The sequence below is a fragment of the Castor canadensis genome, chromosome 11, assembly GCF_047511655.1.
Source record: "Castor canadensis chromosome 11, mCasCan1.hap1v2, whole genome shotgun sequence".
Lineage (NCBI taxonomy): Eukaryota > Metazoa > Chordata > Mammalia > Rodentia > Castoridae > Castor > Castor canadensis.
The window spans coordinates 127,196,313-127,318,543 of record NC_133396.1 but is presented as its reverse complement, the minus strand read 5'-3'; the positions used below and the strand labels follow the sequence as shown (position 1 = coordinate 127,318,543).

General features: G+C 43.8%; 2 protein-coding genes across 10 annotated transcripts; one reads left to right on the top strand and one right to left on the bottom strand.

The window, feature by feature from the left end:
• Nucleotides 1-9,945: 9,945 nt before the first annotated feature.
• Nucleotides 9,946-64,879, bottom strand: Dstyk (dual serine/threonine and tyrosine protein kinase). 4 transcript variants are annotated; one of them, XM_074048517.1, is made up of 14 exons: nucleotides 64,437-64,878; nucleotides 59,902-59,937; nucleotides 47,564-47,952; nucleotides 36,156-36,819; nucleotides 31,645-31,877; nucleotides 31,209-31,292; nucleotides 23,199-23,375; nucleotides 22,502-22,631; nucleotides 21,985-22,141; nucleotides 21,411-21,543; nucleotides 19,530-19,643; nucleotides 17,362-17,476; nucleotides 14,868-15,002; nucleotides 9,946-14,470 (listed from the first exon to the last, which is right to left on the bottom strand). In XM_074048517.1, exons 1-14 carry the CDS (start codon nucleotides 64,711-64,713, stop codon nucleotides 14,283-14,285), a joined length of 2,832 nt encoding a protein of 943 aa, XP_073904618.1. In that variant the 5' UTR covers nucleotides 64,714-64,878; the 3' UTR covers nucleotides 9,946-14,282. The 4 variants fall into 4 exon arrangements, with proteins under 4 accessions (XP_073904618.1, XP_073904620.1, XP_073904619.1 ...); XM_074048519.1 differs by lacking the exon at nucleotides 17,362-17,476 and having other exon boundaries at nucleotides 64,437-64,879; XM_074048518.1 differs by lacking the exon at nucleotides 59,902-59,937 and having other exon boundaries at nucleotides 64,437-64,876.
• Nucleotides 64,880-80,643: 15,764 nt separating this feature from the next.
• Nucleotides 80,644-121,597, top strand: Tmcc2 (transmembrane and coiled-coil domain family 2). Of its 6 annotated transcripts, XM_020167060.2 has the most exons (6): nucleotides 80,644-80,871; nucleotides 81,051-81,303; nucleotides 93,156-93,701; nucleotides 116,150-117,090; nucleotides 118,972-119,107; nucleotides 120,070-121,597. In XM_020167060.2, exons 2-6 carry the CDS (start codon nucleotides 81,097-81,099, stop codon nucleotides 120,379-120,381), a joined length of 2,142 nt encoding a protein of 713 aa, XP_020022649.2. In that variant the 5' UTR covers nucleotides 80,644-80,871; nucleotides 81,051-81,096; the 3' UTR covers nucleotides 120,382-121,597. The 6 variants fall into 6 exon arrangements, with proteins under 6 accessions (XP_020022649.2, XP_020022646.2, XP_020022650.2 ...); XM_020167057.2 differs by having other exon boundaries at nucleotides 80,644-81,303; XM_020167061.2 differs by lacking the exons at nucleotides 80,644-80,871; nucleotides 81,051-81,303 and adding an exon at nucleotides 81,514-82,400.
• Nucleotides 121,598-122,231: the final 634 nt, after the last annotated feature.

Genomic DNA, 122,231 nt, shown 5'->3' with positions numbered 1-122,231 from the left:
TTCTATGCTGTGTGCTCATCAACATTTTCCGGGCGGGGTGCCTTGGATTCTGCAGTAAAGGTTCCGAGCAGGTCCTTCCAGGGTAAGAAAGCAGGAAAGGTCGGCCCCTAGTGCCGGAGTGCTGGAGTGTACTCGTCGCCCTGTATGTAGAATAGTTACCATGTATCTGACTCCGTTTCTTGAAAATTTCGCGTTTGCAAAAATATGCTACTGATGCCACTGAAAGGTGCGATTAACATTTTTAAGCCTTTATTTAAGGTTTTATTGTATATTCAGCATTGATTAGGACATTGAAAAAGAACTGGAGAGGTGGACTGAGTTCCTTAAAGCTCAGTGGGACAACGTTGATGAGATACACAAAGCTAATTAGCGATCGGCCGAAGGTAACGGAGGAGCAAGTTTATATAAACAAACTCCTGCTACTGATGCGGTGACCTACCGCAAAAAGGACAGAATGGCACAGCCTCACCGTAGAAAACAGGTCACAGGCTAGATAACCAGAGCTACCCAGGATATATCTGGATACCCCCCGTAGATAAAATGCCAGTGACCCCAGTTCTACCCCAGCTCACTCCACCCCTTGAGCAATATTCGATTCTCTGTACCTCAGTTTTCTTACAGGTAAAATGGATATGACAATAATAGTACTTTCAGAATTATCGTGAGGATTAAATGAGTTAACGTATATAAAGCACTAAAATGGCAAGCGCGTAGCAAATATTAACTTATTTACAAATCACTTTTCCCTAAATTATGTCACTTCCGTGAAGCCATTAGGGGAAGTTTTAATCCCATTTGACCAAATATAGTAACTGAGCCTCAAAGACAGTAGGCAGTTTGCACTCTTCCTGATATCCAAAATATTGCCAAAATGTCACTCAAAATGTACCACCACCAATAATATATAGGGGTATTCCTGAATTCTTATAGTCATTTGTTATTATCAAGTCTCTTAAACTCTGCCCATTGGAAAAGCGAAAACATGTCATTGCTGCTTTTATTTTCTAATGAGGATGAACAACTTTTCATATATAAATTGTATTTTTCTCTTCTGTGAGGAAGAGAATGGGGTATTCATTTTTGTAGGATTTTAAAGCAAAGAATAACATGACTAGGTTGGTGTATAAGAAATAAAACTCTAGCCGGGTGCACCTGTAGTTCTAGCTACTCCGGTGACAGCGATCAGGGGGATCACTGTTCAAAGCAAATAGTTTGCAAGACCATATCTTGAAAAACACTCATCACAAAAAAGGGCAGAGTGGCCCAAGTGGTAGAGTGCCTGCCTAGCAATCGTGAGACCAAGTTCAAACTCCCAAAAAAAAAGAAAGAAAAAGAAAAGAAAGAAAACTCTAGCCAATCATGGTTGCACATCAGAAATCTCAGCACTCAGGAGACTGAGGCAGGAGTATCACAAGTTTGAGGCCAGCCTGGGCTACATAGCAAGTTCAGAGCTTGTCTGGATTACATAGTAAGACCCTGTCTCAAAAAAACACAAAAAATAAAAATAACTGTGTGCTGAAGCTTGAACCTAGAGTATGCCTCCAGCCCAAGAAATACAACCTTTTTTTTTTAAGAAATAAAATTCTTGGGAAGGGGGGCAGGGTGGAGAAATGACCCAAACAATGTATGCACCTGTGAATAAATGAATAAAAAAAAGAAATAAAATTCTTGAGAACAGTTGTTGATTAGGAATTGATTTGAGGGGTGAAAGGCTTAGGAGTTCACTGCAGCAATCCTGTGGAGACATGAGGAAGACCTGAATCAAGGTCACAGTAGAGGAGAAAAAAGGCAATGCAGTCAGGAGAGATGTAGGATTCAGAAGTTACAAAATGGGAAAGATCTTTTGTATGGAGAAAGTCATAGACAGCTGTGAATCTGATATGTTTATAGTTTGGGGGCTCCATTTGCCAGTGCATAGAATGCAGGAAATGGGCCAGGTGCCAGTGGCTCACTCCTATAAACCAGCTGACCAGGAGGATCAGCCCGGGCAAATAGTTCGTGAGACCCTATGGAAAATACCCATCACAAAAATGACTGACGGAGTGGCTTGAGGTGAAGGCCCCGAGTTCAAGTCCCACAGTACAGCAAAAAAAAAAAAAATAGAATAGAATAGAATGCAGGAAAGGAACAGCTTTGGCAAAGTGGATGGAGTCCACTTTTAGGTGCATTAGGTTTAAAGAGTGAATGAAAACTCCAACTGACCATACAAGCTTGGAATTCAAAGAAGATATCGAGACTAAAAATTTGTTGTTTTTCATCAAAATGCACATTTCATGAATATGCACATTTTAATATGCACATTCATGTTTTAAAATCTCTGAATTAGGAATATTTCTCACACTTGATTATATCTCATAATTAGTTAACAGTATTCTTTTCCTCACTATTGCATAAATTATCTGTGTGTCTATAATTTAGTGCATCTGTGGCCTGATGAAAAATCATAGTTGGACTTTGCCTTAGAGGGTTAGTTTAAGCTTATTAATACTACGGACTGCCAAATGAGAATACCTAGATTTGTGTGTTGAAGGGCAGAATGAGAAATTTTGTATTTTTTTTCCTTCTTGGCCTGAAGTGACTTGTACTTATCATTCTGACTTTATGTGAAAATGAACTTGGTTCTTAGAGAGGTTGAACTTCTTTCCCATTAAGACATTACACGTCCTCCTTGCATTAGGCCAAGTAAAAATCAGAAATTCTGGGTGGGTGTAGCTTAGTGGTAGAGTGCTTGCCAAGCATGTGTAAAGCCCTAGGTTTGATCTCCCAGCACTGCAACACACACACACACACACACACACACACACACCCCACACCAGGAACACGTGAAACACTTCCTAGTCAGCTGGCTGAAATAGCACGGAAATGTTTAAAAGTTCCTGTGTGATTCTAATATGTAGACAAGATTGAGAACTATTATAATTGGTGGTGTCACCAACAATATTGGCTAAAACAGAGAGTGAAGCCTTTCTCAGAAAAAAATACTTTTGGTCATAGTCTGTTTATTGCCAATGGGATTATAAGCTTCAAAGTAGTTAGAGCTAAGAAAGAAAACACAGATAGTAGCAACAAGACTCTGAATTCCCTGGAAAGAAGAAAGACTGGAAGGAAAGATATATATGACATTCACTTGATACATGTCCAACAATGGAAAAATACACATACACAATGCACAGTATTGTTTGCAATTGCAAAATATAAGAAACAATTTTGAAATTTTTGAAATGCAAGGAGTCTTGCATTTTCATTTCTCTTCATTCTGCAGAAGGTAAACAATAAATTGAGAAGGACTCCTCAAAACCTAAAAACTGTTCTGGCTTTTTATATTTAATTGAAGATAAAAGCTAAATGCTTTGTAGGAAGTCCCCAGGAATTCATTGTGAACTTAGATTATGCATGAAATGATCAACAGTAGTAGAATTCAGGAGCCATTGTTTTCGTTGACACTAGTTATGCTTTATTACTTCCTTTAATTATTTAAAACTTTCTTTTGTGGCCAGGGTTTGAACTGAGAGCTTTGATGTTACTGAGCAGGTGCTCTACCAGTTGGGACATGCTTCCAGCCCTTAAAACATGTTTTATGATTTTTAATAAATAAGGTATATATTTTAGATCGGTAATAAAATGATTTACCAAGAAGAAACCCTTGCTCCTTAAATTAGTTATAAGGTAGAAAAACATGGCAGAAAATTCTGCTGCTTTAAAAAGGCATCAGAGGGATGAGGATATGATCGTTATAAAACACCACTTTGGGGACAGGAATGGAGTCCAGTGGGAAAGTGATTGCCTACCCTGTGCAAGGTATTGAGTTCAAATCCCAGCACTGCAAAAACAAACAAACAAAAAGAGCATTTTGTACAACATCATGACAAGAAACTTTGAAATCTAAAGGAAATCAATGATTTTTCTGGGAATATTTGTATACTTTCAAAGCTAATCCAAAAGAGGGGAATAAACAAATGAATAGCTATTGGACATATTGAAACTTTTAAAAGACAATCCATTAGAGATATCTAGGCCATTTGTATACTCAAGAATTTTTACAAATTTCTGGAAGGCAGAAAATGAGATTGTGTTGTGGACGTTTAAAACTTTTATGTGGTCACATTCATCAGTCACTTTCTTTGTCGGAGGCCACCAATTCACCTGCCTGGAGACAAGGTAGTAAAGGAGCTACGGTAAATGATTAAGCACTCTGGGTGGAGACTGGGATAACCCGGAGAGAAAGAGCCCATCAGAAGATGGTAGAGGGTGTTCCTAAGTGGTGTCATTGATTGTCATCATGCTGGAAGGGACATGATACCTTTTTCAAGAGAAGCTGGACATTCTGATTTTTATGTGAAACCTCTCCTCTTTAAAACCTTCGTGATTAGTTTTCAAAACTGTAGAATACATAAGCCAAACGACAGATCTCTAGGTCTTTTCTAACCCGTGGGCCATCAGATGGGTCCTTTCCATCATTTTGAGAAAGACCTTACCTACTCCAAGATCATTTATTTTCTCCCGTTTTTTAAAGGGATTTTTATCTGATTAAATAACAGTACTTAATCATGTTGTTAAGAAGTAAGGTGATTAATTTTGTCGTAAGGAATAAGAAGGGTACCCAATGTGTACAGATGTTTTGTCCCAACACCATTTACTGAGCACTCTCTTTTTTTCCCCTCTTTGAAATGCTACCTTTAACATATATTAAATCCCTATGCATATTTGAGTCAGTTTCTGGATTCTTTGTTACTGCATTGGTCTGCCTTGTCTACAGATATGTCAGTACATATCTATGAGACAACACTATGGATATGTGAATAATGTACAGAGCTCTTGATTTTTGCATACATACACACACACACATTTTTTTATCTTGTTTTTTGAGAAAGGGTCTCACTATGTAGCCTAGGCTGGCCTTGAACTCTCAATCCTCCTGCCTCTGCCTCCTGAGTGCTGGGATTATAGGCCTGTGCCACCCATCCACTGCTGACTTCATCATATATTCAAATGACTTTCCTCAAACCTAGGGCATTATAACAGATAAGGGCACAGTAATTCATAGGTTTGAATTCTCATCTATGAAATGGGGCAAATTAACATGCCTGTGCCACAAGGTTTTCTGAGAAATAAGTCTATTAAGATAAAGCTGGCGGTGTGGCTCAGTGGTAGAGCACTTGCCTAGCATGCAGAAGGCCCTGGGTTTCTCCTTAGCACCACAAAAAAAGTAATAAATAGGGAAATCCATTAATGTATGTAAGCTTATATAACATGCAATACATGCACATGGTAATGTATTTTCAGAGACACTAACAAATCCTTTTACATAGACTTCCTATGGCAATGGTTGATTACATTTATCACACACAAGATCTGCTTTATGTTGATTTTTGCTGCTCACACTATACCCGGGATTTGGGTCAGTGTCTAGCAGTTGTTGATATATACATATGGAAAGGAGAGAGGGAGACAGTGAGAGGGAAATGAAAAGGTTTCGTCTCTTTGCCTCAATGAATCCACCCCTGAAGAAACTATTCTATGGGGCACCAAGTTCCCCTGTTCAGAGATGCTCCCAGCAATGGTGCTAGTCTTCAGAGCAGAAGGCCAGAACAGCTTCAGTTGGCTTACACTCGTGCACCTGCTTTTGAGCACATTCCTTGACAAATCCTTTTCTTTTTCTATACTAAGTCTGAACTCAGGGCCTCAGTGTAGCTGGGATAACAGGTAGTCACCACAAGCCCAGCTTTTTGTTATTGAGATGGCAGTCTTGTTAACTTTTTGCCAGGGCTGCACCTAAGTCTCAGTCTTCCTTGTCTCTATCTCCTCAGTAGCTAGGCTTACAGGCATGAGCCACTGCTGCCCAGCTCTCCCTTGATACACTGTTTGCCCCCTTTTCCTTTCCCTGACTGAAATGTGCATGGTTCTCTGAAGACACATGTGTGTGCACGTGTGTGTGTGCATGTATGTGTGTGCGTGTATCTCTGTGTGTGTGCGTGTGTAGGCGTATGTGTGTGCATGTGCACGTATCTGTGTGCATGTGTTTATGTGTGTATCTGTGTGCGTGTGTGTGCACGTGTGCGTCTGTGTGCATGTGTATATGTGTGTATGTGCGTGCATGTATGTGTATGTGTGTATCTGTGTATGTGTGCGTGTGTGTCTATGTGCATATGTGTGTGCATGTGTATATGTGTGCGTGCATATGTGCATGTGTGTATGCGTGTGTGCACATGTGTGTTTGTGTGTGCATGTGTGCGTCTATGTGCGTATCTGTGTATGTGTGTATCTGTGTATGTGCATGTGTGTGCGTGCGTATGTGTGTACATGTGTCTATGTGTCTGCATATGTACGTATCTGTGTATGTGTGCATGCGTATGTGTGTGCGCATGTGTGTGTGCACGTGTGTATCTGTGTTCGTGTGTGCATGTATGTGTGTGTGTTTGCGTGTGTGCGTTTGTATGTGTGCATGTGTATCTCTGTGTATGTGCATGCACGTGTGTATGTATCTGTGTATGTGTGCGTGTGTCTATGTGCATATGTGTGCATATGTGCATGTGTGTATGCATGTGTGCACATGTGTGTCTGTGTGTGTGCGTGTGTATCTGTGTTCGTGTGTGTGCATGTGTTTGCGTGTGTGCGTTTGTATGTGTGCATGTGTGTCTGTGCATGTGCATGCATGTCTCTGTGTGTATCTGTGTATGTGCGCATGCATGTGTGTGTGCGTGTGCATTTGTGTGCACGTGTGTGCATTTGTGTCCGTGTGTGTATTTGTGTATGTATGCGTGTGTGCGTGTGCGTGTGTGCGTGTGTCTACACTGGGGATGAAACCCAGGGTTTTCCACATGCTGGACAAGCCCTATGGCTGAGCACCCCCACCTGAAGATTTTTACAGTAAAGGAGGATTTAATTCTCACCTTCCTAAGGTACAGAGGCATGGTAAGTCCCCCTAATATGACTTCCAAATCTTTTCTTCTTCCTGTTCCTGCAAAAACAAAACAAAAAGATCCTTTTCTGAAGACCTTACTATCAAATGACACCCTATCCTTCCTCCTTGCTTCTGCCATCTACAAATCTCCCTCTGCTCCCCACAATTTGATAGTTATTTCAGCACCTGGCTTTCTACCCTTATTCCTTTCATCATTCTTGGTGACTTCCACATTTGGACAGTCTCATCCTATGTCTTGGCTTCTCGGTTTCTTTGCTCTCTCATTCCCAGAATCATGTTTGTCACCATCTTTGAAATCTCAGTTTCAAGCATCTCATTCTCCAAGTTTTCCCCATATTCTAGTTTTTTTGTTGCTCACTTATTCTTCTTCGGTCTCATCAAGAGCCCCCAGACCTCCAGTCCAGTTTTCTCTCCATCAGTTCACTCCTACCTTCTCTGCTTGTCCAACCCAACTTCTCCATTCCATGGCACATGCACTTCATGGGTTTACATCCCAGCTCTGGCATTTATTAGCTGCATCACCCTGGTTACTTAACCCCTTTACTGTACTTAGTTTCTTATCAGTAAAATGGAGTTGTGGTAAGGATTAAGTGAGTTACTGTTTTAATCCTTTAGAATAGTGCCCAGCACATAATATTCAATGCATGTGCTGTTGTCTAGGTCTTTATAGTTTTTTTTTTTCATTTAGATAGTTAGGATACTTGGGAGTGGTTTTTTGTTGGTTTTGATTTGGTTTGTTTTATTCATGTTTTGAGTCTTTTTTTTTTCAAGTAGTGCTATGGTTTGAATGTATGTGCCCCTTCATCATTCATGTTGCAATTTAAACCCCAAGGTGATTAAGAGGGTGGGGCTTTTGGGAGGTGCTACAATTTGTGACTTAAGTGTCCCCCAAAAGTCCAAATGGTAAAGGCTTGTTCCCCAACATGGTGCTATTGAGAGGTTGTGGCATCTTTAGAGGTGGGGCCTAGTGAAAGGTCCTTAAATCACTGGGGAGGGAAAGTGCATCCTTGAAGGGGATAGTGGGACCTCGGCCCCTTCCCCTTCCTCTTTGCTTCCTGCCACACGCTCCTGCCATGATGTGCTGCCTCACCCAAAGCAGCAGGGCCAACCAATTACAGACTAAAAACCTGCCAAACTGTGAGACAAAATAAACCTTTTTCTTTACAATTACCTCAGACATTTGTTACAGTAACAGAGCACTGGAGATGATTAGGCCATGAGGGCAAGAGCCCTCCTGAATGGAATAAAACAGCTTCAGAGAGCTGCTTGGTCTTTCTATCTCTTCTTCCATGTGAGAACACAGCATTTGTCCATTTTTGCCCTTCTGCTCTTCCATTATGAACACATGGTCTTTCTGAAGGACACAGCACAAGACGCCATCTTGGAAGCAGGGCAGCCCTCACCAGGCACCAAGTCTGCTAGCACCTTGACCCTGGATATCATATCCAGAACTGCGAGAAGTACGTTTATGCTATTTACAAGTCACCCAGGCTGGCATTTTGATATAGCAACAGCAATGGACCAAGACAGGTTGATAGGCAGTTTTATCAATAGTTTGTATTTTTCACTGACTTGAAATGTTACCTTGAAGAGTAATGAGCTATCCCTAGATGGGTCCTAGGAGGCCTCAAAAAGTACATGGTCAGCCATGATAACCAGCTGTTTCAAAAGAAAGCTATTCAATTAGCACTCTTGAATCCTTGAGATCCTGCTAAAGGTAGAAATTTTAAAGCTGAATTTTAATAATGTTCAGAGACATGGCCTCTTCCCTCAAAGCCCCACCCAAACAGAAAACCAGGAAAGCCACCCAAGTTGCCCTACTTAAGGGACTCACCTGAGGGATGTGATCTTGAAAAAGCAGTCAATCTAAAAATGTGTATAGCACAAGCTATTTTTTCCAAAGTAGTAACAGGAAGGGAAGAGGTTAAGAGACTCAGTCACACTGAACTTTATACTAAGAGAATATAAGGCACGTGCATAAAAGGCAGGATACATTTAACTGTGAAGGGTAGCTGGAGTTAGCAGAGTTTCACAAGCAGAAGAGGCTGATCTGCATTTCATGATTATTGTGTAGAGGGAGGCTGAGCACCACTGGGGTTCTATCTTCTGGTCTTGTGTTGCAGTCAAATGTGGCAAAAAGTGACTCAGTCACACAAGTCCAACATGAAATGGTAATCAAAAATGAAACAAAGCTGTGTATGGTGTAGGTCCTATAATTCCAGGTACTAGGGAGACTGAACAAGAGGATCGTGAATTTAAGCCCACCCTGGGCAACTTCTCGAGACCCTGTCTGAATAAATGAATGAATGGATGGATGAGTGAAGGGCTGGGGTGTATTCAGTGGTAGAATGCTTGCGTAGCATGCATAAAGCCCTGGGTTCAATCTTCAGCACCACAAAAGAAGAAAAGGGAAAAAAAACCACATTCCAAGGAAGAATAGACATATAGACATGCTGCATGCTGACCTTCTCTGACTATACAGTGCTGCTCTCCTGGTGGTGGCTTTTGCTGGTACCTGTCAGGCACTGCCGAACAAGCAAATTTGCACAGTGAGGCAAGCCTAAACAGAGAGCTCAAAATATTCTAAATGAAGATAGGGTGGTATATAGATTACAGCCCCAGAGTCCCTCACAGTGAAATAAGGAGTAGCCAGGCTCCTGTATGAACTCAGGATGCTACAAGTACATGCTGAAAGGCAAGTTGCCTAAAACGGTCCCACCCCCAGATAGGTTTGAAAAGACAAATTGCTATCATCCCACTTTGCCCCAGTCTTCTTCACTACCCTAGCCCCCATTTCCTTGTCCCATCCTTGAGAAGTAAAATAGTAGTAATATAGTGTATCCAGTCACCAAGATCTACCAAAATTCATGGTCATGATGAAGGCTGCTGCTGGAGGAATAACACGTGTCATCAATCTCCCTGTATTTGACCACAGGTCACAGTGGAAGCTCAGGGGATTAGACAGCATCCTGCAATGCTGGGCAGGGAAGTGAAGGAAAGGTAATGCCAAACAGACATAAAACTAAAATGTTAATGTGATCTTTATTATACAGCACGTCTGGTATTTGTGCATCCTAACAATTATAGAATACTCTATAAAACCAAGCCCAACCATTCAAAATTACACTAAATGAAGATATACCCATAGTTGCATCTTTTAAAAATATACACAATTAACACGGTCCTGCTGTAACAGTGCCCTGGGAAGAGCCAGGCAGCACAAGAAAGGAAGGAGTAGAGACTGACATTTGTGTCAAAATAATTTTCTTTTGTTATTGCACTTTTACTCTACACACTTAGTATGTTATACTTTTATTTAACATTGTAATAAACATTAGTCCTTTGAAACAGATAAAAAACATTACATAAAGACAAAAGACAATGAGCTATCCAGACCAACTTTGTCATCAGCCCTCTGGACAAGGTGGCCTCCCCAATGTCAGATGTTCTCACACAGTTTCTGCCATCAACTCAATTGGACTAGATGTTAACAAAGCAGATGAAACCTCCAGGGGAGTTTGCGACACAAGTATCCCAAGATCACTCCTTCCTTACTCACTTTAATATCACACTAGCTCAAGTTCACCCCCCCCCCATTTCTAGAAGAATAAACCCTCATTTTCTTTTAAAGAAAAAGTGGGTTATTTGATCCAGCAAATCCAAACAGCAAGCTTTGAACACAAAGAAAGCAATACCTCCTTTGGCAATGGATTGTTCCAGGGCTGTTAACCCCACTTTGATGCAACATGGACTTGGTAGGTTTCAACTGGCCAAATGGAACACTAAAGGCATGGTATCTCTCCAAAGCAAGGCCAGAGGGTGCCTCAGTTTCCCAAAGTGCTACTGTAATCACCAATCCCCCTGGGCTTCTCAGTGCTAAACAGTAAGCCAAAAAAATAAAGTGTCTTTCAGTGCAATTGTCACTTTGAAGCCCTGCTACCCTGGGCCACTTTTGCCAGGAAAAACATTTTCAACCAGTATTTGACTTTTCTGTGGTTTTTGGTGCTGGGATTGAACCCAAGGCCATGTACATGCTAGGCACTCATTCTACCACTGAGCTACATCCTCAACCCTCCAACCCCTCTTTGGAAGCTCAAGCAAAGATACAAAAGCAGAGCTGACAGGTATTGGCCCAGAGTTCTAACATTCTCCTGCTTCTATAGTTAACAGTAACATATTCTTTCCTCCACTGTTTCCTAGAGCTTTAGTGTTAAAAATCAGGAGCAGCTTCTGACTAGTCTGTCCCCTTAAAAGTAGATGTCAAAATAGACTCTCTTTGGTCTGGGAACAACCAGGGCAGTCCTCCTTCCCAGAGAAGTGAAAGGCCTTCTCAGTTAAGTGGCCACTGCAGAGCACCAGGGCACCATGACCTGCCTGGGGGAACCTACCCTGACTGAGTGAACATTCCTTGAATATATCGCTGCTAGCTCTCTAGGCACAGGCTCAGCCAATCCAGGGCCCCAGGCTTCACCAGCATTTCTTCTGATTGCTCTGCAAGAAAGATCTCTCAGTTCTGAAGCAAAAAGAGTAACCAGTCTTCAAGCTCATTAAAAATGGCCAGGTGATCATTTTTAGGCTGGGGTAAAATGCCCTCATTACAATTTTTAAGGATAGAACACAGTAAGGATAATTCTCCATACCATCCTTCTTCCTCCCTCAACACAATCTCACTTCATCACTTGGGAACACAACCAAAGCTGGGAGGAAATTCTTCAGGACTTTGGCCATGCTAAGTCATGTACTGCCTATGGTGCCATACCTAGTGTTTTCCCAAGCAATATACAATACAGTACATTTCATGGCATTCCATCACTTTAATAATAATGGGTGCCAAGGAATCCAAAATTAGCTAACAAGGTTATAAAACAAAAGTAAAGTATACACATATTATACACATGTATTCTCGCACTCAGCCTGCTGAGTAGTTAAATAACACCACCAAATATCCATATGTGGACTTTGGCTAGTCTGGAGATTTTTAGGAATATCTTGCACCTTTCTCAGAATACTTTTTTTTTTTAATAAACTATAAAACAACTACTTATTTCCTTATTTACCATAGTCCCTCTCTTCCTCCCACTGGGCAAAAAATATAGGGAATTTGCTAGAAAATTGGTACCCAAGAGCAGACTAAGCCATAGTGGATAAACTGAAAAAGGACTCAGAGTGGGGGGAAAAAAATCTAACCTCCCATGTATGAGTATGAGCTTAAACTTTCAAAGAGTGTTAGGAATGTGATTTCTACAATGGAAGTACAGACTCCTGATTATAGCTAAAGTTAAAAATACAAGAGTCTGCAGTTCCCTAACTAACTACATAAGACTTTTCTGGAAATTTCATTCAGACTTGACTTATAGTGATTTTCTCATAAGTAAAGACTACTCATTTCTCCTTTCTTAACTCAACATCTAGCCCATCATAGTCCCTAGAAGGGCAACAAGTTAATGCTGAGGAGAATGGAGGAACTTGAAGTACAGTCGAAGTGCTAAGAGGTATACTGAACATTCTACCAAAACCAGGCTGGAACCAATAAAACTAAAAAACACCGAGTTAGTCACTTAATCATTTGTAAGTAAACAGATTTATAGCATTATATGGAGTTTCTGAAGGGTTGCAAGTGCTTAGGGGCTACTATGCTTAAATGTATTATAATCATAGCCCAGGGTGACTACAGTTAAAACTGAGCTTTAAAAATTATATAAAGCTGGTGTACAGCTCAGTGGTAGAGCACTTGCCAGCATACATGAAATTCTGGGTTCAATCCCCAGCCCCACAAAAAAAAGTTATGTATATAAAAATTTATTATAGACTCCATTTATATTCTATGTAAGAGACAGTCATTCAATTATAACTCTAGAAAACCCTAGCAACTAATGTAACACATTAAACACCTATTTGGGGACCTATTTCATACACTTTGCTTTGTTTTTTTGAGACAGGGTCTCACTATATAGTTAAGGCTAATCTCAAACTTGCTATGTAGCCCAGGCTGGCCTAGAACCTGAGAGTCTCAGTCTCTCAAGTGCTGGGATTACTGGTGTGCACCACCATGCCTGGTTATTTCACATACTTTGGAGTGGACATAGGGGCCAGACCACAGAGAGAAGCTATTTTCCTCTTCTGCCTATTCACCTGCCTATGTTTCTAAACCTAATGGACCAGTTTGGTGGAGGGAGACTTCCAAGTCAAGACCTGAGATGCATCAGTGTTTAATCTGTTACCCTCTTCTGACTGGAATCAGTTTCTCTCTAGTGTACTTTGAAAGTCTCCTTGTTCTCTTTTGTCCGATTCTTTCTTCTAACAGATTATATTTAAAATAACATAAAAAGAAGGAACAGAAGAAACCTTGGCTTTTTAAACCACTGGTCAAGCTTAAAAATATTAGCGTGTTAGATTCAAATACAAAAGAGAGTTTTAACATTTTTAAGTTTCAAAGACAAACTGTAGCCCTCCTAGGAGGTTCAGATACAGGCCATAGCCTCCTAATACTTCCCAACTCTCAGGTCTCACTGGGTCAGTTCTATTTAGACACTCACACCTAAGTATCATGTTATTTGCAGCTTTCCCTTCTGCCCAAAAGAGGGCAGGAGATTAGGAAGACCTAAGAGTAGAACAGATTCTGTTCTGGGGTTAGCAGTAACTCAAAATTGTGTGTGTGTGTGTACACATGTACACACTTTTTTTTGCTTCTTGTTAATATAACAGCGAAACCCTCTCCTACCCTCCCAGATCTCAGGCATGTGTGGCCCCATAATGTAAACACACTGCACTATAAGCAACAGAGAGCTTTGTTTCTAGCTCCCTCCCTGGGGCTTCTGACTGTTACCACCTGAGATTCCCCAGTTACAAATAGCAGGAACCAGGAAACCTCAAGTTGTTTTTGTTATACTCATGTTCACAGAATCCTGAACTAAGGCTGAATTTTCTATGTGGTCCTTACCACTAGGTAGACCCAAACTACTCCTAGCTAAAGCTGAAATCATGAAAGCGATACATGTTTAACACTATTGCCACTGTGCCACTACTTGTTGCCTTATAAACACAGCATAGTGACTAGACAATGGTAACATTTGTTTCCTTTTAGGTTCAGAGGTCAGAACATTACATTCTTCAGTTTTTATACATCTTAGACAATCTTTTGCCAAAGGACAGCATGGGACATCAGTGAACTGCCCAGAATGCTTAAACAGCTATCCAACTCTTCACTGTCCAGGAGCCATCTCTGCCCAGGAAGGTCTCAAGTTGCCAGCAAGCACCAATTCCCTCAGCTCCCTTAATGAATAAATGTCAAATTCTCCCCATGGGTAAAAGGTAAGGGGAAGGAAAGAAACAGAGAATGGAAGACAAAAGGCCTTTGATATCAAGTAGAATCATCTAGCCCTCTGTTCGGCTGCTCAGAATTGGACTTGCAGAGTCGGTCCATGATGCTCCGAAGCATGGGCTGGACAATGCCCAAGAGAGGCCTCTTAGAGGGGTCACCATCCCAACAGGCTTCCATCAATTGCCAGCACTCCTCATCAAACACAGGGAGACGTTCTGGGCGGGTCCCTAGAGAGAGCAGCACGGAAATATGGCCAGTCAGTGAGAGGGGCCCAGCATGACAGTCTGGTCATGCCTCTAGGGAGCTTAGGAACCTAAGGAATACAAGGAGCTTTGGCTTCCTCTGCAAATATCTAGGGTAGAACCTAGTAGGAATAGTAGCAAAACAAAACAACAACAAAAACTGGAACACACTGGCATAGGAAATTAAAGAACTGGAAATCTTAAAGGAAAAAACACTTTTGAGAATGTTCAATTGTGCTGCTGGGATTCCATGTGGAATCCAGAAAAATGTGGTCCTCTGTGGAGTGGTCAGAAGAGGATGACAAGGGCCCCTGCTGCAGTGCCTTGGCTCAGTCTACTCTCACCAGGGGAGTTAGGGCAAAGCAATGCTTGTGGCACTTACCTCTCCGCACGTTGTTCCAGAGATGGTCTTTGCTGGCACATCTCTCAAATGCCTCAGGGAGCTTGACAGAGCCTGAGCAGATATACCAGAAAAGAATCCCAAAAGCGTAGACGTCCACAGAATTATCGTACTTTCCTAGCAAGAAGGGATGAACAGCAGTGAGCCAGGGAGAGGAAGATAGCAGCACTGCTGCCACTTCGTAATTGCAGGTCTTTATATGTTTCTTCTAAAGCTTCAACATCCACTGTCCTTCCTAACAACTGTGCCCATTTTTACAAATCAGGAAACTATGGTGCTGGGAGGTCAAAGCTAAATGCTAAGCAAGCTAAGACTAGAACTTAACAAAAGACAAGAAAAATAAGACCTTTCATTTTAATGGGACAGTCTGCAAGATTAATCCTAAAAGGTTGTATTTGGGAAATACAGGTGCATGGGTACACAAGAAGCAGAATATAAACATTTTTAGCTGGATGTGGTGGCGCACACCTGCAACCTCAGCACTTGAGAGGCTGACAAAGGAGAATCACGGGGACTACAAGTTTCTTAAAGACAGAAGAGTCTAGATCTAGTGGATAGTAAGAGGCCATTTATGTGTTAGAGCTGGTGGTAAAAAGGTACTAATAATATTAGAAAGATAATTCTGACAGCAACTGCGTGGACCGCAGTAGAAATAATCAAAGGAATTTAAATAGGAAGCAGTTAAAATAAAGTAACAGCAGTAGGAATAGAATTTTTAAAAAGTAAACCTAAGAAAAGACAAATGATGACTGTCTATTTGGTCTCTATTTGGGCAGAATTACAGTTCTCAACCTAACTCCTTGTCCATGTGTGTATCACATGGTAAAGAGGGTAAAGAGATGGGGACAGAATGGTGTGTGAAATGAGAAAAATATCCAAATACACTGCTAATTTTAGCTCTTACCAATACTAAGGTTTGACCTGTGATTATCTTCCCACCTTCCCCGTCCACATAAGCTCAAAACTTCAGTCATCTTTTGGGCATTCATTTCTATTCATTACTCACATCAAGAGAGTAACAAAATCTTGGCTATTCTCACTGAATTGATCTCAAATCTGTCACACTGTTTTGTTTCAACATTAATACCAACCTATTCCTGGAGACAACCACTACTTAACTAGTCTCCCTATACTGATTCTTTTCACTCAAATCCCCTCTACGTGCTATTGCTAAGCTAATCTCCAAATACATTTTCTTGTTATCTCTCAAAGCTCAGTAACTCCTGACTTTTTGTACAATACTAACTTCTCTGAAGAATTTTCAGGTTCAATATTATTTATCTCCAACCTTGTTTGCTATTATTCCCCAACATGGATCTCTTTTCTGTCATGCTTATTTCTAGTCTATGATTTCCCCTTCTCCTGTCTCCAGAAGTTTCTTTCCTTCACAATACATGGTTGGCCTGTGGAGAAACAAAGTCCTAAATTTAAAATCCCATATCCATTATCTTCTAGCTCAGTGTTTTAGGGGTGAGTTACTTCATCAATCTGGTCTCAACTTTGTCCACAAAATTGACATAAAAATGCATAAACATCTGGAGGCGTAGCTTAAGTTGTAGAGCACCTGCTTTGCAAGCATGAAGCCCCAGTCCCACCAAAAAAAAAAAAAAAGTTTTGCTGAGCACTGGTGGCTCACACCTGTAATCTTGAGAGGATGAGATTGGAAGGATGGCTGTACAAAGTCAGCCTGGGTAAACTGTTCACAAGACCCTAACTCCAAAATAACCAGAGCAAAACAGACTGAAGGTGTGGCTCAAGTGGTACAGTGTCAGCTTTATAGTGTAAAAAGTCCTTAGTTCAAACCCCAGTCCCACCAGAAAAAAAAAAAAATCAACATTACTGCATTATTTGAGAATTAAATGAAACAAAATACACAGTTGCCCACATGACCTTACTTCAAATATATACTTAATAAATGTGAGTTTCCTTTCCACTTACCAATTTTTCCAGATCTGACTCAAGTTCTACCAAAATCTCACCTCTACCACAAAATGATTAAACATTTCAACCTTTTTTTATCCTGTCACTGAACACCAACAGTATATTACATACATATATATGTACATAATTATATAGCCTTTAATTTAGCATTTCATACTACCTTATACTGCTTTCAAATTATTTGACTATCAATTTATCTCTATGTCAACTATAGGTTCCTTAACAAAGACACCTTCTATTAATTAGGAGTTATTCAGTCAAAACCTCATGGTAAACAACTGGCTGATTATGGCAATTATGGCACTAATTACCTAGAAATACCTCCAAAAGAGTACTTGGTGACTCCCATTTGCATGTTTCTTTCTCATTCCTTTACCTCTTTACTATTCCCCTACTTGCCTTCAGCTCCCCCTGTTCCCTGGTCTGTGCCAGACATGCCAGCAGTACTGGTGCACACTACTTAGTACCCTCGAGGGGTAGCACTAGAGGTTAAAATACTGAGCCAAGATCAAACCCACGCCCTGCACAGCCTTACCTGTGAAAAGTTCAGGGGCCATATGGATTGGTGTCCCCACAATGCTGCCTGACATCATGGCCTCTGGCTTGCAGAATCCTAGGTCAGTGATCTTGGCACGATTCTGTTTGTCCAGCTGCCAAAAGCAGGGTGAGTCACCTTGTTTCTGATGCTGCACACAATACTCAGCTGCAAACTCAGTTTCAAAGTAGGTACCTCAAAGTAGTACTTAATAAACACTGCCTCCACCCTCACTATCTCTAAATTCACTCCTATTACTGTCTTCCTCTCTATACTCTGAGCAACCTGGTGGCAGGGACTGTTTGTTTCATCTTTGTATTCCTGGCACTTAGCATAGTGCCTGGCACAAATCAAGACTTTCATAAATCTTAGAAGAATGAGTAAGTCCATGGAAGGACACTGAGGAGACATTTCAGTTCCCTGTACTCCTTTTGACTTCAAGGCAGAAAGCTGATAAGAAAGTTGAGGTCTTTTGGTCAGCTGAGGAGACTCCTGTAGTATTCTTTCATAAAGCTCCAAAAGAGGACTGAGGGGTAGGGAGAAACTGAGAGCCTGCCTAGCATATGCAGAGGACTGGGTTCTATTCCCAGCACCACAAAAGCAAGAACAAAAACAAAAAAGTAAATAAACCTGTCTCATTTGGTTATCAATCAGTCTCTTAGTCTCTGCCTACACTTTTAGAGCTCCTTCTCTTGCCCCAAACTGCTATAATCTTTGTACATTATTGAAGTGTTTCTAGAAACACCTTGATGATACTCTTAATATATTTTCAAAAGGAATATGTCAAAAAATTCCTTTTTTTTTTTTTAATAGCACTGGGGTTTGAACTCTGGGCTTTGCATCTGCTAGGCAGGTGCTCTATCACTTGAGCCACGTCTCTAGCTGCAGAAGATTCTTTAGGTAACAGGACTAGCAAGTTCATGACTATCTTACCTTTTAAGATATATTCACTCAATTTAGCTCTCATCCAGTAATCTCTCAACAAACCCTAAGCAATAACAAAGACCTGGGCACCTCAAAAATATCAATATTGGGCTGGTGGGGTGGCTTAGGGGGTAAAAAGCTTGCCTAGCAAATACAAGTCCCTGAATTCAACCCCCAGTACCACCAAAACACCCCCAAAATCCAAAAACAGCAATGTCATTAAGCAAAAAAGGGCAGAAAGACCATTCTAGATAAAAGGAGACTAAGGAAGTATGACAACAAAAATGCACTGTATTATCCTTGGATGAGATCTTGGATCAAACAAACAGATCATATTTGGGGCAATGGGATAGATTATAGACAATTGGACCATGCTAATATAGACTGTATATTAAATAACAGTATTGTATCAATGTCAAATTTCTTGAGTATGCTAATGACATTTTAATTATCTAGAAAACTGCCTTTTTTCTTAGGAGATACATATTGAGGTATTTAGGAATGAAATATTATCTGCAACTTACTTTCTCATACTTCAGGCACACTGGTATGTATGTGTGCACATGCACACTGTGAGTGAAAAGCAGGTCTATGAGTGAGTATGCTAGGAGAAACAGAGAATACAAGTCTGGGGCTGAGCACAGTGGCTCACGCCTGCAAACCTAGCTACTTAGGAGGAAGGGATCAGGAGGATCACTGATTGAGGCCAGCCTGGGCAAAAAGTCTATGAGACTCCATCTCAACCAATAGAAAGTGGGGTATGGTGACATGCCCTGTTGTCCCAGCTACATGGGAAGCAAAAATAGGAGGATCGCAATTCAGGCCAGTCCGGGGGAAAAATAACTGAAAGTGAAAAGGGCTGATAGGTGGCTCAAGTGGCAGAGCCACTCAGGGACAAGGCCCTGAGTTCAAACCCCAGTACCACCAAAAAATGAAAAACAAAAAAAATCAATAAAACAAATCTGGATAAAGGCTATGTGAGTCTTCATTGTGACACTCTTTCTGCTTTTCTGTAAAGTTAAAATTTTTCAACAGTGTAGGGGAAAAGCCTATACAATATAAGGTAGGTCTATGTTGAAACTCCTTCCTAGGCTCAAATCCAAAACATCATCCATCCACTATACTAGTAACTCTATTTTCCATGTGGACTTTTCCTAGGACCAAACTGATGTTTATATATACCCTCCAAAAGGTCACTTAACCCACAGAAGGAATGAATCTTCTTGGTCATAGCTCTTACTTACCAGCACATTTTTCAGCTTGATGTCACGATGGACAAGCCCCTGACTATGCAGGAAGCGGATCCCCTCTACCACATCTAGAGCTATCTGCAAACGTGTCTCCAGCGTCAGCCCAGCCTTAGGGAGACAAAAGAGCCTGTGTGTCATGACAGGGCAACACTTCAGCTCAACTTGCTTGAAGCAACTGAGACTTCTGACTGTGGGTCACTAAATGACTAAAGCAGTTGAGAGGGAAGCAGAGGAAAAGCAGGAAGAGCAAGCTGTAAAGGACACAAGCCAGGTAAAATCCCTTTCGGGCTGCAGGTAGGGCCAGCTGGACAACCCCCAGATGTGAGTAAGACAGGAAATGAATGACGGAAAGCACAAGCTCACTTCTATTAACTGAATGACTCTGGGACTGCCCTTAAGGCTATTTCTAGGTCCATTAGGCAGACTTACTTTCATTGCTTTCTAGGCCCAGTTAGCCCAGGTTTGGTTTTCACTCATATTACTTCAATTTTAGTCTCCTGAATTCTGGAAAAAGTCCTATCACATACCCAAAAGATCACATGGGGTCCTCCAGCCTGCTTATGTCATCCTTTTTTTTTTTTTGGCACTACTGGGGTTTGAACTCAGGGCCTCATGCTTGCTAGGCAGGTGCTCTACCACTTCAGCCTCTCCACCAGCCCTCCGGCCCACTTGTGAAAAAGCATCAGGTGCTACTGAGCTTAACTCCTCTGAAATGAAGAAGAGTTTGTGACTCTCCACTTAGAGCCATTTTCTTCACATTACTGACTCCTCAGGACACTGATTCGCCTTTCTAAGGATTTCTCTGCCTTACTTCTGGAAGAATCCATATAAACATATACAATGAGAAGGTGTGAAAAGGATACTAGCCAGACACTCTGAGGTCAGCTTCTTTCTCCTTCTACTCTGTTCTAATGTACTGGTGGCTGTTTTAGAAGAGGGTTTAAAATTCAACTGAGGGTTGAATTCTCAAAATTCTTCAGTGGTATATCCTAATTCATTTTTAAAAATCAAGATCACATAAGTGATTTTTTTTTTTTTTGGTGGTTCTGGGTATTGAACTTAGGACCTTGTACATGCTGAGCACGTGCTCTACCACTGAGCTGCATCCCCAACCCTGTATCAGCAATTTTTGCTTTAAACCTTATCAGGGTTTATGCTGGAGTGTGTAGGTTGTATACCCTCACATTGTTCCAACAAATTTGAATCCTATGGAAATTCTTAACATTTTGACTCCCAGTATAATTTGTTCCCAGTATCTCTTTGCATGCTATATCCCCTTATTCCCAAGATAAACCAACTGCTCCAAAGTGCCTGGTGTTCTTATTCACCTTCACATACCCTGGCATTATGCTCTTCCTTTCCCCTGGTATAGCTTCTTTCCAACTATCCAAATTCTACCCATCAAGGTACATATGTCAAACTCAAATTCCACATCTTCACGAAATATTCACTAATTACAATTCTCTTAAAAGATCCTGGAAATTAGGCTGGCAGTATAGCTCAAGCAGTAAAATGCTTGCTTAACAGGTGTGAGACCCTGAGTTCAGTCCCTAGCATCACAAAAAAAAGTTCCTGGAAATTATACTTATAATATAATTACTGTGCTTAATACAGGGCCTTGTACAAAGTAGCTGCTAATAAATATTAAGAATATATACTGGGGCAAAAAATACGTTCTGAGAATTGTTTAAGGTTTTCTGGAAATAAGTGCAGTAAAGCCTGATTACTCTAACACTCTAAAGTGAGAAACTCTGAATAAACAGGAAAGAATTAAAGTCCAAAAAGTGGGAAGGAGGGCCTAAAGGAAAAAGAGAAGAAATGAAGTAGTGGGTCTGTCTTCCAGCTGAACCTTGCCCTCTCCTGGCCTCACCTCACCTTCAGCCCTGTGTAGAGATCCCGGTGTAGTCGCTCCATAATGAGCAGCACAGCAATGCTGGAGCCACCACCATAGTTGTAGTCGATGACTGACCCATGGAGATCCACCAATCGCTCATGTTTCGGCAGAGACCTGTGAGAAGGAGAGAGGTCTGGCCCACAATATTTGGGCTCTAATCCTGTATGAGATGCTAGGATATAGGAAAAAATAACCTCAAGGCCATGCTTAATCCAGATTCAAAAGGAATGGACCTCAGTGCAGACAGAGACCACAGAGAACGATCTCTCTATCAAGGTCAAAGAATCAGAATCTAAAACTGACAGGCGCTAATGACTAAGAAAATAAAACTCAAATGGAATGAGGAGTCTGAGAAATTACAATGGTGGGAAAAGAGCAAGCGAAGGCCTTAAAGAGAGCATATGTCCAGGCTAGACCCACAAACATTACTCTACAACATTTTGAAACATAGGTATGGAGAGATAGGGCATGATAGCTCTTGGTATAAAACTTATTCCAGCCTTCTAGCTGCTTCTCTGGATCTTTCCCATAGAGATGAATGAAACCAGGACCCACCTCATGTAATGAAACTCCAAAGCCAGATCATTCCAGTGCTTCTCATCTGGAGGGACAACCGACTTGAGGGCACAAGGAAAGTGTCCCCCCCAGTTGTCACATAGGTATACCACACCATACTGGCCTCGGCCCAGTTCCTGTCCTAATTTAGGTTTACCTATAAGATATAGAGACACAGATAAGGCAAGGGGAATGGTAACTTTACTGGACAACTTCTTTAAGATTCTTAGATGGGAAACTACCTAGAGGCTAGGAAATCGTAATTATGCCAGGGGAAGAAAATCTAGTTCACTCTAAACTAGCAGAAAATAACTTGGCTGGTTTCCTTTAAAACCACCTTGGTCATGTTATTTAAACTACATAAATAGCAGGACCAAACAAGACTTCCAGAATCCAAAATCACATCAGTAACAGCTTAGGCAGCTTTGCAAGGCAGCAACTTGAGACTCTGTGATTCTCAAAAGCTGGACATAAAAATGTCCTCCACTAATTTACTTGGGAAAAAACAAGGACTCACGATGCAGCAAGACATCCTGTAAAGAACGGCTCTCAAGGGAAAGGCGGGCCAGGCGGGGGGCATGATCTTTCCGAACCTTCAGCCATAGATCTTCAGTTTTCTCCAGCCGACCTGAGTGGCCAGCTTCCAACTTGGAAGGAAACAGGAAAAGATCTGACTTAACAAATCCCTACCCTCAGCTTCCTCACCTGTTACATAGGAATAATACTATCTACCTCATATGGATAATTCTGAAAATTAAATAACATGTATGGGACATGTTTAATACAGTGACTGGCACATGGTGAACTGCTAATAAACAGTAATTTTCCTCCTGGATACACAATCACATCTATCTACTCTACACACACACACACACCCCAGACAAGCAGATATGATATAACTATGAATTAGTATGGAAACTGGAATGTCTTTCCTTTCTGTCATTCATTCCTAAAATACTATAGAAACTCCTCTCCATTCTTTCCTCACTCAGTGAAGTGGGGAAAAATTAACTGAGTTCCTTCCATTCTCCCCAGACTTACAAAAATATCTGCATGAAAACTTATTGCTGAAACTTCCTATCACATAATACTATCCTCTAGCAGAAAATAAACTGATTTTTTTTAATTGTAAGGAGGGTAGAGAGCAAAGTATTCCCTGTGGATGATGCTCCTGTCTGCTTGTTCCAGCTGCACCTCCTTTCCTACATACCAACCTGCCGCAGGGAGGCTGCAAAAGCCTCGTGAGAACTGTTGAGCCGAGTCCGGAACTGGCTGCAAATGCTCTTGGCCAACTTGGAGGCACTGAGGCTCTCGATGGCTTCCTGGGCCACCTTCCTCTTCCATTCCAGAGTAATGGTGGGCGGGCTCACCCACGTGATGCGCTGGATGATCTGTCAAAAAGGAGACAGTGGGATCACTGAGGGATAAGAAAGGAACTACAACAAGACCCCCAACAATGCCCTCCTTTTCTGGGATACCCACTCATTAGAAGCAGGCTCTTAAAATAGGAGCCATACGAAGTCTGAGGCTCCTCTCAAATTCCACGCACCTCAGAAGTAGGGCTCGCAGGAAGGCATCAAAACCACTAGGCCTAGTCTACATGCTCACAAACCTCAGTATGCTACATTCAGTGTGGGGAGTGCCTGCTACATCGCTTTCAGAAGCAGTAAATAACTGTACATAAGAGCCAGGGCCAATTGCAGAACAGGAACCACATTCTCGGCTTCTGGCAACAAGAATGCCTAGTTTTGAGAAAACATTTAGGTTGGATAAAAAAAAAATATGAAGAGGATTCCAAGATGGCGGCTAGAGGGAGGAAGCAGAAAGCGAGCCTCCTATAGTGAAATCTTGGAGAGATGCGGGAGACACACTTTGCAGGCATAATCACTGAGAAAAGGCATAACTTTGACCCCTCCACACCTCCAACCGGCGCAGAGCATCTCCACTTCACGTTAAACAGAGAAACCAGGAGGGCCCCTGGGCCGCCAGTCCCCGGCACCCAGACAGCTTGGGAAGACGCGGACCAGGTGAGCTTAGCGGTACCGCAGTACTCCCACAGACAAGCCTGGGCCAGAGCAGCATAGCCCCCTGGACAGACTGACCTTCACCCGGGGAAAAAAGAGAAACTGAGTAATAAGCAATAAGAGCAATAAAGACACTGGAAAAGAGGAAGGGGCGCATGGAGCCCCAAAGATTGGGGGAAGGGAATCCTTCCTGGGACTGTAAATAAACAAGCTGGGCGCTGGAGAGGCTCTGGCGGGGGCACCCGCCCAGCAACCAGGAGCAGGAAAGCTTGTGAGAGTGGAGGAGGGAATAAAACTCCACAGGAGAGGAGGGAGGACCCACTTCCCACGTGAACTGTAAACAAACGTGGCGGCTGGCAGGAGCAGCAGCACCGCCCAATAATCAGGAGCAGGAAAGCTTGTGAAAGTGGCTGTGGGAGGAAAAGTGCACAGGAGAGGGGGGAAGACCACCTCCCACAGGAACTGTAAATAAACAGGCAGGCCTGACAACGCGGGGGCAGGGTCACCTTTCCCAGTGCTTGGAAAGGGGAAAGCCTGTAGCAGAGGCTTCCGCACAGGATAACTCTGAACAAACAAAGCCTGTGGGACCAGGTGAGTGCTAAGCTCACCCCAGAGATCTGCATAAACAACACCTCCAGCAACAGCAGGCTGACAGCAGCGGGCAGGCAAGCCACAGCTGCAGATACCATTCTCAGAACTGTCTCCAGACTCTTTTTTTTTTGTCTCCCTACCTTTGATGAGAGAACAACCGAATTACACCTACATGCTGAAAAACTTACTGAAACTGTATTGCATTTGAACTTGGGACACTTGGTGGGGTTTTTTTTGTGCGTGTGTGTAGTTTTGTTCTACTTTATGCGTCCCCTTTGATGAGACAACTACAGAACAACATCTGAGGCACCATCTCCAGGATTGGAGACTGAGATGGACACCCAAATTATTAAGACTGAAACTTCATTGCATTTGAACTTGGAGGTTTTTTGGTTTTTTGCTTTTTTTAAATTTTCTATTTTTTCATTTTATTTTAATATATTTTTATATATAGATTTTTCTTTCATTTACTTTTTTATTTTTATTCTTATCTTTTTTTTATTTTTGATTTTCAATCCTCTCTCTGTCTCTCTAATGTCTGTTCAGCTTACTGTTGATTAGTACACTAAAGCTCCCTGTTTATACCTTTGAAACCTTCTTGTCTGATACCTTGTTCTGTTTTCTCTCTCCAGTCTGTGTATTTCTTTTTCCCATTTCTTTAACTTCTTGCTTTCCATCTCAGCTCACCCTTCCATTCTAAATATTACCATTGTTATTATTACAAGCTAGAAAATATTTAATTGCACACAGTACAGGGACAGTAACAACACCAAGGACAATGACAGGAAGACAGAAAAAACAGGGAAACCAGTTTCCCCACAGCAAAAAATTAGTACAGGAACCAGAGGGGAATGAAGAAAACAGGTACTCAGATCCAGACTCCAACAAAATGAAGATAAACTATGCCAAAGGACCCAATGAAGCCCACAAGAATAATTTAAAAGAAGACATACTACAGGTACTCAATGAGAATTTTATAGAGATGATACTGGATAGGGTCAACCAAAATGTACAGGAGACACTCAAGAAATTCCAAGACAACAAAAATAGAGAATTTGAAAAAGCAAAAGAAGAAATAAAGGAAACCATAGAAGCACTGTATAAACACCAAAGTGAAAGAGAGAACACGATGAATAAACGGATAAATGAACTCAGGACAAAAATAGACAACATTAAAGAGGAAACCAGCCAGGATATGGAAAACCTCAGAAAAAAGAACAAAACAGAAGTGCAAAACAAAACAGAAGGCCAATCCAGCAGAATAGAACAAACAGAAGACAGAATCTCAGAACTTGAAGATGAAATGGTAATTAAAGGAAAAACTGAAGAACTATTAATTAAACAACCCAAGACCTGTGAAAAGAAAATGCAAGAACTCACCAACTCCATCAAAAGACCAAACTTGAGAATCATGGGCATTGAAGAAGGAGAAGAGGTGCAAGCAAAGGGAATGCGTAATATATTTAACAAAATAATAATGGAAAATTTCCCAAATCTAGAGAAAGATATTCCCATACAGATGCAAGAGGCCTCCAGGACACCAAACAGACCAGATCAAAATAGAACTACCCCATGACATATCATCATTAAAACAACAAGTTCAGAAACTAAGGAAAGAATATTGAAGGCTGTAAGAGAGAAAAAACAAGTAACATACAAAGGTAAACCCATCAAAATCACAGCAAACTTCTCAACAGAAACATTAAAAGCAAGAAGAGTGTGGGGTGAGATCTTCCGGGCACCGAATGAAAATAACTTCAACCCCAGGATACTCTACCCAGCAAAACTATCATTCAAAATAGATGGAGCAATAAAAGTCTTCCATGATAAGCAGAAGCTAAAACAATATGTGACCACAAAGCCACCACTACAAAAGATTCTACAAGGGATTCTGCACACAGAAAGTGAAACCCAACTTAACCATGAAAGAGCAGGCAGCACCAAACCACAGGATAAGAAAAAGCAAGGCAGTAGAGAGTAACCTCAACTTAGATACACACAATCAAACCTTCAAACAACTAAGACAACTAAATGACAGGAATCACCACATACCTATCAGTACTAACGCTTAATGTTAACGGACTTAATTCACCCATCAAAAGGCACTGCTTCACAAAATGGATTAAAAAGGAAGATCCAACAATTTGTTGCTTACAGGAGACCCATCTCACCGACAGAAATAAGCATAGGCTAAGGATGAAAGGCTGGACGAAGATTTACCAAGCCAATGGCCCCCGAAAACAGGCAGGAGTAGCAATGCTTATCTCTGACAAAGTAGACTTCAAACCTATGTTGATCAAACGAGATAAAGAAGGACATTCCTTACTAATAAAAGGGGAAATAGACCAAAAGGAAATAATAATTATCAACCTGTATGCACCCAATATCAACGCACCCAATTTCATCAAACATACCCTGAAAGACCTAAAAGCATATATAAACGCCAGCACAGTGGTTGTGGGAGACTTTAACACCCCATTATCATCAATAGATAGGTCATCCAAACAAAAAAATCAATAAAGAAATCCAAGATCTAAAATATGCAAAAGATCAAATGGACCTAGTTGATGTCTACAGAACATTTCATCCAACTTCTACACAATATACATTCTTCTCAGCACCCCATGGAACCTTCTCCAAAATAGATCATATCCTAGAGCACAAAGCAAGTCTCAGCAAATATAAGAAAATAGAAATTATACTGTGCATACTATCTGATCACAATGCAGTAAAAGTAGAACTCAACAATAAAAGTAAAGACAAAAAACATGCAAACAGCTGGAAACTAAATAACTCATTACTTAATGAAGAATGGATTATCGATGAAATAAAAGAGGAAATTAAAAAGTTCCTGGAAGTCAATGAAAATGAAAACACAACCTACCGGAACCTATGGGACACAGCTAAGGCAGTCCTGAGAGGAAAGTTTATAGCCATGAGTGCATATATTAAAAAGATTCTGAAAGATCCCAAATCAATGACCTAATGATACATCTCAAACTCCTAGAAAAACAAGAACAAGCAAATCCCAAAACAAATAGAAGGAGAGAAATAATAAAAATAAGAGCTGAAATCAATGAAATAGAAACCAAAAAAACCATACAAAGAATTAATGAAACAAAAAGTTGGTTCTTTGAAAAAATAAACAAGATCGATAGATCCCTGGCAAACCTGACTAAAATGAGGAGAGAAAAAACCCAAATTAGTAGAATCAGGAATGCAAAAGGGGAGATAACAACAAACACCATGGAAGTCCAGGAAATCACCAGAGACTACTTTGAGAACCTATATTCAAATAAATTTGAAAATCTTAAAGAAATGGGCAGATTTCTAGATACATATGATCATCCAAAACTGAACCAAGAGAAAATTAATCACCTGAATAGATCTATAACACAAAATGAAATTGAAGCAGCAATCAAGAGTCTCCCCAAAAAGAAAAGTCCAGGACCTGCCTGATGGATTCTCTGAATTCTATCAGACCTTTAAAGAAGAACTGATACCAATCCTCCTTAAACTGTTCCACGAAATAGAAAGGGAAGGAAAACTGCCAAACACATTTTATGAAGCCAGTATTACACTTATCCCTAAACCAGGCAAAGCCACCTCCAAAAAGGAGAACTATAGGCCAATCTCCTTAATGAACATTGATGCAAAAATCCTCAACAAAATAATGGCAAACCGAATTCAGCAACACATCAAAAAGATTATTCACCACGACCAAGTAGGCTTCATCCCAGGGATGCAGGGGTGGTTCAACATACGAAAATCAATAAACGTAATAAACCACATTAACAGAAGCAAAGACAAAAACCACTTGATCATCTCAATAGATGCAGAAAAAGCCTCTGATAAGATCCAACACCATTTCATGATAAAAGCTCTAAGAAAACTAGGAATAGAAGGAAAGTACCTCAACATTATAAAAGCTATATATGACAAACCTACAGCCAGCATTATACTTAACGGAGAAAAACTGAAACCATTCCCTCTAAAATCAGGAACCAGACAAGGATGCCCACTATCTCCACTCCTATTCAACATAGTACTAGAATTCCTAGCCAGAGCAATTAGGCAAGAAGAAGGAATAAAAGGAATACAAATAGGTAAAGAAACTGTCAAAATATCCCTATTTGCAGACGACATGATCCTATATCTTAAAGACCCAAAAAACTGTACTCAGAAGCTTCTAGACATCATCAATAGCTATAGCAAGGTAGCAGGATATAAAATCAACATAGAAAAATCATTAGCATTTCTATACACTAACAATGAGCAAACTGAAAAAGAATGTATGAAAACAATTCCATTTACAATAGCCTCAAAAAAAAATCAAATACCTAGGTGTAAACCTAACAAAAGATGTGAAAGACCTCTACAAGGAAAACTATATACTTTTGAAGAAAGAGATTGAGAGGAAGACTATAGAAAGTGGAGAGATCTCCCATGTTCATGGATTGGTAGAATCAACATAGTAAAAATGTCTATACTCCCAAAAGTAATCTACATGTTTAATGCAATTCCCATCAAAATCCCAATGACATTCATTAAAGAGATTGAAAAAAATCTACCGTTATATTTATATGGAAACACAAGAGGCCACGAATAGACAAGGCAATACTCAGTCAAAAGAACAATGCAGGAGGTATCACAATACCTGACTTCAAACTATATTACAAAGCAGTAACAATAAAAACAGCACGGTACTGGCACAAAAACAGACATGAGGACCAGTGGAACAGAATAGAAGATCCAGATATGAAGCCACACAACTATAACCAACTTGTCTTTGACAAAGGAGCTAAAAATATACGATGGAGAAATAGCAGCCTCTTCAACAAAAACTGCTGGGAAAACTGGTTAGCAGTCTGCAAAAAACTGAAACTAGATCCATGTATATCACCCTATACCAAGATTAACTCAAAATGGATCAAGGATCTTAATATCAGACCCCAAACTCTAAAGCTGATACAGGAAAGAGTAGGAAATACTCTGGAATTAGTGGTATAGGTAAGAACTTTCTCAACGAAACCCCAGCAGCACAGCAACTAAGAGATAGCATAGATAAATGGGACCTCATAAAACTAAAAAGCTTCTGTTCATCAAAAGAAATGGTCTCTAAACTGAAGAGAACACCCACAGAGTGGGAGAAAATATTTGCCAGCTACACATCAGACAAAGGACTGATAACCAGAATATATAGGGAACTTAAAAAACTAAATTCTCCCCAAACTAATGAACCAATAAAGAAATGGGCAAGTGAACTAAACAGAACTTTCTCAAAAGAAGAAATTTAAATGGCCAAAAAACACATGAAAAAATGCTCACCATCTCTAGCAATAAAGGAAATGCAAATAAAACCCACACTAAGATTCCACCTCACCCCTGTTACAATAGCCATCATTAGCAACACCACGAACAACAGGTGTTGGCGAGGATGCGGGAAAAAGGAACTCTCTTACACTGTTGGTGGGAATGTAAACTAGTACAACCACTCTGGAAAAAAATTTGGAGGCTACTTAAAAAGCTAAACATTGATCTACCATTTGATCCATCAATACCACTCTTGGGGATATACCCAAAAGACTGTGATACAGGTTACTCCAGAGACCCCTGCACACCCATGTTTATTGCGGCACTATTCACAATAGCCAAGTTATGGAAACAGCCAAGATGCCCCACCACTGACAAGTGGATTAAGAAAATGTGGTATATATACACAATGGAATTTTATGCAGCCATGAAGAAGAACGAAATGTTATCATTCGCTGGTAAATGGATGGAATTGGAGAACATCATTCTGAGTGTGGTTAGCCTGGCCCAAAAGACCAAAAATCGTATGTTCTCCCTCATATGTGGACATTAGATCAAGCGCAAACACAACAAGGGGATTGGACTTTGAGCACATGATAAAAGCGAGAGCACACAAGGGAGGGGTAAGGATAGGTAAGACACCTAAAAAATTAGCTAGCATTTATTGCCCTTAATGCAGAGAAACTAAAGCAGATACCTTAAAAGCAACTGAGGCCAACAGGAAAAGGGGACCAGGAACTAGAGAAAAGGTGAGATCAAAAAGATTTAACCTAGAAGGTAACACACACACACAGGAAATCAATTCAAGTCAACTCCCTGTATAGCTATTCTTATCTCAACCAGCAAAAACCCTTGTTCCTTCCCATTATGGCTTATACTCTCTACAACAAAATTAGAAATAAGGGCAAAATAGTTTCTGCTGGGTATTGGGGGGGGAGGGGGAGGGGTGGAGTGGGTGGTAGGGAAGGGGTGGGGGCAGGGGGGAGAAATGACCCAAGCCTTGTATGCACATATGAGTAATAAAAAAAAAATATGAAGAAGCTAGTGAGGTGGAGCCATGGGGCTCCATGAAATATCATTTTAACCCACCACATTTAAGAGTTAAAGGAAACACTGTTAATAATAATTATTTGAAAATAGGCATAAACTAGAATTCTCTCAGGCAGGCAAACTAGAACGCAAAGCCACCTTACATTAACTGCAGATTCTAGACAGCCGTTCTCTGTTGGAGTGACAGAATTCATGTGAGTCAAGGTGGGGCTGAAAAAAACATTTTTTTTCTCTAGCAACCCCTACCTGCTTGATTTGTTCCCACAGCATCCTAGTAACTGAAGACCCTGAGTGAAACGTGACTTCAACATGATAGGCAGCATTTAAGATCTGAAAGAGAACATACAAAAGAAAATATGCCCTAGTAACTACTTCGAAAATGATGTTTTCTTCAAGAACATAGTCCAGTCTCAAGGTTTCTAAACTTATCCCTTAATATACATGCTGCAATGACACATTGATCATCCATTTTGTGACTAGTTAGGCCCTTTCACTTCCTCTCCATGTTTATCATTTGCAATTTTACAACTCACCAATACCTCCCACAGGCAGTGCTCACGTAATAGGAAAACTGGCAAAAAGTTGAAAGGGAAATTCTTCGCTAATTTTAAGTTGGGCTTATAGGAGAGTTGTTCCATGTGTTACCTGTAACATAGTGTCCTAGCAACTACTCTTGGCATACCTGTTTGAGATAATTACTGGTGATGTGAACTGAGACATCCTGAGATTTCTCTAGGCTCTGCAGACACCTTTCCAGGGTCCCGACAAAGCTCTCTCGTAGGTAATCCACTGAGCTAATCAGCTTGTTAGCCACTGCCTGATTAAGCCTGGAGATGATGAGCTCCTGGATTTGCCGGATGCAGCATTTGATCTCTCTGGTGCCCACTGGCTCTCCATTGTCAGGGATGATGACATCTACAGAGGTAGAGAGAATAAACTAGTTAGCAGTGAGGGAAATGGCAGACACACTCAGTAAGGGCATGCCCAAATCAGAGCCAACAGACGATCAGGCTAATAGCTACAGAAAGACACCTGTCAGTGAGCACTGACCCTTAGCATGATCAGGTGTCAAGTAATTCTTCTCAAGCAAATGCTGAGAAGGAGCAGTTATGTCTAAAACAATCTTGTTGATTTTATTACCTATTATGTTACAGGAGGGAGGAGTAACACTTATCGAGTGCAAATTATTTGAAAGACACAGTGATAAGCATTTTACATAGGTAAACTATTTTCATCTTTGCAATAGCTTTGTCAGGTAAGCATTACTCATATTTTATAGATCAGAAAGTAGGTTTTTTATTTTAAAATTTTTTATTATGATACATTCATTATACAGGGAGATTCATAGTGGTAATTCAGATTAGGCTTATTTGCACATTGGTTAGATCACCCCCATCCTCCCTCCTCCTCAACCCCCTCCGTGCCCCACTTAAAGCAACTGCAAAAAGTTTCTTTGTTCTATCATATAAGTATATGACGTCCATCAACCATATACTCTCACCTTGATCTCCTTCATTCACTCTCCCCTTCCCACTAGTGCCCCCCCACACTATACCTATATCACAGTCCTGTCTTTCATTATTAATATTTAAGTTGATGTTCAAAGGGGTTTCTCTATGTATCCCCATTGTGGGTATACTTTACTTTGGTCTATTCAACCTGTTCCATTGCTCTCCCCTACCCCTTTATCGCGCCTCCTCCCCCCATCCTTGGCACTTTTCAACAGCTTTCAGTACACATCCTTACATCCTCTGCCTTCACAAATGTTATGTTTTATGATATTACTGATGCTCTGTCATTCTCTTTTCCCTTCCCTCTTTCCCCAAGTTCCATAGAGTAGTTCCACCATTACTAACATATTCTACATATGAGTTTGTATATGGTCATGTTTGTTTTCGTGCATATATTTACAGGAAGTAGTTTTAGAGAGAAGACAAAGTGAGCATTGGGAAGGGAATGCTATAGTTAGGAAGTAGCTAGCAGTTGAACCCAAAGCTCACTGATTACAAAGCCTAGGATCTTTGTAAAACTTCACACAATCCAGCATATTAATGAGAAGAATTCAAGAGTTAGGAATTTTATTCTAATTAACTTTTAGATAAATAAAAAGTAAAACTCAATGGTTGTCCCATGTCGCTACCTTTCAGGATTTAAAACAAAAACCTATTTGTAAGCCAAAAGAAACACTAACTTAAGGGAAGTCAAAAAAGATCTGCCCCTAGAAAAGCATTCTCAGGAAGTCTACTGGTGGAAATTTAATTTGGTACCACCTCGTCACAGGAAACTTAGCAATATCTATCAAAAATTTATAAAACCAACCAATAATGAAAATCCCACATACTCTCTGACCTAATTACTCTGTATCCAGAATCTTCAATGATGATCAATGAAGTACAGCTTATAATAGCAAAAAAAAAAAAAAAAGGAAACAGCCTAAATGTCTATCACTAAGAGAATAAATACACTGAGACTTATCCATCGTTCACAGAAGACAGATTTGTATGCACATTTATAGAAGGCTTTCTAAGATACAGATTGGAAAAGTAAAAAGGCAAGATGCAAAAGAACATACAGAGGGGAACTGGATGGCTAGGAACAGTGTCTTTGTCCCTTTAAATTAAGTAACATGCATGTATATTTTATCTTTCAAAAAATAAATATTCAATCCCAGCTCCAAGGGAGGGATACATAGGATTGAGATCCTGGCTTCCCCCAGGCAAAAAAGTAAGATTCTATCTGAAAGATAACTTAAGCAAAAAAGGGACAGGATGTGGTTCAAGTGGCAGAGTGCCTGCCTAGCAAGCACAAACCCCTGAGTTCAAATCCAAGTAATGCCAAAAAAATTAAAAATAAAAATATTTCCCAAAGTACTTGTATCATGTTAACCAGAATACAGTCATTACCTTTACTTAAATCTAATAACAGCAACAGAAATGTGTCTCCACAGGATTTTTTAAGTCTACTTATCATTGCCTCAAGAATACCCAGTAAAAACTTAGGAGCCAAGAATCAGACATGTAAGTTGTATCTAATATGTAGCCATCTAAGTAAGTAGATCCACTAATCTACAATGCAGTCATCAGTCACACATTTGATCTACTTGTTTGGTTATTCCTGCTTCTGTTTAGCTAACCACTCTCTCCTAGATACCAAACATGGTATGCCTGCCACAGTACAATCAAATATTTCACTGTCTGCCCAACCTAACTGCCCCTACCTGCTTTTATCATGTGCACTATGATGCAAGTACTGATGTGTCAGTGTCCTTAATTAGATATTGAGAGCACTTCTTAGGATTTCCACTGCAAGTGAGCATTTCTCAGTCAATCCTCCCTGTAGTGGGAATTCACTAAAGATGTATCTTTTTTCATCTGTAAAAGACTTTTAAGAAATCAAGCACCCTATCCTTGCTGAAGTCAGCTATATTTCCTTTGTATTCACACGCTAGATACCATTGTTCACAAACTCATTCATTCTCCAAAGATGCACTGTATTCAAGAGTCTGTTGGGGCTGTGGGTGGAGCTCAGTGGAAAAGCACATGCCTAGTTTGCATGAGGCCCTGGGTATAATTCCCCACCATCAAAAAAAAAAAAAAACCAAAAAAACACTGCAAAGGATTTGATGATGAGTAATCCCCAGATTGTACTCTCCTTCAACCCCACGATTTTAGAAAATAGTCAGATGAACATATATAACTATAATAAAATAGAATGTGAAATATGCCAGGAATAAAAAGTTACAGATGAAATGCTATGGGAGTTCAGATGAGTGCAATTGTTAGTAGTGAAGAAAATTAAAGATGACTTTGTGAAAAATGGCATTTGATGAAGGTTTGAAGGATAGGTAAGATTTGGAGATTCATAGAAAAATAAAAGATATTTCTGGCTGAAGGCAGAGTACTAGCAAAGAAAAGGGGAAGGGGTGTGTAGAGGGCAGCAAACAGTTAAAACCAACCAAATAAAGATTACAGGAAGGTGAACAGTGGGAAGTACAATTGGTAAAGTTGGTAAGAATTAGGCTTTGGAAGATCTTTATTACTCAGCTGAGGAGTTCAAACTTAGTTTCTAGGAGAGGGAGCCAATAAAGATGAAGCAGAGAAAGAAGTTAGGGAGAATGATTAGGTAACAACAGTTAGACTGAAGAAGACAGAATAAAAAAGCATAGATGGATATAAAATATGGAAGATGCATCCATATTTGGCAATGGGCTAGACATGGGGGCCTGGGAAAGAAGAAAATTAAAGATATGTCAAGTTTTTGAAGCTGGGTACCAGGCAGAAGGTTGTATCAGTAACTGGGTACAGATTAAGAAGCTATAAGGCATGAAAATTAGAAGTACAGGTTCAGGAATCAGACTGTCTTAAAATAATTCCCATCTCTACTACTTACTAACTATAGAACCTTGGGAAAATTACTTAACCCTTTTAAGCCTTAGTTCTTTCATTTAAAATATGGAAATAAGCAGAATCTATCTAGGGAGGATTCTGAAAACAGACATTAGGTCCCATGTCAGTGGTCTTTAGTGGTCCTGAGCACCAATATTTTTAGAAAACTCTCAGGCAATTTGAATGTGTACTCACAATTGAGGCTCTAAAGAGTAACTTGCAAACCATGTCACTGTAATTAATAGGTAATAGAATTAATGTTCATGCATGAAGGTTTATATAGTAGTCAGTATATAGTCAGCAGCATCTAAATCTCAGACATCAAAAGACCTGACTAATCACTTTTGCCCAATTTTGTTAATAGCCATTTGTGAAGAATGATACTACCGAAAGGCTAAAAACACTACTTTGGGAAATCCTCCTGACTTGTGTTTCAGAGCAGTCTGAAAAGAAAATGAGACCATGAGACAAAAAGAACAGTGAAGAAGCCTGGGCCAAGCTGATACAGGATGACATAGTGAAACTCTTCAAGCAGCTTTTCTTCGGCTCCATTAGGGGTCAAGGGATATAGCTAGAGAGTGGAGATTAGAAAGTTATTAGGATGAATTTACCAAAAGCTAGGCTAATGGTCCTGGGAAGGATTGACATGACTCTTCCAGGAAGGTCCTTAGAGCAAGAGAGGCCATCTTGGCTAAATCATTTAAGGTGGGTACCTGCAGAACCTTAAGAATTAATGTACTCATTTTCCAGCTAGAGAAGCTGGAGGCTCCTGTAGTCCCAGCACCTCACCAAACTCTCTGGGACCTACCTTTAAACTCCATATTGGTAGCATCATCCAGAAGTTCCTCTTTCATGGTGTTAAGTGTCTCAACAATCATATCTTTCATTTCCTCCTGCTTTCGATTAGCTATATTCATCAGTGACTCATACAACTCATTCTCCTTTTTTCGAGTATATTCTAGACGTTTGGGAGTAATCTGCAGGTCCCGCTGCATGTCAAAGGCCTGGTTAATAAAGATGTCCAGGCAGTGGCAGTGCACCAGGTTCAGGGCCTTGGCTGCATCCACTAGGCGAGTCTGTAGCAGCTGGTGAGAAAATGTGCTCAAGTGTCTAAGCTTCTCACTTTGCTCCACCAACATGCTCTGAGCTTTAGTGTCCTGGCCAGGAGCCCCACAGTTCCAGAGATTGCTGCTCAGATAGCCCAGGTCACTCAGTTGGCGATACAGTGGTGACCTTTCACTCTCTGTTCTCCTGGTGGAGGAGTCTATTATCTCCAGCTTTGACACTTTGAAAAAGAACATGGGGAAGGAGAAATACTTCCGGATTTCCTGAAGCTCTTGCTCATCCCTCTCAGACAGTTCACCTTTGTGGAGTGCATAGATTATCACAGGCAAGAAATCATTCGCCAAGTCACTCAAAACATCCACTGCAGGTCGGAGGCCTTGGCATGGTGCCACCACAATGTCCACTTCCTGGAAAGGGAAGGGAATCATATCAGCATCCCAGGGTCATAATCAATCCTTGCCCCCCCAAAGTCCCACAGAGACCAAAATCCAAATGTATGTGGGAGCAATTGGACTTCAGTGCACCCCAATCATTTGTCCACCTCCTTTCTTAGCTACCAACACTTGCTTTGCAGCCCATAAATGTAGGCACTCATCTAGAGAGAGTGAAAAGTGAATAAGTAAGAATGAAGGTAGTTCCTCTAGCCACTTCAGATGAAAAGAATATTTAGTCCCTGCCTTCCTTTGTTGCTTGGAAATTCCCATTGATCTCTCAGAGAAATAAGACAAATAATGAAAGTTATCAGACTAGAAGTGAGTCTGCCTAGAACATTCCTCCCCTTCTTGCCCTCCTCTCACACCCTCATCCCCACTTTCTAATCCAGCTAACTCATTAACAAGCATCCTTTACAATTTTGATGCATGTCATCTCATATCCTTATAACCTTTATTACACAATCCCAGACAGTCTTTACTTCCTCCATCCATGTTCAACAGATTTGTAATTTCTTTCTTTCTTTTTTTTTTTTTTTTTGTGTGTGTATAATACCTCTAAGGCCTAGCACAAGTATGTCCACAGTATTGCTGAACCAATCAATCATGCTACCAACTAACAGCCAAGTTCACTAAATTTTATTGTTGTCCTAGGCTAAGCCTTTGCAGGCATCTCCAAGTTGGCCACCTAGATCTTGATAATGCCTTTCAGAATATGATCACTTGGTATGGCCTTGCCAATGTTTGGCCTTTCTATTTTGGAGAAGGCAATCCCCTTTACAGATAGGGCGGGGCTTCCAGGAAAGCTCTTGGAGTGTGGGGTTTCTACCAGGAAGCACACTCTTTAGCCTTGCCCATCTTCCCACCTGGAGCAAGATGTGACAGCCAGAGAAGCAATGTCCAGCAGAAAATCTAGGCAAAAACCTGAAGGAGGCAGTCAGCACTAAGGATGATGAAGCAAAAAAAAAAGAAGGAAGCGTAGGTCCCTGCCAATCTCGGTGCTGTCACACCAGTTCTCAACTGCCTACCTGCAGATTTCTTTTACATGAGAGGGAAAAATTAACTTGTCTTGTTTAAGCTCATGTTTTTGTGATGATCTGTTACATTCAACTGTACCAATCCTGATACTCCCAAGTTTCTAAAATAAGTTTCCAGAGTGATCTTTGGTTTAGAAATATACAGGTCCTTTTTTTTTTTAAGCCTATCTTTTCTGCTTTTGTTTTCTACTTCTTTCCTGAGAAATGTAAAGGCACTTAAGAACACTATTTCTATCCAATGCATACGCTGCTCCTTGTAGCTCTGAAATTTTCTACACAAAGGTGTGACTGGGGACTCAATGCCTACATCACTAGTATGGGTACACAAATCATGCTATATTCAGAGGTCTGCAAACTCAAACCTAACCCTTCATAGCACTTGAGTGTACCTTAGAGAGTTATAAAAGTCCTTAACAATAGTCAAACTGGATATTTATTTGAACTTAAAAGATATGCAATTTTGCTTATTTTCTTTCTTAACATCTGCTTTTACTTCTTACCTTATTTGAGAAGGATCTTGTTTGTCTGTTTGTGGTGCTAGGGACTGAACTCGGCCTTGCACATACTAAGCAAGTGCTCTTACCACTTGAGCTATGGACCCAGTCCTTTTATTTTTATTTTGTTTTTCAGGTAAGGTCTTGCCACTACCTTTGTCTGGGCTGGCCTTGAACTCAAGATGTTCCTGCTTCCACTTCCCAAGTAGCTGGGTTACAGGTATGTGCCATCATGCTTGGCTGTGAAGCATGTATTTTTCATAAAAGATTTTAAAAAATAAAAACCTGACACCTTGTCCTTTTTGATAAGAAGGATCAAAAGGGATAAGAAAGAGTCAGGAGCCAGGTGGGGTGGCACACACCTATTATCCCAGCACTCGGGAGGCTGAGGCAGGAGGACTGAGTTCAGGGCCAGCCTGGGCTATATAAGGTCCTGTCTCGAATGAATGAATGAATAAATAAATAAATAAATAAATAAATGGAGGGAGGAAGGAGAAGATGCTGGCCAATTATATATAGTATTTGTTTTCTACTAACACTGACACTTGTTTGTCAATGAATAGTTCTTTGTTTTGTTCTTTATTTTTCCCATTCCCAGCAAAGAAAAAAGGTCTCACCTTCTTTCTAATAAAGCACTAAGCTTTATGTTCAGGTAGGTCACATGATGTTCATTTGGCTGGCCACTTTGAACTTAGATAAAGTTAAAGTGCTTTTAGCATCTCCCCATTTGTAATTTGAGCAAACACTGCATAAATCCACCTACTCCTCACTCAAGTCCAGGCCAGAGGAATTTGCTGTTTCATCTGTGCCTCAAATTGCAGGGAATGTGTTCTGGTTGGAAAACTAGTCTGACTCTCACCCCTTCCACTACCCTGAGTCACACATTCTGGAGTGTGAGTCACTTCAGGGAGGTATTTTCAAAAGTTGGTATAAGAAATTTAAGGGTTTAGAATGAAATATACAATGCCTAAATATCAGTATCATAATCATATAGAATGATGAGATAAAGACTAAAAACAATCTCAAGAAATGAAAAACTATACTAGGTAGAGAATTATAAGGAGAATTTGTTTAAACTGCAAAGCCTCCTTAAACATACACATTTTTAAAAGACATAAATCAATTAATATTACTATATGAAGTCCAAATATTCAAAATCAAGGTAAGTATTATTTAGAAAATTTTCAGGAAGAATTTTTGCTTGTTTGTTTATTTGATGGGTTTTCTTAAAATTCTAAAATAAATGTTCAGGTTTTCCTTCAAGGACCATTGTGTGTGTGCAACTGAACCATCAGCCATAGCTGCCAAATCCATTTGTAAGACCAATACTCTTTAAAGAGACCAGTTGACTTTATTTGCTCATAGGTATAAACTCATTAAAAGAAAAAAATGGGTGAATGGTTTTCTAATGCCTACCTAGGAAAAAAAAAGCTGTATACTCCTAAATGTATCTTTTTTGTTTTGTTTGAGACAGGGTCTCACTATGTAGCCCATGCTGTCTCAAACTTGTAATCCTCCTGTCTCCACCTCCCAAGTGCTAGTATTACAAGCTTCGATCATCATACCCAGATACTCCTAAACCTATCTTGTACTGAACCAAACTGGACAGAAAAAAGGTCCCGTGCTTCCTTCCCAGTTAATGCACTTGTGCAGCTGGTCTCACTGTTCTATCATGACTGTCAGAAGACAAGCAAGGAACAGGCTGAGACCCTGGCAACAGCATAAATTAGAATGGAATGTGTTTTGTGATTCTGCAATACTCATAGCTAAGGGATGACTCACACTTGACAGTTATAAACAAAAGGGAAGCCAGCACTGTCTCCTGGAGACAGGGAGTGAAATAATAATAATTAATATCAAGTAGATGAGCCGGAGCTGGCCTGGGTTCTGTTACAGCCATCTAAGACAGAAATCTGACCTCAAACTGTTTCATGGAAGCCAATACCCCTTCCTAGCACCCAGGCATAGTACCTGTCACTTAGTAAACATCAAGTAAATAAGTGTGGAATGAATTACTGAAAAAAAAAAAAGATGCCTTTACTACTTGCTCAAAACCACATTCAATCGTCATGTAAAATCTTCTATCTTGAAACCCACATCCCACACATTTTATACCACGCATTTATCTGAAATTGCCTCTAGGAATGAAGCAATGAGTAAGCACTCTGTTCCTAAATCAAGGGAAAAGAATTACAGGGAATCTTGAGAGTATTCCTTAATTCCTATTTCAGTCACAATTAAGCTCCTAAAGAGATTTCCCTAGCAGTATACATTCTGCACGAATCAATGGAATTACAGAAAGTGACCTGTCACCATCAATTTTCCTGGCAGGATTAAGAGAATGTAACAGAAAGATGCTTGCTACTCTCCAAACACTAGAATAACACCGTTTTTGGTCTTGCTTTTTATTTAAAATGGCAAATGCCAAGAATTTGTCATGAATTAATGAAGAAACTCACTCAATTGCTGAAGGCTGACGGTTTGCTAAGAATATAGGCTTTTCCTGGTGAGGACTCCTTACTCCAAAGCTTACAGCACATTACTAAAGCTCAGTTATAGCAAAGGGAGGTTACATTAAGTGATGAGTCAAAAAGGAAGCAGTTATGTACTCAGGCTAAAGTTGGGAGGCAGCAAATGTCTTTACTTCCTCTACCGTTTCAAGCCTCAGGTTTACATCACACAGAAAAGAAGTGCACAGCTATATAACAGTCCTGTCCTTGCAGAGCAAGGACACAGCCTGGATCTCAATCACTGTTCCCATAGCCTACCCATCTTTACCTCCATTCCATCCTCATGGGGGCTTTTCTTGTTTGTTTTTTCATGAGGTTGCTTCTTTTTCATTTTTACATATAGTTTTCTGAACTCACTTTCACTTTTAAATATTAATTACATACTAAAGAAAATACCTCTCTATTCTTCTTACATTACTGAAAATACCTTAACCCTCGTTGGTACAAACAGCCTGCCTCCAACATTCTCCAATGGGGAGCTGTAACTAAATGGGTTTCTAGGCCATACCATGTCTCACAGGAAACTGGGATTAATATGAAGCTAACCCAGAGCGTTAAAATGGAGACAAGCTCATTTCTTTACCTACCAAAAACATCATGTGGTAATTCAGAGGCCAAACACAAAACCTGGAAAAAACAATTTACAATCACAGCCCTGAAATAGCCACAGAAAGCATGAGACCATCATACTACAAGTGCAAATATATTTACAATCCAAAACACCGAAGCTTTCCTTTGAGGAGCTGACTTATCCTCTCCATATTTCATACTGCAGTGCAGTAGGTAGCAGACAAGATGATGGCTGGGTGAAAGCCATCCAGGTATCTAGAGTTGTAGATAAAGGTAGGAATTTTGAGTCAGATTTATTCTCCTCACATTTACTAGATTTAAGGGAAAAAAAGAAGAAACAGTAGAATGGAAAAGAAAGAGGAAAGATTTCGCTTTTTTTTTTTTTTTTTTGGAGCAGGATCTAACTATATAGCCCCAGTTATTTCAACCTCCCTCCCAAGTGCTTGGATTTCAGACATATGTCCCATTCCCAAGAAAATTTTACTTTTTGTAACATCTTCTTCCTTTCATTTTATTATAAAAGCAAGTCATAATGAATCATGAAGAACTTTGTCTCTAATATTATAAAATGATAACTGTAAGTTAGCTGGAACAAGGACTGAAATTTGACAAAAGAGAGTTGTAATGTGGATGGTTATCAGGGAAGGGATGAGTGACTGAGAGTGAAATCCTCTTCTCAAGGACATCTATTTATTTATCCAAAGAGAAAAGAGAACTAGCTTACTATATGCCAGATGCTACTAGGTGCTGTATACATATGCTCTCATTTAAGTCTCACATCAAGCCTAAAAGACAGGGATTACTAGCTTCATCTTACAAATGAGGGCATAGAGTCACAGAGCTAAGTAACAAATGCTGGATAACTACATGATTATGCATTTGCATAACTATGAACCGTATTTAATCAGCCATTGAAGGCCCACTCTATGTCAGGCACTGTCTGACCTGGTGTCAGGGAAGTTCTTAAAGAAGAACTAAAGATGATGGGCAAGATGACTTCAGGCAAGGATCCTAACAACCCTAAGATTCTTATATTAAAAAGGGTATGCTGACTACAAAATACTCTACTATAAAACAAGATAATAACCTCCAAGGACAGGCTGAGATATCACAAAAGTAGTCAGAGAAAATATTTTCAAGAGTCTCAACAGCAGTTTCTGTCTGTTTGCAATCCTTTCAACCTTTGAGTCTCTAAATCTGGGCAAATTCCCTATCTTCAATGGCCTATACTCAGAGGGAGATGTAAGTTTCTAAGATAGAAAAACAGAAAGGAGGCCATTTCGCACAGGAGAGAGGTAGACAGGATCCTATCAAAGGGAGAAGACAAAGGAGGAAGATTAAGATTGTAATCTCTGTCAGATTTTCTCCCTAAGAGCTACCATTGGAAGACCAAAGATGAATGACAGTGACTGATGGTGAATTGAGAAAAGACCGCCTCAGCTTTACAATGGTCTTTTAAGAGACATCAAGGCTACTACAGTGAGCACAAGAATTAAAAAAATCTTGGGTAGGGTTGTAGCTCAGTGGTAGAGTGCACTACTTACCAGGCAATGAGGCCTTGGGTTTAATCCCTAATATCAAAACAAAACAAACTTTCCTCTAAGCTATACATATCCTTAATATGCACATTTCCGTATACACGTATAATGTATCCCAGTTTGGTTCATCCCCTCCAATGTCTCTTCCCCCTTCCCCTTCTTAAAATGACTTTGACAGGTTTCAGTGTTCCATATGCATACATGTATAGAAAATATATCAACCATATTCACCCTTCTTTACCTTCCCCCTACTGCTAGTACCCTCTCCTTAATGTGACCTATTCTATATTCCTGTCTTTCATTGTTTAAGTGTCTACTCATTGTTCAGTGTGGCTTTGGTTTGGTATTTCACAATAAATATACTGTACTTTAACCAGTCTAACCCCCGCCCCATTACTTTTTCTTATAATACATACATATATATGTGTGTACATATATATATACATATATATACACACACACACATATATATATATAAATTTTTTTTGTTGGGACTGGGATTTGAACTAAGGATTTCATGCTTGCAAAGCAGGCACTCTACCACTTGGGCCACATCTACAGTCCAATTTGCTCTGGTTATTTTGGAGATAGGGTCTTGAGAACTATTTGCCTGACAGGATTTAAACTGCAATCCTCCCGATTTCAACCTCCCAAGTAGCTAAGATTACAGATATGAGCCACCAACATCCAGCTTACAAAGTATTTTTTAAATGTGTTTACTTATAAGTCATGGAACTTGCCTGAGTCTCTTTTAATTCCCTGAAATACACCCTACTAGACATCATCATGAGACAACAGCCAACAGTTGTAGGGCAGTGTGGCTGCCGGGTGTCATGTACATTTGTCCAAAGGGCTAGACAGCACCTGGTGAGATAAGGGCAGGACAAATGAAGGTATACAATTGTCACAGTAAGTGAAGTACCACCGCCCAGCTGCAGAAGCCCATCTCAGGTTGGCAAAACACACACACATGGACACACACACACACACCATATTGAGCAACTAACTGGGAGACAGACAATGGCTCCATTAGACCACTAAAAATAAAAAAAAGGAGGTGGTAGAGATAGGTGTTAAAAAGAGGGGCTAAGAATGGAAAAAAAGTACTTTTGTGTATAATCACAGAATTAGTGAATATGAAGTATAATGAAACGCTCTGGCAACTGGAAAAATACTGTGTTTTAACACTGAACAAGGTTACAAGCACCAATGGCTTGACAGTATTCCTCTCCTGTTGAATTATGAATTGAGATTCTCAGGGGATCCAGAACTAAAAAGCTGGGACTCTCAGGCAGTGTAGGTCCATACAAATTGGACTATTCTAGAAGAAACTGAAAAATGGCTAATTTATGAGCACTTTAAAGTAACATATTAGAAGAATAACCATTGTATAAGAGAGAAGGGGGAAATTCTGCTTTGATAATTTGACAGTTCAAAATGAACATCCCATTTCCCCTAATTCAATCTTGGTTTCCTTTAGCTAAATGTTTCCTTTCTTTGCCACCCTCTCCAAAAACCAAATAGAGAAGAGCTTTTTAGAGCAAACTCACTGGTCCTAAATATAACTGTAGCTAGACAAAAGATCTTTCTCATAGGCATGAACAATCTTCCAGGTAGCTGTGCACTGCTCCCTGCAGTGAGATGAGCATCTGTTTAACAGAGATGGGATCTGATGTGTTTAACTGGGATCCTGACTGTAGAAAAAAGGCAGTGCCTGAATTCCACGAAGGCTGCAAGGCTCTCTGTGGCTCAACATCAAGTCGTGCTATACTTAGAACCACTGGGGTCTATTTCAGCTCTACATCAAAACCACTGGAAAAGAAAGCAGATCTGGAGAAACACTGGCTAAGGAAGCTTAAACAACCACTTGAAACAGCATGAGAAGTCAAGAGAATTCCTCAAGAAGAGTAAGAATCTGTATTTTATCTGCCAAGGTAAAGCTGGTTTGGTGTTGCAATTCCAGTCACCTCCTCTATTGTGACCTCAGTTTGTGTGCTTAGACATATCAGGAACAAGTCCTGGAGCTTTTAGTACTGAGATACATGTTCAAGTGTGCACTTGGGGAACAGCTTGCCACTTTCCTCCCTGTGGCTTTCTTGTATCACTTCAACTCATGGACAAAAGGAAACCAACATCAGAAATTTAAATCAGCCAAATAATCTGCCTCTCCTGCAGATGGCTTTCTTCACATTCCAAGATTATAAACTAAAATGGGAGAGAAAAATCACCATCTGACTTAAGCAGTCATTTCAGCTATTTAACGTGTATTTTAAGCTATAGGTCACAGTGTAACAGGTCACACAATCAATTTAGTGGGTTGCTACTATCATTTTTTCTTAAATTAAAGTCCAATAGAGAAGGAAATATCAGTGTGTATGGCAGGAAAAGAAAGTATTGTTTCATGAGACTTTTACTTCAAATGTATTTTTGTATATATGTTTTGGTTCCTGATAGAAAATAGGTTTCTTTTTAATTTCTTAAAATAAATTTTATTATGCATACTTGAGGTTTACCACACAATGTTATGAGATACATGCAGATAGTGAAATGGTTACTATAGTAAAGCAAATCAACACATCTGTCACAGCACATAAATCCTTTTGTGATAAGAACAGCTAAAATCTAGTTACTTAACAAAAATCCCAAATAAAATTTTGTTGAAAATTAGCTCTCTACATTTGTTTATCCTATATATCTGTTACTTTGTATCCTTTGACTCTATCTCCCCATTTTCTTCTCACAACCATAACCCTTCTCTCTTCCCCCAAAACAAGTTTTTATCCTGTATCTCTGTATATTTGAGCTTTTCTTTTTAAGACTCCGTATATAAGTGCAATCATACAGTATTTTTCCTTTCCTTCTCTGGATTACTTCACTTAACATAATGTTCTCCACGTCTACCCATGTTGTGGCAAATGGCAAGATGAATTAAAATCTAAAAACATCCAAAAACTCCTGAGCAATCAGAACCAGGAAGGAACTAGACTAAGGCAGTACTCTACAGAAAGTCTCTGTATAGATCAAACACTGATGCACTGTGCAGAAGCTCAGAGGTCAAATGAACAGGCCTCAGTCAATAAGTAAGGATCACTTGTGCCAGGAATGGTGGTCCACAACTGTAATCTCAGCACTTAGGAGATTGAGGCAGAAGGACCACAAGCTCCAGGCCAGCCTGAGCTATGTAGGAGACCTTGTCTTAAAAAAAAAAAAAAAAAAAAGTAAATAAAAATAAAAATAATAAAAATAAATGAATATTATGGTCAGAGCTATAAAGATTTATCTAAGAATTCTCACATTGTCTTGGAGCTAGGAAGTATGAACTCTCAATGTGAACAGAGGAAATTCACTAAAATGAGCTCAGAGAAAACAGGGGCTTGTTACATAGCCCCCTCTAGGGCAAAAGATAAAAGACATGGACTGTGGCCAAGTGCCAGTGGCTCACGCCTGTAATCCCAGCTACTCAGGAAGCAGAGATCAGGAGGACTGTGGCTCGAAGTCAGGCTGGGCAAATAGTTTGTGAGACCCTATCTCAAAAAAAAAAAAAAAACCTGCCACAAAACAGGACTGGTCGAGTGGCTCATGGTGTAGGCCCTGAGTTCAAACCCCAGTACCACAAAAAGAAACAAACCAAAAAAGATATGGACTGTGGGAGGAAGAAGCCAGTTTCTACTTCTAGAGTATCACAGGCCACGGCCACAACCAAAGGACTCATTCACTGACTGAGAGACCAAGACTCTTAAAAGAGTCTTAAAATGTGTAGAAGTCAGAAGGAAGAAGAAACCACTCTCCTGAGTCCTGCCAAATTAGCTAGTCCTTTCTGGCACAACCAAGGTGATGGTCTCTGCATTCTGAGCATGACCATGCTCTTTTATTCCTATCCACTCCTGACCCTTAAAAGTCACATCCTTTGTCTATCCCATTCCGTCTAGTTAGATGGCCTAGTCCTAGGTATTCAGTACCAAAGGAACACAGAACAGAAGACTCCTTTAGGGCAAGCCGAATACTGGAGAGACACTATGATCTCTTAGGAGACCACCACAACACCTGCACTGCCTTGGGAGTTTACTTCAAAAGAGAAGCCAAGATATTCTTCAAATAACAGGGCTGCTGTGCCTCCTCACACAGAGTCAGACCTGGGCTCTTTATAAGGAGGATTATGGTCCAGGCTGGCTTGGGCAATAAGTGAAACCCTATCTCCAGAACAGAAAGGACTGGAGGCAAGGCTCAAGTGCCTGCTTAGCAAAAGCCCTAAGTTCAAACCCCACTACTGAAAAAAAAAAAAAAAACAACAAGATGCAATTATTATATATTTCTTTCCTTTTGGACTAGGAGACAAGGTGGCAAGGAGACAAGAACATTACCCAGTGCTTTGCAGCATGGTGGACAGAAGCAAGCATAAGCACTGCTATTGCCTTGTCTGTTTTCAACTTCCCAGATTATGTTCCACTCACTTCACAAGCTACTACTCAGAGCCCAGAGTACATATCGCCAAGCCACATTTTCATAAAGTCAAAATAAAAGAAAAGCTGGAACAGATGTATACAATTGGTATATAAGTATCAGATTGGTACCTGTAAGAGGGCATGGTGCATTGTCACCTCCAGTTCAGCTAAAACATGAGCAGTGTCCTCACTGTCCTCTTGGACCTCCAAGTCCTCCTCAGGGATAGTCTCCCAGTTGCCCTGATGAGCAGCCAGTGTGTGCAATAGTTCATACTGTCCAGGGAGTGCCAGGCTGACCCGAGTCTGAGTCCCATAGATGAAGTGGAGGCGCCGAAGCTTACAGTTCTTTTCACTGTCCAGCTTGCTGGTGGGAAGCACCTGCACCCCCAACAGCTGGTTCAACAACTGACACTTGACATTACAGTCCTGGCCGAGGATCAATATGCAAGGGAGGCAGTCCACAATCTGCTGGAGGTACTTCTCTTCCTTAGGTGGGAAGGAAATGCAACTCAGCTGGCCTGGTGGGAGAAGGGGAATGTGGGAGGAGAAAGAAGAGAAGAGTGAGGAGGGGTAGAGACTCACATACAGACTCCATTAGGATGTCAGGGTTATAGAGAAAAAATTTCCAAGTCAGTTACAAGAAGTATCAGGAAAACATCCCAGTCAGAAAAGTTTCTCCAATGAGCTGGTGGAGTGGCTCAAGTAGTAGAGTGCCTGCCTAGCAAGTGTGAGACCCTGAGTTCAAACCTCAGTGCTGCCAAAAAGAAAAGGTTTTTTCAATTATCAGCTAGAGTTCTCCTCCTCATGGACGAGATGTTATTTCTGCTCAGAAAGGTGGCAGTGACCTATCTTCCCTCTACCTCCTTTTGCATCCAGTGTAGGAGTTTATAAGGAGTTTACAAGGATTCCATCACAAATGTAGGATCATTAAAATGACAATCACTAGGACAAGAGTTTAAGGAGAAACTGTATCTGAATGTGTCAAAATTAAAACCCTCCTTCTGACAGAAGCCTCAAACTTGAACCACATAGTCCTTTTAAACTTCTCAACCATACACAGTTTTAGCATAAGTTCTTCTCACCATGTATTTTATAACTAACTGTATGGGTCATCTGTATATACACATACACTGAAATTAAGAGCTTTTCAAGACTTGCATAAGTTCTATAGTGTTTTCTAGTTCAACTCTCTGATAGCTGGTGAGAGCATCCCAGCTGCCAACTCAACTTTTAAAAAAAATACTGGGTGCTCAATTAAGATCTATACCGCCTAATCAAGTTATATTCCTCCTGTTTGTGAATGACAAGACTCTGAGTAAGACAAAGGGGAAGAACTGCCCAGTACAATAAAAGCATAGGCAAATCTAGGAAGAGATGCAATCTATTTCAAAAATATTCTCCTTTGAGGACAACCATCACTAACCTACCTAAATGGCTAACTTACTCAGATAGATTTAAATAAGAGAGAACAAAAAGCTCCCTAAAGCATGAGAACCTGTTTGGGAAAAAACCTAAAGCTGGTTTCCTGAAACTATCAGAGTCTGAATTTACCAGTCTCCCACTTCTTCAGCCCCAGGGCCTACTTACATTTAAGATTCAGGAAGGCCAATCTTGAGACAAACACACACATTATAGTTAAAGTTTTGGGTGGTACTACTAACTGAAATACTATTCACTTTAGTCACTTAACTATCAACCACATTAAACGACTTGTAGACTGATTGTTTTGCTCATGTAATTGAAGCAAGAGGCCTGATTCATTTAAAAGGTGGCTGTACTTCAGAATGTACCTACCCTGTGGACTATCTCAAATCCTGAAGTTTCCTTCACTTCCACAAGTGGCACCTCCAAAAAGGTTAAAGAGGTCTGTATTCACCTGGACCCCTCTCTGCATTTCATTATAGCCCTTCCTTTCATATCTGTCTATGAATGTATCACACTGACCCAAGCATACACAGCAGCAACACCAGGCACTGAAACTAAGAAATGTACTCTCCTGGGAAAGAGATGGGCTCCTTTGAAAAGACAAAGAGCATTCACTGAGTGCCTACTTCTGTGCAAAGTATTTAATAAGCACAAGAGTGAAACACCAGCCTACTGGTCTAATCCTAACACAAGGGGGCACAACTAATTGTTTGTGTGACCACTTAGCAAGTAGCAATGGGCAAGTCCTGAGTCCCTTTGTACCTTGTTCACAATTACACTACACTTATCAGTTTATTCTAATTATGTTTATAATTATCAAATGCATAAAAACATCCTGTTTGTTTCCTCAGCACTTAACACAATGACGACACACAGTGCTTAAAATTATGCATTTGTTCTGTTTAAGAATCCCTTTTTTATGGACATTTGTCTACAGAAAACAACAAGAAAATCCACTAGGTATTTCAAACAGCACAGTATCATGATGAATAATACAAGGGGAACTATCATTCATAAAAATCTCCCTTCTCTCAACATGGAGAGTAGACAAAAGAACAGAATTGCATAATTTAACACCATAGCCCTGAACAGTAAGAAGTCCAGTCTTCTCTTCACTCTCATTTTTAGCTCTTTTCCCAGTCTTCCCAGATTCTCACATAAGAGTCTAAGTATCAATTCATACTGACAACTTTTAAATTCCTACAAAAGTTGTTTTATAATAAAAGCCTAAATGAGCTTTGTTACTGCTACTACTAAAAGTGGATAACAGAGAAGAAAACCAACTGAATTACTTTTCAGGACCAGAGAGAGAGGCCTCAACATCTCTAAGACAGAGTCAGGGACCGGAAAGCCAATAAAACATGCTGCAGCAGTAAAACCACAGCAGACACACCCCATTATTCAGCTGACCCAAATTATCACCTCTCCTGCTCCATCTCTCCTACAAAAACAGCCACTACAAATAAACCTGCTGCTGCCAAAGCAACCAAGGACCAGTGCAATGGAAAGGAGACTCAAGTAGAGCCCAGTTCTAGTTCTCCCCAGGCACTCTGTGCAAGGGTTCTACCTACAGCCTAGGACACTGAAGAAAGGTCTTCACGATGGACATTGCTATTTATCTGTTTTTTAATACATCACTATCCAAGCTCTTTGCTTCTCCCTCAAATCTTTACCATCTTTACTGATCTCCAATGTGTAAGATTTGAACAATGAAAGAAATGAAGCTGAAAGCAGATGGTTATACGCCCTCCTCCACTGGGCACACAGCTCAATGACATGGAGTGCACAATGGGAATAGCACTAGAGTTAGGGCAGTTTCTGACCCCAGGCTTCACCACCGACTAGCTCTGTGACCTTGGCAGTCCACTTGCCCTTGTTAAGCATTGAGTTACTTATCTATAAAATAAGGGAGTTAGAGTGGATCATCTTTAACATTCTCTTCAGTTCTAAAGTTCTAAGACACTATCAGTTTTAACTGTTGGAAGAGTAAGGACATAAGGGAGGTGGGAGGTTGGTCTGGCTGTTTTTGTTTTAAATTGTATGTGAATTTAATTATGCAAGCTCATCCTGGACTTCTGTAACTATAGATCAAAAAGCTGACTGAACTAGCCAGGAGCGCTAAGGACCTAGAATGCAGTCTTAACAGCTCTCTAAAGAAGAGATTAAAAACTGTAGATTGACAGTAGGAGGGAAGAAGGAAATCTGTTTCAGAGCTGGAGCAGCTGCCTCACTGACAGTTAAAGGACTTCTGAGTTAATAGGGTTTTCTAATGTAATTAATACAACGGCATTTGCATATGGACTGCCAGAAGGTAACAGCATGGCTTCTCAGCTGGCACCTATTAACCCTGCCAACCCTGGCTGCAGGAAAATTCACATCAAACTAAGTTTCTTTTTCTCTTTTCTTTTCTTTTCTTGGTGGTGGTTTTCAAATACAGTCTATCTTGACTGAGGCTACTTCTAAACAAAGGTTTCAAGTTAGGAGGAAGAAAAGAGCAACTAAGGGAGAAACCATTTTATTTGTTCTAGGTACAGTTAGTGAACACTTTCTGTGCATTGGTCATTTTATTTCCTTCATCTCATTTAATGCTCTGGATTCCTCCAGACAAGGACCTCTATCCTCGTTTAAAAATTTGGAAACAGAAGCTTAAAAAATAAAGTCAAAAATAGCACAGATCTCTCCACTTATCTAAGCAGATAAAAGGTGAAACAGGGTGTGCAGGAGCTGCACCTGGGCCTCAGAGAGCCAGGTTAATACTGAGCAGTAGACAATGCCCCCCACTACAATGTTTCCCAGTCTTGGGCCAAACACGAAATGTATTATTAATTGTAGGACTCCAACATTCACAGCCCCTATGAAAGTTGCCCCAAACCATGAGGAATAAAAGCTGGGGAGAAAAGCACTAGCAGTTGTACACTCTGAGACTCTTCATTTTGGAATCTTCATGAAGGGGAATGCACTCAAGCCAAAGCTCTTGTTGGAAGCTGAAAGTCAAGCTGGCAGAAGTGTCCCTAAAGTAACCCTACACAGTGGCTCTGGTAAGATCTCTTAACAGTTTTTAAGAAGTAGATTGTCCTGGTTCCTAGGAAGAGAGAGACAGCCTCCCTAGTAGCCCAGACCCTGTAGCAGCCATGTGCAAAGATGAGAAGGCACTCAGAGCCTGCTGACAAGTTCCTTTCAGGGTGAAACTGCTCAGAAGGCTGAGCATACTATAGAGGAAACAGAAATGCAGCTGACAGTTGAGGCTGTAATTTATGGGATACAGAAATGGAAGCAGTTCTTCAAAGGAACCCAAACCCCTGCTTCAGAGGGTATAGATTGTTATCTGGAAGGAAGCACATTAACATTAATCATTCTTAGAGCCATTAAGAATGATTCAAAAGAGAGCTGGGGGCATGGCTCAAGTGCTAGAGCACCTGCCTAGCAAAAGCCCTGAGTTCCAACCCCAGTACCAACAAAAAAAGAAAAAAGAATTCAAAGGTAGGGATGTGGTGAAAGGACACTAGAACCAGCCTGAAGGAGTCTCACTGACCAAACTGGGAACAATTTATGCATAACAATAAAAATGATATTAAGAGTTACAATCCAATGAAAAATTCAAAATTCCACACTGATATAAATAAGGGAAAAGGAAAATTCTTCTTTACAGCAAAATACCAACTAAGTAAATAAATACTAGAATGAATGAGGTGGGTGGGAATTGTCAATGAATGCTAGGTCTAATGGAAGGACATTTTTTGAGGAATAAGGTATCAGTGAAATCTCAGAGCAGCTCCCCACGAATGACTAATCAAGTATAAAGGGGAAACAGTGAATTTAAGATAAGGAAACCTAGAAGACACCCACCCAACTAGCAATCAAGCTTAACATCTGGGGGGGGGGCAGTAGGATTGTGCTATTGACATTATTTCCTCTGTGGGGTAGCATGTATCACATCATTTTTCTGCCTACTCCAGTTGAGGACTCACAGCCATGAGGAAACAACACGTAGATCCAGGTTAAGGGTCACCCTACAGAATATAAGCTACTTTTTAAACTTGTCAAAGACATGAATGTCAGGGAAAGGCCAAGGAACTAACTCAGGTTAAGGAAGTCTGAGGAGACATGGCAACTAAATGCAACACATGTTTCTGGATAAGAACCTGGACCTAAAAGAGTCATTGTCGGGATAGTTAGCAAAATTTGAATGGGGTCTGGATGGCAGCATTGAATCCATGTTCATTTCTTGATCAGGAGAGTTATATGCCAATATATAGAAGTATGACCCTGTTTGGGAGAACTGTACACTGCAGTGTTCAGAGATGAGACAATCTATCTGCATCTTGCTCTTAAAAGGTTCTGAAAAAAGATAAGGCATAATACATATGGGGCAAGGAGTTAGTTATGGTCAGACACATTAAAATGTTAACAACTGGGAAATCTGCATGAAGCAGGTATGAGGGCTCTTTACACTATTCTGGCAACATCTATACATGCTTGAAATTATTTCAAAAAAATATTTTTAACAATCCAAAGGGGTACCTAGCAAAACATATTCAGCTCTGGTTCTGGGAAGAAATCAATCAATGGGGGAAGAATGGTATGGGTTGCTTTTGTTTGTTTTCCCCTGTGCTAAAGCTTGCAAACACAAGTTTTCAAAGTTCTAATAAAGAATTACTCCCCACCCTCCTTCCCAAAGGAGAGATCAATAATTTTGCCGGACAAGGAAAAACAGCAGGAAACACACATCAAATACAGTAACAATAGGATTTAAACAACCTAACAGTTTTTTTCATTGTCCCTACCTTTGCCCAGCACATTACCTGCCTTCTTTTCAATCTTCCTGTGATGGCTTGTTTACTGTTGCCCATTCAGAGTCTGGGGAGTTCAAGGCACTAATCTGAGTTAAGTAGTTCAGAATGGGACTTAAAATTCAAATCCACAAGGCTAAGCAGCATAGACCAACATCATGTTCTAGCACCGGGTACTCTAATGAGTTGTCTATAACCATGAAGTTCATTAATTAAGAAGCCAGCAGAGGAAACTTGACTTTGCAGTGCCTGGAATTGCCCCTTCTGTCTACTCAGGAGTAAAGAACACATCACCACCTCTTCAGGAGTGCAGCCCCCCTGGTTAGCATACTCTACTAGTTTTGGTCTATACTGGCAAACCATTTTCTAAGCTGGAGCAGCAGAACTTCTCCAATTCTCTCCATGGAACAAGAACCAGCAGAGCACACAATTTGTTCCATTGGGAGAAAGTCAACTAGCTCTCCTCAGTGGGGTTCTTAACATGCCAAAAAATAAGAATAACTTTGCTCCTAATAGCTATTTTCCTTCACATTCTTCCTCAAACTTACATATCTCTGAATTAAAAGCTACAGCTAGAGTTTATTTTGTGGAATACCCTAAAAAGTAAGCTCTATTATAATGGTTCAGTCACTGTCCCTCTAATCTGGATAGAAGGTGTTATCATTGAAACTAGTCTTATAAACTGGCTGCATTTGTGACAGCGCCTTAGACCTTGCACTAAAAAAATGTTATTTTGCTAAAAATAATAATAATAATAAAATAAATAAGAGAGAAAAAAAAAAAAAAGAAAAGAAATCCTTGGAAATTCTCTCATTATTTGAACTGAAAATAAAAAGCACTAAACTGAAATCTGTCCAGCATAAATAAGGCTCTCACTATGATGAGGCTAAATTTAGACACTTCACAACCAAGTAAAAGAAAAGGGATAAAAGCACGTTTTAAAAAGAAATGTGAATTTTTAAAAAAATCAAAGGCTTTTATGAATACATACCCAAGACATCATTCTTTGAGACAACTTTGATGCCTCATTTAGCTAGACAAGTGAAAAGCAAAACAATTCTCAAGTCCTATTTTTTTCCATCATCCTGCCCAAAGAACAGCACTGCAGAGAACAGAAGCACAACTCATAAAGAGAGTTATGGTCAAAAGGTTCCCACAGCCACACAGCACACAGCTGGAGAATACATCTAAACCAGTCACACTGCCTGATGCAAAAGACAGAAAAATATGGCTGTGCACCATGGGCACTTTAATCCAGAGCCCATGGGGATCCATGGGACCCCATGCTCTGACCAACCTCCCTTCAAAGAGCTTTGGTTTGGACTTCAAAGGAACATTATGCATAAGAAACTTTCTCAAAGACCCTGATTTACAGCTGAAAGCAAGGGGCACGAATCTAACCACTGCTACATCTGTTCTCTATCGGGTGGCAAGTTCCAGAATCCCAAGATCACTAAACTCATCTGGCTAACAACTTGAGTCAATCTTCAAGCCTAGGAATGGCCTATTCTGAAACCAGAGATCCTCGTAGAGGACCCCAGTCAGGATTCTGGGAAATAAAAACGAAAAAACTGCATCTTCCACAGGGACTCATCTCTCTACTCATTATGAATGACACTGCTCAGATTCTATGGGCCATATAGGAAGCAAAACCCATCATCCCTGGAGGCTATTTTCCTACAAGAAGGGGTAAAATCTGCCAGACACCCTTGGCTCCTCTGTAATCCTAGCTACTCAGGAGGCAGAAATCAAGGAGTATCTCAGTTTGAAGTCACCCCAGGCAAACAGTTCATGAGACCCCATCTTGAAAAAAGCCCATTGCAAAAAAAGGACTGGCAGAATGGCTCAAGCAGTAAGAGTGCCACCTGCCCAGCAAGAGTGAGGCCCTGAATTCAAACACCAGTGCTGCCAAAAAAAAAAAAAAAAAAAAAAAGTGGGGGACAGGGTAAAGTCAACTTAGGTCATCCACCCACACCTCTCACACTCTTGTTACTGGCTTCTCTGTAAGTCACCTCCAAGAAAGACATGGAGATAAAAGAAGCTCTAACAGCAATCCTGCATTTGAATCATACAAACAAAACAATCATAGAGACTACAGTGAATTCTCTTGTACTTGGTCACAAAGTCAGCAGAATATCTCAACTCCTGTTGGTGTTTTTCCTTTTTGGGATGCTAGAGATGGAATCCAAGGCCTTACACCTGCAAAGCAAGCCATCTGCCACTGAGCTACACCCCCAGCCCTCAACTCTTTATCAATTCCACTTAATCTTACAACTTCCCACATGCCCGACCCCTATTTCCTCAAAGATAGCTGATGGTTCAGTAGGTAACCAAGTTGTATATATCCTCTAAAGGGGACATGATGAAACACTAATCCCTTCTCTGTAACGTCAGTTTGCAATTAACAATCTCCATTGGACAGAGTGGTTGACTACTGCACAGAATTAGGCATTAAATAAAGATTTGTAGACTGAATGAATATTAAGGATTTACTTCCTATACCATGGTGGAGCTATTACGGACTAGTTAGTGGCACTGCGTACAAATCATACTTTGGGGCCTGGAAATAATTCTTTGGGATACTGGCACAGAATCTAACTCTAGCCTGGTGAGTTATAGTGTGGTGGCACATGCCTACCATTCCAGCTACTCAGGAGGCTGAGGGGCTGGGTCACTCAAACCCAGGAATTTGAGGCCAGCCTAGGCAACACAGCAAGATTCCATCTCAAAAATGATTAAATAAAATAACTTCAGCCTAACTAGCCATCTATCATTGTTCTGTTTTTAGGGGCCAAACAGTAAAATGTGCAAAAAATATACAAAAGTCCGTATCTTCTGGGTGGGGCGGGGGAATGCCCTTCTGAAGTGGGGATTAATTTGCATTTAATTTCAGAACACCATTCCAAACATCTACCAGACATAAAAATAATTTAACAGATATTAATTTGCCCACTACGTACAAAGCACAGTATTAGGCACAAGAAGGGATATAAATAAAGATAAGCAAAAGTCTTTATCCTTGGAGGTTCACAATCTAGTCAGCAGGATAAGACAATATACTCATAGTTACATGCCAAGAAAACAACAAAGTAAATAACAGAATCATAACCTGACTGGAACCTGTAGAGATTAGCAATGGACATAATGTGAAGTTCCTATTTCTCTGTACTTCAATACACAGTTTTAAGGTTTTATTTTCAAAAGATTGCTGTTTTGTTTTGGGTTTTGTTTTCTATAGTATTTGGGATCAAACCCAGGGCTTGGAACATGCTAAGCATGAGCTATATCCTCAGCTTCAAAAGACTGTTTTTGTTTTTGGCAGTTACTAGCATTTGAACTCAGGGTTTCATGCTTCCTAAGCAGGCACTCTACCACTTGAGCCACTCCACCTGCCCTGGTTTTTGTGTTGCCTATTTTCAAGATAGGGTCTTGAGAACCTTCTGCCCAGGCTGGCTTCGAACCATGATCCTCCTGATCTCTGCCTCCTGAGTAGCTAGGATTATAGGCATGAGGCACAGGCACCCACTCAGCCAAAAGACTGTTTTTGAGGTGTATTCATCACAGGAATATTCCTTTTCTCTCTATCTAGTGGAAGCAGAAAATGAAGTATGAACAAATGAAAAGAAAAGTGGAAAGAACAAAACAAAATTTAATAACCACATTAGATTTTTTATTTAAATCTGTGCTTTCTTTACAAACTACTTGTAAGCCCAGGTGCAGTGACTCATGCCTATAACCCCAGCTACTTGGGAGGCAGAGATAAGAACATCAAGGTTTGAGGCCAGTCTGGGCCAAAAAAAAAAAAAAGGGGTTTTGAGACCCAATTTCAAAGAACAAGCTGGGAGTGGTGGCATAGCCTGTAATCCCAGCACTCAGGAAGCTGAGGCAGGAAGATCAAGAGTTCCAGGTCAACCTGGTTTACATAGTAAGACCCTGACTCAAAAAAACAACAAAAAAATCTACTTCCACCAGGCATTGGTGGCTATACCTATAATCGTAGCTACTTCGGAGGCATAGATCAAGAGGATCAAAGTTCAAGGCCAGCTTGGGCAAAGTCTCCGTGAGATCCTATCTGGAAAATACCCAACATAAAAAAAGACTGGTGGAGTAGCTGGAGTGGTAGAGCACATGCCTAATAAGAGGCCCTGAGTTCAAAACCCAAGATTGGAAAAACAACAAAAAAACCCTACTTCTAAGACTAAAGAACTGACAGCCATACTAAAATAAGTAATGACTTCTAAGACTAAACATATTGCAACTGATAATAAACTTAAAGACAATGTTTTTTCCTTAGGAGCAGGCAGAATTACACCTTTTTAAATAGCAAGCTGCCCTATGCCTTGGGAAACAGATTTTCCCAGGAAAGGGAGATTAGAAAGGGCAAAAAAAGCTGAAAAGGGAAAGGGTGCAAAGAGCTATTATGCTTAGGGAGGTCATTTCCTCCCAGGTAATGTCCTGAATGTCAGAGAGTAGGAACTGGGATAAAGAGCCTGAGTGGGCTCACTGAATCGGATAAAGTCTCCATTGAAGCTGATTAGGATTCCACAGCAAGCTGTGGAGCCTGGTTGACTCAGTTCTAACCAAGTCCCTGCTGCAAATTGCATTTTGTATTCTCATAGCCAGTCAGACAAGAACAAGAAGCTGCAGCAGCAGAAATGGACTGAGAGCCAGGAGACCTGAGCCTCACTATGGCTCCCACTTGAAACTGTTCTGTCCCACATTCCATCCTTCTCCTTATTCTTCCCTTAAACCTATGTCCCAACTTTCTAATTTAATGTTCACTATCCCTCCTGACACTAGCACAATCAAACAGCCACATGTATTTAGTACTAACCAGTTACCAAAGCTTTAATGCACATTGTCTCCAAATGTCACAACTTTATAAGGCAGGCATTATCACTTCTGTTTTATTTATTAAAATGTAATTAACCTTCATTTGTTTATTGTGGATTTCTGAAACAGGGTCTTACCATGTAGCTCAGGCTGGCTTCAAACTCTCCATCCCCTTACCTCAGTCTCCCAGCACTACAGGCATGTACCACCACACCCAGCTTAATTAACCTTTTTTGAAAGTACACTTCAGTGGGGTTTGGAGTTTTTGTTTGTTTGTGGTACTGAGGATTAAACCCAGGGTCTCTCACATGGTAGGTGAATGCTATACCACTGACCTACACTCCCAGACTTTTGTTTGTTTGTCTTTGAGGCAGGGTCTCACTAAATTGCCCAGACTAGCCTTGAATTTATGAACCTCCTGTCTCAGCCTCCCACATAGCTGGAATTATAGTAATGTGCCACCACAACCAGCCTTCAGTGGTTTTTAGTATGCTCACATAATTGTACAACCATCACCACTCTCTAATTACAGAGCATTTTTAACCCCCAAAAAGAAACCCCATTCTCATTAGAGACTGATCTGTACTAGTCCAAGGCCGATGTCTTTGACTCTTTATTCCTTCCCTCCCCACCCACTGCCATAGGTAGCACATTGTGCACATCCCACATTCCCTGGCACTACTACTATTTCTAACTCTAGGAATGCATCTATTTTGAGCATTTTGTAAAAATGGAACCACAATATATAGCATTGTGTATCACTCCTATTTTATACAGGAAGAACCTAAAACAAAATAGGCTAGGTAATTTGCCCAAGTCACAGAATTACTAAGATTCACTAGAACAGGAACCCAAGTCGGATTCAATGGTTGTGCTTGCTTCTGACACTGTATGCTGCATCCACAAGGGAAGAAAATTGAGAAAGCAAGAGAGTTTTAGACATAATTTGGAAAAATGGGGTTTGGTTAAAGTAATTTTAAAAACACTAACAACTACTACACATAATCTCTACTAAGCTTAAGTAGAGATTCACAGGCAACTCTTCTAAACAGATCATGGCAACCATTAGAAAGCCCACCATTCTAACACTGTCACTGTTTCACCTCATAGCCCCAGCCTCTCCCCACCCCATCAAGCCCCATCCAGATGACAGCTGTAAGAAAACACCTGTAATCCAAGCACTTGGGAAGCTGAGACAGGAGGATTCAGAGTTCAAGGCCAGCCTTGGCTACACAGCAAGACACTGTCTCAAAAAAAAAAAAATAAACAAAACCAGGTGTGGTGGTGCATTCTGTAATCCTAGCACTCAAGAGACTGAGGCAGAAGGATTTTGAGTTCAAGACCAGCCTGCAATACACAGTGAGACCCTATCTCAAAAGTCCAAGGGCCAGGGATGCAGCTCAGTAGAAGGGCACTTACCTAGCATGTGCAAGGTCCTGGGCTGGATCCCCAGTACTGCAAAAACAAACAAACAGGAAACCAGGCCCTTTATCCCAACATTTTGTCTCCCCAGCCCCCCAAAAAATGTTGCTCTGCCACTTAAATTTTCTAGGACAATGTCTATTTTGAATAAATTTACTAATGCTTTTCCTCTTCCTTAAAAGTTCTGGCAACCAATTTATACTAGGTGTGACAAAGTAAGTCAAGAATCTCGGAGAAACAGCTGTCAACTAACAAAAGGCAAAGAGCTATAAAAACCTAAGAATTAAAATTCACATAAAATGCCAATAAACTAGACACACCTTAGATTTCTGTACTCTCCCCACCATTTTATATGTTAGATATGTATAAGTTTTAGATTAGATTATACTTTTATAGAGGCTCAAGGTCCTTCTATTCCTTTTTATCTATCATCCAACATAAACAAATAGATGTACTATAATGATGATAATCATAATTATTTTTTCTTTCTTATAAGAAAATTGTAGGCCAGGCATGGTGGTGCAGTTCTGAAATCCCACACTCCAGAGGTTGAGGCAGGAGGATCCCAAAGTAAGGCCAGCCTGGGCTATATCTGGAGATCCTATCTCCAGGGGAGGGGAGGGGAGGATAGAACAGGGAAGGGAAGGGAAAGGAAGGGAAGAAAGAAATAAAAAGAAAAGCATAGAAGGAAGACTGATTTCCATTTAGGACAAGGCCAATGTTTTTACTTGACACTCTTTCCCCCATAAGTAGTACACTGACCAGCGCATCCCAAGCACTCAGGTGTCTATTTAAGTAATAGCTTATGTGGGGCTAGCATGCTTGCATGGCCTATAATGCCAGAACTTGGGAGGTGGATGCAGGAGGATTGCTTGAGTCCAGGAGGTTGAGATTACCCTGGCAATACAGTGAGACCCTGTCTTAAAAACAAACAAACAAATGAATAGCTAATACTTACATAGCACCTTACATAGCATTCCAGGCACTATTCTAAACATGTAGACAATATAAACTCCCAACAATTTTACAGGTAATCCTTATCTCCAGTCAAGGAAATATGACACAGAGTAACTGTGATTTGCTAAAGGTCAGTCAGTTATTAGCTAGGACTACTAACTAAAGGAATGAAGGAAGGCAACACAAATGACAGCATTCCAACCAGACACATTTAAGTCACTCCAACATCCTAAAATTGAGAGGTTTATGACAACCTGTAATAGGACCTCTCTTAGATCATAAAATAAGAAAAATACTTTTTTCCACTTCTACTTTTTAGTACTCTATCCTGTCCTTGTTCAGAAATGCTCAAAACATACTTGAGAGACAGAAGCAGGAAGATCTAGTGTTTGAAGCCAGCCTGGGCTATATACTTAGTTCCAGGCCAGTCTGGGTTCTGAGATCCTATCTCAAAAACAAACAAACAAACAAAACACAAACAGAAGTGCTCAAAGCCTTTATCTTACTGCTTCTGAACCCTCTGACAGAGGAAAAAAAAAATCAAAAGACAGAGGAGTCTCATCCCCTACAGTTATGTGAAAAGAAGGCCAGTAATTTGGGCAGCAGCAGAAGAAGTGAATTAAGGAAACTTAACTTACAACACAGTTTTTTGTACAAGCCAAGCTACTCTAAAAATATATCATTTTAGAGTATATTCCACGTGCTGTTTAACTTCCAAGTATCAGGGACATTATATATTTGAGTCAACATAAAACTATCAAAATTAAGAGGGAAGTATTATTTTGGGGTTCTTCCCAGTTCTTTGTGGTTGAAAGTAAAATGAAAATTTTCTTTTATATGGCACTATAAATAGTATATAAAGAGCTCTAAAACTGTTTTACTATTGTTGCCATCCTTGCATCCCAACAATTTCAAATTTATAGTTAGTCCCTGATCTTCAATTGCTCAACCATCACGCTGCATTAAGCCTAGACGCACACTTACATCCTGGAATGATTATAACCTTTCGGGGACTTGTTAGGTTAAGAATTGAATGCTCCCCTCTTTCACATCGCAAGTTCCTATTAATCAGAAACCCACATCCACAAAACAAAGTTGAAACAATCTCTGAATGACTTTGACTTTACAAAGTTAGCCTGTAAAAGGAGAGAACAAGAGCTAGTTGTCTTTTAAGGAGTGGTTTCTACTTTCTAACATGATTACCTAAGCTGCTAGCAAAGTGGCATCCCTAAAATATACATAGAAAGTGTCACCCAATTTTCGCTGGTGCATCCTTACTCCCAAATATAAAATCCTCCACACTGACAGGAGGGAAGAACTCTGTGGAACAAAATCAAATTGTTCCCAATCCTGTCATGTGCACCCTCCTGGGTTTTTATTTGGGATGGACAGACTCCAGAGAATGAAAGAGAGTTAAATACGCAAAAACTTCATTCATGACGCAGTCAGTTAGAAAAGCCAATGAAGCAAATTACAAAGGTGCATTTGTATTTTTAAGTTGACTTTTAGAGAATAAAAACAAAAGTCAGCCAAGATGCCATGAAAATTTCCATCTAAATTTATTCTGATTTTTTTTAAGAGTAACAAAAATAGCTGGTTTTAAATCAGAGCAGCAATAGCAGGCTTTCTAAGATAAGCTATGATAAACCGAAGAGCAGGGAAGCTGCTAAAAAGCAGGACTAAGGAGTGAACATAGTTAAAGAATGAAAGGGAGTGTCCGGTGCTGTTGGTTCACGCCTGTAATAGTAGCTACACAGGAGGCAGCGATCAGGAGGATTGCAGTTGGAAGCCAGCCCAGGCAAAATAGTTCATGCCTGTAATCCTAGCTACTCAAGAGGCAAAGATCAGGAGGAGGTGCAGGGGCTCAAGCCATAAGAGCACCTGCCTAGCAAGAATGAGAGTGTGAGGCCCTGAATTCAAATCCTAATGCTGCCCAAAAAAAAAAGTGAAAGGGCACATCCTGGAGTCCTCAGAGAATGGTAGCCCTTATACTCTGAAAGCCCCACAGAAGTCACATCCCTTGACAAGTTCATCTCCAAAGTAACAAATCTCTACACATAAAATGTCAAAACCACAACTTGAGAAAAGCCACTCATCACCCTAATCCCATTTATCCCCTGAGGAAAATAAGAGCTTTTTAATTGTTATCTAGGGCAACTAAGTGAAATAGTACCATGTAGGATCCTACCAGAATCTTATGAGCTCACTTTTGCCACCACTTCTGGGGTCAAATTTAAGCTGTTAAACGTGCATCTTTGAGAAGATAGACTCCAACACACAAACTCACCTTAAGTTCAAACTTTATCAGCATCTAAATTCAAGTTTCTCGAAGTGTGTTAAACCACCTGTATCAGAATCCCAGGGCCTTTTCATATTCAATTAGATTCTTAAGACCCGGGTTAGATTCTTAGTTGCCAACCAGACTCTGTAAAATAAGAGTCTGGAACATGGCATTTTTAATACATTCCTAGGACGATTTTAGTATGTATTTCAGCTTGAGAATCACTAAATAAAACCTATGACATTATTTGCCATGTTGTCCCCAAAATTTCTAATTGTACAGGATGCCAATCCCCTCGTCCCATCCTATTTCTTAATAAGACACAGTAGTTAACAAACCCTCCAGTTCCTCACCAACAGCAGTTGAAAAGGAAACGGGAAGGCTAAGGCTGGGTGCGGTGGCACATGGATAGGCGTGTAGCCATAGGTAAAGGATCACATTGAGGCCCATCGGGCAAAAATTCAAAACATTATCCCAAAAATAACCAACGCAAAAAAGGGCGGGGGGTGTGGCTCAAGTGGTAGAGCGCCTGTCTAGTAAGAGTCCAAACCCCAGTACCACCAAGGGGAAAAAAAGGAGCGGGGAGGCTGGGGGGACGACGAGAAGTTAGTAAAGATTTTAATTTTTAACGTGCTTTGGGGCCTCTAAAACATGCCAGAAAGATGTCAAGAAGGGCAACAACAGCTAGATCTCCAAAGGTTCAGGCCAGATCGCTTCCTTCTCTAACTTCACTGTAAGCATTAGCAACATCTCTGGGCAATTAAGTCCCTGGCACCCATCAGATACGCTTCCTATTTGGAGGACATTCCTTCTTCACCCAGCTACTGCCTCATGATTGGCATACATGCCTTTTACACACTTCAACAAACACACCCATACATACATCCCACTGCAATCCCAAGGCTGCCTCGGGCTCCTGGGACCCCTATCCATTGCCTCTCCTCCATCCCGAACAGGGGCTCTCACCTACAACTGCCACCCCCCCAACTCAGAGCAACTTCCCCCCATTCCTCGGCTTAACCCGGTCCTCACGAAACCCGGCCTCCCCAGTCCCAGCTGCACACGGCCGGGTCCCCGGGGTCCTGGTTTCTGCAGCAGTCGGGCCGCCTCGCCCCCCGGTCGCAGGTCGAGCCCTCGGTGTCCCCTCCTCCCGCCCATCTCCAACCAGGTCCAGGCCGGGGACGGCCACGCGGCCCGACTCCCACTTTCCGCCTCTTCCCGGGGTTGTTTTGCAGGGGCAGGCGTGCGGTCCACCCTCCAATTTTTTTTCTCTCCTCGGGCCTGTCCTCCTTACCCGCCTGCAGCCCGGTTTCGGCGACATCGCCGCCAGGACCGGGCTCGGGCTCGGCCCCGCCACCACCGCCGCCCGTGGGGGAGGAGGGACAACTGTGGTGGTGGGAGCACTTGATGTCGCGGAAGAACTTCTGGGTTTCGCGTAGATTTTGCCTCAGCCGTCCCAGGTAGCGGCGGTACCGACCGAAGCCCCGGCACAACTCGCGGATCATTCCGCCGCCTCCAGGACCGGGACCCGAGACGGGCTCGCTGACCCACGGCAGCCCGTCGCCTTCCATCGCCTCAGCCTGCTGTCTTCGCGGCTTGATCCCTGCTGCTGGCCCGGCCCCCCTCCCTTCCCCGCCCCCCAGTGCTTAAGGGAGGCGGAATCCGCTCCTGACGCTCTCGCCACCAGTCCGCCGGGTTTCCAGCCCCGGCCACTCCAGCTGCAAACAAACCCCGACGCTGTGCGCCGGTCCCGGAACCTTTCTCTCCGCGTTCCGGGAGCTGGGGGAAGGCACCACGAGTACACTGACGCTGCGGGGTCTCTTGGAATTTGTAGTCCGGGTAGGGGCCGAGGGCCGGAACTCCAAAACTGTATTGCGGAAACCCGGGAGTGGAATTGATCCTCTTTTAGTGAATACCTCCGGACCGCTATACTAGTTTAAAAATGTGTTCCCGGCGAGGCGCGGGTGACTCACGCCTGTATTCCTAGCTACTCAGGAGGCAGAGAGCAGGAAGATTGCTGTTCGAAGCCAGCCCGGGCAAATAGTTCAAGAGACCCTATCTCCAAAATACTCATCACATAAAAGGACTGTCTGAGTGGCTCAAGGTGAAGGTCCTGAGTTCAAGCCGCAGTACCGCAAAAAAAAAAAAAAAAAAAGTGGAGGCCGGGCTCCGGTGGCTCACGTCTGTAATCGTAGCTACTAGCTATGCAGGAAGCAGAGATCAAGGGGCTCGAGGTTCGAAGCCAGCCCCAGGCAAATGGTTCGGGAGACCCTATGTCAAAAAAAAAAAAAAAATCACAAAAAAGGGTTGGTGGAGTGGCTCCAGAGGTAAGAGCGCCTGCCTACCAAGCGTGAGGCCCTGAGTTCAAACCCAATGCACTCCCCCCAAAAAAATAAGAGTTCCTACTCAGTATATGAGTCCCTGAGAAAGGGAGGAGCTGCGGAACCCCGACACTAGCAGAAGTGGGGTGTCTTACTGAAATCAGAGAGAAAGATTTTAAGAGCAAAGAAAAGGAAGGAAATAAGACCGAGACCAGTAGTCTCTCCATGGTTACCCTAAATAGCTCTCTTACTTTTCAGACACAGCAGATACGGGGAATTGGCGGAAAATGCCCTGGGAATAGTGAAATCTCTCATGCTTGTATTGCGTTCTCCTTTGCCGACTTTCCTTCTCCAGATATGGAAAGAAAGGATGAGAAAGGATCGGTAAGACCTATAAACTGAAGGACAGTTGATTTCTTCAAGTCGGAAGACCGGGCTGGGTAAGGGGAAGTTGAGGTTTGCAGCCTTCCAAACCATTTCTGATTATCTTAACTCGTCTTCTGCCAATGTGCACGACTTTCACAGACCCTGGACACAGTTATCAAAGGGACCAAACGATGCCAGCCACCTTTTTCCTCGCTCACAGAGCCTACCTATGTCTTTTTTTTCCTTTTTTTTAAAGACAGTGTCTCCCTCTATAGTGCAGGCTGCCCTCAGACTCATGATCCTCCTGCCAAGACCTCCCAAGTGCTGGGATTACAGGCCCACCTATGTCTTTCTTGTGAGGAAAGACCCCACCTTTCACCCAGGCCAGACCTCTTCTTTGAAAAGCTGGATGGTGTAATCCCTCAACTGAATTTAAGAGGAAATTTGAGTTTGGGTCTGGCCCCTTCCCACCATGCTTTGTCTTGAAATCTCAGGCAAGACCTTGTTTCATGATCTATGAGGTGTAGGATTTTGGCTAGATGATATTTAAGCTGTTTTAGTTCTATGAGTACTTCATGAGTTTCCTTCTGTCTCCCCATCTCTGATCTCGAGTACAGGTACTTTGAACTAAATTGATATGATATTCAGATTAATTCAATGAAAAATGTGAAGGCTTTGTCTTTCCAGAGACTTTTAGCATTTTTTTAAAAAGGGGTCACCAATTCAGATGAACCTCTGGTTGGTAAATGTGTCAAGGCTGGCTATAAGGAAGGGACCTCGTGTTCCTTCCCATTTATTCCCTCCTTTACTTGGTTACATATTCACAGGCCATTCCTCCTGTTTGAGAAGTTGTATTCCCCATGCAACCCCCCCTGCAAAAAAAAAAAAAAGGCTCAGTAAAACAGCAATGAAAACACAAATGGGAATTTTAATACAAGAAGGCTGATGCTATTTTTAAAAATAGAAGAGCTGTAACAAAGCAATGCATGATGATTCGCCACACAAGATAATTTCCTGCAAAGGAGGTCAGAGGAGAGAGCACTCAGGCCGGAGTTGTGAAGAGAGGGAATCTATCTTGAAGTGACAAAATTTGGATAAGTGAAAGTAATCAGGGCATTATTTCAGGTAAAGGTAATGGAGTTCCACTTTTTAAAAACTATTGATTAGTACTTAATTAAATTTTAAAATAAATGATACAAGAATGTGGTATGAAATTGATACAGAGTATAGGAGGGAAAAAAAAGTCTTCCTTGGTTTTCTGCCCATTTTTCCTAGTCACCTAGCTGTCCTCCAGGAAGCAAACACTATTGTAGTCACAGTTTATATATGTACTATAAACGCAAATTACATATGCTGTTATGACCTTGGAGACTTCCACACCCAAACATAAAAATCTGTCTCCTTTTTTTTTTTTTTTTCTTGACAGCACTGGGGTTTGAACTCAGGGCCTCAAACTTGTGAGGCAGGCACTCTTACCACTTGAGCCACTCCATTAGTTGTGATGGATTTTTTTCAAGATCGGGTCTTGCGAACTATTTGCCTGGGGCTGGCTTTGAACCCTGATCCTCCTGACTTCTGCTTCCTGAGTAGCTAGGATTACAGCCATGAGCCACTGGCGCCCAGCTCGTCTCATTCTTTTTAACTGTGTAGCATACTGTCATATGGATGGCATGCTTCATTTAATGAGTCCTCTGTTAATGGACCTTTAGGGTTTTACCATCTTTTGGTATTACAAACAATGCCGCAGTTGCAAGCCTTCTGTATACATCATTTTGAACATTGCAAGTGCACCTTACCTATCCCCCTTTATTTTTATCCCTGGCACTGGGGATTGAACCCATAGACTCATGCATTTTAAGCAAGAGAGGCAAGTGCTCTACCACTTAGGCCAAGCCCTCAGCTCTTTAGTTTGTATTTTGTCTTGCTAATTTTTCTCAGCTGGCCTCTAACTCATGTTCCTCCTGCCTTAGTCTCCCCAGGGATGGTATTATAGGTATGAGCTACCACGCCTGGCTGGGAAATGTCTTTCAACTCTACTTTTCTGTTACAAGTTCTTCTTGTTTAGGTTATCCCTAAAGACATTCTGAAGCCTTGATCCTCCTTTCATGTAGGTAGAAATCAGGTGCCTTTTGTAGAACACCAGAAAAGTTAATATTTAATTCTTCCAGGTGAACTGCAAACAGATTTACTAACAGAAAAGTATAACTATTTTCTATAAAGCAACATGAAATCAGTCACAAATCCAAGAATTTAAAAATTCAGAAATTGAAGAAAAATACAAGAAATTTTGTATTCCTGAGGGGTTTTTTTTGTTGTTGTTTATTTTTTTTGGCGGCACTGGAGTTTGAACTCAGGGCCTCACTCTTGCTAAGCAGGCATTCTGACCACTTGGGCCACTCTGCCAGCCCCTCTTGAGTTTTTTGAAGGTAGTACTGGGGTTTTAAACTCAGGGCCTACACCTAGAGCCACTCCATCAGCCCTTTTTTGTAAAAGGTTTTTTTGATACAGGGTCTCATAAACTATTTGCCTAGGCTGGCTTCAAACCACGATCCTCCTGATCTCTGCCTCTTGAGTAGCCAGGATTACAGTCATGAGCTACCAGCACCCAACTTCAAAGGTATTTCTTTACTATTTGTTCATTTGTTGTCATCTTCTAAAGTTACTAACAGGTAAATTAGGCTCTGAAGAAGAAAGGAAAAATTTTGGAGGGGAAGAAAACAATTCATTAACTTAATTTTTCCTCCAAGTTGGGAAAAAGATCCCCAATATCAAATTTAACAGCAAAACTTACCTTCTTCTAGCCCAATAATAATTTCCAAACAAACATGTTTGAGCATCTGTAGATCTAAAATGTTCTAGACAATCTTGGTCTCTTCTCTCTCCTGTCTATTGCTGACAATGTTACAGAACAGTGCTTCTCAAACTTTACTGTGCACATGAATCATGTGGGGATCTTGTTCCAATGTATTTCTGATTCAAAACATCTGCAGTGATGCCCAAAGTTCCCCATTTATAACAAGATCTCAGGTAGTGCCAATACTGCTGGTCTCTGGATCCCAGTTTGGGCAGCAAGGATGAAGGAAAAGGAGTGCAGAAGTCAGCAAAGCCTCACAGTTAAGGAAATAGGTCTAGTAGTCAAAGAAACCTGAGCTGAAATCTTAGTTCTACTGCTTCCCATTTTGTATGCTCTTGGAGACCTTATGTACTTTCTCTGAGTCTCAACTCCTCATCTGTAAAATGGAGACAATAGTACTTTATAGAGCAATTGTGAGTATTAAAAAAGCAATGCCAACTAGTCTCAAATTAGGTTAAAGTTTTTTTTTTAAGAGCAGAATCTCGATATATGATCAGCACTTGTATAATGGCAGCTATTTTTTTTATCAATTGTGTTATCATCATTAAAAATCTGGACTCTAACCACTCATAGTGTTACAATACATAATTCAAAAAAGCAGTTAGGAAAGCACACGTTTTGTAGAGCAAACATCATATATTAGCATTAATGAACTAATGGAAAGATAATAATTAAAGCTAGATTTATGTAGTTTTCAGATGAGCATGTGCGAGGAAAAGAAGCAGCAATGATGTACAGGATCTGAGACCTCTCGAGGACTTATAGCAACGGGAAAATATGGAGAGAAGGAAACTTTGGACCATGATCATGGTGGCTACAAAGCCTCACTATCTTAAGCAACATTTCTGCATGTCTACCCAGAACAAACACACCCAAGCCCTGTCAGATTGATAAAATACTTCATTGAGAAGACAATAAGAAAACAGAGAGACCAGAGCAGATTTCTTGAACTTTGTTCAAAAGAGCCTTGAAGTCAGTGAAGGATGGTCCATGGAAAGTACCATAGTGATGTCCTTCTGTTTTAATGAGAGCAGGTCCTTCGCAATGAATTATGGTAACCATGGCAACTAGACACACGCTTTCTTGCTCTCTCTGTCTCTGTCTCTTATGAATGAAAAGGAATATTTCATGATCAATGAATTTTATGAAAAGCAAAACTGTGACTTTTATCCTAAACTGTCCCTTCAAAGGAGTCTCAATCTAGAATGAATACTTTGTTTTTTAAACTTAACAATGGGAACATTTCAGCTTAAGTTACAATAAAATGTTATGTTTTAAAAAAAATTAGGTCACCTTCTTGCTAGTAGAAGTTAGCTGTGGTAAAATGCCCAGAAAAAAATAAAATAAGGAAGTGATTTTATTTACTCATTTCCAAGAGTAGACTTTCATAATCTATGAGGCAATTTGAAGTGTTACCTTCTTATTCCTTTTTTGCTTGTTTGTTTTATTTTTTTTATTGTCGTGCTGGGTGGGATACATTTACCAAAGTTCTTGCAATATATCAAATATATCATACTTGAATTCACCCCCTCCTCTGTTCTCCTTTCTCCCCTCCCCCCACCCTTCTTATTCCTTAATAAAGAGTTGAGAAGTAGAAAAAAAAAATCTGGACTCTAGTCCTAACTTGCTGATGGATAATTCTGAGCAAGTCATTGCTCCCTCTAAGTCTTGGTTTTCTCATTCATCAAATGAGATAATAATAGGGCTCACTTCAGGGATTATTGGGAAACTAAAATGAGGTGAAAAGTATATAAAATGCTTAGCACAGAGCCTACACACAGAAGGCACTCAATAAAGGTAACAGATGGTGATGATGGTGATGATGGTGATGACGAACCTAGGGTCTAATCCTAATTCTGCAACTTCTGTTAAAAGGAAGAATCCTATAATTGTACTCAACATCACTGGGTTATTAGGAGGACTGTGTGAGCCATAGTAAGAAAAAGTACTTTGAAATAGAAATCCTATAAAAACTTTAGGGAAAACAAGTCAGTCAGAGAGATTCTGATCTGAGGTCTAGTCCTGGCTGTGGTTCTTACTCATTTCATGATCTGAAGCAAGTCACTCAACCTCTTGGAGCCTCAGTTTCTTCACCCATATTGAGGGGCTAATAGTACCCACCTCACAGTGTTGTGAAGATTACAAATGATGTCAGGTGGAAAGCAGGCAGCACCTTAGCTGACTCAAAGACATGTTTAAAAAATGTCTTCTTTTCTATCACTAGGCACTATTTACATTCAGGATTATGTATTTTTTCCAAGGAAGAGAGTACTTCTAATAATATTTTGGTTTTGCTTATGAGATTCTCTCCATGAAGGTTTATCAACTTGAAGATTAAAGGTCTATAAAATTGAACTGCTAAATGTATCCTGTTTAATTATACATCAAGTATCATCCCGATGTTGAATATTTCATCAGTGGCATCCCTGGCTGTTAGGAGGTGGACCATGGGGAGGAAAAACAATCAATTAAAGAGAATTTGCTATAACCCCAAACAGAGATAATCTTTGTTTTACTGCCAAGTGGAAGAACAAGGTTTTCCAGAAATTTTTTGAGAGTAACCAACCTAAAGCTTTCCAGAAGCCCTGAACACAGTTTTGCTGCAATTCATTTGTTTTCAGAAAGATTGGTAGGTTGGAATTGCTTTTCCAAGTCTAAACGGTTATATCCTTTCTCCACTATATTACCTGACAGTTCAGAAGGACCCATCTTCAGTTTATTTCCTTACTTACCTAGAATAAAACATTACAACAGAGTGTATTCTTCTCTCTGGGATGATCCTGGATGGAGAAAGGTGGATAGATGAACATCTACCAATACCTTTTCTTTCTTTTGTTTGAGATGTGCTGCCCAGGCTGGCCTCGAACTAAAAATCCTCCCACCTCAGCCTCCTGAGTAGCAGAGATTATAGGCTGCTCCCCTGCATTTGACTTACCAATATCCTTTCTATGTCAACATTATTGTGGTAGAGTTTTTCTAGAAGATTTTGAAACCTGATTTCTCAAACATTCCAATTGGCTTAGTCTATATCTATCCATGCCTGACACAAACTCCTCAATATATATTAACTGAAAGAAAATAGTTTGTTTCATTCCCCTTCCTATCCCTTTTCTTATAAATCTAGCTCTTCAAGGAGGTGGTTTAATGGAAGTGAGAGTCAGGATTCCAAGCAAAGGAAGATGAAAGGCTTCTAGTCATGAGAACTCTCTCTACCCTACTGAGCTTCACATAAGCCTCCAGGTGCTTACACGGGAGTCCCTGGGACCTCCCAAAGCCACCTTCACCTGTCACTGTGTTGAGGGGGCGATTTTATTCTCCAGGAGCACTGAGCTAGCCTCCTTCTTAAGATAGGTTTAGTGACCCCGTAAGGCAAGTTTCCATATTACCTGCACATACTCTTTTTTTTCCAAATCTATACTTTTTTTCTCTTTTTATTAGTATATATTAATTGTATAGAGGGTTTTTATTGTGATATTTCATACATGAATATAAGGTACTTTAATCAATCTCACTCCCTCTATTTCTCTTTCTTATCCCTCCATGCACACATTTCTTAATTAGGGTATATGAAAATGTCTAAGAGTGGAGGAATAAGGGGGGAATATTATATTTAAAACATCATAAAAACAAATTCATTTTTAATAAAAATGTTCAACAGTCCCATATCCGAGCATAAAACTAAATATTATTTTTAGCACTCCCTAGTATCTTTATTCATGGTTCATCCAAATTTTATCCATGTAGTTTATATCATCTTTAATTCTTAAAACAACCAAGAAAGATGGATATTTATCCCTATTTTACAGATGGGAAAATTGAGACTCTGGTTAAATGATTTGTCTAAATCCACATAGGTATTAACACAGGTTTGACTCCAAAGTCCTAATTCTAACTCAACACAATTTTGCATTCTAATGCTTTTATTTTACATATTTAAAGAAGGCTTTTATTGTTTCTACACACTCATCATATTTGTGTCTTTTAAGAGCAGCATAACATTTCACCATATTGTTTTGCTATTGTTACTCATCTATTCTCTATTCTTGGACATATAGATGGTGTCAGATTTCCCATCATTACAATCAATGCTGCTATAAACATTTTTATTGTCCTTGTTCATGTAACTTGGTTTCTTCTTTTGCATTATTTCCTGGAGATAAATTCCCTGGAGGGTATCACTGGGTAAAAGGTTTCAAACATCTATTTGGCTCTAGCTATATATTACTAAATCGTCCTCTGAAAAAATTGTACCGTGTCATTGCATCTTGAAAGAGAGTACTATCTTCTCTCACCAGCCCCTTGTGAGAGCTATAAGGCAAGCCTGGGTGGGTTCACTAATGAAAACAGTCCTTTGTCCTTCTGTCTCTGTGGGTATGCCCCAGGACCTTATAACACTTATGTCATTTATGACATAAGTATGCATAATCCAGAATAAGATCTCACATGGGATGGTGTGATAACTCCTTCCCAGAAGCTTTCTTGATTAACTTGTCTTTTTGAAGTCATAAGATCAGCAGAAGGTTTTCAAGCAACTGACATTTTCCTCTTGAAATCAGATGGCCATCCTCCATTGTTGTGTGGGAAAAAAAGTATGGTGTATATTAGAAACAAAGGCTAGTTTTTAGCTCCTGGTTTATCATACCAAACTCGGTGCCAAAGGGTTCTGATGAATTACACCAAAGAAAGGAAGTCCTGAGAAGGTTTCAGGAACTGTGAAAGTGAGTGAAAACTTTTTCCACTGGGTAGAAGGTTATTTTGAGATTATATATTAAAGTCTCTCCATTTTAGTTATCATACATGGCAAGAGTACCATTTGAGGTTATTGAAGGGCTTAGATCTAAATTATATGTCACCTAATAGAACTCAGATGATAGTTATTATTACCACACACAGTAACCATAGCACAGTTTAGGTAACAATGCAGAGGACATTGTGGGAAAGCCTGGACATTGAAAGCAAGCAGAACTGGTTTGGCTATCTCCACAACTGGACAAGTTACCTCAGGCAAGTTTTTAATCTTTGAGCTTCAGTTTCATCATCTATAAAATGGAGGTTATGATACTTATCTACAAATTTTGCTTTACAGAGTGTTTGCCAGGCATATAGCGAGTACTCAGTTAATTCATAAAGTGATCAATAAATGTGATCAACCCAATCTCCCCTACACAGGTGGTTCTCAAACATCAATGTGCATATCTCTTTGGTATTTGTCTAAAGAGCAGATTTTCAGGCTCCATCCCCAGAAATTCCATTTCTATCAGTTTGGGGTAAAGGACAGGAATCTGCAGGTGTTCATGTTGCTGCTAGTTCATAAGCCGCACTCTGAGAAACACTGCCCTACATTGTCATAGGACAAAAAGAAGGGGAAAACTATACGACCCCAAATCTCTATAGCACCAAGAGATCCAAATAGCAAATGATTCTGTTTTCAAAACAATTTATGTTGCTCTGTTGTAGGCTTGTTTAGTCTCTGATCATAAGATTCCCAAATTCTTTATGTTCCAAGTGGAAGAATCCAGGCAGAACAGGTGGTTGTAGTAAGGGAGGTAAATAGAGCTTATTAAAGGCAAAGAGAAGGCATCACAAAAAGCAATGGTGGCTCCACCTAGCCAGGTGGGCCACGTGAGATGGAGAAGCAGGAAGCAAAAATGGGCTGTCTGTTTCAAGTAACCTAGCAATTGTGCTATCAAAAAAAAAAAATCATCTTTTTAACTTCTGTGGTATGGATGAAAGCGCATCAACACCTCTTCCTTGGAGTCACCTTGGTCCCTCACAACAGTCTTGTCTCTCTTCTGGACTGTGGTACCTGTTCCCCCTTGTCCTTCATACTCCATGAGCGTCTTGTAAAGTCTTTGTATGTGATATGTGTTTTAGAAATACATTCTAATGAATGTAGATACGCAAATTGAGCTGTAGACCAATACTCACTGATAAATTCTTCAGCACAGAGTGGCTCAGAATTAGAGTCCTGAAAGGTTCAGCTATTAGGTTTTTAGGCTTTGGAATCAGACAGAGCTGAGTGCAAAGCTCAGCCCCAATTAAGTGCTGTAACCTCTTTGAGCCTGTATTCACATAGTAGAGTGGAAGAACACTTACTTCACAGGATTGTTGTGGGGATTAAGTGAGTGTTCACAAGGTTCCTAACAAAATGCTTAAAACCTGTGGTTCTCTCTAAGCGATAGACACTTCCTCTTGCTATTATACCTAAGAGGACCACAAATAATGATAGGCAGAACTGACTTAGATATTTATCTTCAGTTGTAAAATAATAACCAACTGATTCTCTCCGAGCAAAGCTGGTATTTTTTCTTTCTTTTTTAAGGTCTAGAATTTTAAGCTTTAAGTAACAGATTGTCTAGAAATTTGTATGGATTCCCTATAAAGATGGGAAAGCACACAAAGCAGCCATTTTGCCAGTCCCAGTCTTTCAGATAGAGCAGCACAATCAGGGTTTAAGTCTATGCTTCACAAGACCTCCTCTGTTCATATGATTATAGTGGCCTTTCTCACATTACCAAGGAGTGTCCAGCATCCAGAATAAAAAACACGTAACCTACCTGAAATGAGAAGCAGAAACTTCTGGCTTTTGGTACAACAGAGAGGAGATCCACTATCCCCAAGAGTGAACCAGACACTGGGATCTCCTGTGTAGGTCTTAGGGACACTGTGACAGCAATGACCACAAGATGGGTTTGCCTACTTCTCTGAAATATTGTCAGTTAAACATCAGAGATTCTATGATACAGAGAGAACAATATATACAGTTTCTGGGTAATATCATAATTGCTTTATTTCTAAAGTTAAAAATTGAGACAATTCTGTGTCTAAGAACAAAGTGGCTAGTGACATGGTCACTTGATAGAATGTTAAGCAATCATTTAGAATGTTTACTCATATACAGAATATGACTAAGTAATAATATGAAATAATATGGAAAATGTAATAACACATAAAATGTTTCAGTGTATGTTTTAAGGGGAAAAAAAAGATAAAATTTAGTTTAGGCTCAGAGCTTTCTCTAATTCTGAAGTGATGCAGAACCTTCTCAGTCCTCCCTGTGCCTTACAATAGCCAATAAAAAACTCATGCTTAGGTGGTGGGATTGTGACATCATCAACAATCCAGCCAATCTCCCCAGTGATTATTTGCATAGTTTGCTCCTCCTAGTCCAAGGAACTCAGTTTCTTTTAAGGAGTGGAAGTGGTCCTCTCCAACAGAAAAGGGAGAAAATTACATTAGCAAAGAAATGTTTGTAATCATATTGATATCAAAATACAGTGATCAAAATTATATCTAGTCTCTCCAGAAAGTATTACCTTCTAGAACTCTACTCAGTATGTTAAATCTTAAAATAGCTTTCCTACAACTTATCCCTTGATATTTAAATGCTGTTGTTTTAAAATATTCCTATGGAATAGGAAATGATTTTCTTGGATAATCTACAAGCCTGTTACTATTGGCAAAAAGAAAAGTCTCTTATTTCTCAGACCTAATTGCTTTTATAAGAAGAAAAAAGCCACTGTACACTTTACTTAACTTTAATCTTGGCACTTTATCCTCTATAATGAAAGAGGCATCAGTTTATCAAATTACAAGGCAAGATAGCAGGATTCCATAACTCTGCTTTTTTTTACTAGGATTTGAACTCAGGACCTTGTGCTTGCTATGCTCTACCACTCAAGCCACACCACTAGTCCTTTTTGCTTTAGTTATTTTGGGGATAGGGTCTTGCACTTATACCCAGGCTGGCCTCTGCTTACACTTCCTAACATGCTGGAAATGACAGGCATGGGCTACCACGTCCCACTTTTACTGGTAGAGATGGGGTCTTGAGAACTTTTTGTCTGGGCTAGCCTCATGGCCTCGAACCACAATCCTTCTGATCTCTACCTCTCGAGTAGCTGGGATTATAGATGTGGCTACCATGCCCAGCTCTGTAACCCTGCCCTTTATACTCCTTATTTATACATTTACTGGTTTACCACATTTGACATTTCTAGTAGTGTCCCTCTTTCATTATCTAACCAAGATTTCCATTCAGAAAGCAATGAGTTTAGTGAGTTAATTCTGCCTTTCTTATATGACATACAGAGTGCTTGGACAAGTTATGTTTGTTTCATTCAGGTTTGTGGAACACATACCACATGTCAAGAGTTTTCACATGCATTATCTACTTTAATCTTTAAATAGCCTCATGAGGATAGATACTATTATAGATGAGAAGAACATTTATAGATAAAAAGAACAAGGATGAAAGAGGTTAATTTGTTCAGTTACAGAGTTAAAAACTCATAGGGAGTAACAGAACCAGAATTCTTACATAAATTTTCTGACACCAAGACCAGTGTTCTTCCCACTAAACCATGTTATTTACTTATAATTAGCTAGATGTGCCAAAACAGAATGGAAAGTGCTACTCCTACGTACCAAATATAACCACTTGCCTTGTACATCTGCAAATGTTTGTCTTATCTTAAATATAAAAACATAGTTTGTGCTGTATTTTCCTAAAGAAACATAGAACAATAGAATGACCCAATGCCTTAAACAAAATTTCAATCAGTCAAAGTGCTTTCAAGTTCTATCTATCTTAAGTACTCACTTATTTACTATGGCCAATGAAAACCTGACATTGGCTCCAAAGTCACTCAGGCTTCTACACAAACTTCCCACCCAAAGTTCTTTGACAGTTATGTATTTGTCTTGTTACTATAAAATACTAATGGCTCACACCTGTCATCCTAGCTACTTAAGAGGCTGAGATCTGGAGGATACAGGTTCGAGACCCATTTTCTTTCTTTTTTTTTTTCATTTATTATTCATATGTGCATACAAGGCTTGGGTCATTTCTCCCCCCTGCCCCCACCCCCTCCCTTACCACCCACTCCACCCCCTCCCTCTCCCCCCCACCCCCTCAATACCCAGCAGAAACTATTTTGCCCTTATCTCTAATTTTGTTGTAGAGAGAGTAAAAGCAATAATAGGAAGGAACAAGGGTTTTTGCTGGTTGAGATAAGGATAGCTATACAGGGAGTTGACTCACATTAATTTCCTGTGCGTGTGTGTTACCTTCTAGGTTAATTCTTTTTGATCTAACCTTTTCTCTAGTTCCTGGTCCCCTTTTCCTATTGGCCTCAGTTGCTTTTGAGGTATCTGCTTTAGTTTCTCTGCGTTAAGGGCAACAAATGCTAGCTAATTTTTAGGTGTCTTACCTATCTCACCCCTCCCTTGTGTGCTCTCGCTTTTATCATGTGCTCAAAGTCCAATCCCATTGTTGTGATTGCCCTTGATCTAAAGTCCACATATGAGGGAAAACTAAAGACCCATTTTCGAGAACTCCCCATCTCCCAAACCAACCAGAGCAAAATGGACTGGAAGTGTTACTCAAGCAGTGGAGTGCCTGCTTTGCAAATGTGAAGGTTTAGTTCAAATCCCAGTCCCAACAAAACTAACAAATGAAAAAAGCAAAACAAAACACTGTCAACTCGGTAAAACTCAGAAGTGGGCGGGACCTATTCGAACACCTGAGGCTAGAACCATTAGAGTGAAAGGTGCTACTCTTGAAACTGGATAACATCCAGTAACAATAGAGATGGCTCTTATTCTGCATTGAGCATGTCTAAATGCTTCACATATGTTACTCAACACCCTAAAATGATAGAGGATAGGTACTGTCATTATCCCCACTTCCAAATAACTGGGACGTGAAGAGTTTATGGATGGGGTGTAGCTCAGTGCTAAAGTGAATGCTTAGCTTGCATGAGGACCTGGCTTCAATCCCCAGGACCTAAAAAAAAAATTAAAAAAAAAGAAAGAGTGAAAGAAAGAAAGAAAGAAAGAAAGAAGCTGATTTTATGGAACACACCGAAGACTTTTTGCTGACTTGCATTACACCTTGCTAAATATGACTACAAACAAAAAATTTGGCCAACATGTAAGCACATGATAATATAAAAATCAAACTTAAGTAGGGAGTAATGGTTCATGCCTGTAATCCCAGCACTTGGGAGGTTGAAGCAGATAGATGGTGAGTTTGAGGCAAGCCTGGGCTAAAAGCGAGACTGTCTCAAAAAAAAAAGAAAAGTCAAACTTAAGATCAGCATTAATCTGGTATAGAAATGGAGCATAATTCAAAGTGATGTTCTTGATTTCCTTAAGGGTTCACACAGAATCTCTCCACTTTTCTTCAGTTTGCAGTCAGGTTATGAACATGTGTCAGTGTGGGCTTACTGTTTGCTCCCTACCATTTGCCACCAAAGACTTGCCCAGGATTTGTGGGTCCTCTGCACTTCTCTTGGCCAACTCAGACTGGGGGTGGTACCATTCCTCTTCCTACACTTTGCACCATGGGAATCTGCCCCCACTGGTTCTCTTTAGTCCTGCCCACTAACTGCCCTGGCAAGCTGCCATTCCTCACTATTGGAAATGCAACAGACTTAGAGCTTTGGTTTCCACATGGTGCCTGATACTGTGTGGGGGGTGGTTCTTCATTCCCAGCCCATCCTAAATTCCTATCTTCTAAAAATGGACCCACTAAGTTTAGAAAGTGACTGCCTGACTGGAGTAAATTCCTGACAACTTGGTCTCTTCTAGGATACACATTAAAATGAGTGGTTGGAATGGGAAGACGATAGATCCGAGTCAGCAAACACACACTAGTGACATTGAAGTGAGGCTAAAATGGCCTGATGAGTGTGAAAGAGATTGGTAAACTGTAAAATCATTCAGAGATGTCACTGTGACTCACAGACTGAGCGGCCCTTCACCAGAGACTAGGCCAATGGTTCTTAGATGTTAGAATGAATCAGAATTTCCTGGAGGGCTTGTCAAAATACAGATTTCTGGGCCCATTACTTCTGATTCAGTCAGGCTGGTATCCAAGAATTTGTATTTCTAACAGGTTCCCAGTGATGCTGATGCTGCTGGTGTAAGGACTACACCTTGAAACCACTGGCTGCTGAATAAGCAAACTCTATTGTAACCACAGTTTGCAAGCAGGTAGTTATTATTACTACGTCCATATCTTGGTAACCCCAACATTTGCTCTTTCTGCTTCCAGATTGCTCAGCGCATTCTGCTGAGGTTTATGGGAAAAGAGCATTCCTTTTCTACTCTTCTGTATGTATCTGCCTCCTGCATTAATGCCATTTTTGTTTAAAAGCTGCTTCTTAGTGAGAAAGAGACTCTCGCAATGTTATTGCGCTTAATATGAACTATTGCCCAGTTTTTAAGCATAAAACTTAAGTGCTCATGAGATTCGTACTTAAAACAGAAAAAGGGGATTTGGGGGCAGAACGACCCCTCCCCTTAGCATTTGCAGCTCTGATGTAGCCACAGGTTTGTGATTAGGACCAAGTATCCTAAAAGGAATCAGTGCCTCCCTCATTGAAGGGATGGACGTAATATAAAGTGCAAAGTTGCAGGAGGAAGGGGGGGACCATGATGATACACATCCGTAATGTACCCCCTCCACGCCAAACACAGCGAGTGGGGGGACTGAGCCAGAGAAAGCCTTCCCTAGTAGGGGCCCCCAAAGCGCGTCTCCCCCGCCGCCCCTGTCCCGACAACTGCAGCCTGGTCTCCGCAATGCTAAAACGCAGCAGCACATCGCCCTCCAGACCTCTCCCGGGGGGAGACTCGCACGGTGCAACCAACCCTAAAAAACGTAGTCGCGTAACGCCCCTTCGGCCCGCCGGCCTTCCCATTGGTGGGTTTCCGCTGTCACTCCCGCGTCGCCTCGCCCCCCCCCCCCCCCCCGCTCGCGGGCGGAGGCCGCCGGGCGGGGTAGGTTGTGCGCTCGCGGCGGGCTCTGGCCGCGGCCGCGGCTTTGCAGCAGGCGGCGCGGCGGGCGGGGAGCGGGGTGCACCGGCGGGGGAGGAGGCCGGAGCGCTGCGGGCTCCGCGGCCGGCCCATGTGGGGCGGGGGCCGGCGGCAGGGCCGGGGGCCACAGCCGGCGCCGAGGGCGGCCGACCACGACCTGCCCGGCCGGCTGCCCCCCTGCCCTGCCTCGCCCATCAGCCCCGGCCAGCGGGGAGGGATGCGCCGTGCCGCCCAGCTCCTCTCCGCCCTGCCCATGCCCTGAAAGCAGAAAGTTTGGGGGTCGGGGCTGCCTTCCTCCTCCCCCTGCAATGACTGCCTAAAGGACTCCTGCTGCCCAGCCTCGACTGTGACCCGTCTTCGCTCCCCAGGTCGGAATGAACTATTCCAAGGCTCCCCCTCTCCGCCCCTCCCTCATCCTCCTTTAAAAAAATTATTTTTTTAAAATTCAAGAAATCGTGATCTGTCCACTCCCCCCGCCCCCCGTTGATAATTTAGACCCCAGGCCTCATATCTTGAGTACTAGAAGGGGGTGCGGTCTCTCCCCAAGGCGGCGCGCTGGAAGGACAGATTCCCCTTGCCGACCCACATACATCATGAAGAGGTGCAAATCGGACGAACTGCAGCAACAGCAGGGCGAGGAGGATGGAGCTGGGCTGGAAGATGCGGCTTGCCACCTGCCGGGCGCAGACCTCCGGCCTGGGGAAGCCTCGGGTGCTAACTCCGCTGGCGGGCCAACTTCAGACACGGGCGCTGCGGCGGTACCCAACCCAGGTCCCCGAAGCAAGCCTCCCGATTTAAAGGTGAGCGCAGACCATCCCCTGGCAAACCCAGCCCAACCACGTAGCTTTCCCCACCCTACGCAGGAAAAAATAAATAAAAGTGTTTGAACAGGATAAAAGTGATGGAGAAGCCAAGGCAGAGGTCAGCGAGGATGCTTGGCTGGAACCCGAGGGGCAAGTTGGGTGTCATTTGTGCTTCTGTTTGTCAGCTCCATTTCAGGCCTCTGTGTTTGTTTCCCATTATTCACAGACATTCTAGTGATTCACCCATCTGAGATAGTTTGAGTAACGTGTGTGAAATGTTATTCACAGACAAAGGGCTGGAGAAATCCAAGATGCTAACTGAAAAGTTGACATCACTTTCCCTCCTGTAGAGTGGTAGGGGGAGAAAATTGCAGTGTAGGAAAGCCAAGTAAGTGACCATTAGATTCTTTTGCCAGTTAGTCTCCTCCCATTGTGGTGTTTGAACACTGTCCTGGATCTAGCTCAGTTTGTCCATCTGTGAAAGGGGGGTGTGGATTTCTTGCCGTTAGGTGGAGCCAGAGGTTAAGCTAGTGCTTGGAGATCTCTGCCTGCCTACTGAACCAACCAACCCCCAGGGTGGAGAACTGACAGGTGGCTGAGAGGTTTCCTAGGCTGGTTGGGGCCTTGGTTCAAGTTGCACACACGCTGAGCAGGCAGCTAGACTCAGAATCCGAATAGCCAGTTCACATGGAGCTGTTTGTTTTCCATCCTGAGGCCGTGGAGAAAATTGAGGAGCTGAATTGAATATTTCTCTATGTCGATTAAAACAACAGCCAGAATAAATAATGCACCTTTGCTGGAGCTGCTGCCAGGACTGCCAGCTGAGGCTTCTCAAGCCAGCTCACAACAGGACTGAGCAAGATGTCAGCCCAAGGAAGGAACTTAGGTGCCTTGGAGATTGATGCCTCCGGGGGATTTTCTCCAGAGAGGGTGCAGGGTCTGGGCTAGGGGACGGGAGTGGAGTGGAGAGGATTCTCCTTAGGTTAAATAGAGCCTGTATCCTATGGCAGCTGGCACTAAGGAGTTCAGCAGAATAAGCCAATGACATTCCTCATTTGGCCTGAGCAGCTTGGAGTCAGGAAGTCAGAGAGCAGGTGAGTGTGTGTGCTTTCACCTGTCTGTTTACTGTCAGTGTTCCTCTGTTCCTGGGGACATACTCACTCTTTGTTGTATGTACTTTTAAAGATCGTGATAGTTATTTAGATCTGACCTCTGGGTCTGCCCCTGCCCTTTATGGATGTTTGTGGCTATTCTTATTGTCTATGGATGAGTTCTGCTACATAGGCTTTGTACACAAAGCCTGAGATTTCATCAGGCCCAAAAGTCCCTCATGTTCATTCCAGCTGTCATCCTCACATCTACTCCATGTGGTCAAGAGGTGTTCCCAGTCTTAAATGGTGACACAAAAGGGGTCCCCTTAATGCTGTTGAGAAAGGAAGAAGGAGGAGGCAGGCCTTCCATTGGAGTCTTGACTCATTCTGAGCTGGTTCAGAGGAGTCTGGCCAGCAAACCCTGATTCTTGGACCAGATGGGACCCTCACCCTGAGCCCATGAGAGGCAGCCTTGGAAACTGTCCCTCCAGCTCCAGCCACCGTGGAGACTGGCAGTTCTATTTCCCCCAGATGCCTTCCCGAAGGAAGGAGAGCTGGCCACAATATGGGGATTGCAGTGTCTGTTTCTGTAGATAAGGCTGCTTTAAGGTTTTTTGTTCCCACCTTATATCATCTTTTTCTGTTTTTTTGGTGACACCCTCATTCTGGTTAGGGGCAAAGATAGCAATAGCTGTAAACCTTTATATTAACTGCTAAACTGCCCTGAACCAGAATTGAGATCAAGTGTGAGAAAAGAGACTCCAAACATACACACTCAAAGAAAAAAAGATCACCGCAGAGGTCAAGCCCAGCAATGTGGAGCCAGGTGGACAGCAAGGAGAAAACATAGCTGCTGCTTGCCAGTGGGAGCAAAGGGAGATAGCAGAGTCTTTCCTGTTTGTGTCTGTCTCTCCATCAAAACATGTTTACTGCAGGGCAGAGACTTCCCAACCAGATAAGGTTTGGGGCCACCACTACTTGATTCATTGTGTGATCTCAGGCATACATCACTCAGCATTTCTGAGCAAAGGGACAAGGAATACTGGAGTGTGTCCAAACTTGTTTTCAGTGCTGGAAAAGTTGTTTTCCAAGGCTGACATAGTTTTCCAGTCATGGAAAAATTCCACCATTGGCTCTGAAACTGGGGAGAAGCTGACTTGTTCTAGATTTCATGGCAGTATCAAAAAGGGACACGTTTAAATTTTTAATACCCACTGCCCACACCTGTGTTTGTTTGAGGCTAATCAGCAGTTCTGGTTTGCTTTTGTTTTCAGTTTGAAATTTGGAGATAGCAACTTTTGGTCCCTTAGTCCCTTTTCTAGTTTCTTATGACAGCTCCAAGGATTGTGGTGGATTAAGTACAGTGGAGGAAATCATCTTGAGAAAGGGGCAAAAACATAAGTGGTTCTGTGTAAAGTGCCTCTGTGGTAGGTAGGAGCAGGAAAGGAGAGAATTTTTCTTTGCCAAAGAGAGCTGTATGATGCTTAATGACAGCAGCTTCGGGCTCCTGTGGTCTCCGTCTGGTCTTTCAGCACTGTGGACATCATACCATCCACTGCATATTTCTTTTTTTACTGTGTGTGTGTGTGTGTGTGTGTGTGTGTGTGTGTTTAGGGGAGTGCTGTGGATCCAATCCAGGGCATTGAACATGCTAGGCAAGCCCTCCACCACTGCGTTAAATCCCCAGCCCTGCAAATTTCTATGGTGGCCTGGGGTTTGTGATTGTGGAGTGGTGAGGGCCAGTGAAAAGAAAGAAAAATAGTTAAGTAGCAATCTTAAAGTTGTAAATGTAACAGAAAAATAACCTGAAAATGGGCATTGCCCCATAGGAGGCCTGTGCAAATACTTTGGGGACCTTCTCTGCTATTCCACAGGATAGTGTCCCCTGGGGGAGATGTCAGCAGCCAGCCCTGCAACAGGAGCCCTGCAATTTACAGTTAACATTTCCCAGTCACTTTCGGCATGGGCTCCTGTCTAACCACTTGAGTTCATCTCTACATTCATGTGTTCTCATTATCCAGTCCTTAGCTGTGACAAGATTCCATCCTTGTTGAGAAGAGTCGCTGGGATGGCCAGCTACAGAGACTGCTGGCTGACCAAAAGTACACCAGAATTCTCCAGTATAGCTCTAGAGAGAAGGGAATGAAGAGGAGCTTAGGGGAACTCTGCAGAATGAAATCCTGTTAAAAATACAGAAGATGGTAGAGATTTCTGAGGCCTGGGATAGTGGCTGAGCATAAGAATTTGCCTGTCCTGAAATATTGTGAAAACCTGGAGTCATGGGAGGGGGAAAGGGGCTTTGCTCACCTTACCACTTCTCCCCACCCCATGTGCAGCTGGAGGAACTGAGTTTTCCTGAGAGGAAGGGTCAAGGGATCCTGGCCAGGCCTTCCTCTGAGGTTCTCTTTCCCTTCACAAAAGCCCTGTGATTTCTAAGCAGTATTATAGTCCTTCCCTGAAGAAAAAGGGGCAGCTCCATCTTCTGTTGTTCCCATTCTGGTTCTAAGCACTTCTGACTCAAGACTCACTTGGGTTCCAGCTGTGTACTTCTGTTCACACCATACACTGGTCTTCCTGTCTACTGAATGAAGAGCAGGAAAAACACTTAGAAGCCAAATAGCTGAGGGAAAGTCACAGCTGAATCCTAGACCATTCTCCTGCTGGTCTGCCACCTTTACTGGTGGTCAGTGCTTCAGCCCCCCTCAAATGGCCTGTGTTCCTTCAGCATTCCATAGAGAGTGCCCTCGAGAGGATTCATGTGGTTAACAGGTCCTGAACACCTTCAACAGGAAAGGCCCTGTTTTAAATAGTGAAGTAGAGCAGACATAGAAAAGTGCCTGAAAACACAGTTTATACATGTAGCTCAAATAATAAAAGCAAAACAGACACCTCATCTATTACACACACACACACACACTTGGGGATTGAGCTCAGGGTCAAGCACTTGCTAGGCAAGAGCTCCACAATTTGAGCCACGCCCTCAGCCCTTTGTTTTATTTTTTAAGGCTTAGGGTTTTATTAAAATCTGTGGGTCTCAATTTCTCCTTCTTTCTTTTTTTTTTTTTAACGGAGAAGACAAGTTATTTCATGAGAATGTGAGTGTGCCCTGGGGTTCTAAGTGGGGGTGGCTGTCTAGGACCTTGCTGCATCATGTTGTTCCCAATTTTCCTTCAGAAGAGATATATTCAGGCTTGAAGATCCCTGCAAACAGGTGGGCGCTGGACTCCCGGGCTAGATTGCATCAGAAGAGGAGTGATTGAGGTAGACCTAAAAGCAGGATATGGGAAATGAGTTCTTTAGCAGTAGGCACTGCCTTTGCTTCCAGGTGCACTCCCAATACAAACAGGATGAAACATGGGAGAAAACTGTCCACCGAAGAACACTTAGGTGGAGAGTGCCTCCAGCATGATGTGATGGAATCGGAAACATGGGTCAATCAGGAAAGGTATTCTGGGGGAGATGGGTTCAGCGCAAGATGTTAAAAAAAAAAAAAAAGACGGCAGGGGGAGGGGAGCAGAACATTGATTACCAAATGAGAGAAGAGCAGTGTTCTAAGTGGGGCAAGTGAGATGGCCGGTGCCAAGACCTCGGTAGGACCTTTGCTGGCTTCCCTCAGCCCTGTAAATGTCAGGGACATCTGGGGACTATGAAGAATGATGAGCTTGCTGCTTTTATCCCACCTGCACATTCTTTGAGGCCAGCGGAGGGTCCTGAGGCCCAGGATTGCACCCCCTACCCCTCCAGCCTATAGCAACATTCAGAGCAGCCCTGTATGTGGGCTCAGGGAGCTGGTGATCAAAGGGAAACGTGGCAAAGGAAGCTCACTGTTCTGCCACATATTGGGTTCTAGATTCATTCCCAGCTGCCCTAGTTGCAGCTTGTGTTTACAGAATGTGTTGCTTTTTGTGTTTCTAATTGTGTCTTAGCTGCCAATCCCATTAACAAGAATGTCTCCCTCAACAAGGAGCTGGAACATCTCACAGGTCCTAAATTTGGGGCTGAGGTTGAAAGAAAGTGTGGATGTTGGGCCAGACAGAGACTCAGGCAGGTTCTTAGTGGTGGTCTTTGAGCCAACCCAGAACTCGGCTTTGTTGTCATCTCTCTAAGAAACGGCAGCTTGCCGGGCACCAGTGGCTCACGCCTATAATCCTAGCTACTTAGGAAGCAGAGATCAGGAAGATCATGTTTCGAAGCCAGTCAGGGCAAGTAGTTCTCAAGACCCTATCTTGAAAAACCCACCACAAAAAAAGAGCTGTGGGAGTGGCTCAGGCCATAAAAGTGCCCACCTAGTAAGCATGAGGCCCTGAATTCAGACCTCAGTGCTGTCAAAAAAACAAGGAATCCAAGTGGAAAGAGCCACTTTAAGCAATTGCAATGAAAAATTATAAAAAAGAAAGAAAGAAAAAGAAATGGCACCTCCCTTGGAAATCCCCAGAGACAAGGATGGTGCATTTTTGGAATGAGGCCATGACTGGACAGGGTCCACTTTTGTCTGCCAAATACTGAAGTCTCTCTCTGTGAGAAAAGTTAAAAGAGAGCTGTTGCAGGAGAACAGGTATGTTTTCTGGCTGTGTTAGAAAAACCATAATTTGACTGTTCAGTTGACTCAAGGCTTCCTACTCCAGCCAAGTTAGCTGCAAGAAAACAAAATTGGCTAGATGGGCCTGGACCCCCAGCTAAGCCTTCCCGATCCATTTGTGAGGACAGTAAACACATTCTGGCTCCGTAGTCTGTGCTCATCTTCTTCCAAGCCAACTCAGTCTTGGCAGTTACTAAGTTCTTGGGAAATGAAGATGGGGCTCAAGCTGCAACAGGAGGGACAGATAAGAAAAAACTGCTCTGGTGGGTGTTTTAAGTTTTTGGGAAAGATTGAGGCTTTGGAAAAGGTGGTTTTCTAAGGATTAATCACTTTTAAAAATGGTTTCCTAGACTTGGAACAAGTAAACAGCAATTGTCATGTCTGTATTGAGGTCTCTGCCAGGTAATGTTAGGGACACAAAATGCGTGTGAGATAGACCCTGTTCCCCGGAATATTCTCCTCAAGGATTCTGTCTTTCAGTGTGAAAAGTTGGATGCCACTTGGAGAGACCATTAGAAGCAGTGTCACAAGGCATGCACAGTTAATTGCAAAATGAGTGGTGCAGACAATGAGCACTCCCAGGTTCAGGACAGAGTTAGATCTCGCTACATTGGTGTGGGGAAAGAAGGCTTTATGGAGTGGGGAGGCAGCAAAGGTGGGGTAGGACGATGGGATGAGGCGGAGAGAGAGTACATTAAGGTGGTGGCTTTAATAAAGATCTTCTGTGCTGAGGAATATTGAGTCAGTTCTGCCCCCAAAGACCTGGTGCATGAGGGGACCTTTCCTCACTTGCACTGGCTTCAGGCAGACCGTTCTAAGCAAGAAAAGAACAAGGAATTAAAATAAGATTGGAATGGGGAAATCATTTGCCCCTGAGTTGAGATTTTTTTTTTTAATGTCATCTGTGATGCTGGGGAAGGAAAAATGATTCCAAAAATCTTTCATCACTGCGTTTCCAATAGAAACCCCAAACAGGCCTAGACAGGCAGCTGTTCCCTCATCCCCGTCACTGTGGTCACCAACGCCAAACCTGAGGTGATGGACTCTCCTCCTCCCTTGGGCTACCCACCCCAAGCTTCTCCAGGGCAACTGGAGACTTACACGATCCACACCGGATCCTGACAGTAGAACTTCGTGGGTTTTTTACAGTGATTAGCTCTCTAATGCTGGCCCTGTTTCCATAGAGACCCTATAAATAGAGGAAACGTTGGCGACCTAGGTTTGCAAAGGCTCAGGGTGACCCGATCACCCCCCTGAACCCTCTCAGCTGCACCTTTGTTAGAGCAGAGGGAGTTTCAGATCCAGGTGAAAGTAGTAAGAGCCAAGGGGTCAGCGTCAAGTGGGATAATTGGCTCCAGGTTAGTGTGCCTTTCTAAGACCCTTTGGGCTTTTCTGGGATTGGTGAGAACAAAGGGACTTACAGAAACTGGAAACTGCTTTTGGCCATTTTTCATCAGATGGTGCCAAAGACACTGTCCCCAGAGGCATTTTCCCTTTTGGCTTCATGAAGCTGCATTTGCAGGATCTCTGGAGCAAACTTCCCCTTTTGTGGGACCAGGAAGGAAATTGGATGAAGTCTTACAGTTCAGAAACCACAGCGTTCACAGAAAGGACCTTCAGGAACCAATCTAGTCCACTGTTCTTCCTGAGAGAGTTCTGTCACCCACGGAGCTGGGGTCCTTCCTGCCCTTGAAGGGAGTTCCAACAAACCTTCCTTGCTGTCCTCACTAGATGTGATACCTCTCTTCCAGAAGCTGCCCTTTCTGGCTCTCATGGGCCAGCTCTGAGGACAGTTCTCATGTCCTTCCCAGGATGCCAAGAGCTCCGTTTGTGTCCCACCTCTGACTTTGCAACCTCTCTGCTCTCTTTTCCTAATCCATCCTGCCAAAATGGTTTTTGGCAGCTGGAGAAAAGCAAAAGTCAGTGGAGAAAAGCAAGTGACATTTAGTAGCTGGAACCTGTTAGTCAGAGCAGGTGGTACTCTCTGCTGCGTTGGCGGCTAAGTTCCCTCAAGCTAGTCACCATGGTTTTCCTCACTTCTGAAACTTGTGGCTGGTTATGTGTATGTGCTGAGTTTCTCTTTTCTTTTTTTAATACTTACCGTGTTATCTGAAAACTCCTAACCATCTCCTCCCTGACACCCACATAGAGAAGCAATCAACCTGTGTCACCCTACTGTGCTTGCCTCTCACCTTGTACATTAGGGAAACCTCTCACCATCATTCCTTGACCTCTTGTTTGGTTCTTTTCTTTTGTGTGTACGATGGACTTTAAAAACCTTTGCTGCTGGGGCAAAGGTCCTGTGGTCACCTGGTCACCATCCCTTGCTTTTTTCCTCCGGCAGAACAGCTGGGGAGGTGAGAAATGAAGGCCTCATGATTAAGGGTCTTGCCCAATTCCTATAGTACAGCCTGGGCAGATCCACAACTGCACTTCAGTTGACCTAACTCCTCCTGGCTTGGGGATTTTCAGTTTGTTTTCATCCTGCCTTTGACACTGTTCTAAGACATACAAACTTTATCCACTTTAGTCTTGGGTCAATGATGCTAAATGAGACTAGAAGGTGGGAGCTCATCTAGATGGCTTGCATGAGCCACTTAACTCTGCTGGGCCTTGGTTTCTTCATCTGCAAGATGGAGACACAGACGCAAATCCTCTGTCACATTCCTAGATTCTGAGATGAGACTAGTGTCAAGTTAGAATTACAGCATGAATTGGAAAGCACTTTGTATAATTTTAAAAAGTAATCATCCCAGAATTATAGGGTCCATGGCAATGTGGCCTACAAGGGTGGCTGTGGTCCCTCTCCTCAGCACCTGCCCTGATTTCCAGGACTGATGGAGAAGAAATGCCACCAAGCCCCAGGATCTCTGGTGAAGTCTCTAAGGGAAACACCTTCTCCTTAACTGAATAGAAAAGAATGGCCTCAGTGTTGGAGAAGCCAGTTAGGAATGGGGGAGAGGAAGAAGAAACTGGAACATAGGATTCTAACATAATCCTATGTTAGAAAGACATAGGATGTCATGTGACCACTTGGCAGAAGCAACTGGGCAAAGACCAGAGCCAGCTGGCTCCATCCAGGATGCCTGGAGGGAGGTCTTGGGCCTGAGGAAGAGGGCTGGTGCCTGGTCTGGAGGCCTTAGGATCTGACCCATTTCATGCTCATTGCAGAATGTGCACCACTGTCCACTCTGCCTTGACGCCCTGGTTCTGCCCAGAACAGATTCAGGTGGGCCTCAGAGTGCTGCCTCTGGCTGGTCCTGAAGGGATAGTGACTCTATGAGAAAACTTGGCATTGTGTCCTCCTGTCTCCAAGTTTGTCCCAAACTTCACTTCTTAAGAGGGAAGAACTTCCTCTTAAGGAAGTTCCATCTGTAAGTGGAAATGTTGCAGTTGTCGCTTTGTTCTTATCTGGGGAATTCAAAATGAAATGACCTAGGAGATTACGCACCTCAGAAGCTACAAACTCTCAGCTCATGGTGTGGTCTGAAGATGAATTTACCTGGTTTATGAAGTGGGCATCGTCAGTACTGCCTGCAATGAGGATTGTAGGGAGACTCCAATGAGGAAAACCATGAAAATCCTACACTTTTATATAAGTGCTGGTAGCAGGATTGTTTACATCAGATGTGTGTGCTGCTGTTTACACAAACGTTCAGTGCAGAGGTGTAAAGTAATATGGTCAGGGCCAGCTATTTCAGAAGATGTAGGATCATGTTTTTTTTTTTTTTTTTTTTTTTGCAGGGGGGCTTCTACCTGGTCTGACTTTTCTCCTCTATAAGTTTGTTTCTAGAAAAAAAGAAAATCTAGTATGTGTAATTTTGGGGAACTTTTTAAAAGATGACTGAAGCTGCCTTGTGAGATTATGGGCTGCTCTTACAGAGGAAAACCTGCTATTGCTCATTGAGCCCAGATGGCAGGGTTCTGTGTTGCCCATTTAGTCACTGGGGTGTGGAGTCTTACCTGGTCTTCTGCATCCCACCCCTCCTCCCACAGCTCTGAAGCTCTTCAGAGGTCTAGGTCTTTCCAGTTAAGCCATCCCCAGACAAAGCAGCTGTCTGCAATCACACCACAGTTGCCTTGCCCTGGTGGCCCATCCAGGGCCAGCTTGGAGCAGCTGGAGCATCACAGAGCAATGTTACAAGGGCAGGCCATGGGCAGGGCAGCACCAGGCTCTAGGGCATCTGTTTGGTTCTGGTCCGAGAGGATGGATCCTCATCTGGATAGCTGGTTCTGATGTGTAAGCTCCACCGACTGTACTGTAAGATGTTGCTCATCCACGTAAAGAGCCTCCGGTCCGGCGTGGTGGTGCATGCCTCAGATGTTCCCAGCTACTTGGGAGGTGGAGGTGTGAGGATTATGAACCAGTTCTGGCCTGGGCAAAATCATAAGACCCTATCTGCAAAACAAACTAAAAGCAGAAAGGGCTTGGAGCATGGCTCAAGTAATTGAGTACCTGCCTAGCAAGTGCAAGGTTGAGTTCAAGCTCCAGTACAGAAAATACAAGTGAGGCATTTCATTGCCAACAATATGAGGAATGAAATTGGCCACAAATAACAGAAAATCATACTAGAATCATTGTAGAGAGCTCTTTCGTGCTCTGTTCTCCTGGCCTAACTGGGTGCGACTGGAGATGCAGAAAGGAGATAGAAGACAGACATGCAGAAAGTTGGGGGCAGGTATGCTGGGCACTCAGGTGGAGACACACAACAGCCTTGTTGCTTCTTTTCTCTAATAACTCTTCTTTTACTCTGCTTCTTTTATTCTTTAAAACCTTACTTCTAAAGTCATCTTTTCTATAAAGTCTCTTTCCTTAGACTTGCTCTGTCCCATGTTCTCTCTTAGCTTTTCTTTAGCATAATCTCTCTTAAAGTCTTTGCCCTCAGACTTGTGCTGTCCCCACATTTTCTTTAATCTCTCTTGAAGTCTTGGTGCTCAGACTTGCACTGCCTGTGTTTCCTCTAATCTCTAGCATAACTCAGCAGCGGCAGCAGCAACATTCTTGCAAGCAGCCCATCAATCAATCAACAAAACCCCCATCAAAAAGCTTGTAGCCTCCTTCAGCAAGTCTTTTATACCCAGTGGTAAACAAGGAGGTGGAGCAACAGTTCTCTGAGGGACATGACATTGTAACAAGAGAAACCTGCCTTCCTACTTCTCTGAACTTAAACAATTTAGGAAAGCAGCTGTTCTGCATTTTGCCTTCTTCCCTGGCTGGGGCCATGCCAAACTCAGCCTGTAGATCATTGAGCACAACTGTGCTTATGTCAAGTTCTCAGGCTTCTCATAATCTCCCCACAAATCATATGTCTACATGATAGGTAGGTTTACTTATTTCATGCAGCAGGAATCACAGGGTAGGCATTTGTGACCTGGTTGGTGCCTCTACAAGCCATCAAGCTCTCAGGTCTTGGGTTCCACCATTTGTATGTTAACCTTCATCCAACAACAACTCTGTCACCTTGTGGTTGCAGCATAGCTGTTGCATTCCCAGATGTTACCCTCACATTCCAAATGAGAAGTAGAAAGAGCCAGTGCCTTTATCAGGAAAGCAGAGGTGTGTTCCCAGAATCCCTCCTGCTACTTTTCACTGGACCAAACTGTGTCATACGGTTACCCTAGCTGCAAGAGAGTCTGTTGAAGCAGGAATTTGCAGCAAGTCTCATTAAGGCCTTGCAGTTTGGGTGTAAGGAAAAACAGCATCAGGGAGGCAATTAGCAGTGGCTACTGCGACCGTATAAACTGAGTGTACGGCTCTGGTTTTTCCAAGATTGTCACAATGAGGCATCTTTGGAAATGGATGCTGGGTGACCTGAAGTTGCCATGCACCTTGATGGGGATCTTATGTGGAAGGTGGGAGGCACTGGAGCTTGGGGGAGACAAGTCCCAGGAGCCAAGTACTATTGTGTAAGCTGCTAAGGCAAGACCAAAGCCCTGAAAGCATCCTTCCTAGATGCTTGAACCTGTCACAGGGAAGGATTGGGTGGGTCTTGATTACCACCTTTTGCAGGTGATAGGCCATCCACAGGGACAACTATACAAGCTATATCTTGTATAGCTCTATGAGACAGCTATATGAGCTGTGCTGGTCTCCCAGGAACAGATTCACCTTCACCCTAGCTGACAAGGTGTTTAAAAGTTTTGCACTCACTGGTGTTCTTCATCTCTCCCCACTTTAGAAAATTCAGCAGCTCTCAGAGGGCTCCATGTTTGGCCACGGCCTGAAGCACCTGTTCCACAGCCGCCGCAGGTCGCGGGAGAGGGAGCACCAGGTGTCTCAGGATTCCCAGCAGCAGCAGCAGCAGCAGCAACAGGGCATGTCTGACCATGACTCCCCAGATGAGAAGGAGCGCTCTCCCGAGATGCACCGCGTTTCCTATGCCATGTCTCTGCATGACCTGCCTGCGCGGCCCACCGCCTTCAACCGGGTGCTGCAGCAGATCCGCTCCCGGCCCTCCATCAAGCGGGGCGCCAGCCTGCACAGCAGCAGTGGGGGTGGCAGTAGCAGTGGCAGCAGCCGTCGCACCAAGAGCAGCTCCCTGGAGCCCCAGCGTGGCAGCCCCCACCTGCTGCGCAAGGCCCCCCAGGACAGCAGCCTGGCCGCCATCCTGCACCAGCACCAGTGCCGGCCACGCTCCTCTTCCACCACAGACACTGCCCTGCTGCTGGCCGATGGTGGCAGTGTGTACCTCCTGGCTGAGGAGGCCGAGGGCATCGGGGACAAGGTGAGATGAGGCAAGAGGAGGGCCTCGAGGGGCAACCCAGAGGCTGAGCCAACTACTCAGGGGCCTTGGGACCTGAGGACTGAGCTGGGTCCTGTGAGGTGGTACCGAAACCCACTGCCTGCCAGTTTCTGCCCTGACTGAAGGAAGCAGGTATTTGGCTAAGCCAAAACAAAGAGCTGGTTCTTCAAATGGCTAATTTTTATTTATTTAGGAGTTTGTTTTTCAAAATGACCTTGTTCCCAGGCTGATACTAATTTTGGTTTGTTTTCCTTAAACAGGCTGCAAAGCAGCAGTAAGTATAGTAGTTAAAAGCACAGACTAGAACCAAGCCTGGTTCTGCCACTTACCAGCTGGATTAATTCATCACTAACCCCTTTTTACCTCAGTTTTGCCAGCTGAAAATGGGGATAATAAGAGAAGAGGCATTGTATGATTAAGTGAATTCATGTATGTAAACTATATTTTTATTACTCCCAAAAAAGAAGATGGGGAGGAGACCAGGAAGACTTGCTTGGAAAGAAGAGTTAATTTGGCACTTCATGGATTTATATATCCATTTGTTTATTGATTTCTTATTATATACTACAAGAACAGCCGGCTGGCATTGATATCCTCATGCTGTTCATTGTCTAGAGGGGGTGATGGGTGAACAGGGCTCTGATGGGCACTATGGGAGCTTCAGGGCACTTGAGTGTGTGAAAGGGTGGGGAGTTGGCCAAGATCTTCTAGGGGAAACAATTGAGCTGAGTCTCAGAGTACAGCGTCTCTGGGAATGGGGGAGGGAGGGCTATGTACAAAAGCACATGAGCTGGTGCTGGGATGCATCTGCTTTTGGAAACCTGACAGGTAGGCAGAGGCCAGATCACCAAAAGTCTTGCCATATTGACTGGGAGTAAAGTGAAACTCAGAGGCTGTTAGGAAGGAAACTAGAGGGAGGAAATCCCTCTAGGGCTCCGCATAGATGGTAGATTGGGAAGGGGGACAGGACAGGCATCAAGGAAACCATTTTTGAAGCTGTTGCAGTCTAGGCTGCAGCAGTATGGATGGGAAGGAGTAGAGACATTCTGGAGACATTTGGGAATTAGAAGCTAGGTCTAGGTGAGGCAGTGGCTATGGAAAACTAAGGAGGGAGAGAAATAGAAGATAAGCCTTGGGCTTCTGGCTTAATAGTTCTGTGTTTGAGGTATCACAGGAAAGGAGTGGGTTCTAGGAGACGGTAATGAACTTGGTTTGGGAGTGTTGAGTTGCATGTGCTTTGCAAGCTGCTCAAGCAGAGGCTCCATCAGCAGGACATCTGTAGGGCAGAGGTCTGGGGTGGGGCTAGCACTCTGTGAGTTGAAAGAAGCCCTAAAGTTGAAGATGTTAAAGCCCTAAAGTTAAAGATGAGATCCTGAGTCATGTGTTGAGTGAAGAGGCCAAGGCCAGACTGATGGACATGGAAGGGACAGGCAGCCAGGTCTGACCTGCCACTCTGCCTCACTCGTTACCTCCTCCTCCTTTTCCTCCTTCTTCCTTTTGCTTCAGCATCATCTCTCTGCAGGTTTGCATCTGCACACCTGGCTGCCTCTTATAGCCAAAGGAAGGAGCAGAGCTGAAGAGTTGCTGGTGACATGCTGAAAGATCGGGGGTAGCAAGGGGCTGGGGTTTGGACTAGATGGATGGACCATGAAACCTTGACTGGCAGAAAAGGAGGTGGTGGAGGGAAAAGGTTGATGATATGGAGAAAAGGAGATAGGTGTGTGAGGGAGTTGGAAAGCAGGTGCACTGAGGGAGGATATAAAGAGGAGAAGACAAATGCCATTGGGATTTAAGATTTCAGGGCTTGGCCCAGTGTGGTGGTACATGCCTGTAATCCCCAGCACTGGGGAGGTGGAGGCAGGAGGAACTCAAGGTCTGAGCCAGCCTGGGTTACATAGAAAAAAAACCAAGGGCTAGGGATGTAGCTCAGTGGTAGATTACTTGCCTACCACATGCACAGCCCAGGGTTCAATCTCTAGCACTGTAAAAAAAGAAAAAAAGATTTGGGGGCTTGGAGAGAGAAGACAAGGCTCACAGTATTCTCATAGAGGGTGGCAGATGAGGAATGAATGGAGAGAAATTTAATTTGACACAGCAAGAGTTAGATTGTCTATTGGTTATCACATGACCTTGAACTCCTGACTCTCAGCATGTGGTAGAGAGGAAGCCTGGGAACAAGGACTTTGCCTTGGGGGGGATGATGAGTAGGGGAGGGAGGCAGCAGGCAGCTTTGATAATTGGAGAGCAGAAAGGGAAAAGCCCCACAGCAGGTACCTCAAAGCAGATACCTTCACCCTGCCCATGAGGGTGGAGGTGAAGCTGCTGAAGCCACGTGGATGCTGGTCCTACCTCTTGCACTAGCTGTGGGAGAAACTGGTACCTTCATTAGAGAGGCCCAGGGAAGTGGAGCTGCAGCAAGAACATGCAGGTATATGAGTGCCCATCTGTGGGCAGGAGACAATCTGTCTGCCATGGAAGGTTAGATGACAGAGAAGATAGGTAGAGAGGAAGGAAGGGATTGTAGAAGGAAGGATGGATGACCAGAGAGTCCTGCCTTTGGGGGATGTAAGCATCAAGGTTCCACAGGCCACTCTAGTATAATGTTGGTTTGACCATCGGTTGTTGCTAGCACACGTTCCCTTCTCCACAAGAGATCTAGAACTGTCCTCACATCAATACTGAGTGTTTCTCAAGTTCTTGTGTCTCAGCTTTTAAAATGTTTGGAAGTTTATTGACTGAACAGACTTTGTGTGCCTGCTGTGGGCCTGGCACTGGAGAGCAGCTTGGGTTTGGCCTTGCCATTTCCCAGTGAAGGACTTGCTTTTGTCAACATCTTGTCATGAATTCATTAAAATGGTTCCATGAGCTAGATAAGTCAGGTTATGATATCCCATGTTTTTAGAGAGGAAATAAATCCAAAGAGGGGATATGACCTGCCCAAAGCCACAGAACTGGGCTAAATCTTGGGTCTGACCCCAAGCCTAGTGCTCTTCCCATATGCCTCTGCTCCTGCATGTACCAGCTGACACCGCAGCCAGGCGTGGGGCTCAGCCTCCTACTTGTCCAACCTGAGACTACACTTTGATATGATCATCACCCTTGTGGATGATTTTCCAGCAGCTGGTGGATGAACCACGAGCTTTTGAACCATTTCATTTATTCCACAAATGACCTTGATTCTGGATTTCGTGAAGACAAAGGACTTTCCACAAATGGTGACAGTCCATTTGTCCATCACAGAGCCTCAGCTGGTCAGCCATTGAGTCAACTGCTACCCCTTCCCTTCTTCTTCAACAGCTCAGTAGACATTTGCACCTGTGCCTTCCTGCTTCCTCTGTATTCAACAAATACTTATTGAATATCTCCTATGTGCCAGCACTATTGGGAATACCTCAGTGAATGAAAGCAATGAAAAAGCCCCTATTCTTATGGATCCTAGATCCTAGTGGGAGGAGACTATATAATGTATCTGGTAGTAAGAAAGCTAAGAAGCAAAACAAAAAGCAGAGGGTGGAGGCAGAGAATGGTGGAATTTGGCATGCTGTTTTGACCAGGTTGGTCAGAAAAGCCTCTCTGATAATGTGAGGGGGGTGAATCATGCAGATCTGGGAAAGGCATTTCAGGTAGATAAGCCAGTAAGTGCAATGGCCCTGAGGTAGAAATGAACCTGCAGGAAGGTAGGTGTGACAAGTGGAGTGAGCAAGGTGGAAGAGAATCAGAGAGACTAGCAGGAGGAGGGCAGGGGGCTGGATAGGAGTGAGGAGAACTGCAGATTGCATGGGGCCCAGTATGGGAGGAAAAGGACTGTTTTTGTTTTTGTTTTTATCAGAATTTCTTTCTATATTGGACATGGCCCCTGAGGTTTGAACTCGGGGCCTCACACTTGCTAGGCAGGCACTCTACCTCTTGAGCCATACCCCCAGCCCTAGTAAAAGGACTTTTAATTTTTTTTTTTCAAGTGAGATGGGAACTCATTAGAAAGCTTGGTACAAATGAGCAGCACCTTTTAAAAATACCATTGAGGCTGCTGTGTGGCAAATCAACTGTGACAGTGTGCCAGGACTGACCAGGGAGCGTGGTTAGGAAGCCATTGGCACACTCCAGGGGTGAAGCAGTGGTGGGACCCATGCAGGTGGGTGGGTGGGGTAGGGAATCTGGATTGTTCAGAGATGGAGCCCAAATGTTTTTGATGGATTGGGTATGGGCATGAAAGGGAGAAGTCAAAGATGGCTCACAGATTTGGGGCCTGACCACTGGAAAGAAGAAATTGCCAGGAGCTGAGTTGCAAGGAAGATGACAAATGAATCAACCGTTCTATCGGGGGCAGAATCAGCCAGGCTTTGGCTGTGTTTAGTTGGATGGCTATTAAACATCTCTGTGGAAATGCCAAATAAGCAGTCAGATGAACAAGTCTGGAGTCCCGGGGAGAGATCCAAGCTGGAGGCATAAATTTGGGAGTTGTCAGCATATAGATAGTATTTAAAACGGCGGGACAGCACCATTTGCAAGCCCAGCTTCCACTGGGGAAAAGCGTGGTCTAAGAGTGAGGTCTGAATGCTCTGGCTGAAAGGGTGGTGTGGCCTTGTGAAATCCAGAGCAGGAAGGGCCCCGCAGAGTGAATCGGGTCGTTCAGTCCTTAATGAGCAAACGCTGTGCAGGCAGCAGCAGCCAGGCCCACCTCTCACGGGTGAGTCAGTGAGTACATTTTAAAAATCAAATTAGAAAAATCCTGTCAAGTAGAGGGCTCAAGTACTGCAGCTTTTTTATGAAGAGGGAAAATGTGAACCTTGTACCCTGTAATTGCCTCAGGCTCCCATGCAGACCTCCAGCTGCCTGAGAAGGTGGAGTGGGGTGGGCAGTGGGTATTTTCTGCAGCTGGTGAAGGGTTGTTGATGGTTACTGCTTGGGAATGCATGGGTCTGGGGGACTCAGGGATGTGCATCAGCTGGGGAGTTTCTCTTTTCTGAGGGGCTTGTGTTTGTTCTCACATTGTCTGGCTGATGCCTGGAGGGGAAGGAGGTTTCCTTTTTGCTGTGTGTGAAAGACCAGGTCCAGAGACTCTTGGGTAACTGGTGACTAGGGAACAGTGCTCTGGTTCAGGGTGATAGTGGGGGAAATGGCTGCTCCTGATTGTTCTGTATCTTTATTTAGAACTTTTAGCTTTGTGACATGTCTTGCTAGGTTAATCTTAGTAACAGACTGTGAAGTTGTTACACAGTGCAGGTGTTAGGATTTCCATTTCGCAGACGAACAAACTGAAGCCTAGAGGAACAGAGAAACTGCTTGCCCAGGGCACCTAGCTAAGTCTTACAGAGAGGAAACTAGGTTCTGTTTCTAGTCCTGTCCATAAGACCTGAGATCTGAAGTTGCAAAACAGCTAAGGGGTTGTTTTATGCAACATGGCTGGAAGCAGATTGATGGAACTTGAGAAGGTAGCTATCTCTTGGGCGCCATTTCCTTAGGTTCAGGCTTAACTCATCTGTCCCTCCAAGGAGGGGAGTGGCCCTGGGGCTCCTGAAGAGAGAGAGAGAGATGCTTCCATGTCCCCAGGAAAGGTGTCTTCCAGCCATCCTAGCCCTGAAGCACACTCAGCTCACTACCCCAGATACAGAGGCTGTTGGTGTGAGAGGTGGGGTGGTTCCACCCTGGTCGGGTCTGGGGCATGAATAGGAAGTATTCTTCTCAGTAGTAAACACAACCCACATGCTCTCTGCAGGCTCCCTGGCGATTACTAGCATCTATTTTTAATTCATAAGCCTCCCCCACTCCCCACACCCCTTGCCATTGTTCAGAACTCACCAGCTGGCTTTTGGACCAGAGTGGCCCTGGCTAGGGTTGTGTAATGAAAACACCCTGAGGCTCTCCCAGCCCCCACCCTAAGAAAGCAGGAGCCTTGAGCCCCTACTTGAGCAGGGTGTAGCAGCGATAGATAGGGCCTCCACAGGAGCCTTGGTGATGGTGGTCTGGCTATCATTTTTCCCTCCAGATCCAGTTAGCGGTGTTTGAGGTTGTTTTGTTATTTCCCTGTAAAACCACCACCACCACCAAGATTGCCCTCTCAGCCCCACTCTTCTGCTATTTGTGTGACACTGAGAAAGGTCTCCACGTCCTCTTATATGTCAAGTGGGAAAGATCATCATTTGTTAGTGTACTGGGGAGAGAACTGGCATAGAGAATGTGGTAATATCTGCTTCTGCCCTAAACTCTGTGACACCAGCCTTGGGGCTAGAGAAGGAACTGCTGGCTCCTCTGAAAGCACATGAGGCCCCCACCGCCTTCCTCTTTTCTTTTCTTTTCTTTTCCTTTCTTTTTTTCCCCCTCTGAACAGCAGCTCCCAGAATATGTGCCAGGTTCATGGCCAGCAGTGTTGGGCTAGCTCCTAACCTTGATCTGGTCCTTTCTCCCTATCCCCCACATTCAGTGTGGCTAAGGAGCTGTATGGGGCAGCATGATGCAGGGCCAGTGGGCATCTGGATGTGGATCAATGGCAGGAGGACTTTTCTCAACAGTCCAGCCTGCTGCCCCTGGCTTTGAAGTCAGGCAGGGTAGGGGAGAGCATCTCCACAGTTGTGCTTTGGGTGAAGTTTGAAGGTGGAGAGATTCTGTCCTGCCTGGATGCTTCCCTGTGGCCCAGGGAGTGTTATCTCTAGGGCCAGATGGGGAAATCAGTGGAGTGCAGCCGATCATCTAGAGCCTTGTGGACTCTGGACATCCTGTTCTGTAGGCCAGGATTTATCCAACAACAAAATTTCTTCTCTGCCCCCTCCCTCACCCCTGGCATAAATAAATAAGTGCCCTGTTTACTAGCGGGATGGAGAGTGAGGGGCCACCGTTAGCCCAGATCTTGCCAAGAGAACTGAGGTCTTGGCAGATACCCAGGGGCCCTGGTTTATTTATGTCTGGGAGTCTGCTGGCTCAGAGGCGGGCAGTGCCAGCTCTGCTAAGAGAGGTCTCCAAACATGTCCCCTGGGCAGCTGGAGATGGCAGAACACAGCTCTGTCTGAGCTCCTAGACCTGGTTACGTTGGAAGCCAAAGAACCCTTCTGGAGGGTCAGCTGAGGTGATTGTCCTGTTCACACAAATGCAGCTGCCTTCCAGGTGGCATAGGCACTCACATACTCATGCAGGTCTCTATTGAGGGCAGCTGTCATCTTTGCCCCACCTCTTCCACCCTATCTCACCTTTTCTTTTCTCCTCTCTTCCTCTCTGCATGGAAAGTTCCCTCAGGCGGGGAGAGCCAGAGGTAGCTGTCCTGCTCCTTAGAGGAGCCCTCCCTGGCCATGCCATGCTGCAAGGCCAAGGCCAGGAGGGTCTGATTTTTCATGAACCATTGCTCCTGTCCCAGTGTCAGTTTCCTGGGGGTCTTGGTCTCCCACTGTAGTAGTATATCCTGATATACTGGACAGCCAAGAGGCCTTCCCTTTAGCCTTATTTTAACACCTCATGCCCCTGGCCTTGTTGGGGTCTTGTCCAATCATGAGAGAGACCAGAAAATGAGGACTCTGCCCCTTACCTAAAGCTCTTACTCTGGAAATCATAAGGAGCCTCTTGACTTCTAGAACTTAGTTGGGACTCGCTTGCCGCAGCAGGCCACCAGCCTCTGGAATCAGTCTTTATTCACCATGTTCCCCGTGGATGCTCTCCAGATTAGCTCTGGCTTCTGAACTACAGAACTCCCCAGGATACTGGGGATGAGTTAGTAACTTCCACATTACCTAACCCATTGTTGCTAAGCTCAGACCAAAATCTTGTGGGAGGTGATCTTTTTGTCTGTAGTCCCTGGGGGCTGAAATGGTGCTAGCCCAGGGAGATTCCAGCCAGTGCTTCCCTGTCCACCCTCAGCCTCAACTCCCTCACATGCTCCGTGCTGCCCAAGAGGAGAGTGTGCTCAAGGTTCACGTGTCCATCCCCATGCCAGAGCTGATGATAGTTGGCAGGTAGCAAGAGATGCGCTTTCATTTGGCTCCAGACGATATGGAGCCACCACTGGGGATGTGGGCATGGGTCATGGGACTTGGCACAGGCCTCCCAGCTACTGAACACATTCTTCCCTGGATCTACACCATCCTTGAGATGAGAAATGTGACCCTAGTTTTTCTCCCTGCCCCCTCCAGATGAGGCAATGGAAATATAGTACCATTAACCTGATCCTGCTTCTGCCTCTCTTTTCATAGGCACAGTTTGGACTTTATTTATACCCCACAGGGCAGAGGGCTCTGAAATAGAAGCAGAGATGAAGCACACACCCATTTAATTCCTTTGAGGCTCCTAGAGAACCAACGGTTCCCTGAGCTATAGTGGGGGCTGGGAGTAACGCCTTCTCCCACCTCTCTTTTCTCTGTAGGGATGGGTGCTGGGCAGAGGGTCACAAGCAGCTTGTTAGGCTGCTCTTGGCACCCCCTGGTCCCTGTCCCCTAGATCCTCTGGAGACCATCCTACTTCTTTTGTCCTCTTTGACCTTTCTCTAGGTCTGGTTCTGAGAGTTCTCAGTGCATCCCTTTCCTCTTCCTTTCAGTTCCCCAGATACCCCACCCCTGGGACCCTAGAGCTGTTGTTGGTATCCATAGCTAGTGAATAATTCAGCATGCTCAGCAAAAGGTAAATCAGATCCATGGTGATACTGTGACCAGGAGGCCTCCTCTGGGCAGCTGGAAAGGCGAACCCTGCCCTGTAATACTAACTTCATTATATAAGGTTTCTTCACTGCTTGAGAAGGCAGCCCAAATATTACCTGGGCCATGTGCCTACTTCTTGGGGGCTTGGTGGCCTTGTGGACATGTCCTCTAGGATGAGCCAGTCATGTCCCTTTGAAAGCTCTCCTGGTATCAACAGTCAGTTGGACAGTGTGCAGTGGTTTACAAAGTGCTTTTATGCACATTTTCTCGTTTAATCACATCAGCTCATTGAGTCAGCAGGAGCCCACAGGAGTTCTGTATTTCAGTCCTCTGCTTTAGAAAGGAATTGTTCTCAATTATTCTTAGCAAATAGAGTTGGGGTAAAGGGCACTGTTCGTCTTAAAAATTGTCCAGAAAGGAGATGCTACTTCCTTTCTGGGTCACTTTCTCCAGAGCCTGTTTCCATTCTACCCTCCTCTGGGGGAAGAGAGTTGACTCTAAAAGCATGAAGTCATCATCTCTACCTGCCTGGCATGAATTTTGATTTGCCCAAAAGTGACCTAGGCAAGTGTTTCTGTCCATTGTCCAGCATCTAAGCTCGTGTCTGTGCCTGGGAAGGACTCCCTCACCAAGAGTATCCATGGCATTGGGCCAGCAAAGGACTGGCAGAAGGAAGAAACACATCCTCCCTCCCTGGAAGCAGCTGAAAGGTGTCATGGCATGTGTGTGCTGATTCTGAGCCTCAGCCTCCCCCTTTCTGGCCCTGTCTGCTTCCCCAACTCCCAGGGCTGTGCCTGTCCACATGCTCCTAGGAAACATGCCCAACTTGGTTGCTCAAGTTCACGCTGAAGAATATCAGCTTCTCTCTCATCTCCCTGGGAAAAGCAGGACTCTTTGGTAATCTGAGTTACTAAAGATGCACCTTCTGCTGGGACTGAGTGTTGGGGGTGGGAGCTCTGGATAATGACCCCTTCCCTAGCCTCTGTTTCTAGGAGGGCTTGGTGAGCGTTTGAGAAGCTGCCAGCTTTCCAAGGAGGAATCCTCACCAGAGATGTTCACAGCACATTTGTGGCCTGAGAGTCTTTTAAGGCCTCACCTTGTTTTCAAAGGTGCTTAAATTTAGCTGCTTTTCAGCATTATTCTTTGCTCCTAAAGCCTGTGACTTCTCAGGTTTCTCACTCTTCAGAATGTGGGCATTGTGCTGTTTATTTTTAAGTTTTTGTTTATTTTTTGTGATGTTGGGTATCAAACTCAGGGCCTCATGCATATTAGGCAAGCATTCTACCACTGAGCTATATCCCCAACCCTATTTTGATTTTAATTTTTTTTAAAGAGAAAGATGCTCAGTAGGAAGATTTTTTTTAAAATGAGATGGCTGAAGAAGAATGACTAGGCAAAGGAAGAGAAAAGAAAACATTTAATATTTAAAGTAATAAAGAAATAAAGGGCATGGTATTAAAACTAAGGAAAGAGGAAGGAGAGGGAAGAAAAAACTAAAGAGGAACCCAGTAAAACAGAGGGCTAAACCCTGCCAATTACGACGAGAGGAGAGCTGTGCCCAGGACCTGGGCTTCCCCTTCCAGGACAGTGCAAGCCCACCTGTCACTCCTGGACTGGGCTCCACTTGGAAGGGTGGAGAAAGTAAGACCAGAAGCCCCTGGCCATAGCTTAGCTGCCTGGGCCTGTGGAGCAGCAGTGACCACCCTGCCTCCATCTCAGCCAGGCCAGGGAGGAAGCAACCAGGAGGGACAGCAAAGACTTACTAGGAAGTGCAAGTGGTGGCATTCTCCCAGCAGCACTTTTTTTTTTTTTGCGAAAAGAGAGTTGCTTTGTGGCTTTCATCCTTTCAGAGCCATTGCTTCATTGCTTGTGGTGGCTTTTCCTATGCCTGCCTGCCTGGGTCTCAACTTTGCCCCAGATGGCAACTCCTTCTCTGGCTTTTTCTGTCCTAAGCTAAGTCTTCCAGGTACCATCCAGTTTGTGCATGTGTGTATATTCACATGTGGTGAGGGGGTCCTCAGGACTAGTCATCTATTTTAGTGACGCCTACCCTACAACCTCCTTTGTTTTTTTGTTTTGGGGGGTACTGGGGTTTGAACTCAGGGCCTCATGCTTGCTAGGCAGGTGCTGTACTGTTTGAGTCACTCTACCAGCCCACTCCCTGTGGCCTTAGGAGACAATGATCATATGTACTGTTTGCCAGAAAGGCTGAGACTTAGCTGTACCATCTCCATTTGCCTTCTTCTCTGTTTCTTGGTGCCCCAGTCTACTTTCCCTGGCCTCCTCCAGGCTGCTGTGGGCCCTTCTGCTCCCCTTGTGGTTGTGAAGAAGCACAGCCACAGCCTGTCGAGGCTACATAGCTAGCAAGCAGCAGGGTAAGGTCTTACACCAGTCACTGTTCTGACTCCCAAGCACTCTGGTGGGTTAGTGAAGGCTTATCCCACACCCAGGGACCCCAGCCTTGCCACATCTTCCAGCTGGACACATTTGCCTTTAGCCCCTACTCTTTACACACTCCTCCCATTACAGTTGTGGAAACTGAATCTAAGCCCTATGGAAACTCCACCAAGGTCCTGTAGCAAGTGTGGAACCCAGGGTTCTGTGTTGTCTTTCATGCTATGCCCTGATGCCTTGAGGTCTTTGCTGCCTACCTTTGTCAGATTGGGGAACCCTTTTCATGTATAAAGACAAGAACAGTCTCAGAGGGGAAAAAAAAGTCCTCTCTCCTGCTGGCTTGCCTGGCAGACATCTCCTGTTTATATTTGGTCCTTTTCTTTTAATTACACTGCTGGTTTTCCTCCCTTTTCTTGCCATTCAGTTTTTGATGATGGCTCAGTAGTTCCTGGGGTAGAGCTGAGGCCTCCATTATGGATGTGCCACATGCCCAGGTTGGGAGCAACTCTCAGGTTGTCTTGGAGGTGCCACGTAGCCTCACAGGAACCTCTTCCTGATGCTTTTGAGCCTTTAGGACTTCAGGCAGCCTGGGGAGTGATACCTACCATGCAGAGAGAATCCCAGAGCTCAGCCCCTGTCCCCCAACCTCCAATCTCCTGTGCCACTACCTTCTTCTTTTTTTGCTTATAAGAAAGGGTTAAGGCCAGGCGCCAGTTGCTCACATCTGTAATCCTAGCTACTTGGGAGGCTGAGATTGGAAGGATCATGGTTCAAGGCCAGCCCAGGCAAATAATTCTCGAGACCCCCCCCCATCTCCAAAATAACCAGAGAAAAATGGACTGGAGGCATGGCTCAAGCAGTAGAGCACTGCTTTGCAAGCATGAAGCCCTGAGTTCAAATCCCAATTCCACAAAGAAAGAAAAGGTTTAAAATCTTAGCTTGCTACTTGGGATGGAACTGCAGCAGAGGGCTGTCTTCCATTGAAGCTAGATAAGAGGGATAATCAGCCATTCCACAATGTCAATGTTAAGGGAGGGTTGTCTCATGCTGGGTACTGGGAAGGATCCAGATAAACATAAGATCTGATTGCTGCCTTCCTTATAGTTTAATAGGGGTGGTGAAACCTTATATTTCCAAATAACCATTATGCAAGCAGAACAGTTTTTGTTGCCAGAGTACAAAGATCAAGCACCATAGGAGGGAGGTCATTTACAAAAGTGAGGAGCTGCCAAAAATGTTACCTGGCCCTCTAGGTCAGAACTAGCCCCCAAAATTGGGGCCGGTGTAATGTGCTTTGCCAGGCTTCTTTCCTCACAAGTCTCAAGTCATTATGGTTTTCGTGAGCCCAGGGTGTGTGGATTCCTGATCTTGGTGATTCTGGCTGCACGCACTGGCACTGGTCCCCAGAGATAGAACTGGGCTCTTCTTATCTCTTCGAACCTTCTTGAACTTGGGACTGCCCCATCAGCATGATCCACGTTGATCCTCAGTATTTAAGCCCTGAGTGCCTCACCAGGCTCAAGTGGTTCATGTCATCTTTGAATGGTAATTTTCTGCCTTGAGAAGCTGCCACTAAAGAGACACAGCAGGACCCAGGACTGCTGGCCACTCCATCTCTTTCCTCACCACTTGCTGTCCTCAGCTGTGGCCCTCTGGCCCCCTCTGCTGGCCACAGGATTTCCTACTGAGACTGTACTGATGAAGTCCAAGGAGAAAGAGACTCCTGTGAGTTTACCATCTGTGTTTTATTGCTAGTATTTTTGCCTGGGCAGTGCTGGGGGGGCAGACAGCAGGGAGTAGGAAGCAGAAGCTGGGGGATAAGTGGCCACAGTGGTGTTCAGAGCAGAGTGGATTTCTGGGAAGGGATCCTCAGGGTAAAGGAATTTCCCTAGTGAGGCTGGCTGCTGTCATACTCCTCCAGGCCATTACTGTAGTAGAGAGGCTGCCTTGGGGACGACATGCCACGAGCCAGTAGACAAGGCAGCTGAGAGAGAAGGGCAGGGTTCTGGTTTGGGCTGTGTTTGGATCCACCAAGGATCCAGGCTTGTCTTTCTAGCTTTGGAGCATTCCTTTCCATCCTGGCAGTCTGGAGGGAGGCCCACTTCCATTCTAAGTGGAAACAGGGAGTTGTCAGGCTGAGCTGTTTGGGAGAGGGCATCTGAGCACAGGAAGGTGTATCTGGACATAGAGATGGGAGGGTGGGTTTGATTACCTGTATGGCTGAATGAACAAGGCAGATGTACTTGTCATAAGTCCCCTGTGCCTCCCTGTACCCTACCCCCAGCCAAGCCTGTTATAGCTGGGCATCCTCATACACACTGGACTCACAGTGACAGCAGCTGGGCTGGGGAGATACAGGACATCAGAGCTTGGTCCCGCTCTCTCAGTAACCCTCCATGTCTCCTGCCAGATGGGAAGGAGCAGCCACAAGCCCCTGGGTGGGGGAGGGGGAAATCCAGAGCAATCCGTCCCTAATCCCTGGCCAGCCTCAGACTAGAAATGGCCGCTGCAGAGCCTGGGAACTCGGGCACACCTGCTCGCAGACCCCGACTCCCTGCCACGAGCCCAGTGCTGCCCGGGGACTGTGACCCCAGGGGCTTGGCCCAGTCCTCAGATAACTGGGGCTTCAGAGCTCTTGGCACTTCATCGCCAGCATGGTTTTGGGAAACGGTGCTCACACAGGTGAGATGTGGGTGGATGGAAGAAGAGAAGTTCACCTAGCAGGGTCAAGGTGGGGTTGTGGAATGGGGAAGGGATTTCCTAGAGTTTGCCAGGTGGCTGTGTTCACGCTGGGCATTCCATGAGTGTCTTCCTCACCTGTCTGATTATAGAGAACTCTTTGTGGATTCAAGAAGGCTGGCATGAAATTAAGTGGAAGGAGGTGTTCCTGCTTGTGGTTGCTTATGTGATGTGGCAGGGAGACAGGAGTGGGGAGGTCCCAGGAGCACTAACCTTTGGTGGACTATGGGAAAGTCCAGAAGCAGTGTTTGGCTTCTGGAGAATTCAAAGGATGGAGAATAGAGGAGTCCCAAAAGTGAGAGACAAGCTCTGGGGGACCAACCAGGGGTCTATGGGTGCTAGGGAAGGAGAACATGGGACATTTATATGGACGAGAAGGCTTTGTTCTCAGCAAGTCCTGGACCAGACTGAGGGGAGAGCATAGTTCCGACCACAGCCCGGGGGTGGTCCTAACTGAAAGGGCTGGAAGCTGAGGGTCAGCTGAGAGGAGTGTTACTCCACTGGGCAGGGAGAGTGGCCCTTGCTGGGTGTGGGAGGAGGCAGGTTGATATAGGTAGCATAGCTGCATGCTGCCTTGAGAAGGGTAGGTGCTGAGGGAGGGGATGAATGAGAAAGTCCCCTCAGCTATCTGTAGTCTGCACCCAGAAGTCCCCTCTAGCAATATGAAATGACTTATAAAACTACCTTTGCCTGTCCTAGCCCTCAACTCTCCTTATGGGGACTGGGGCCTCGCTGCAGGAGCCTATTACTCTGCCCCAGGTGCATATGTTCCACATGTACCATTAAGTGCCCAAGCGTTTGCCTTCCTGCCCTGGAAAAATGCCTCTTCAGCTCCCAGGCACCAATCAGATCCCTGGGCTCTGTCCACCCCACCCCCACCTCCCACCTCCCACCTCCCACCTTGCCACCTGGGAGTCCTAGTTCTTGGGTCAGAGGTGGGTTGTGTAGCTCCACGTGGCCCACATGTCCCCACCAGGAAGAGAAAGGCACCAGGCAAACAAGGCAATGCCTGCTGCATTGGGGAACCAGGGCAGCCCCTGACTTTAGGACTCAGAGTTGGAAGAATTCCTCCAGCCTGTTCTGAATATAATGTCAGGTCCCTCCCTCCCAGCTTCACCATAAAATCAAATTGCCTCTTTTGGGCTGAAGGATTGTAGCTGGCTATGGGCTTCCTCTCTCCCTGGTCTGGTTTACTCCTTTCCCTCTGGGACCTTGTGGAAAAAGGAATCTGAGTGTTCTCCATGCTGAGAGGGTTGCTACAATCAGTCTTTGGCAGCAGTGAGCAGGTTGAAGCATCTTTGTGGAGTCATTGGGCCTGGTAGCCCCCTGGCCACACTCCCCTGCTGGGCTCAGACCCAGCCTTCAGGAGCAGAGCAGCGTCTTGCATGGGTCCACCTACTTGGTCAGGTCCATGAACAGGTCAGGATTAACACCTGACTCCATTGTTGCCAGTATAGCAGGACTGCCCTGCCCTCCTAAGGGAAGCATAGGAGCCCCAAAAGATCTGTTTTTAAGCTAGGCGTGGTGGTATAGACCTGTAATCCCAGCTACTCTGGAGGCAGAAACAGGAGGATTTTGAATTCAAGACATCCTCTCTTAGCCTGGGCAAAGTTAGCAAGATCTTATCTCAAAAACAAAATACAAACAAAAGGGCTGAGGGTTGTGGCTCAAGGGGTGGAGCACTTGCCTAGCATGCTTGAGTCCCTGGGTTAATCCCCAGTACCACAAAAAAAGAAAAAAGTTTTTTTCTAAGAGTGACCTTACTGTTGTTTTTCCAACTGGACAGGAAGACCCCTTCTTCCATGTTAACCTGCTGTGGGGACCCTAGAAGGGGCTCTTTGTGAATCTGGAAAGGGGCTGCCTGCCCCAAGGTTTGGAGGGGGGTGTCACAGGTATACCTGGGAGCACAGGTGTGAAACACATACTTCTTGAATGTAGTAATCATCTGTGACCTATTCATATATATTACTAAAGAAAGAGAACTACAATTCACATTCACGATGCACATAGCTAGTACCTTTCTCTCCCTTCCCAAAGTGTCACTTAAGCCTGGACACTTTCTGTCCTGATAATGTCTGCTGTGTGTCTTCAGGACCTCAGGGATCCAGGATGCTAGGCTAGGGTGTGGGAGGGAGAGTAGACATCTCATGTCCAGTTTAACACAAGGACACTAATCTCAGGCTGGGGAAGAGGTCGGAGCCTCTAGACAGTCATGAGAGCCAGGGCTGGGGAGCCATGACCCAGCAGCTCCTATAGTCTGGCAGAGCCCCTAATCCATCTGTATTGGTGTTGCTGGGAGGGGGCAGCGAGGCAGTACTGCCAAGGCCATGTAGAGGGAGTATCCCTGGTATTCATGGGCTGTGGGGAAGTCTCACTGGAGCCATGAAAGGAATAGGGAAAGCTGGGCCCCTGGCACTCAGAGAACATCCTAGCTTCGCCTCATCCAGAACATTCATCATTATTTCTTGGATCTTAGTCTTTGTGTAGAACAAGGTTTATGGCTACTGTCCTGGCTGGTGGGCTCCCTGAGCTGAGGCATGGGCGTGGATCCTAGAAGAAGTGTTACCTTCCTGCTAGTTCTCTCCTTAGAGCCTGCCCATCCTGTCCACAGGGATTAATCGGGTCAGGTACCTTGGAGTGATCAACCTGGCTTAGGCAGGAGAGTGGAGTAAAAGGACCCGCAGTGTGGGGACCACATGGGCAGAGAGCTGGGTGGGCCTGGGCTGCATGAGACTTTGTGCCTGTTTGGAGAGGAGCATTGGTGTCTGGGCAGCCCCAGCCCTGCTCCAAGCTGGGGGCCTGGAAGTTTCCACCTGCTGATGACCGTATTGCTCCTCTTTTTAGTCACCCAGCCCAGCACAGGGGATACTTTGGAAAGAGCTTCTGCTCTATTGAACATGAGACAGTTCAGTCTTTCACAGAGGAGGGCCCAAATACCATCTCACAGACCACTCTGTAATGGGTCATGATTGGAGCTCAGCCCCGGCCAGTGGAAGACCCTGGCCTTACACACACACAAACACACAGACCGTGCAACCTCACCTCCTTCTAGTCTAGTTCGAAAACATTTTCATCTCCCCCAAGAAAACCCCATTCCCATTAGGCACTCACTCCCTATTCCTCCCTCCCCCCAACACCTTGCAGCAGCAACCTGCTATCTCTACAGAATTAAAGATTCTGAATACGTCACATAATGGAATCATCCACTACGCACCCATTGGTGTCTGCTTTCTTTCACTTAGCAAACTGTTTTTTAGTGGTGGTACTGGCTTTGAACTCAGGGCTTTGCGCTTACAAAGCAGGCGCTCTGCCGCTTGAGCCACTCCTCCAGTTCCGCAAAGTGTGTAAGAATCGTTCATGTTATGGCAGTAATAGAGCTTCATTTCTTTTCACGTCTGGATATCATTCCACCTTATGGAGCATCACACTTTGTGATGTCCACCCTTTGGCTGTCGCAAACCTTGTGTACCACTTATTTATACCCATTTTTGATTCCTTTGGTTGTATACTTAGGAGTGGAATTGCCGGGTCTCGTAGCTATTGTGTATTTAGCTTCTTCAGGAACTTCTGCACTGTTTGCCTTAGTGGCTATACCATTTTACTTTACCATTATACCACCAGCAACACATGAGGGCTCGTTTCTGTACAGACTCACCAAAACTGATTTACTTTTTAAATTATTGTAGCCATTCTAATGGATGCGCAGTACCTTAATTTGTATTTATTTTTGAGTACCTGCTGTATACCCTTTACTCAATATCTCATTTCATTCTCCTGATAACCATTTAAGGTATTACCCTCCTTTTCGAGATGAGGAAAGCAAGTCTCTGAGAGGAGAATGACTAGCCAGGCAAAGTGGCTCATGCCTGTAATCCTCCGCCTGTAGGAGGCCTCCGGAGATTTGGAGGAATGTAATTTGAGGCCAGCCCAGACAAAAAGTTTGTGAGGCTCTGTCTCAACCAGCAATAACTGGGTGTGGTGGCACACACCTGTCATTCCAGCTTCACAGGGAGCATAAATAGGATTGCTGTCTATGCTAACATAAAAGGGAGACTCTGTTGAAAAATATGAAAAGTAAAAGAGGGTGGGGGTGTGGCTTAAGTGGTAGAGAACCTGTCAAGTAAGTGTAAGCCCTAAGTTCAAACCCCAGTATTGACAGAGGAAAAAAAAAAAAAAAAAAAAAGAGGAAGGAAGCCAAATGACATAAGGGCATACAGCTGGTATGTGACTGAGCCAGGATTCTAAATTAATATCTGATTACAAATTTAGGGTCCTTTCCATTGCCCTGTACAGGCCTGGGGTCTGTCCCATTGCTATTCCTTTTTCTTTTTCTGTTTTTGGCAGAATTGGAGTTTGAACTTGGGGCCCTTTCCACCTGAGCCACACCCCCAGCCCAGTGCTTTTCCTTTTTGGCAAATCTGTCTCCTTTTCTCATATTCTGTGCTGTTCCATCACTCTGAACATCTTTCTCATCCTTTTCTTCTCTAATTTTCCTTTCTTTGTTAAAGTATAATCCTTTGTACCTCTATGAGTCTGTCTGCCGACTTCCGGGCTCTTTGCTTCTGTCACTGTGTGTCCCTCCAATCTCTAAAAAGGACTATTTCCCTGGGCCTGTGTCTGGTGAAGGCAGGGCATAGAGAACTCCCACCTCCCTCAGATACGCCTGCTTGGGGAGCGCCCATGTGAAGGGACCATCAGGTGGCAGGCATTATAAACCTCCTCGAGAGGCCTGTCCTGCTGCAGGACTCCCAGGGTGGAGCCTGGACCCAAGTAGAGGAGAGAAGCCAGCTAGGAGAACAGGATTCCAGGCCACTCCACCCACCACCATCCCTGGGAGTGTCTATTCCACCCTTATTCATGGGGATTTCACAGCCAGCTTCAATTCTGCTTTTCCATTTGTAGCCAGACAGCTCAGCCTTTGAGGTCTAGAATTCCCTTCAGGGAAGGCACTAGAGACCCCGGATGGGAAAGGTGGGGTAATGTCCGATGTTTCCTGTTAGAAAATAGGATGTTCCTTGTGCCAGAAGCACCAGAAGAATCTTTCCTAGGTTTGGTCCACTTGTGTGAGATGAGAGCAAGTCTGACTGAGATAAATGTGTAGTCTGTACCTCCTCTCCATTTGAGGAATACCAAGCTGACCCTCTGGGCTAGCTCTAGCTACATCCTAGAATCCCTTCCTGGTTCCTTAATGAGTGGCATGAGGTACTGCAGGGACCTAAGGAGGCTGGCCTCCAGGCTGCAAGCAAGGATGAACTCACACTGAGTGAGTCTGTTATTTGCTCTGCCTGTCTGTCACCAAGCCAATGGTTGAGGAGTCCTCTAGAGAGCCCATTCATGTATAAGTGGCTGCTAAGGTGTTTCAGTCTTGAGAGCAAAAACCACAAGTTTCCCACTTGGTGTCCCCAGCCTCCCGAACCATCACACATTCACATGCATGCACGCCTCTGTCATGCCCTCATTCTCATGCAAGTGCATACACATACCTAAGCTCAGGATGCAGAGTGGGTGAGCAAAGCTTTCATGGAGACCACTAGGATGGGAAATTATACTGGTGAGGAGAGCTGAAGACTACACAGTGGTGCGGTGCATCTTCACAGGTGCTTGTACATGCTGTAGCCCCTCTTGGGGCAGTTCTGAGGATCTGTACCCATGTATAGAGATCTCAGGCAGGATGGTGCTGGGGGGAAGTCCATTGTTTTTCTTAAAAGAATAAAAGCCCACGTCCCACTGTAAGAAATTCTGGTTTAATTGCTCTGGGGTGAGGGCAGGCCTTGTCTGAAGACCACTCATAGCGACTCGTGCTTCCAATGGTCTGAGGCTTCTGATCTGCAGGAGCTGCCCAGCCCTTCCAGGTGGGGTCAGGCCCTAGGGCTGGGACCTGGACAGGATTCAAATTTTTTTCTTTCACCTACTACTTGTGTAGTCCTGGACAAGGTACTAAGCATCTGTGGGTCTTAGCTTCCTCTTCTGCAGAATGGGAACCATAACACTGCTTGCCTCTTGACACTGTTCCCAGGATTAAATGAATTAAATGTGTAAAGCATTGGCCTGTATCAATAGATAGTAGAGGTAGTGATGTTATCTTTGTATTCACTGACCAAGGCAATTACAACAGTATTTTGAGGGGCAGACATGAGCCAAGGGGCCACAGGGAAAAGATGCCATTTCCCGGAAGCCCATGCAGCTCAGTCTTCCCCCGGAGAACACAGTGGGAATGTTCTGTGACTAGAGACCCTCCAGCTTGAGTCACATTGAGAATCTTCACATCACCAAGGGGTTCTTGAGCTGGACAGAGCTGGGGTCCTGGTGTAGGACCCACCCTCACAAGTCTGGGCCAGAGGGTAGAGAAGACGGCAGGTGAGGGGAACAGCACCCAGTCTCGGGCCTCCCCATGCCACCACCTGGCCTCTAGAGTGTCTAGTCTCATTCACGGGCATTTCATAGCCAGCCTCAACTCTGCTTTTCCATTTGTAAGACAGATGCCAAGTGGAGGGAAAAAAGAGCCAGGCTGCCAAAAAAGGAGACATGGAAGGTGAATTCTCCCTTGTAGTAAAGCCCTTTGCATTTTCATTCTGTAAGTAGGTAGGACAGAGCTCTCCCTTCTCCACAAGTGGTGATAGGGCAGGACACAGCCAACCTGTCCAGTTGAACCCATTACTAGCAAAGCCCATTTCCTGAATGTTCTCCCCCAACCCCAAACCCGTGAAGAGAGTGTGAAGGAGGGTTGGGCATCATAAGAGGCCCAAGATCTTTGAAATTAAAGGCCATGTGTTGCATATAGAACTTAATTTTCTATAATTCTGTCAATATTGAGGAAATTTTGTGTAATCTCTTAAATTTAGTCGAGCTTGATTACAGGCATTTCCAGCTCCCCTCCTTCACCATGGGGGTGGGGAGGATTACACTGCCTAGATCCAGACTCAGCATTTAGCAAGTACCATCTGTATGCCATTGCACGAAGTGCTTGCCAAACATCATCTGTGTAACCCTCACGAGAGACCTAAAAGTAGACATGATTACACTCATTTTACAGGTGAGGATACTGTGGTTCAGGAAAATATGGAGAGGAATAAGATAGGAGGGCAAGGTTTTAAGTCAGGCTGGTGACACACAGCTTGGGAGAGATCATTTAAGGGAATCCAAAATTGACTCTTTGGTGTGGAGGGTCAGAGAATCTGAGGAGAAGGGGTTCTGAAGGCAAAAAAACCTGAGGGGAAACCCAAAGCAAACCCAAGAGGAAAGCCCTGACTTCAGGAGAGATTGAGGGAGGGACTGTCCTCTTCCCCAGAGTCCTCAGGGGACCTGTGACCTGAAAAAGCCCCAGAGGAAGCCCACAGAGGAGCCACCCTCCTCCCCAGGCAAGGCTGTTGTTTTCAATAGCTTTTTTCAATAACCACGCCTTGGAAGAAATCAAGCAATGACTTCTGCCCATAGAAGGCACTCCAGGCCGGGTCTGCTTCCAGTGTGTGCGACTGGGACACTTTGTGTTTAGTGTTTAACCCTTTTCCCCACCTATGTCTTACCCCACCACAGTGATCCGACCCAGCCTTACTCGGGGCGTGCTGTGTGTAAAAATACACAGAGTTGAGCCATTTCCTGCTGCTTCCGTTCTTGCGTGGCGATAAGGCACAGGGACTCAGCTGTGGACGGAGGTTCTCCAACAGGCGCAGGGCAGCAGACCCAGAGAGCCACTGCAGGCCTGCCTGCACATCCAACCTTGAGTCCTGTCCTTCCTATCTCCCGTGACCTCTCCTTCCTTTCTCTCTCCCTCTTCCTTTCTCCATCCTTCTCTCTTCTTTGGGTTTTGTGCCACCCTGATGTGCTGGGAAGCCTCCCTACTTGGTGGGAGAAAGAGGGACTCTCCCATCCTTCCTGCATACTCTTCCCCTTCCCAGTAGGGCTGCAGATACCCTCAGACCCCCAGACTGCCCTCTGCTGGGCCAGTGAGTTAACTCTGGAACTTCAGTCTTCTGGGGCCTGGCCAGCAGGGTGGGTGGGTGCCCACTCCTTCCCATTTCTGGGAAACTGGGAGGGGCCGGGTGCTCCCACCATCATGAAACAGAAAAGGTTACTGATGACCTCTGAGAGCTGGAAGGTAATCGGGGTTTGGGAGTAGTATCAGCAGTGATGGGTGATCTGTGTGCTGTGTTAGTGAAGATGGGGTGAGAGGGCAAGAGGGCAGGGGATCTGAAGTGTAGGCTGTGGTCAGCCTGATGGAGAGGCCTGCTGAAGGCAGGAGCCTTATTGGGAGGCTGAGTCCAGAGAGTTCATCCCATCCCTGAGAAATCCACCTGGGACTTTCTGAAGAGGCCTCAGACCTGCTGGGTCCCTGTACTAGAGCAACAAGAATTGTGGGCTGGTTCTGACTTTTCACAGCTATGTGTCCCCAAGTCACTTGCTAGACCTCTCTGGACCAAAGACAGAGCAGATCTATCTAGACTGCACTTGTGAGATGCGGTAGGGCCTGAGGAGAGCGGACGTGAGACTGCTTTGTATGAGGCAAGCATGTGCAGCTGTAAGTCCTGTTGTTGATGTTCTTTTAGACTCTTTCCTTGAAATTCATCCTGCATCCACTTTGCAGTGAAAAAAAACAAGTCCAGAGGTAGCCAGGGCTGACCTGTGGAGATCTTTCCTCTGGTCTCATTATTCATCCATACTGCTTCTGCTTGCCTCCTTCCCCAGGGTGACAAGGGAGACCTCGTGGCCCTAAGCCTCCCCTCCGGCCCCGGCCATGGTGACACTGATGGCCCCATCAGCCTGGATGTGCCTGAAGGGGTACCGGACCCCCAGCGGATGAAGGCTGCCATTGACCACCTACACCAGAAGATCCTGAAGATCACAGAGCAGATCAAGATCGAACAGGAGGCACGGGACGACAACGTGGCAGAGTACCTGAAGCTGGCCAACAATGCAGACAAGCAGCAGGTGTCACGCATCAAGCAGGTGTTTGAGAAGAAGAACCAGAAGTCGGCCCAGACCATCGCCCAGCTGCACAAGAAGCTGGAGCACTACCGCCGGCGCCTGAAGGAGATCGAGCAGAACGGGCCCTCGCGGCAGCCCAAGGACGTGCTGCGGGACATGCAGCAGGGGCTGAAGGATGTGGGCGCCAACATGCGTGCAGGCATCAGTGGCTTTGGGGGCGGTGTGGTGGAAGGTGTCAAGGGCAGCCTCTCTGGCCTCTCCCAGGCCACCCACACCGCCGTGGTATCCAAGCCCCGGGAGTTTGCCAGCCTCATTCGCAATAAGTTTGGTAGCGCAGACAACATCGCCCACTTAAAGGACCCTCTGGAAGATGGGCCCCCAGAGGAGGCAGCTAGGGCACTGAGTGGCAGTGCCACACTAGTGTCCAGTCCCAAGTATGGCAGTGATGACGAATGTTCCAGTGCCAGCGCCAGCTCAGCCGGGGCAGGCAGCAACTCTGGGGCTGGGCCTGGGGTTGCACTGGGAAGCCCCAAGTCCAACACACTGTATGGCGCCCCTGGAAACCTGGACACTCTGCTGGAGGAGCTGCGGGAGATCAAAGAGGGCCAGTCACACCTTGAGGACTCCATGGAGGACCTAAAGACTCAGCTGCAGAGGGACTACACCTACATGACCCAGTGCCTGCAAGAGGAGCGCTACAGGTAGGTGGTGCTGAGCCCCACTGCCACCCAGCAGTGCCGGTGGCAGGTAAGGACACTCGGGCCATGGAGGCTGATGGAGGAGCATGTAGAAGATTGTGGGCTGCTGGCAGAGGCCAGGAAGAGGCCCTGAGCAGCTTTTCCCAGATGGGTCAGGGCAGCTAGAAGACAGGAAGGAACTACCTGTCTGCTTTAGGTGTCCCTGTCTGGATGTTATGTCGTTAGTGCACAGAGGGGAAATTCAGGCAGGGACCAGCTCTAAGGCCTGTCCTCTGCAGACACTCTGGTGAAGACACTGACTCTGGGGGCAGCTACTAGGTTAAAATCCCAGTTCTGTTAGCTACTGTACCTTGAGCAAAGCAGTTAGGTTTTCCACACCTGGTTTCCCCATCCATGCAGTGAGGGGAACTCTAATTTCAAGCTCGTGAGTTTGTGAAGACTGAGTCCAAACTGTAAATTCAAAGTGTGATTTGAACACCAGTGGAAGAAAGTTTGAACTCCAGTGGAAGCACCTCAGGCCAGCCTAGAATTAAGCTGGAGTCTGGTCCCCCTCCCTGTTTCCCCATTCTCAGTCACTCTGCTCTTGGCCTCTAGTATGGCACTTGGCACTTGTTCTCTGGGAGTTTGGAGGATCTTTTCCTTACTTAGGACCTTTTCTTTTTTCTATATGTGAAAAAAGGGTGGGATTGCCCCTATTACCTTGAGGGGCAATCCCACCTGAACACTAACCATCTCCACATTCCACCATCTTTTGATATTTTGTGCCTTTCAGAGCAGAGATCTTGTCCTTTACATTCAGGTGTCCCTGGTATCCAGAAAGCCTCCTCGCCAGGGCTTAAGAGCCCAGGGTGAAGTCAATAGATCCTTAACTCCCCATTCAGAGCTGTGTGATCGGGGTGGGCTCCTTGACCCCTGTGTCTCCCTGTCTGACACTAGCACAGGGCTGTGGTGAAGATCCTCTGAGGCCATGCTTAGCATAGGACCTGCACTGGAAGTGTAATGTGCAGTCCTTGGTACCCACAGACACATGGCTTCACGGAGACCGCCGTGGGAGAAAACGCTCAGGATGCATGATTCTGTGTGTGCTTAACTCATTTTTCTCACAGCACTGCCCAACTTCTGCTAAAGACATGCCGCCTTTCAACAGATCTAAATTTCACTTTTTATCCCTTAAGTTAAGCACACTGTGTACCTTCTTTGGCTTGGGAGGATTACTATACTTCTTTTCTTTGGACAACATTTGCTTTCTGGGAGACAGGTTTTCACAAAATGAAGGGCAGGGAAACACTCTGCAGATCACACAATAATTTAAACCCAACTGACAACTGACTGGGAGCTTCTTTGCATCAGTTGAACTGTATAATATTCATATGGGAATTTTAATATTTTTGTTCCCATAAATTTCTTTTTTTTTTTTTTTTTTTTGTGGTACTAGAGTTTGAACTTGGCTTCATGCTTGCTAGGCAGGAGCTCTACCAATTGAGCCTACTCTGCCAGCCTTTTTTGTGTTGGGTATTTTTGAGATAGGGTCTCATGAAGTATTTTCCCCATCTGGCTTCAAACTGCAGTCCTCCTGATCTCTGCCTCCTGAGTAGCTAGAGGTTTACAGGCGTGAGCCACCAGCACCCATCTTGAAATTTGATTTTTAAATTTTTACTTATTTTTTTTTTCCACACTTGGTCAAAACCACATTTAATAAATCCAGAAATAAGGCAGGCTAAGTGCACACAGTAGCCTCCATTGTTGTGGGGTTAAAATTAGAGCAGGGCTGGACACGTGGAGTGGGTTGCATGCATCAGTGTTTGCTGAGAGAGTGAGTGAATCTTGGGGAGAGAAGGGTGGCTCCAGAACTAAGACTGGTGACACCCTTTCTCTTATCACCAGGTATGAGCGGCTGGAGGAGCAACTCAACGACCTGACCGAGCTTCATCAGAACGAGATGACCAACCTAAAGCAGGAGCTGGCCAGCATGGAGGAGAAGGTGGCCTACCAGTCCTACGAGAGGGCGCGAGACACTCAGGTATAACCGGGACCACCCTGGGGCTGGCCTGGGTGTGCTAGGAGAGCTGGCAGCAGTCAGAGCACTGGGAGATTTGTCACATGGGGGGTAATAGGTACAGGCTGTCTCATTAGTAGGGCAGATAGACACAGGGACGGAGAGGGGAGCAAAGGTGGGGTGGAGAAAAGAACAAGCAAGACAGGCTGCAGCTGAGTGTGTGCACTATGCAGAGGCAAGTCAGTGGGCGAGGGCCATCATGGCCCCTACCTCTTTGATGGCAGGTGGCCTTGCAAATGAATAATTGGCATTTCCAGACACTACCCTGTCTCAAAATGGGAACTGGGATCAAACCAGCACCTACCCTTCCCATATCAAGCAAGACTCCTGCATCCTTGCATCCTCCCCCAAAGAGCCATCAGTAAAGGGCCCTGCTCCCAGCTCTTGCCGATCCACAGGCCCCTCTTGGCTTTTAGAGAGGAGACCCAGTGTAGCATCATCCTCTGCGTGAGGTTCTATATTAGTCCATTTCATGTTGCTGTAACAAAACACCTGAGACTGGGTAACTTATAAAGAGTTTACTTAGCTCACAGTTCTGGAGGTCCAAGAGAATGGTGCTGGCTTCCGCTCAGCTCTGATTAGGACATCATGGCAAATGTATCACATGGCAGATGGAAATCACATGGTAAGGCAGAAAGCCAGAGAGATTCAGGGTTCATACTTGCTCTTTTAGAACAACCCACTCTCACAGGAAATAACCCACTCTGAGAGACCAGCTTTAATCCATCTGAAGGCATTATCCCCCGTGACCTCACAGCCTTGACTCGCCCTCTCCTCTTAAATGTTCCACCACATCACCACCAAGCTTCCACCCATGAGCCCCTAGAGATCACACTCAAACTCTGTCCAGACCATAGCAGGCAAGGAGGGCTCAACCTAGGGTCCCACCTGTCCTGAGCTCCTGTTTGCTATCCCCACTTGTACAGGAGGCCGTGGAGTCCTGCCTGACGCGCGTCACCAAGCTAGAGCTACAGCAGCAACAGCAGCAGGTGGTGCAGCTGGAAGGCGTGGAGAATGCCAACGCACGGGCACTGCTGGGCAAGTTCATCAACGTGATCCTGGCACTCATGGCTGTGCTCCTGGTGTTTGTGTCCACCATCGCCAACTTCATCACACCCCTCATGAAGACACGCCTGCGCATCACCAGCACCGCCCTCCTGGTCCTCGTCCTCTTCCTCCTCTGGAAGCACTGGGACTCCCTCACCTACCTCCTGGAGCACGTGTTGCTGCCCAGCTGAGCGGTCAGCCCACCCCTACCCTGTGTTCTCCAGCCCCCTGCTGGCCGTACTTCCCCAGGAAGGACCCTGCGAGTCCCTTGGATTTGCGTTGTGTGTTGGGTTTGGTCTCCTGCCCAAACTGTCCATTCAGGAGCTCCTTCCCCTTCTCTGTACTTGCTTATGTCTGACACCTCCTCCCTGTTGGCCTGCGAGAGCAGCCCTGGCTGGAGATAGAGGGGATACCTCAGCCAAATGGAGCAGAGGAGGACATCGAGGCTGGATTGTTTTTATTATGTATAGGACTTCGGTTAGCTGACCTTTGGATATCCCAGTCGGGAAGGCCACTAAGACAGGAGAAGGCCAGGGCTCTGCCTCAAATTCACTAGAGAAGAACCCACCATGGAGGCAGCCACAGTCCCCTCAGTGGAGATGGTCAGGATGAAGGGTAGGGAGGGAGAAGGCTGTGCTGGCCTCAGAGAGCACAGGATGGAGACAGTCCAGCCTTCGGGCCACCTCCAGGGCCAGCAAGCAGGCATGGAACAGCCACTGGGAGCTCAGCCCACCCCTTACCCCTCTTGCCAGAGCTGGTTTGAGGCTTGGTTTCTGGGTCTGGGCCCTTCTGTCACTTGAAGGATGCAGGCTCTGGAGGCCAGGTGAAATGTGGCTTTGAACTTGAGTTCCCTGAGCATCTTTCTGCCTGTTACTGGATTTGCTATTCAGGGAAATAGACCCCAGGAGCTCCAAGCCTTGGTCCAAGCCCTTAGGCCTCTGGGAGCACGTTGTTGAATCTATATTTATTTATTTATTTGTTCCTTCCCACCTTACCCTCGCATCTTCCCTGCTGGGCTCCAGGGAGAGGACCCATCCATCCTCCCTCTGAAGCCAGGGCTTATTCTTACTCATCACACTTCAATACCATGTAGCCTCTGGATAATCCCAGCTAGAGAGTGGGGTGAAGCCCCATAGCTGGGTAGGAAGAATGTGGCCTCTCTTTTATATGTCTTATTTATTTTATATGTGTGTATTTGTGGGGAAGAGGTTGTTGCTTTATTTTTTTAAGGCTCTAGAGTGTTGTGTATGGTTTCTCTTCATATCCCAGCCTCCCCATGGGCACTTCCAAGCACAGAGGAGACTTTTCCAGAATAGGAGGGGGCGGAAATCCCCTCGCACAGGGAAAGTGGTGTCTGCCAGCTGTTGTGGACCTTCCCGAGAAATAAATATCCTCTAAATTTTCAAACCATCCTGTCTGGTGTTGGCTGATTAGGTTGTCTCTGTGATTCTACCAGGTGTTTCCCCATACCTTAGCATTCTGGGTAGCATAGGCTGGGCCTTGCTTGCTGGCCTGAGGCCTTCTTCCCCCCAGGATGGTGCTGACATTTGAACAATACACCATCACCCTTCTCTCCTTGCTGTGTGCAAGCAACACTCTGGTCTATGATATGACACCTCCCAATCCAGCCCCATCCACCCTCCTAGAACACTTTTAGCAGGAGGGAAATTGGGAGATTCCTATCTTTTGGAGCAGCCTGTGTGACAGCTGTCATGCCCAGGTGTAGCCATGAGAGGGCAGCAGAGTCCCACTCCAAACCGTATTTCAGCGTTCAGTCCCAAACACAGGTTTGGCCTTGCCAGTTCTGTCCAGCCAGGACACAAAGCACCTGCTCTCCAGAAGCTGCAGTGTAGACTTCTGCATAGATGTCTGGCCCCAGAATCTGTTCCGTGGCTATAGCACCCACACCTGGCAGGTCCTACAGAAGGGGAGCCTAGAAAGCACTGTATTCCTAGCAGGAGTTTGGAAAGGGCCCCAAGTTTCCTTTCTAGGAGGAGATGCTGACCTCCGGCATTGTGGGAAAAGCAGCCGTTCCAGAGCC

Excerpts from the sequence above, each read along its gene's own strand:
- Dstyk (XM_074048517.1), bottom strand. The coding sequence starts at position 64,713 with ATGGAAGGCGACGGGCTGCCGTGGGTCAGCGAGCCCGTCTCGGGTCCC. Across the intron at positions 31,878-36,155 it reads TACCAATATGGAGTTTAAAG|ATGTCATCATCCCTGACAAT; the intron begins GTAGGTCCCAGA and ends CTACCTCTGTAG. Across the intron at positions 21,544-21,984 it reads TTGGAGTTTCATTACATGAG|GTCTCTGCCGAAACATGAGC; the intron begins GTGGGTCCTGGT and ends TCCTTCTCACAG.
- Tmcc2 (XM_020167060.2), top strand. The coding sequence starts at position 81,097 with ATGAAGAGGTGCAAATCGGACGAACTGCAGCAACAGCAGGGCGAGGAG. Across the intron at positions 117,091-118,971 it reads CTGCAAGAGGAGCGCTACAG|GTATGAGCGGCTGGAGGAGC; the intron begins GTAGGTGGTGCT and ends TCTTATCACCAG. Across the intron at positions 119,108-120,069 it reads AGAGGGCGCGAGACACTCAG|GAGGCCGTGGAGTCCTGCCT; the intron begins GTATAACCGGGA and ends CCACTTGTACAG.